The 144,179-nt window shown below is 40.6% G+C and overlaps 1 protein-coding gene across 1 annotated transcript; it reads right to left on the bottom strand.

The window, feature by feature from the left end:
- Window positions 1-36,240: 36,240 nt before the first annotated feature.
- On the bottom strand, window positions 36,241-133,705 carry TRPC6 (transient receptor potential cation channel subfamily C member 6; the record flags this gene model as incomplete). Its single annotated transcript, XM_082064331.1, has 12 exons — window positions 36,241-37,593; window positions 39,076-39,151; window positions 40,997-41,080; window positions 48,316-48,519; window positions 50,166-50,361; window positions 53,103-53,367; window positions 56,458-56,685; window positions 58,634-58,847; window positions 63,502-63,666; window positions 65,770-65,955; window positions 73,542-74,316; window positions 133,563-133,705. 12 exons carry the CDS (start codon window positions 133,703-133,705, stop codon window positions 37,442-37,444), a joined length of 2,688 nt encoding a protein of 895 aa, XP_081920457.1. The 3' UTR covers window positions 36,241-37,441.
- Between the last annotated feature and the right edge of the window lie 10,474 nt (window positions 133,706-144,179).

The raw sequence follows: 144,179 nt of genomic DNA, 5'->3' as shown, positions 1-144,179 counted from the left end.
AATACAAAACTAGCTTCTTTGCAATAGCTCTCTCTTAGGCAGGTGTACTAGAATTTTCAATAGGTATGGCTTCAACCTCTTTTGCCCTCAAATAAATTAAAGTGCTTTTTAACATGAACGCAGTGCCCTGTGCTACTGAGGTAGATGGGTATACAATATCTGCCTGTCTGTCCACTTTTATCTCCGTTATTACAGTAACTGAGTTCCTCACAAGCAGTGAAGAATGCCTTGTTCCTCAGAACACCCTGTGGCTTCGAAGTAGGAACTTCATTATGTTTGTGAGGAATGAACAGACAAGACAGATTAAGGGCTAAACCCTAAAGGTACTTAAGGTTTGCAATACTGAGATGAACAACACCAAGGGGCACTGAACCTGGGGTATTCTTGTCTCCAGGTCAGTCAGCCCTGGAGAGAATTAGATGCTCATGGAACAGATCCTGAGGAACCTCTGAAGCTATCAAAGGTTTACTTTCAGAAGAAGGTGGACCTTAAATGCCTATGCAGGTTCCTGCTCTTACAATATTTGTGAGATCTGGAGAAGTATCTACTAAAGTTGCTGGGTTTTCTTCTTTTTTTTTTTTTCTTTAATACAGAAAAGTTCCCAGGCTGCCTGTTTATTAAACTTAATTTCAAACTTAATAATCCACGAAGCATTCCTTAATCAGACAGCTACCGAAATTTGCTTCCTTAATATGCTCCACCAATAGGTTGAGCTTGATACATTTAAATTCTCCAGGAAAAAAGCTATTCAAAAAGAGATCAAAAGCAGTGTTTGCGTTTTCTCTCTCATGTGGTAATGACCTCTCAAACAAGTCAGAAACAGCAAGTGAAATAAACACTGTATATTCACTCCATGTATCCTCTGGAAAGTAATTTTTCTTTTCAGACATAGGAGGTATGTGATATCACAAATGTGCATTTCTAGAGCAAATCCCAACAACTTTTATACTCATTTTTCTTGCCATGATTATACCCACCTATGGTAAATGGCAATGAGGAGTGATGAGATGATATTTCTGAATCAAAGAGAGTGTTTAATATATCTTACCCTCACTCTTACAAGAAAAGGCAGAATCCACCAGACACACAAGGGTACATAAAAATCCTTCAACTTCTTCCCCATCAAAACAGAACAGGTCTAATTTAGCCATAGAAGATAATTCAATTATGGTTGTCCTGCACTGAAATATTCTCCAAGATGTAATGGCTCCTAGAAGGACATATAGCCTGGAATTTGTTTTATTTTCTTTTACTCAAGACTAACTTAAAGCATGCATGTAATTTTGTACAAAAGACTTCAGGTTTTTCTGTCACCTTTTGAGTACTTTTGATCCTAGAGCATTAATATTCCTTTAACAGCAAGTTTAATGACTGAATAGGAAAGTTAGAGTGGAGAATCCTGTTGTCCTCGGGGCGTTTGTCCAGGACCCAAGCAACACCTTCACCTGTCTCTCAAGGTGCTCTGGTATAGGCACAACATGCTACCAGCACATCCAGAAACACAGAGGAATCCAGACATTCCCAAGGAAGCTGTTAAATAAGCACTGATCCTAGACTCTGAGTGCATTTGGATTCACTACTAATAAAGATCAGGTGTGGTAACAACTAATTATCTTGTGGTTATAGCCCTGTCAGCAAAACACCACGTCCTTCACAGAATTAAGCTTTCTTTGGCTGTGCGTGTCCAACAGTTTTTCCTAGTTCCTTTGAAGTCAGCCAAGGTATGAATGAGTGTAGTAAAACAGACGGTTGTGTCAGCTTTCGTCTTCTGTGAATCATACAGTTTTTACATGAGAATAGACATTTACATCCGTATTCATTACATATTACTCTCTGATAGTTCTTAGGTGTGTTCCTGAGCAGTAAAGCATGACAGTACGACCCCCTCAGATTTCCCAGACAACTTCAATATTGTACTTTTCCCACTCATTCCTCTATAACTTCACCTGGCATCAGCCACAAATGTTTCAGCTGGCTGGTTTGTTTCTAAGAAAATGAAATTAACCCCTGAACTCAAAGGTCAATATCATGATTTGCTGGAGGAAACGCTTATCATGGCTCTTAAATTAACAGGTAGGATGTGTTATAGCCAGAACTCATTATTGGTAGTAGTCATGGAAAATTTACACACGAGCTTACAAGCTGAACATTTACCAAAGGGCTTGTCCTTTGCAAGTACGGAGTCAGTTGAAGTTGAATTGCTTGTAATTCATAAAAATAAGTGGAGAAAAAATGTAGAACATGTAGTGCTACACCTGGCTACAACTAGTTAGCAGACATAGCCACATAAACCCACACCAAAAGTGATGCACAAATCTCGTGAGGGACCATGTCAAGCCAACCAACTAAAGGAGAGGGCCACAGAGGTCAGGCCCCACACCAATAATATAGCCAGGTCCCATCACAATAAAAGAGGAAAGTCCTAAAAGACTTCTGAGACCTTACAGCTGGAAAAAGGTAAGCATTAAAGCAAGATAAATCTATTGCAGAACTTCTTTGCAAACAGGCAACAGAAACAGTGAACTATGAAAACTATTTTGGGTTTTTTCCCCAAAAGATTATGAGGGATTGTGAGGAAAACACTTCCTCATGTCATCAGAATGATTATAAACATTTCATCAAAAAATCAGTGCATGGCGCTTGGAGAAAGACAAAAATGACAGTTCTCACATAGATCACATTTTGCTGCCAAATTGTGAATCTGCAAAGATGGGTCACAGGTGGATAAACACCAGATTTTCTGCAAAGATTTTTCCTCAACAAATAGATCAGTGTGCTGTATTTAGCTCTTCTTGAGAGATTTCATGCCTTAAATTACCTTTTTATTTTCTGTAGCAATACTTGCATAGCCTGTTCTTATGGTAAATGATCTGGATTTGTAAAAAGCTAACCAGGTTAGAGCTGTAACAACTTAATGGGGCTTCTGGCTTCAATTCAGGGTGCACAGAAGGACAAAGCGATCGAAAAGCATTGGTAGAGACAAGTATCATGTGCTAGTTCCCTTCAAGTCAAGTTGAGTGGAGGACACAGAGAAATAGTGTAGAACATGATGGAATAATGGCTCTAAATATAGCTTTAAGGAGAGGCCAGACTATACTGCAAAAGATTACAAAATGTATTTGAAGAAAGAAAGCAGCTCAGAGAGAACTTCACAGAGATGGAGCAATGCGCACAACAGACTCTGCAGCTTACTGCGGAGAGGTAGTTGTACTAGAATGGGGCCAAATCAGTGTTTCCATCCTGAAAAATATAGCTGTTACCCTGCAATGAGAGTCACAGAAGATGAGATGGGAGGATATCACACATAACATGACAGATATATGACAGGTCACACAATGTCTAGCAAGGAAAATGTTATACTGGCATTGATGCCACTGTTTCCTTTTCATCATTAATTCATCAGCAAACCGTCTTCTGTTCCATTGTTTCCCAGATGGTGAAGCAGAAATGGTATTGCTTTTTTTTACCTTCTTTCTGTACAGGAAAATTGTCCCAGAAACTGCAGGAAGACAGAGAAAGACAATGTATGAAGTTAATTGGCAACATCAGTACGAGGGAAATCTCCAGCAGTCCTTCTTGTGGTCACCCACACTGCCTGGGAGAAGGCTCAGCGGCAGCTGGTTGTGGCTCCCACACTTTTTGCATTTCCATCTTCCCCATCACTCAAAGGTGAAAGAGAACACAGAAGGTTGTCCAGTGCACCACTGAAGTCATGGAGCGGGAACAATCCTTCCTCTCCTTGCCTCAGCAGCAAATACTCCAAACCAAACATGAGGCTGAATTAGAAACTGCATGAAAAGCTGCATTGCAGCTCCTGTCATGTGTGGATTTCACAGGTGAGCTCAGCAGCTGAAAGGAAAGCAAAGGGCTGATCTGGCAGCCTTAGGCACCTGGTGAGCTCAGGCAGCAGCTGAGCAAGGATTTATGAGAACCGTTTGGGATTTAGGCATTGCTACTTCATCTTAGTCCTGCTTTAGTACCTAAGCCTCTTAGGACTTTTGTGGTGGGCTAAGAAAGAGACCTGTAGATGACCAAATTCATGGAGTTAGATCAGTTTGAAAAATGAGAAAGGCTCAGTTGGAGGGTGATGATAAATGTTATAAATTTGCATCCCCCATTTCTACTGTGCTGCTGGGAATGTGAATTCAAGCTGCTTTGTGAAGAGCAGCCTTGAAAGCATTCAAAATTTGTCATGCATTCCCACATCAGTGCAACTAATAGGAGGCTTTTCATGTGAAACACTGTGAATTGACAGCGCAGTTACCAACTGCCTTGGAAGCAGGATGTATGGGAAAGGAGGCTGAAGAAAATAAAATCTGGCCTTTTTTTTTTAAGAGATACATTGCTATTACAAGTGATCCCTAAAACAACTATAATTGAAGCATATGTGGAAGATGTAGGAGAAACCTCTTTCATTTTTGTTTATTTATATATTCGGCAAGAGTCGCACCTTGCTCCAAACAAGGTGGAATTAGTCAGAAAAAAATATCCTTTAATTTTAGTGGAGCTGCTCCATGTACAGATAACTATACATCAATGAGATAAAGGGTTCATAATCTATTATAGTCCAGAACTTCAGTCGTTCTCCCCATGAACTGGTGTCCATTTCCAACATAGCAAATAAAGGCAGGAAAACATTATCTTTAAAGCCAGGATGGAGTTCTGAAAAATCTCAAGCAGCTGCCAGCATTCAATACGGTGCAAAATCACTACATAAGCGTGTATGAGCTGCTGCCATCCCTTTAACCTTGCACCAAACATCCTGCCCACCTCAGCTGCTGGAACAAAGCGCGGCCAGCGGCAGATCCTCCTTCAGGCGGCTGGAGCAGAGGTGACTCGTTCCAGCCTTGTAAGGCAAGAGAGGAGTCCCTTGGGCAAGCTGGATGGTGGTGTCATAAGACTTCTCACAAAACCTGATTTATATGTAGCAAGCTCTGAGCCTGACAATGTGAGGAACAGCAGGCCTTGGCTGAAGTCAGTGGTGTTATATCATGGAGAAGCTTTGTCCGGACTCAGGAAGGTCCTCTGGCATCAACTCTACAAAAAGCAGAGCACTCAACTCAGGATGGTCCTTTCCCAGACCTGGCAGGGGCTGCAGAGCCACTAGAAGGCAGGTTAAATGCAAGATCATGTGGACAAATTAGGGAAATGATCTGGGGAAAACCCCAAATAGAATGTAATTCAATTAAAATATGAGCAGAAATCTGTATTTATCTACAGGTTCATGCCGGGAAGCAACAGAATAGGGAGGAATTCAGCCAAAAAAATAGATCTAGGGGTTATGGTAGATGAGAAATGAAATGAAAGTCTCCTGTGACATGTTCTCAAGACCAGCATAAGCTGAAGGTGAGCTTGTAAGAGAAATTCATACTACAGCTGTTTTATTTTGTCAGGGCTTAGCTGGACAGCCAGATGTTGTATGAGACAGAAAAAGATTCAGAAGAAAAAAATCTTAAATCAGAAGAGTCTAAAACCCATTATTTTTGAGGGGAAGCATTGAAAGAATGGGAGTTTGGTCTGAAAGAAATGTCTGAAATGACAATAGTCCTCATGCATAGGAGGCTGTGACAAAGTGGAAGAGAATAATCTTCCAACCAAAATGATTCTATGATTCTACGAATCTGTTCTAACTGTGCTGGGATAGTATGACCTGAAAATACAGCAAGAAAATTTCAGATCACAAAAAAAAAGAAAGAAAGAAAAGTCTACTTTAGGGGTGGTAAAGCAAGTGTATGGGTCATGCTTGCTGTGGAGTATCCAGCATCTGAGGTTTCAAAAGCAGACTGAGACAAGATATCTGTAAAGTTGATTCCATCTCATGACAAGGGTGGAGTTCTGAGTCCACGTGTTTTTAAAAGACCAGGCTGACTCCTGGCTGCTTTTGTTGACCCATCCACGCAGAAAATATTTTAAAGTACTTACAAGGTTTTTTGTTTTTTGGTTTTTTTTTTTTCCAGAATGCACTATTTTAAGGCAAAGCTGATCAGCAACACAGTACATAACAAATGCGTGGGAGCCTGACCCCATGGAAACAGGCTTTTTTAGTAGATTTCAGCTTTTTAACCAGTCATATTCCCACTGAACTCTAGAGGAACTCGTGGGTGTCTTTATGGGTTTCACAGAAAAGGTAATGCTTATATATTCATCCAGAGAGAAGCAAGAACTGATAAAGATCCTGGAGGAGGTCTGGAGTACTGGAAAACAACATTTCACTTTAAACACATTCGCACATCTTCCTGTAAAGCCCAAAGGAAATATATGAACAGAAAACAAATTAAAGACAGAGAAAACAAACCTCCCTCTCTCTGGCGTATGGTTTCTCTGACCAGGTCTTGACAGGAACTGCTGGTGCAGCTGCCAGCGATTCTCATCCCAGCCCCAGCAAAGAGCTGGGAGGTTCAAAATGACAAGTATGGAATAAACATCAAAGACGACTTTTTGGCCAGATGGTTGACTTGTAACAGTGTTGCACTTCATTATTACTTCTATATTTTGTGGTTGTTGCTTGTGTTGCTCTGGTCCTATAGACTTCCACTTGTGAGAGACATAAGAAAGCACTAAATAAAACTGTCACTGGAGAACTTATGAGACAAGATGGGAGTAGAGAAACAAACTGCTATTTTTTTCTCTCATACCAACAAGAAACAGGCACAGAAACATGAATTGTCTGCAGTTTTCCATGTGCAGCCCCGCTAGTGCTTTCCAGCGAGCACTTGTGCAGCACGCAGCGGGGTCCAAAGCAGCAGCTTCAGGTAGAGCTGACTGTGGCATCAGGGTGTTTGCTGATGGCGTGAGATATGTCAGTACGTAAGGGGCACTAAGGTTAATTCACAGAATTACAGAATGTTAGGGATTGGAAAGGACCTCAAAAGATCACCCAGTCCAATCCCCCTGCCGGAGCAGGAACACCCAGATGAGGCTACACAGGGACGTGTCCAGGCGGGTTTTGAATGTCTCCAGAGTAGGAGACTCCACAACCGCCCAGGGAAGCCTGTTCCAGTGTTCTGTTACCCTCACTGAGAAGAAGTTTCTTCTCATACTTAAGTGGAACCTCTTGTGCTTCAGTTTGAACCCATTATCCCTTGTCCTATCATTGGTTGTCACCGAGAAGAGCCTGGCTCCATCCTCATGACACTCACCCTTTATATATCTGTAAACATTAATGAGGTTGCCCCTCAGTCTCCTCTTCTCCAAGCTAAAGAGCCCCAGCTCCCTCAGCCTTTCCTCATACGGGAGATGCTCCACTCCCTTAATCATCTTTGTTGCCCTACGCTGGACTCTCTCCAGCAGTTCCCTGTCCTTGAACTGAGGGGCCCAGAACTGGACACAATATTCCAGATGTGGTCTCACCAGGGCAGAGTAGAGGGGAAGGAGAACCTCTCTTGACCTACTGACCACCCCCATTCTCATACACCCCAGGATGCCACTGGCCTTCCTGGCCACAAGGGCACAGTGCTGGCTCATGGTCATCCTGCTGTCCACCAGGACCCCCAGGTCCCTTTCCCCTACACTGCTCTCTAATGGGTCATTCCCCAACTTATACTGGAACCTGGGGTTGTTCCTGCCCAGATGCAAGACTCTACACTTTCCCTTGTTATATTTCATTAAATTTTTCCCTGCCCAACTCTCCAGCCTGTCCAGGTCTCACTGGATGGCAGCACAGCCTTCTGGCGTGTCAGCCACTCCTCCCAGCTTGGTGTCATATTTTACCCTCTCTAGTTTGCAAACTCCAATTAACACAACTGTGGTAGCCAGCACAGCCTGTAATGCTCCCCCACAGATGTGCTCAGGGCACTAGTCCATGCTGGCATCTGCAGGAACCCATCTATCCTGAAATGTGTCTTTATTTCAGCTGGATTAGCACAAAACCCTAAACTTAAGTTGCATCAACAAGAGCCTGCAACGCAGACGTGGTCTAATGTGAGGTGGGAGGTCTGTGCTTGGGCTGGAATCAAATTCAGCTTTCTCCTCATCTTGCCGTGTCCTCACAAGAGCATCCTCGCCTTTCTTGTTTTTGCCTTTGCTGTCCCATTCAATTCTGTGTACTTGAAAGGCATTATTTGTTTGGCAGGTAGTCTGAAAGACCCTCAAACAGCTTAAGAACTGAAACGTGTTTCCTGCTTGATATGTTTTCATTGCAAATATTAGTAGATCAGCCATCTGTGCTTTTTATTTTCGATTTTATTTTATTTTTTTCTGTTTTGAAAAAGAGGCTTTGAAACCGTTTTCACCAAAACCAAGACAGGCAGTTTAATCACTAAATACATTTTGTACCCTGTGCTGGAAGAGTTAATTCCCTGCACATTATTTTTTCCCTAAACACTGATAAATTTGAGGGTCACTTACATAATTTATTTGGACATGACAAAATGATGCTATGGATGTCACTGGGAGCTGACTGGGGAAAACTTTTAGAGACTTTAAGAAATCATAGGATTTAAGCTTTAGACCAGAAGAAACCTGATCCCACTTGATTTTGCAGTTTACAAGATATCTAGCAGTTCTTTTAGAGTGAGTTCAAAATGTAACCTGTTTAGTACCCAAAATATAGAAACTGGCTGTTTTTAAAAAGTTAATGACATTTTTTTCTGAAAACTTCAACCATTTCATATCCTGTGGGTCTTGGTCAGTTTTAATAACATCTCCAAGTAGGGGGGGAAAAAAAAAATATATATATATATAAAAATATATATATTTATTTTTACTGGAGATCTATTTTGCTCTTGGAATTTGACCCTTCATTTGTTATTCATAGTGATGGATAGGAAAAAAGTTAAAATTCTGTTTTTTAAGCTTTAACCTGTATTAATAACACATGACCATGGATGAGGTCTGTACAGCAATAGCAGCCCACGTTTAGGGGTGCCAGAATCCTGTGAGCCAAAGGTCTTGGTGACATGTCAGGTCTAGAAGACAGATATATTTTGCCAAACTCTTTTCTCATAGAAGACTGAATTAATAGTTCATTTAGTTTATACTAAAAATGGAAAATGTCTTCTTCTCCTGGGTCTGGATTAACCATGAAGTGAAAGTTCTGCTAGTTCGCCATCGACAACCATTGAGGGAAGTCCAGTAATTTTTAATCAGAGTATTATGACCTAATACTTTGAGATCTGTAGACATTTGATTAAATCCAAAGTGTGTGTTTGTATGTCCATGTGTGCAAGCATGTTTATTTATATAGAATTGTACATATTTTATAAATTGTCTTTATATAAATACAGATGCACATATACATAAATACATTTCATTGTACAGATACATTTATATATGATGTTATATATTCACAATGTATGGTACATTTATTACATACAAAAGTCCCCAAATATACAAACAATGTCAGAATTTGAGAAGGTTGAGATGGAGGTTTCAAAAAAAGTGTTTGTTTTTTTTTTTCCTGGTAAGGAATTTGATCCCATGTAGTTATAAATTTATTTACAAGAAAGTGACATTTCTGACCTTTCCTATACAGAAGCAATAAGAAATGGTGCTGATCAAGAGGAGAAAATAAAAAAAGTTTTGTTCTGATGAAAAACAGAGATAAAAAAACTTCACTCTCCCATTTGAGCCTACTTTATCCATTTTCAGGAAAAAGCACTGAATGTTTCTAGATCACTGGCAGGTTGTTACTCCAGTCCCTCATTTGTCATTTTGATGCTTTCTGAGGTCAAATTCCAGGAACTTTGTGTAAAAGTGCAGTAAATCACCATGTAGTGAGTAATAATGTGAACGAAATTGATACTATTTTTCATTAAAACATAACATATTTTGCCTTCGTATCAAATAAATAGGTCCAGAAGAAGGAATATTGGTGTGGGCCCCAGGACTGCTTGGGGGCAGCCCATGGAGGGGCAACTGGAGCTCTGCAGCAGACAGTGCTGGGTGCCTTCCCACGGGCAGAGACCTCTCTGCTGGGGATACTGCCTGGAGAAAAGGACACCCAGACCTCTTCCCAAAGCATTCCTACCCCAAAAGGTGCTCTTTTTGATGCTAGAAATCAGGCATCCACATCAACACTACTGGCAATGGCAGCTGGTGGCCACACCATACCTAGGTGTAAATGCCAAGTAAGTAGAACTTACTATTTCCGTTCAAATCAGAAGGATACCTGTTCTGTCCCATCAATGAAAGCCTTCTAACACCCCTTGTGTTGCTGATCACAAAGCACTAGCACCAAATACACACAAGTCAGCTCTGTCTATCTCCAGATTAAGAGAGGCTTCAGCCTTGCTGTCTATCGCCAGGGGTAGAGGGTGATTTAGTGTTCTCTTGCTGAGCACCGGTGTGGCAGAGAACACACGGCAATGAGACATTTATGCCTTGAGCTACTTGATAAAGACTACAGCAGGTTTTTTGCTAAAAACAAATCAGGTAAACTGGTTTGGTCATTTTTTTGGTGGGAGGACATGTCCTTTATCGTATATTTGTTCCATACAACACACTTCCCTTAGGACTTGGAAAGCAGCTGGGAAGACCTTTCAGACAACTTTATTGCCTACCTGTCCTCCACAGAAACCCAGTAAAACCAAGAAAATTTCCCAGCCATAAATACGGAAATGTATTTACTCTGTTCTTCCAAGTCCTTCTTTGACCCCAGGCTATTTCACAAACCTTCTTGTCTGCTGCTAGAAACAAAACTTGTGGGAATGATAACTCACAAAGTTTGTCAAAAGGCCTCCTGCTTGGTTGAAGGATTATCACTTAAACTCTGAAAAGTCACTGTTCCTTTCTGAGCCACGGTGTGCGTATTGCAGCACTGGCTTTAGTGAAAATTCCTTATGAAAATGAAAGTATTAAAATATGGTACAGCAATAAAATTATGTGGTTTTCCCAGGTAACTTGAAGTTTCAGCTTAGCTTCTAGAAGGCATAGAAAACTCATGGTCAATTTACTCACATCACTCCTCAGCCTGTCAAGGCTCAAGAGCAGGGGAAGGAAGTGAACAGGCACAAGGTTGTGTCACCTAATCACTTCTCTGCAGAATAAAACCCAGCAACTGAAGTAATTCAACTCTCATGACCCTGTCAGGACTGGAGTTGTGCCAGCCCCAGAAGAAGAAACCAGACATCAGACCAATAAATGTTAGTCACAAGGACAGTGAATATTAAAAGGAGATTTTGTAGTTATAAACAAGGCAACGGGCAGTTAATTAGCAGATGTGGAATTGTAGGCACAAGAATTACAGAAATACAGCCTGTCAGAGCTGCATTTTTCAGTGTTCAGTAGTGCAGCAGGACCCAAGGAAACATATCCAGCCCAAAACTCTGCAGCCTGCTCTAGGTGTGCCACTGCTGTGGCTTTCTGTGATGCTTCAAGATGGTTCAAGAGGTGGCGGGAATGTTTTCTTTTTCGTGAGTAAAAACAAGATAGCCTTTAGATAGTTCTGAAATGAGAGCCATTTGGGAGGCAGCAAACAGATCAAACATGGGCACCACAGTATAAAAAGAATATAGAGCTACTAGAGAGTGTCCAGAGGGGGCCATGAAGTTGGTGAAGGATTTGGAGAGGAAGCCGTATGAGGAGCCGCTGATGTCACTTGGTTTGTTCAGCCTGGAGAAGAGGAGACTGAGGGGAAACTTCATGGCAGCTACAGCTTCCTCACGAGGGGGAGGGGCAAGCACCAAACTCCTCTCTTTAGTGACAGAACCCAAGGGAATGGCAGGAAGATGTGCCAGGGGAGGTTTAGGTTGGATATTAGGAAAAGGTTCTTCCCCTAGAGGGTGCTGGACACTGGAACAGGCTCCCCAGGGAGGAGTCACGGGCCCAAGCCTGACAGTGTTCACGAAGAGACTGGACAACACCCTCAGACACACGGTGTGAACTGTGGGGTTGTCATATTGAAGGACAGGAGTTGGACTTGATGACCCTTGGGTCCCTTCAAATTGAGGACGTTCTATCATTCTGGTAACAACCTGGAGCAGGATCAGAGTGATTTACACTTCTATGTGAAGAGCTTGTGGACTCTCATTCAGAGTACAGTACAGAAGTACAGGCTGATGCTTGTTTTTGATTTATTAAAATACTGATTGACAATGGTGCTCAAAGACTCACTATTGAATCTGGACGGTTGCAAACTACATTAGCACGAAAGAAGAAATTCTGAATACTCGTTCTACTACAGCAAAGAAGCATTTGCCCTTGCTTATATTGAGTGTGACAAAGACTACATCCTAACACCTCAGTTTCTCAGACACGTGAGAAAATTAACATACATAGAGCAGTGACTGCTCAGTTAAGGCGAATGCACCCATAAAATTACTGTCCATCTAGAAATTTACCTTTTTGAAAGCCTTTTTAGAATTTCTATGGTTTTGTTGGATGAACAAATTAGAGTAAAATTATCAAATTATTTTATAGATTATCTTTCACTAGCTCACCATGTTCCTGCTTGTACAAATACGCGCTAGCCAGTAAGAATTTATGTAAGAATTTATGCAGAATATACATGCTTACCAGTGTTCAAGAAGAGACTGGATAACACCCTCAGACACATGGTGTGAACTGTGGGGTTGTCATATGCAGGGACAGGAGTTGGACTCAATCCTTGTGGGTCCTTTCAACTCAGGACACTCTATGATTCTATGGGAGAACCAAAAAAGAGGATGTGAGGGTTATATTCTCACACTTCTCTGCAGGTCAATCACTGTAAAGCCAGAGCAGCTGAGAATTGGGGTGAAGAGGAGCAGTCACCATGTGTGTGCAGAGCTGGAAGGAGCCGGTCCTGCGGTTCATCCTCTCCCATCTGGGCAGCAGAGATTTGCTGCCTGCACGGGGCAGAGCCCAGGGCTGCCTCCTGTCCCCTGAGTCCCCTGAGCTGTCTTTGAACTCCTGGACTGCCGTGTCAAATTCCCTTCTCTATTTTCCAAACTCAGAAACCTCTGGCTCCTATCCTTTTTGAGTGAGGAAAATACAATACAGCGTTGTGCAAAGCTACAACACTGGATGTTTGTTGGAACTGGGAAATATTTACATCAATGAAAAAATAATGAACAAAAACAGAGATTGCCTTTTACAAAATCTGAATAAATCTAGCTCAACTTTAGGAATAAAGGAAAGAAGAAATCAACACATTACTCACATTTACCTATAGCCTTCTAAAACTGATCCATGGCAATTAAAATACAAAATAAATCCAACTCATGTGATCTTCTGTAAGCCCAGAGCAGGTTCTCTGCTTGCCACTCTCTCGGCTTTTCTCACCCTGAACGAGCTCTGTCAGGCTCCCACCTTCACCAAGCTATTCCGAAATCCACATCAAACATTGATGAATGAAGAGTTACTGGAAAAAAAAATAAAAAAAAATGTGGTGTAGGATGGGAAACAAGAGAAAAAGAATTTAGAGTGATGTTGCTACAAAGAAAATAATATGAAAATAGGTGAGTGGCCTGAGCACAAACCATTTCTTGCTTGGAGTTTTAGCTTTAGGAGTAACAGCAGGCATATTTTAGGAGTTAAAAATTTCCATGTTCAAGCATTTATAACATTTATATTAACTTATACTTGACATACTGCTTTTACAGAGCTTTGTTTTAGTGCTCCTATAGAAAATGGATATAACACCTTTCTAAAGAATTGATAGATAACTTTCTAGACAACTTTTAAACTCTGCTGAGCCAGGTTAGGATAATAATTTTTTCTGCTAAATAAAAATATTACATTCTGCAGTCTCCAGCCTTCCCAAGTAGGGATGGCTCCATGTTTGTTTCCCTGTATTGGTTTGTCTGCTCAGGGCTTTTGCTTGGCTGCTTGTTCCTTGGTTATTTTCCTTGGCTGGGAAAATAAAATAAACAAAACTGGAAAACTGCTGTGTTTAGATGAGTCATCAGTCTAGAAGTCATACATAAAAATTAATAAATTTCCCAAACTCACCAAAGGAAAAGTGAAATGTTGAAATCTCAGAAGATTTCTTGCATCCTTTCAATTACTGGAACACAAATAAGAGGTTTTATGAACATGGTTGGTCCAGGATCCCAAAGAGTTGCTTTGGATAAATACAGATAACACTTGCGGACACTGGAGCTTGTAAACATGTATAAAGGTATCCCTAATATAATCAGAGAGCCATAGAATTATAGAATAACTTAGTTTTGAAGGAAGCTCAATAGATCGCCTGGACCAGCTTCTTGGTCAAAGTAGACCAAGCCCTGATAAGGTGACTCAAGGATTCGTCCAGTCAATTTGTGAAGATCTCCAAGATTAAGACTACACAACTTCTGTGAGCAGCCTGTCTTGGAGCACACCCAGTGGGAAAATAAATTTCCTAATATCTAACCTGGATTTAGCCTCTTGCAACTTCTGTCCATCGCCCCTTATTCTCCTCATGTGACTGAGATGCATCATTGTTAAGTCTGAAACATTTTCCACAGCGTTTGCTGTAGCCTTTGAGTGGATTCACTGCAGCTGAGGTTTCAATTGACAGTCTGCTTTGTAGGAAAAGATGTATGAGAACACCCAAGGCACCATAAAAATCAAACGAGAAAGTTTGGTGAATGTATGTGTGTCTATGTATAATATATACGTATGTATAGCATATACATATGTATGTATATGTATGTAACGTGTAAATGTTTATATACGTATGTCTATGTATAAAGCAAAGTGCATACTGCTGTGTGTGTGTCACTGTGGGGATGTTTCCCCAGCACTGCTCAGGGGGAGGAGATGGCAGGGCTCGGTGGGACTCTGCACAGTCAGTCCATCACCTGCTTTTTAAACAAAAACAGGGAATTACTGCCCCAGTGTGGTGGATGATGCTCTTGCATGTGCCTTTAAAACAGCCAGTCTTGAATTCTCTGAACTTTTCCTCACTTTCGCCCTTAAAGCTTTGCCTCTCAAAAAGAGCCTTGTTTTACTTGGTACTTCAGTTTGCCTGAACTACAGATAATAGGGTTGCTTTTTGATTAGGCAGCTCCAACAGCGCCATACTTTGCTTCCAGTTTAACAAGTTGCACACACACAAATACACTGCAAACATATTCCTGTGTCAGGTCCAGACACACTTTCACTGGGAATACTCTTGAACCTACTTTGAAGGTACATGTGGGCTCAGCCTGCATGCCTGGCTTTTTTCAACACCTTTATCCAAAGAACCTAAATGGGAGGCAGGTTTTAGCTTGCATTAAGGCTTGTGTTCAGGCAGGTTACATGCACACTCCCAGGAAAACAGAGCCTGTGAATGTAGGAACAGAGCAAGAACCAGCAGCCTTTCAGATGCTGGTGTGTTTTATTTACACTGATGCCCAGCCAGGACATCTATTGCATTCACTGCTGCTACAGCCTGAGGGTGCAGGTGAAATATGAACCAGGGTACAAGGTTTGAATTTTATAGGATAACCTCTTGCAGCAGAAACTGGGCTTTTAAGGGCCTGTTTGTAATACTCAAATCCTTTTACGCTATAAACAAGAAGAAATGAGAATGATGACAGTGGTTCTGATTTCCAGAATTGAGTTTGCCCAGACAAGTAGGATTTTTTGTTTGGTCTCCTACCCTTCCCCCACCCTCCTTTTTTTTTTTTTTTTTTCAAAATGTTAGGGATTGGAAGGGACCTCAAAAGATCATCCAGTCCAATCCCCCTGCCGGAGCAGGAACACCTAGATGAGGTTACACAGGAATGTGTCCAGGCTGGTTTTGAATGTCTCCAGAGTAGGAGACTCCACAACCCCCCTGGGCAGCCTGTTCCAGTGCTCTGTCACCCTCACTGAGAAGAAGTTTCTTCTCAAATTTAAGTGGAACCTTTTGTGTTCCAGTTTGTACCCATTACCCCTTGTCACCGAGAAGAGCCTGGCTCCATCCTCATGACACTCACCCTTTGTATATTTGTAAACATTAATGAGGTCACCCCTCAGTTTCCTCTTCTCCAAGCTAAAGAGCCCCAGCTCGCTCAGCCTTTCCTCATAAGGGAGATGCTCCACTCCCTTAATCATCTTGGTTGCCCTACGCTGGACTCTCTCCAGCAGTTCCCTGTCCTTGAACTGAGGGGCCCAGAACTGGACACAATATTCCAGGTGCAAGATAGCAAGATTTATAGCAAGATTTTTATAGCAAGATTTTTAGAAAGGTGATGCACTTAATGCAATTAGCCATGACCTTGATCAATGTACTGCACAAAGATAAGTAGGTTATTTTATAATAGTTACTGAATCAATACATCTGTTTCCTAACTATACTTGTTAATTCAAACCTCTGGCCACTGTATAATGAGTTTATGTTGGCAGGGCTGAGGCACTGCTGTGTGAAATTATTGTTTTCAAGGTCATTGTTACTTAGGAAAAGAGTAGATGAACAACATGGAAATACAGTTGGGAAATAAAATAGTTAAAATATTTGCTTTATTGGAAAGAGAATACTTCATGTATTTACATAGCCAGTTAAGAGATTTACAGGGATGGATTTAGCAGAAGATATGATTTAGTGGGACTCACATAGACAATGTTAGCTTAACAAGAGGGAATGTAAACTGGAAAAACTGTGATATGCCTCAGGCTGTCAAATCCTTGCTTCAATCCAGATAGCAATTATATTTATTTTGGATAGCACTAGAAAATAAAGTGTTGTTGCAACTCACCTAAGTTGATGATGAGTTGTCAATGGTTTCTTTGCCTGTTGTCCACATGTGGACACCCACCAGCCACCTTTTTGGCAAAGAAGGAATTATGCGTCTAACTATTCTGAAATGTCTGGTGGACCACACACCCCAGAGGATGCTAGAGGCTGTCAGTCAGTCAGTCAGTCAGTCACTACTACTTCAGTTATATTGGAACTATCTTTAGGTTTTGCTTTGCAATTTTTAGGACTAGAAATTTACAACTCTTACTGAACTATCATCGGAGATTCCAGAATCATCTTGCTGGGCTCTGGGAGCCCACCCACATCCCTGCAGGGACTTCATTGTACCTCAACCCCTATTGTAATATTTCCCTCAGTTCCCTCTTAACCACCAAGTCACCTGAACTGAGAAACACCTGAGATTGCATTTGAAGACTGTTTTCTCCAGGGTGTTGCCATTAGACTGAATTTACCTTGGTAAAACAACTACAAGTTTGTATTGCACAGAACAGCATGCATATAGATAAATTTCACTTCCATTATAAAGTTACTTTAAACTGCCTGGGTACACAGGAAGGCAAATTAACTCTTTGCATATTGCCCTTGAAGTCACTGGGATAGACTAGTTAGTCTTAGGGCTACAAAGTCAGAAGTAGCAGATCTTCTGTGATGTGCCCTGTCATGTGTGTGAATCCAAACATAATTCACCTGCTGGAAAGTCCAGGCTGTCTTTGCTGTAGCCTGTTAAATAAGATGGATATCTACCACCATCTCTCTTCTCTGGCATGCATCGTGTGGTCAGTGGGTACACAGAGCTTTACTTACCATTGCATGAATTGATGTTACTTATGGTGCATGGGAGAAGCTTAGTATGACAAACTTGGCTAGCTGCTCCTGACTATGCTATGACAACACTTTACAATTTATAGGCATTGAATATGATGACTGGAAATATATTTGTTTCAATCAGAGTTGAACTCCTGCCTAAACCAAGTATGTAAACCAATAAACCTAAAAATAAATGGCTAACCTTAATAATTTACTTTTCAAGAGAAGTGTTATAATAACTGAAGGGGTAAGTTTAGCAGGAACAGTTTACTGGAGAGGCATGTATATGTCAACTTTGCAGTGACCAAGACTGCTTCCAAAGTTTTCAAGTCTTTTGTTTAATAAAGTAAGGGAAGAGCTGGGATTATTTGTTCCAGAGTTACTGCACTACACTAACGGCAGTCCTTTGGCTCACGTACTGTTCTCTGTGTAAAATAAACCAAGATAAATACATATATTTGAAGTAATTTCAAGCAAGCCTGACAACAGGACCATCTGTTAGAAACAGTTCTTATTGTTTTAAATTATGTGTGACTGTATTCTCCCCTATCGAGCTTCTGAGCAAACTCATAAAGATCATAACATGCCATCACCTTACTGATGGGGCAGGGAGGTGGGAATACTTCACTGGGATCACCAATACACATCCTATCCCCACCACAATCTCTTTCACATTAATTTTTGGCTGGTGACTTGAAATAAACACCTCTTGGTGCTTGCTTAATGCAACAATTGAATAATTTGAGGTTGAGTGATCAGCTACTAGATCAACTGCAACTGCTAGATTTTGTAGTGTAAACCCAGGTTTAATGGGGATTCATTTGTAACAGACACAAATAATTTACCTAAAATCTGAATCTTACTGAAGTAGATTGTTTGAAGATGTGAAACCATCTGCAGAGAAGAGCACTCAGCACATTTTTATGTCCAACTACCAGCACTTCTTGTTAGCTCACTAACTGGTGACCTCACTGGTGCCCCAATAAGGGATTCCCATTTTCTCAAGATATTGAACTACAAATAGATTGGGCCAAGGCTGTGTCTTCACTCTAAGCCAAGATTTACCTTTGAAGCACCATTCAGGCAATAAAACTCTGTGTTGAGTGAACGTTCTAAAGCAGAAGATGCTGGTGATGAGCACTTGCTTTCACACAGACATTCACAACTAGAGTTTTCGGCCAATAGATGGGACTTACCTGACCAATGCAAAGAAAAAAAAAGTATTTTGAAAGCATGCTTTGCTGGCATATTTTAGACATCTAAAAATGTGCCCTAGGATTTTCTGTGTGTTTTCAGAGACTGGAAGAGGAGCCTAGATGGCTTGCTGAGTTATCTGTGTTGTGAATATCTAAACCAGAAGAGACAAAATCACCAGACGTGGAATATTCATAGGTGGTTACAGGTAAACTTCAGACAGTAGAAGAACCATAGGCTCTTCAGGAGTGATTTTCTATTTATTTCCTCCCACTCTGATATAACAAGTCTTTCTTGGTCCAACCAAGGCTTGGCTTTAACAGTCTTGATGGTACTACAGTCAATGGCCTCCTGCAGCATCAGAGAGAAGTCTCTGCTGAAGGGATGTGGCTGTATGAGGCAGTTTCCTGAAATAAAGTGCAAAGCAAAGTTTAAGGTCCACTCTGGAGGGAAGAAACCCACAGTATTCTTAAATGGTGCTGATGAATTCAAGCACAAGGCCATTTCTAGAAGAAACATTTTCCTCTGAAATATAGAACCACCATCTCAGGAGAGATCATGTATTCTCTAGCACAGCCAGCCAAAGTAGTATTGAATCTTGCACTACCAACATGTTTTAATAGAAACCTGATATTGTACCTTATTTTATGTTCACTGAAAAGATTTGTTCATGATGTACGTTTTTTAAAACAATTTATTGTGTTAGTGATTTTTCTCAATTCAAAAGGGAGTATGTTACGAGTCAGCTGTAGAGCTCCAGTTTACCAAGAGGAGATGGGGACTGAGGAACTGGGCTACAAATAGGACAGGCTCCGTGAGTGTCTTAACTGGAATTTTTAGAACTGCAGTTCTCATTAACAATCCCATAGCAATGCCTTTTGCTGTGAAGACATTAATCTCATGAAATCCCGTGTTCTTTCTCTATTGAAGTGGATTATACCATTGGATTTCTGGTATGGTTAATGAAACTATTTTCTGGAATCAAGGAAATACTCTCTTTGAGAAAGAATTGAAGTTTTCTCTCGAGAATGTTTATATTAGTTAGTGACATTCTTAACTGGAGTAAATGAAGAAGATGAGAAACAGAGTTGAATTGGCTTAACAAAAGGTCGTGGGAAAACACTTTTATTTGTAGAAATCCATTCAGTAGCTGAGAGTGAGTAGTTTTTGCCTACAAGCAAAAGATTTTTGGATGGGTTGTCATTTTATTTACACCCTTTTTGACAGACTGTGCAAACCTACCAGAATATATGCCTTGTTGTTTATAAAGCACAAGGAAATATCCAAGTGATATAAAAGTGTTTATGGATAAAAGTGCATTAAAATAATGCTATTAATATTAATAATTATTAATCTGGTGAACTGTACTTTGCATACTATATGATCTGATCTTTTTCAACTACTGTAATTTGAGGTCCATCAATTAAATAAGCGAAGAGTAAACATCAAGGAGCTGAATAACAAAATATTGAAAAGTTTAGAATAAAACCAGATGCTACTAAAATACAGTTGTTGGACACAGAAGGCACTGAAGGATTATATTTTGTGATCCCTTCTGCACTGTCACATTAAGGATGATGACAAGTACAGAAAGAGGAACAGGAGACGGGGTTTGCAGCAACAGAAACAAGAGAACAAATGAAATATTTTGAGTTACTCAAGGTCATATGGACCAGGGAAGAGCAGTGTGTCATATGGGATTCCCTGGCCTTCTAAGCACATGGAGTTTAAGGTACACTTCACAGCCTCATCTCACTTCTCTTTTGATAGGAGCTCCTGAAGTAGAAGTATTCTTTCAAACAGAAACTTTCAAATTTACTAGTTCTATTTTCCACAGGCCAAATTAAAATTTTAGCAGGAACATAAGCACTTAGAAATAAGAAATACTATTCACACCAGGCATTTTCTAATGAATTAAAAAAAGCATTAAATATTTACATGAAAAATTAGCAATTTTCAATATAAGGACATTTTTTACTGTTCTGCAAATGAGTACAGTTGCACATTATGTGGTCTATAATGTATTAATTATAATGTTCAGCTACAAATTTCAAGCTTGAGGGAAATCTCTGAGAGGCAAATCCAAGATTTCATTGGATCAAACTGCATTTTGGAACACTGCAGTCAGGAGAACATGTTCTTAGTAAATTACATGATACAGCTGCTATAGCTGAAGTATTGCCAAGATCAAACTGTATATTGTAAACTTTAAAGAATTAATATTGAAATTACATGCTCACCACAATGTACTAAAACATAGGATATGGATTTATCTTTATGATAAAGCTCCTGGTTCATCATCAAGAATTTAGTTGCCATATGCACAGTAAGTTAAAGTTTTTCACATGTCTGGGGTAGATGCGGTTAATGGTTAATGGGCATTTTCATTTATGCCTACCCACAGGTACGCTAATGAAGAAGGAAAAAATGTAATATTTCCACAGAGTAAAGAAGAACCATACAGAATCATAGAATCACAGAATGGTTGGGGTTGGAAGGGACCTCTGGAAGTCATCTAGTCCAACCCACCTGCTAAAGCAGATTCACCAGAGCAGATTTCACAGGAATGTGTCCAGGTGGGTTTGAATGTCTCCAGAGAAGGAGACTCCACAGCCTCTCTGGGCAGCCTGTTCCAGTGCTCTGTCACCCTCAAAGTACAGAAGTTTCTCCTCATATTCAGATGGAACCTCCTGTGCTTCTGACAGTGCCCATTGCCCCTCATCCTATCATTGGGCACCACTGAAAAGAGTCTGGTCCATCCTCTAGACATCCACCCTTGAGGTGTTTATAAACATTGATGAGATCCCCTCTCAGCTTCTCTTCTCCAAGCTGAATAGACCCAGCTCTCTCAGTCTTTCCTCATAAGAAAGGTGCTGTAGGCCCCTAACTGTCTTCATAACCCGCTGTTGGACTCCCTCCAGTAATTGCTTGTCCTTTTTAAACTGGGGGACCCTGACCTGGACACACTTATCCAGCTGCAACTTCACCAGGGCAGAGTAGAGGGGAAGAATAAGCTCCCTCAACCTCCTGGACACACTCTTCCTAATGCACCCCAGGATACTAATGGGCCTGAATAGCAGCACAGCCTTCTGTTGTATCAACCCTTCCACACCATCTAGTATCATCAGGAAACTTGCTGTTGTCCACCAGAACTCCCACATCTTTCTCTGCAGTGCTGCTTCCCAGCAGGTCAACCCCTGACCTGTACTGGTGCCTGGGGTTATTCCTGCCCAGGTGCAGGACGCTACACTTGCCCTTGTTGAATTTCTTTAGGTTCTTCTCTGCCCAGTCTTCCAGCCTGTCCAGGTCTCACTGAATGCCAGCACAGCCTTACAGTGTATCAACCCTCCCTCCCAGTTTGCTGTGATCACTAAACTTGCTCAGAATACACTCAGTCTCTTCTTCCAGATCACTGATGAACACAATGAACAAGACTGAACCCCTAGTACTGGCCCTTGGGGAACCCCACTAACTACAGGCCTCCAGCCAGACTCTGCACCATTGATCACAACCTTCTGAGCTCTGCCATCCAGTGAGTTCTCGATCCATCTCACCACGCACTGATCCAGCCCACACTCCTGAGCTTACCTACAAAGATGTTGTGAGGAGAAATGTCAAAAGCCTTGATGAAGTCAAGATAGACAACATCCACTGCTCTCCCCTTGTCCCAGAGGCACCCCAAAAGTCAAATTTTGGTGGAAAGCAAGTTCCAAACCAGACTTTATTCTAAGTGGAAAAGTGTAGCCAATAAACCAACTAGAAACAGGGTTTATACAATTATTTATTGCTCCAACAACATAAAATACAAGTTTGGGTATCATTTTAGTAGATTATTGGGGTACAACAATATAAGGATAATGAGGATCCACTCACAAGAAAAAAAACTAATGGTCTCTCACTCATGGGTGCCCAGAAGAAATAAACATTTCCCTGGGTTGGGTGAGGGCTCACACTTGCCTGAGTTAGGCAAGGACTCATTCAGGGTTATATCCAGTAGGGAGAAAAAAACACTATCCACAGAAGGAGCTGAGGCACTCCTAATCCAAGGAAGTCTCCTTAGATGGCATGTGAGTCTAAGGAGAGGGCTCCAGTTCACAGACTCTCTGCTCTGAGAAGACCACTCCAAGGTGGTCTTCGGCAGGGACCCGGTTTTCTAGCCTGGTCAGATCTGGCTGTGGGCATTGTCATATGGTCCAGAAGCTTCTCAGCTTCTCTGAGCGCCTCCTTTTTTGATGACCCTGTCAACTCACTGAGGGTCTAACCCATCCTGCCCCACAGCTGGGGGGAGGTGAAGCCACCCTGCCCAGGGTTGGGGAGGACATGACTGTCAACACCATGGACAAAGGCACAATGACACACAAAATGTGCCAAAGACCTATCAGGTGCCCCATTGAAAGCTCCAGATATCAGGGGGATGTACAAATGGCACACCCCTCATCCATCAAGCCAGTCATACCACCACAGAAAGCTATTGGGTTGGTCAAATATGATTTCTCCTTGGTGCATCCATGCTGACTGCTCCTGATCACCTTCTTTTCCTGCACATGCTTGGAGACGATGTCCAGAATGAGTTGTCTGATCACTTTTCCAGGGTTGGAGGTGAGGCTAACTGGCCTGTAGTTTCTTGGGTCCTCCTTGTTGCCCTGATAATTCCTAAGGGCCAGTCTTAACTGTAAAGACAGAAACAAAGGCGGCATTCAGTAACTTCCCACATGACAGAAATGTCCTTCTTCCATCTGAGTTTTGAAAGAAACTCCTTACTCGTACATTTTGGTCTCCTAATGTGAAAGAGAACCTACAGATAGTATTTCCATTGTGAGGGGACAGCCAGAAACCAGAGCACCTACCTGTAGAATCTCACATCATTCCCAAATGATGCCGAGGCGTAGGCTACTGCATCAAGCCCTTGATATCCACATAATGTCTGATTCACCATACTTCTGGATTTTTTGTGGGGTAATAGTGATCACAGAATCACAGAACGGTTATGCTTGGAAAGGACCTCTGGAGATCATCAAGTCCAACTCACCTGCTACAGCAGCTTCACGTAGAGCAGATCGCACAGGAATGTACATCAAGCCCTTGAGATCCACTCACTGTAATGGCTGTGTGGACACTGAGTCCAAACACAGACACCGAAGACAGAGTGAGCCAAATCCCACATGAGTTCTAGTTCCCCTTCTGCCAAGGAGATCTGTGTGCTGTGTCCCCATAGCTGAGCCCCAGTGGGAGCATTCTCCACACAGGTTTTTGTAGCTAGGGCAATTCAGAGCAAATATCGGGGTGACATTTGAAGGAGCGAGAAGTAGAAAGGGAAGGCAAAGGACTCATCCAAATACTGAGAATGGACAGGTATACATTTGACACTTTATTTCTGTAAACAAACAGTAAGAAATTTTAGAAGGACATACTTATGAAGGAACGCTCAAAAGTGCAACCAGTCCATACAATGTATCCCAGCAAAGGCAAGGGGAAGAGGCACGGATCGGCCATCCAGTCTGATCACAAACAAATCACTCTGTCTACTCAGATTTGAGACGGCTTTCTTTGCAGATGGCTGGGATGCCTGCAGTCATGTCCTAGCGACATTTAAATCATCCTTTATTTCTAAAGTGCCCCAACATACATTGGGACATCTGTGGTACGTACAACTTTGTATTGCAGTGTTTCAGCAGAGGCTCTAAGTCTGTATGAAGCCCTAGCAAATATACAACTGTGTGTACAATTGCACCATTGACTCCCATTAGTAACTCCAGACAAAATGTTCATCTGCAGTTCTCAGTTAACCACAGAGGGAGGTAAATGGAGGGCAGGTAAATGGTAAGAAAGACCACACTAAGGTCTAGAGATCTGGCTTTCTCCCTTTTGAGTGCATAGGGATTTCTTGTTTGTTTTCAAAAGGTATTTGGGGTTTATTTTTCCGTCTTTTCTTTTTTTCTTTTTTTTTCCCCAAATCCCCTTGGTTTTGCCACAGTGCAGAGCTCACAGCAGTTAGGAGTGTAATTACTTAGGGCAGAAATTGTTGAGGGTATCAAGTGAGGCTTTGCCCATGAAGAATAGATGACACTGCATCTGAAAGACTTCAAATGCCAGCTGGGCGAGCTGCACCTGAATTTCCATGTTTTGCTGATTCCTGCAACATCATTGCAAGACCTGCAGATCAGCCCTGCCATTCTTGCCCCTGTTGTGGCTGGCACTTGTATTTTTTCTTCTGAAAGGAGCTCGACCCCATTAGACATCACACAGGGCTCAAGGATCAAAACAACAGAGGCTATTTAAGTATTTGCAGATTTTGGAAAAGCTGCTTTCAATACCCTGGTAATGACTGACAGAAAGGAGGGTGTTTGCTTCAGTCCAGAACAGGCTGATCTGCCGAAGAAGCAAGAAAGGGATGTTTTATGTAGCTGATCTGGAGTTATTCACCTGGTGGAAACTGCAAACCAGTCATGTGTGAGCAACAATGCTAAGAAAGAGCATTCTGCTGTGTGCTGCAGACAAGAACTTGCACTGGCCACAGGGCAGCAATGGGTGCTCCCTTCTTGAGTGGAGTGAGTTGGTTCAGCATCAGTCTGCCAAGAATGAGGAGCTGGAGATAAAACCCGGAGGTTTTATGTGATGGAGCACACCGTCCAGCACATCCCTCGTGTCCCTCGCAGATTATATGCACCACCATGCTAACATGCTCCGTGTAACCCAAAGTTCACATGCCAGCTCTGCCCTTGGGGACAGGTGACAGCTGCTGGGTGTTTGCTCACGGAGCTGATGGGTGAGCCAGCAGGGCCTCCTGCGAGGGCTGGGATGGGTCTGGGGGCCATGCGGGGCTGCTCTGGTTAGGGGTGCACGGGTGGAATGTGCCGCCAGAGCAGGAGGGCACGGTGTCTCTGTCCTCGCCTCCGCCGAGGTGGTGCTGGTGCTGGATCGTGGCCCTCGAAGCCCAGGTGTCAGAGCTCATCCAGGAAATCCAAGCAGCCGAAATAGATCTCCACCTACAAGGACAGTGAGAGAAAGTGCTGATCAAACCACGGAGGCAGGAACAGTCATGACTTTATCCCCTATGCTTTGGGAAGTCCAATGAAAATGGGGTCAGTCACTTGGGTGCTGCTTTGACCCCTTCTCAGCACATGCGATACCCTTGGGACACAGCAAGTTGTCAGAGATGTGCAGCGCCCCTTGGCCAGGCAGTGGGGCTCGGCACGGAGCCCCTGGGGAGCTGGGATGTCCTTTCAAAAACCCGAGCAGCAGCAGCATCTCTCGCTGTCCCCTGCTAGAAACACAGGTCTGAAGGAAAACATGCTGCTTTTTTATTGTCTGGTTTTCACTTCCCTCAATTATTTCAGGGGGAAACCGAGCTTTCTAAGAAGTATTTCAGTGTCTACAGCTACTTGCAACAACTCCCTGCTTCATCTTTGGCAGAGCTTTGAAAGACGGTCAGCAGAGTCTGCTACACACCTGGGCTCCTTGTTCTTCTTGCCTGCTTGGATTTCCTTAGATGCCCACCCTCGGAGCTCTGTTGCCAGCTTTCTTCTCTTGCACTCTGGTTGCCCATCACTCGCCTCTTCACATGCTGCTTTTCTCTTTCGGCCTTCTTGTGAAGAGCCTGGCAACCTTTCCATCCAATAGTATTGTTAGACAGGTAAAGCCATTAGCAACGTGAATCCATTCTGCTCTTCATCAAAGCTAGCTCACGTTACCTGCTCTCCCCAGAGGAGCTTGTCAGGTCTTCGCTTTCCAGAGTGACTGGAGGCTCCTGCAATGGAAATGTGGAAGTGAAGAGGTGGCAGGGAACTACCTGCCCAATATCCATCTCAGCTCTGAAAGGCACAGCCCTTGGAAGGGTTTGCTCAGCTCAGCGGTGCCAGTTCTGGTGGGATCACCACACAAAGTGCAATGGCCAACCTGCATCAGCCTTACTCTGCACTTCTGCAGAGCTGCAGGCTGGTGGATGACCTTGCTTGTCCCTGTGGCAGCAGTCCCACCTTCTGAGGGGGGAGGCTTTTCTGTCACACTGTTTGTGGCCCTGGCATACCTCTGGGGTTTCTGCTTCTGCCTCCACTGCTGGCAACTCCTCTGCTGAAGCACAGGCATGCCCATCCTCTTCCTCCTCCTCAAACAGTTCCTCCTGGTGTTCAATGAGGAACTGCACCAGCTGCGTCACCTGCACACAGCAGCAAACCATTGTTTTCCAGCCCAGTGGCTGAAAATGGATCAAACAGCCCCTCCCAGTCCTGACTCTCACTTCACTGCAAAGCTGCAGCTCCGGGGGCCTGGCAGGCTGCAACCGGCCTTCAAACAACAGCGTACCTTCCCTGTCACCTGCACCAGGATGTCCAGGGGCAGCGAGTCCTCCTCAGGTGGGCTGAGGAGGTTGGGCCCCACGCAGATGGCCAGGTTGGCAGTGGTCATCCTGCTGGTGCAGGTGTTGCTGCTGATGGTGCGCAGCAGGGTGAGCAGCCGCCTGAGGAGGAGGAGGTTGGCTGTGGGGAGCCTGCTGGCCACCCTGCGGGAACAGGAACACAACACTAAAAAAAGAGACATTGTCACCATAGGTCTCCCAGGCTGATCCCAGCCAAGCCCACCCGAGGGAAGGCTCCCTGGCCATGCCTGGTCCACAGCAGAGGGACTGTCTTGTCTGAGACACAGCCACCTCTCTCCCTGCCCGCCCTTCTCACCACAGTCCCTTTGTGGAGCAACCCCCAATGTCTGCGAGCATTGCCCCAAGAAGAGAAATGCTCCTCTGTGCCACTTTCCCCCAAAACCTGGCCCCACAGCAGCAAGAGGTGTCTGGCAGAAACACGGCTCTTTCAGGCAGGCTGTGGCTTTGCAGGCAAGTTTGGGGCTCTGGCAGTGCCTGTGCAGCAGCCAGGCTGCTGGCCACACTTACTCTTTCAGCCCCGCCAGCCTCTCCTGCCTGCTGGTCTTCTGCAGGGCACTCATCCAGTCCTCATAGAGCTCGTTCTGGAGGAGCTTGGAGGGGATCTTGCGCAGGAACTCCTGCAATGGCAAGGGCTGCGGGTCAGGCTGTGCCCACTGCCGCCGGCAGCACAGGCAGCATCCCCAGCCCAGCGCTCGGGCTGAGCAGCAGCTCCTGGATTTGCTGGCAGAGCCGGGAGCTGCCGGGCTCCATGTCAGCAGGGTTCACCTTCAGGATGGCAGCCAGGAGGTGCACCGGCTGGCTTTCCAGCTGGACCGGAGCTCCTCTGTCCAGGGCCTCCCGCAGCTCCCGGGAGGCGCGCTCGCCGGCCGCCAGCCGGAAGATCCCCTCCGTAGACAGGCCGTGCTCCTGCAGAAGAGCCAGCAGGTCCTGCGGGGACAGAGGAGGACATTGCTGGGCTGGAGCCAGCTTTGTCCCCAAGACCCATCTGGGTTCTCTCTGATCAGGACAGTGCACTTCCAGAGGAGCCAGCGGGATGGGGAGCCCCTGGCCAGGCTTGCTTACCTGGGTGGGCTGGGGCAGTGTGCCGTCCTGGCTGCAGAGAGCTGCCAGGGGCCGGCCAAACAGAAGCCCCCTGTCGCCAGAGCCTGACAGCTCGGCAGCCTCTGCAGCAGACGGGGTCCCTCGCTGCCCAAAGGGCCAGGGCAGCCACCTCCTCCACCCGGGTGTCCCACCTGCTGCCAAGGAGAAGAGAGCAAAGAGCCATTGAGGAGATGTGCCATGCGAGCTCTCCTTGACCATCTCAGTGCTGTCACCCCACCACCGCACGCAGGGGAAAAGCATCACTTGGGAGCAAGAGACCCCAGGGAATCAGGTCTCTCCCTCTGCAGAGCAATGGGGACAGACGTGCCCTGCGGAAAGGGCAGCAGCAGCCCCAGTGCAGCACCGGTGCCCGTTTGGCAGACGAGGACAGAAGGGCCGTCCTGCCCCCATCTTCCCCAAACTCACCAGCCAAGTGGCCAACTCCACCTTCGCTGCCAGATGGGACAACTGGTGGTGGCTGCTCCTCTGCACCAGCCTGCAAGAAATGCTCTGTGTTCACCAAACCGCTGTTCTCACCACCACCGAGACTGCACCCCCAGCGATCCTCACCTTTGCCTGGCTCTCCACCAGCCTCTCCAGGCTGCTGGCGTGCAGTGCCATGGCCTGGGCAAGGGGAAAAGAGCAGAAGGTGAGAAGCGATGCACCTGGTGCTGGGCTGGAGCAGCCTCTGGGGACAGAGCAGAGCCAGGAGGGACACTCACAGCATTGCGGCCCCTCAGCTCCTTCAGCAGCTGCTTGAAGGAGGGCATTTGGGTAACCCGGGCTCCCTCCACTCCTTCTGGTGGTCTGTGCATGGGGAAGAGGAAAGGGAAGAGCTCTGTGACACTCATGATACCTTTTCCCTCCCCCACCAGCACTTGGAGCACTTCCAAGCTGCCCCAGAGCAGCCGGGTACCACCCGGCAGTGGAGCGGAGAGCAGCGGCGGTGCTGAAGACGGGGCTGGGCAGGTGCTGGCTGGGCACAGCTGGGCTTACCCAAGGAGCGCGCTGACCCACAGCTCCTTCACTGCCCGGCAGCTGCAGAAAGAGAGGAGAAACTGCCTGAGTGCTGCTGCTCCCCAGCCTGTGGGCAGAGGTGGGTGCCAGCACAGCCCTGCCCCGTGGGGATGGCCACAGAGTCAGGATGAAGCCCCGTGGGGCAGGACAGGGGCGCTGCCCAGCCCTGCCGTGGGACGTGGCACCGAGACTCACCGGAAAGCGATGACACAAAAGCTGCAGGGCCAGACGAGGACAAGCGAGGTGGTGTGCTTGCCGTCCTCCTCCTCTGCGCCATCGCCAGCTGCCCCTGTCCCGCTGCTCAGCACCCACAGCTGGCCCAGGGACAGGCAGAGCTGTGGGCGTGGGGCGCTGCCACGTCTGCAGAGAGGAGCGGCAGGGAGTGACCGGAGGTGGCCGAGCCCCATGGCTCCCCTCTGGCGTCCCCCTGCCACGGGCACAGCCGTGGGTGCATCCAGCACCGGGGTGCTGGGGGCTTGGGGCTGCTCCTGGGGTGTCCATGCTCTGGTGCCAGGGCCAGGGCTTGGGAGGAAAGGCAGCTGGACACTGCGAGTCTTACTGGGGCTTGGCAATGACCAAGGTGTCGCTGAAGAGGAGGAGGTCCCTCTTCCTCGTCACACGGCCCTGGGTCACCCGCACGCGCTGCCGGAGCAGTGGTTCGTGAGACGCCGGGACGGGCACGCACTGCTGCACGGGCTCAGGGTCGTCCCTGCAGAGCAGATGGTGTCGGGCATGAGAAAAGCGGCTGCTGTGGGGTCTGATTGTGCCGGGGTATCCCCGAGCTCTGGGGGGAACCTACCTGGAGCCGCGGCAGCAGTTCACCTGGCCCATCCCAACAAGAACAGGAGTAGCTGTCCGTGGGACACACTGACGGGGCTCAAGACACCTCCCAGGAGGCTGGAGACAAGCTCCCAGAGCGCGTCCCAGTGCCAGTAGCGCTGCTGGATGAGAGCTGCGCTCTCGCCCCTGCCGCTCCGTGTTGGCACAGAACCGTTGCCGGGCCAGCACCGGGTCAACACAGCATCGCATTCTAACTGCCCTGGTGGGGGAGGGGCACTGGGGGCTCTCCCCACTTTGCCCACGTCTCTCACGTCCTGGGGAGCCCAGAGCTGGGCACAGCACTGCAGGCCTGGCTTCAGCAATGCTGAGCAGAGGGAAGGGTCACCTCCCTCCAGCTGCTGCCAGTGCTTTGCCCCGTGCAGCCCAGGGCACCACTCGCCACCACCTTGGGGCACCTTGCTGCCTCCTGCTCAAATGGGTGTCCACCAGGACCCCAGGACCTTTTGTGCCACAGTGCTTGCCAGCAGCTTTTGACCAAGAGTTGAAGCACATTATTAAGAGCATTTTCCTAAAGCCTCTTAAACACTGATAGGCATGAGGCATCGACCAGCTCTTTAAGAAGCCTGTTCCAATGTTTGACTGCTCTCTCAGTAAAGAATTGTTTCCTGATATCAACTCTGGAGCATTCCTGATCCCTCTGTGATGTCTCTTGTCCCTCGAGAGAGTCAACAGCAGCTCCCAGCTTAGTATCATCAGACAACTTGCTAATGGTGCATTCAACTCCTGCACCCAGATCCTTGATAAAAATATTGAGCCAAACTGGCCCTAGAATTGAGCCACGAGGAACACCACTGCTGACTGGCCAGTACCTGCTGATCTCAGTTGGACAACTTGTCCAGAAGGCTACTGTGAGGGACAGCATCAACAGCCATACTGAAATGCAGAACAACCACATTCCATCATGCTTTCCCATCATCCACTAGGCAGGAGACCTTATTGATGAAGGCTATTGGGACAGGAGCTCCTTACTCTTCCATGCTGGTCTCCTACTCCCTTTACTTGATTTCTTGCTCACAGGGATGCATTGGTCTTGAGCTTGGAGGAAGTGCTGCCTGAATATTAACCAGCTCTCTTGGACCCTGCTGCCTTCTAGAGCCCTATCCCATGGGATTCTTCCAAGCAGGACCTTGAAGAGGCCAGAGTTCACCCTGCTGAACTCCCCAGTTTCAGTCCTACTTATTGCCTTGCTTCCTTCATGCAGGATCCTGAATCCACCACCTCACAGTTGCTGCAGCTGAGGCTGCCTCCAGCCTTCACATCTCCAACCACTTCTTTTTGGTTTGTTAGGACAAGGTCCAGCAGCACACCTCTCCTCGTCAGCTCCTCCACCACCTGTGTCAAGAAGTTGTCATTAATGATCTGTAGAAACCTCCTGGACTGCGCGCACTCAGCTGTGTTGCTCATCCAGCAGATGTCAGGGTCATTGAAGTCTGCCATGAGAACCAGGACATGTGATTGTGAGGCTGCTTCCAGCTGTCTGTAGAAAGCCTCATCAGCTTCCTCACCTGCTTTTCCAGGCACGCAGCTACACCAGCCTCAACTGGAGAACCACAGTCATTGTCCTTACCGCTGACATACACAGCAGATACTTAAAGCAGGAGAAATCTCTTGGGTGACTGTGTTCAAGCTGAAACAGGAGCTTTAATGAAATCTGAAATGTTCCTTTTGGCTACATCATCAAACTTAATCATGCATCTAGTGGAAAATGTGAGCTGGATCCCTCAGTACACTGGAGAGTGCAGCCTACTTTCTGGAGCTGTCCAATCACTTTGTCCATCCTGGAAAAAGAATCTGCCATTCAGTAAACCAAGTACGAACTAGTTGTCCACTATTCAGAAGACAATTAAGGCACACAAATCAGGGATAAGGTTTCAAGCTTTGACCACCAGTCAAAGAGAAGGCAGAAGCAGAAACACTTCAGTCCTCCTCCTCTCCACCTCAACACCCCTTCCTCCTGGCTGCTGTAGGATGCTCCAGAGAGGGGACACCCTCTCTAAGTGCACAGGAGGGAGACGGCCCCAAGGCTGGGACAGGGATCTGCAGTAAGAACCTCACCTGTGTCTGAGAGCTCGTCTCGTGTGCTGCAGATGCTGAGTGAGGAAAAGGAAAGGTGGTCTCAGAGATCAGCTCCATGATCTTTATGTTTTCCTCACTCCTCTGCAGCATTAGGAGACTTTGCACATTTTTAGCCACTTGCTTGCCACTTCTGGGCTTGTAGTGTGGCTTTATTTTAATGCACAGATCTTGGATGCAGTCCCCTGAGGTGTCACAGTGGTCCACTGTTGTTTATGTTTTCTCCCAGAGGAGTTACTATGTTCTGCCCCAGCTGTGGTGCCACCCAAAAAGCCTCCAGCCTTTCCCTCCACTGATAGTGTTTAATACTTTTCTCCAGAGCACAGTGTCATCTGCCATTCTCTCAATAAACAATATTTGTCTTTCTGACAGCAGAGGCTGCTCTGATCTTTGCCCTGTCCTCTTGGAACCTCGCCTCCTCTGAAATGTAGCAGCTTGGTGTTAATGGTCTCTAACTTCCCCCATTCCATTTCCTTTCTCAGGTTCTGGCAAAGTGAAATTCAGTCAGAAAATACTTATACCTAATCACCATGTTGCAAATACTCTCTTCAATGAAGCAAACTCCAGTATGAATAATGTGTAATAGATTTCTTTGGGATATTTACAAGAACAGACGCAGCTCTCTCAGTCTCTCCTCATAAGAAAGATGCTTGAGGCCCCTAATCATCTTTGCAGCTCTCTGCAGGACTCCCTCCAGTAATTCCTTGTCCTTCTTAAACTGAGGAGCCCAGAACTGAACACACTATTCCAGATGTGGTCTCACCAGGGCAGAGTAGAGGGGCAGGATTATCTCCCTCAATGTGCTGGTCACTTTTCCTAATGTACTCCAGGTTCCACTGGACCTCTTGGCCATGGGGGCACATTGCTGAATCATGGCCGTGCTGTGGTCAAAAAGAACTACCAGGTCCTTCTCCACAACACTGCTTTCCAGCAGGTCATCCCCTGACCTGTACTGTTTCCCGATGTTATTTCTTCCCAGGTCCAGGACCCTACACTTGCCCTTGTTGAATTTCATCAGGTTCTTCTCTGCCCAGTCCTCCAGCCTGTCCAGGTCTCGCTGAATGACAGCACAGTCATCTGGTGTGTCAGCCCTTCCTCCCAGTTTGGTCTCATCAGCAAACTTGCTGAGGGTGCACTCAGTCTCTTCATCCATGTCACTGAGGAACAGGTTGAACAGGACTGGACCTAACACTGGACCCTGTGGAACTCCCACTAACTGCAGGCCTCCAAACGGACTTTGCACCCTTTGAGCTCTGCCATCCAGCCAGTCCATGATCCATCTCAGTGATGGATCATTCATTATCTCTGGTGATGGGCTGGATTCTTCTGGAGACTGGTCAGATCCTGCCCCTCTCAATGACTGGCCTCATTGGTTCAAATGCTTCCAAGCAGATGAGAATTTATGATGGCTTATGGCACTGCAGCTCTCATTTCTGCAAGGTGGGACTCTTCACACTTCATTATAAACATTGGTAACAGCTACAGTGGCTGCTTCAAAGTAATTGAAGAGAAATGGTTACTTCTACTACACAACTCACCTGGGACACTTGTCAACCTTAAGACAGGTCTTTGTTTCTACCCACTGAATATGAAGAAAGTTTAGATGAGCTCAGATGCAGACATCTTCATGGCCCGCATCTAAAACCAGATGAACTTGTAGATTTTACTTCTAAACACAATAGGATTCATTGGCTTGGCTTGGCAATGCTCTCAAGTAAGGTGCAGGACAGCAGGTTTTAAGCTGGAATATCCAAATCTGTATTTGAAACCCTGTAGCTCTTACTTGGACCTGTTACAGTAAATCTTGAATACCTGAAGCTTGCATTGCAGTATTACTCTCCAATATCTGCAGTCCTCCATGATGCATAAAGCTTCTTCCCAATAGCCAAGCATGATTCAGTTTCATCAAGAATAGTGAGAGAAACCTTTGGGCAAAGCTTTGTTGATTTGGGGATTTTCTTGCTGCATTTTCTTCTGTTCCAAAATTTTTAAGTCCTTCTATATTTTTTTAGTGTAATATGTTTGTATTAACAGAAAGGAAAATGCCTAAGAGATGAAAGATTATACTCATCATGTCTCATAACTCAAGCTTAAGAAATATTCAGGGAAAAAAAAATTAAAAGCCAATATTTCTTCATAGTAGGTCTGGTTTAGATGTCAAAACTGTTGCTGTGGCAACTGTGAATTGCTGAGCTCCAAAAATTAATAAGTTTTAAAGAAATAACTAAGCAAGACTATCTTGTTTTTCTAATAATTCACAAAAAAATCTGGAGATGCTTCCTTAAAGTTATGTCAACCTTTTCTTATCAGAAACCAGAAGGAGAACTATGTAGGATACAAGTTATCTGTTGCCTACCAACGATGTTCTGAAACATCTAGTATCAGTCACAGTCACGGCAGACAAAATACTTGTCCTTGAGTCTAATCAAGTATGAAAAGACCTTTGCTCCCTTTGTGAATCTTTGTTTTTGTACTAGTCTTACTAGCAAATTAAAGTATTTTACTGTTATTTGTCTTGCTGCTGTCTTCCAAATTAGAGCAGCCAAACGTTTCCAGTGAAGAACCAACGTGTTCATGCAATGTATCACAAAGGTATTTTGAGTCTGGTGCATTTAATTTTTTTAATCAGAATAATATATTTGGTTTTGTGCTCATTTTAAATACTACATTGCTTGTCACACTACATTTAGCAATAGACCTTTTCAAATATATTTAACAAATTGTTCCATGAGTAATAACTACATATAAAATATCTTCATTGAATTAAAAAAATCCATATGTATTTTCTTCATGAAATACAATATATACATTATGATCTTATAGTCTTAAGATAAGTCAAAATTTGGGCTTAAACAAATTCACAGTGTCCATTTTACCTCTGTAATAAAAATCCTCACTTTAAAAGTGCCTGGATCTTAAACTGTATTTATGTATTTCCTCACATTTGGTTTATGGAGATTGAAGGTTTTACCATCATCTAGCACTAGATCGCAGACTGAAATTGTCCATTACAATGACCAGAAACAAAGACTTTTGATTACTGAAAGTGAACTTTGACTGCCCTTATTACCTCAAGTTCCGACCAACAGAAGATCTGCTTTGAGCAGCATGGCCTCTAACGTGGTCACCCAACAGAACTGCAGTAAGTGCTCACCCACCGCTTCAGAAAACCAGGCACAAAATACTCAAGCGGGAACTCAAAATCGGTGGGTGGCCAGTTCTGGCCAGGGGAGATGGGCAGAAACCATCCAGGAGCCGAAAGGCAGTGAAGTTAGTGTCACGCTGCCTTCCAGCCTGAGGCCACCACAACTGCCTTTGTTTTCCATGCAACAGCTGCCACAGAAACCGGAGTGTTTCTGCAAAGAGCAGCCAGCTGGGTCACCTCAGGGCCCGCAGCACATCCTGTTGATCTCCGCAGGAAACACTGCAGGTTGTGAGGTAATGCTTTCTCACGATCAAAGATGAGTTATGGAATCAGCTAATTGTTTTTTCAGGCCAGCACACTGTGGTTTTAACATACACTGCTCTACTATCTTTCAAAATTTCACTTTACTTCTCCTCCCTCAGAGGAAGAAGCTTTAAAATTTCTAAACCCTGAGTTCATTATACCCGAGGCCCACAGGACAGAGATTGTCCCACACGCTCCATGTTTGGCTGGATTAATGGGCCAAGCAGGAGGCGGAGCAGTTCCCCCAAATCACAACAAACCTCCCGGGGCAGGCCGACCTCCAGAGCTCCCACTGCTCTCCAGGCAGGACACAGCCCCTCGCCTCCACCTGTCTTCATGTGATTTCAAAACCTGCTCTAATACTATTTAATTTTTCCCTGAAAATATACAGTGACTTCACCTGCACTTTTTTAAACAGGACTATCAGTAAATTCAGCTAGAAACTAGTCTAAACCAAATAAGAATAAACCTTCAGTCTAAACGGGAGAGGCAGAAACATTCTGATACATTCCACAATAAATTAGTTTCACAAAGGTAATTTAAAATTAATTACTGACCATCCATTTTCAGCCTTGTTTCCTAAACATACAAGGCTTCTACAGGTGCATTATACATCTTGATGTTCCTGTCAGAATTTTTTTACAGCACTTTCACTAATTTCAACCAAGCTTGATAAAGAGCAGAGACCGCCAATGTCATACATGCTTCTACCAGTCCCAGAATCGGTGACTGTCACAAGAAAGAAACCCAAATTACTGTATTAACAGAGGGAAAAATTAAACGGAATTTAGCCTGAAACCAGCTGACTGTCCTGCATAGACACATTAGCTGGCTAGTCACACAAGTATCAGAGAGACATGGCATGGGCCACCTCTTCTCCAGTTAAACAGAAGACATAGAACAAGCATTGCAGTGGGCAAGGGGGAAGTGTTGGAGGCTTCTGCTGATGACAAGGAGGAATACAGCACAGGAGCTGAGCTTTCTCCGGCGGAAAAAAAGGAGAAGGGATGCAAATCCAAAGAAGATGAAATTTCATGACCTTTTGGAACAACATGTTTTTGTTTGCTATGGATAGATCAGAACAAAATTCAATGATTTAAACAAGTTTAACTGTGGAGAAACATGGTCGCCGATGCATGAAATTCCCAGAATTCAATAGTGTTGCACCTAACATTTTAGTATCTTCCATCTTAAATAAACATGTTACCAGCTTTACATTCAGACCCCTACCCTGCAGTTTGCTACTTTTAGTTCAAGACATAGAAGCTGGAGAGCTTGGGAATGCTGCAACAGATTAGAACTTCAGGCATTAATTATTTTGGATTAAAGAAGTTTTCTTCAGGCCTCACCAATAGCTTTGCAATAAACTTGGTGAAAAATATTTCTTTCTTAATGCACTAACTCCCGTTGGAACCAAGGTATCTTTCAGGATAGTCCAGTAGTGACAGAGATAAGTTGGGAAAAGTATGACACAGTGCTTTGAGTATTCTGATATCTACATCTTGAAGGAAATGTTCAAATAAATTACTTTAATATCCTGCACATTTTTAAGAAAGGCAGCTAACTTTTTTTTTTTTTTTTTTTTTTTTTGCCAGTTGGGAATGCTTGAAAAATTAAATAGCTTTTGATATAAATATGTAAAAGCCTGGAATTTTCCTCTTTTGCTTCACTGAAATATATGTAAGAATGTCTACAAAAGGAAATTTGCAAAAATAACCAGTTAATGTAGGAAAAGTGTAGATTTATGCTTTTAATCTTTCATGACTGGGCTTATCAAGATTCCATTGGAATTTTAAAGGAGATAAATTGAATATTAAAATAGTCTCAAATTAACTCTTCTTCAGCAGGTAAAGACAAATGTCTTTACTCAAGTGGTATCTCCTCCCTACTGCAGACTGAGAGGATTTGCCGCTGTGTTTTTCAATAAAGAACTGGAATAATCTAATATCTGAATCTGTTGTAGAAATGTTAGACTTGAGAAAAACAGAAATATGGCTTTAAGTGAATCGTTCATGTTCTGTGCATTTCTTAAACATTTAGGTTATCTCTTGCTTTCTTCTTCCTTAGAGTTCATTGACAGTTTTTCCCCAAGTTTCCTTATAAGTTCTGCCAGATCTTCAGAATTTTGAGATTTTTCCTCAAGGAGTTCATACCGGAGACTTGAGATGTCTTGTTTAATTTCCTTCAGTTCACCTGTAACAGATATTAGAAGATCACACTATTAAGAAACAAAGGGAAAAAAACCCCGGCATATCCAAATATCTCACAGTTATCACCTGTTCTCTCTGTATTTCTTTGTTGAAACAGAAAATGTGCATGAGAAAAAAGTATAAGAGATCGTATCAGCTCACAAAACTCAAATGATCTGTTAGATGGAAGCTGCTGTTCTGCTGCAAGAGAGGTCATACAATCATAGTATCATTTAGGTTGGAAAAAACCTTTAAGATCATCAAGTCCAACCATTAATCTAGCACTGTCAAGTCCACCACTAAACATCTACTAAGCATCACACTAAGCATCACATCTACATGTCTTCTAAACACCTCCAGGGATGGTGATTCCACCACTTCTATAGGCAGCCTGTTCCAGTGCTTCACAACCCTTTCTGTGAAGAATTTTTTTCCTAATATCCAATCTGAATCTTCCTTGGTGCAACTGAATCCATTTCCTCTTGTCCTATCACTTGCTACTTGGGAGAAGAGACCAACCCCTTCCATGCTACAACCTCCTTTCAGGCAGTTGTAGACAGCGATAAGGTCTCCCCTCAGCCTCCTTTTCTCCAGGCTGAACAGCCCCAGCTCCCTCAGCTGCTCCTCATCAGACTTGTGCTCCAGGCTCCTCATCAACTTTGTTGCTCTTCTCTGAACTGTCTCTAGCACCTCAATGTCTTTCCTGTAGCGAGTGGCCCAAAACTGAACACAGGATTAAAGGTGGGGCCTCACTAGTGCTGAGTACAGTGCGATGATCAGTTCCCTGGTCCTGCTGGCCACACTATTCCTGATACAAGCCAGGATGCTGTTGGCCTTTTTGGCCACCTGGGCACACTGCTGGCTCATGTTCAGCCGGCTGTCGACTAACACCCCCAGATCCTTTTCTGCAGATAATGCAAATCAGTGGGTCCTGAGTCCTCCTGGCCAGCAACAAAGCCTCTCACTGTCCAAAAGAGAGCAGTCCTTCTCCTGCTGCACTTAGTGTCTTTCCAGCATCAGAGGGGTGCAAACAGATTAGAACATTTATGTGAAGTACATTCACCAGCTGTTTCTAGCTAATAAATCACACATAAAAAAAAAGCTGAAGCATGTGTATCTCCATATATGAATCTCCAATAAGAACACATACCCACACATGGGAGAATTCATTTGGGAGTGCCCCAAACCAGCTGCTGCCATTAAATGCAGCCTCACCATGGGAAATGCATGAGCATTACTAGAAAGATAGCAACACTTTCCACAAGAAGTCATCAGATCAATGATAGTTTTTGATGGCACAGCAGAGACAGAACGTCATATCCATTCTTTAACTTCAATTTCATGTTAATTTTATATCTTGCACTTGTAAACATGCCAATTGGATTAAGTATTTTGGAAACATTTTTTTCAAGTGGCCTATGTAACCACTTTAGTTTGTTTTGATTCTCTGATTAGAGATAAACATACCATCCATCAACATACTCACCTTCATTGACTTCATCACTTTCCTTATCTATCTGAGCTTTCAGTACATATCTTTTAATGAGACGCTTCATTATTTTCTGCAGAGAAAAAAGAAAAAAATTTTCCTTAGTTGGACTTTCTAGTACTGCTGTGACAGTTCAAAATATGAGCTCTGTTACCTTCTGTTGCATTCAGACATTTCAGTGTAGGGCTTGCCCGGTTAAATTAACATACTGCAAAAATCTCTGCTTTCATCTACAGTAGATACTTAAACTTCATGATTTTGCACATATATGTACATGAAAGTTAGAAAACCTAACACACCTTATGAAAGTTATAATTCATGAAGCTTAACCTACTACTGGAGTCTATGAAAATGACTAATACAGTTGCTGCTTTGATCTCCATGTTGGCGAAACACCCTAGCCTTTATTGCTACCAGATATAATGACCCTGACTAGTGGTTTTAATTGCTAAACCCTTTTGCCATCAGTTAATTTTAATCTATTTTTATATTATATTTGATTAGTTATCTTCTCCCAATGTCAGACTTAGAGAAAATGGGACCCATAATTCTGAGCCATTTAAGCATCTCAGCTAGGACTCATGTAATCAAATGCAGATATTTTCTTATGCATGTATGCCTATCTGTGGTAGTTACCTTTAATTCCCTTTATGGATAGTAAAAGCAAAGCTGAGAGCACAGTTCATCTCAAACAGTTCAAACTGATCAAATAAATCACACCATTAGAATGACTACCCTCTCTGCCAATAACAAGAGGAACCTAGGTCAGTAAATTTAGATGTAAATTTTACCTTTCCAGGAAAAATGAATTCTGCTCCTGATTCTCCCATTAGTTCAAATTACTTGAATTAGAACAAGATATCTAATTACCTTTGAGGACCTATTTTCCTATCTTGCAGTTTAATATTTTCATATGATGTAACCCATGACAACCCAATAACGCTTCTCTTTCACTACAAGGTAGAAAAAAGGTTTATGTGTCTGCTTTTGTCTCCACAGTAACAGACCTGACTAGAGGTGGTTGTGAAACATCCCAGATTAGTGGTTCCAGACCATTGTTACAGCTTGCGAGATCAGCAGCTGTACTGTTTATTCTAATAATCCAAGAATGTTTCAAATACAAAGCCACACATCCTCATGTTTAAGGGATAAATTTGTAATCTTAATATCTATCACTGAGTCATAATGAAATTGTCTGTGGAAAAGGGAGGCTTTGGAGTAGATTTGTGCAGACACTGTATAAGAGTGAAGCACAGCTAGCCTGTCTTATGGTTAAAAAGGCTTATTTGTTTTGTTTCTGCTTTTGCACTCAGATGATCTTGTTTTATTGTCCAGGCAGCTCTTGCTTGTTCCTTTCTACCTGCTCTGTAGTATTACAGGGAGGAAAGGAGGACCCTCTGGAGCAGAATAGCTGAGCTCTATGTGGACTGTGCTGGCTCTCTTTATACTTAACTGCACAAAGATGCACTGCAGTTGTTTAGAGGCAAAGAATAAACAGACTGTATTGATAGCATAAAGGCTGAAAGATATTTGCAGTCTTTGGGATATTAAAATATAGAGGCATGGCACAATAAGCTGAGCTGCTTCAGCAGAAGGAAAGGGAAAATCTTCTGTTTCTTTTTAGTTTTCTTAATTTGCACTGAGCAGTTGAGGACTCAACCTGTCTCTAAAATTAAAAATATTTTTCTAGCACTTTAAAATATTGCACTATAAGAGTAGCATTAAAGAAACACAGAGGAGAGGAAAAAACACCCTTTGATTCTACTGCAAATATCTAAATCACTGCGTTTGTTTCTGATACATACAAGGTCTGTGGATTTATTCTTGATTCATATTGTTTAATATAAATTCAAAACTGTCCTTATGCTGTCGGTCTGCCAGTTCTACTAATTCAGTTTGAAAATAAACTGGTTTTTACCTGGTATTGCCTTGGAGGATTGTTTAAACTGTTTAAGTGAATTTCATCTGAGCTTCTTATACTTGATTGCTTCCTTTGTCCAAGCTGGAATGGAAATGTTATTTATAGTACAAATTAAACAGAAGAACAGTATGGTTTAATTAGCTCATGCATATATCATATGACGAATATTAACTGTTAAGCTCAATTTGGGGAGTGTTAAGTTACGGTGGTAAAGTCCTCGTAACTGTGCAGAATTTCATCACAAGAGATGGAGCAAACCCTTTCAGATTGTGATGCTGGAAAGCAAGAACTGGGAGATTTTCTCCCTTTACTCTGCACCTCACCTGCTCCTCACAGGCCCAGGGGACCAGAGCAGAGCAGCCACATCCCTGCGGACCTTCCCTTGCTCCTTGGGTGCCCGAGAGGGGGTTCCACCTCAGGAGAAGGCAGCTTGGTAGGCAATGGAGAAGGGAGAGTCAGGGCAGGGTGTGGGAGAAGCCAAGGAAGGAGAGGTGACTCCATTGCCCCTTTCTTTCATAGCATTTGTCTGTAATTAATGTGACCTTCACTACCACAAAATAGACGAGGAGTTTGCTCCTCCCCTCACTCGCACTTATGGCTGATTGTAACTGGTTATGAAGTTCATGCCAGGGACCACAATATTATCAGCTGACATTTCTGAGTAGCACCTTCTTTACTACACATGCCAAAAGGAAAGGGCATCACACCAAGCACACAATGTGCAGGCTTCATTACTGATTTACATCTTTGAGAAGGACTAAAGCATCACAAAATGGCGAACTGAGAGTCAAGCTGAGTGACTTGACTGCAGTAAGAATGAAGAGCAACTACCAAACCAGAATAAATGATTTTACATTAGATTGATCATGGGGCCAGTTCAATGAGTAGTAGTACAAGAAAAATAAAAAATGGTTGATCTGGATGAGGAATAAGTGGGACTGTCACTAAAAAGTCAGTCCTCTGTAATTACACGTAGTCCAGTAAAATTTTTACTGTTTTAAACCATGGGCAGTGTCTTGGATCCCATGGGATCATGTTCGCAATTAATATAAGATTGACACTGAATTTGGAATTCAGAGTTTTCTTTAGAAAGATATGTGGGTCTATATACACACACTTTAAAAACATTATATATCTATTCAGACTATGTTTCTTTGACCAAGTGAAAACAATGACAGGAGCAATATATAAATAGATTTATAAATAATAAATATTTATCTCTAACATGTTAACCTGAATTTGGATGGAAATGGCATTAAAGATGTATAAAAATGGCAAATTAGTGTTGCTTTTTCTTGCTTGAATAAAGCTACCTTAAATGTTTTGAATATGTTTTAGAAAACAGAAGTTTATCTAAATGTCTTAAACTATGCGTCTGTGTTTACACAACAGTTTAAACACTGTCTTCCAGGATTTTAGAACTAATAATACTCTCTTGGCCCTCACCTTTACTACTAGATTAAAAGAGAAAACCAATCTCTCTGCTTTTTCAGCTCCTGGTTTCCTAATGCACTTTTTTTTTTGAAATAATGTAGTAGCACTCTGCTTTTTTTGAACAGAATAATCTGCTTCTAATTAAATACAGACTGCACCTTGAAAGTCGGCAGGTAAATCAGAAGTGTGTAACTTCATTAAATCTGCCTATGAGTAACAGTAAAAGGAGAGAACATGTATTGTACATTGCTGAACGACCACTTGGTGGCAGAGATGGCCAAGATTTCATTGTAACTTCATTTTTACACAAAATTTTTAAACTCCCTTTAATCTTCACACCAATGGCTTCTTCCTCTCCCAAGAATTACCACTATAGTAAACTCAGCCTGTCACATTAATGACTGAACTACAATTCATATTTTAAGTGAATATATATTGAACATCTGCACATGAGTAACTGGAGGGGAAAATAAATGTAATTTAAATAAAGCAATGATATAAATCCAAACAAAAACATCTCCTCCAGGAGTGTTGTGTAAAGGAAGAAATGCAGTATACTTGGAGTTGCTCTTAGAAAACACCTTCCTCTATAAACTTGCTTCTCATTCTCGCGTTTTCTAGTATTATTTAAAATTCAATGAAATCAGAACAGTAATGTAATCAGTCTAGCTGTTTTGTGTAGCACTTTTTAAACATCTTAAAATCCAGTTTTAAGAAGCAGCTGACAACTTGGAATGCCAGTAAATTGTGCATGCTTGAACCAGAATTGTGGGTTCCCAGAAAACAACTTGGTTTGTCCTTATGTGTTGAAATTTGAAAATTTCAGAAACGTTGTTTTATACTAGGAAAGTAAAAGTTAACTTTTTTATTATTATTAGAGTGAGGGTTTAAAACGATTTCAATAATTAGTTGTTCCTTATTTCTATTCTGAAGGGCCATGTTTTAAGAAAAAGGCTTAAATATGTCATCTGCCACAATAAGCTTTCAGCTCAGGAAGATGAACAAGTTCTCTGACTCTTAAACTATAAAATTTCTCATTCACAAGGCAATTTTTCAATTTAGAATAAAACTCAAAGCAGGTTTCTTTAAAACTCTCCTTTTTCTTCATTTATTTCTCCCCTTCTTTGGTTTGAGTTTCTTGTTCACTTGATGTTTAAAACACCAATTCTAGCCTGCAATAGAATAAATCTGCAGGTTTTAATCAACAGCTTGAAAGAAAACACCTTCAGAGCTTTTGTTATTATATGTAGGTATGTCTCAAGAAATTAGCTTTTGGCAAACTACATTTTGAACACAGCTACATAAATCACTCGTCATTCAGCATGGGCAGCGTCTGGGTTTTTGTTTTCTGCCAACAGTAATCAGAGCAGAGCTGGCTGCTTCCCCCCTTCCCGCCTTCATTCCTGTCTTCACACTCACCCCGGTGCTGCTGCTGCTTTTGCACTGAAGATGCAGCTTCTGCAGGAGAAAGAACCATGGTCTGGTGTTGAATCAGTAAACTCAAGAGTGTGTTAACATTTCTGGGTACTGCCCTGCAATGTCTTTTACCAGTGAACTTTTAGTGTCCTCCCAAGTAGGACTTGCACCAGAGCACCTGGTTCTCTCCCGAGGCACCGTTTGGCAACTGGAAAGGTCTGGGGGTAATAGGTTACAGCAATGCTACTACATGAATAGGGGCAAGCCATTCCTGAACTGGCTAAGCTCCCTGTCACCTTTAATTTACTAGCACAGCCACAGCCACCAAGTCCTGGGTCTGGTCTTAACAAATCTTTAATCTTTTTCTTATCCCAGCTGAGGGAGGTGATTGTCCCGCTCTGCTCTGCACTGACGTGGCCTCACCTGGAGCACTGTGTGCAGGTCTGGGCACCATAGGATAAAGAAGATCTAAAGCTACCGGAGAGTGTCCAGAAGAGGACTATGAAGTCAGTGAAGGGATTGGAGTGGAAGCTGTATGAGGAGCAGCTGAAATCACTTGGTTTGTTCAGCCTGGAGAAGAGGGGACTAAGGGGAAATGTCATGGCGGCTACAGCTTCCTCACAAGGGGAGGAGGAGGAGCAGGCACTGATCTCTTTGGTGACCAATGACAGAACCCAAGGGAATGGCAGGAAGGTGTGCCAGGGGAGGTTTAGATTGGTTATTAAGAAAAGGTTCTTCACCCAGATGGTGGTGGACACTGGAACAGGCTCCCCAGGGAGGTGTCACGGCCCCAAGCCTGACAGTGTTCAAGAAGAGACTGGACAACACCCTCAGACACATGGTGTGAACTGTGGGGTTGTCATATGCAGGGACAGGACTTGGACTTGATCTCTGTGGGTCCTTCCAACTCAGGACATTCTAAGTAATGCTGCTTATTCTAAGATTCAGATAAAGTCAGCTCCACAGTATGTGGTGGTCCAAAAGATAAGTAAAAATGGAATCATCTGGCAATATCAGCCGCTCTGCTGCAAAAACTGAAGAATTAATAGATATGACTCAGCTGCTCTATGTTTTCCAACATAAAAGATTTTTTTTTTTTTTTTTTTTTTTTTTTTTTTTTTTTTTTGTAATTTGATTTGCAGTTTTATAGCTTCTTTGGCTGGGGAGTAAGTGCAGCTCATTTAGTGTTAATTATACTACAATCTGCATCAAATGGAAAGCATTAATATTTGAAGACTAAAAATTAATTCAGGGCTAGGAAAAAATTCTGATAAACCATGGCTGCATCCTCACAGCTCTGTTTCAGAGGGATGGCTGTAAAAGCAAATACAGCTGTAACTGTTTTACCTAGAACTGGTAATTATTACACTTTGCACCTTTCTAGCCATATGAATTGCTAAGTTTGAATATAATTTTGGAAAGGAATGATAAGAATCCAGCTTCACTCCTTCGGGTGCAAGAATGGGATTTTTAAGAATACCTGTTTTATGGGAACATGAATTTCATTTTAAAAAGTCATTAAAAATAAGCTTCTAACTTACTTATGTGCTTCTCAAAGTCACAAATTAAGTGAATTAGGAAGAAAAAATCCTTTGATTATTTGTTTTTCACCATCACTCAATTTAAAGTTTATATGCATATCCTTGAAGTCATAATTTTTCAGTGATGACTTTATCATTTTTGGAAGTAATGAAATCAATTTGTATCAAGCAGCTTGATGAAAAGTTTTGCAAATGTCAGAGTCATCAAAAACTTGAGCAAATGCGGCATCACCTCTGTTGGGTCTTAAATACATTAGGATTAGATTTCCCAAATAAAATTGAGATCTGTGAAATGCTAGAAAAATTACTGGTAGCACACGAGACATCTCAAGTTAATAACAATCTTGACTTCAGTGACAGTGTTTGTAATATCTATGTTTTTATAGACTATTATGAACTTAACCAGAGGCAGAGGCTTGTCAGAGGCAAATTTCCCCCTTCAGCTCCATCTTTTCCTTCTAGGATTGCAACCACTTTCTTTTCTTTTTTACTCCTCAACTGACACCTGTGATGGAAAAAGTGCTTGTCACATTGGTGACAGAGAGCTGACAGATGCATGTAATTTCTCTACTGACCCTCAGTCTACTGACTCTTGACTATAGACTCAAGAACTCCGAACCTTGAAGGCCTCTGCTCAGACTACTGCGTATTTTAACAAAGATCCTTCCAAATTATAAAGTTCCATAAATGACACATTTGATTCTGCCACCATGACAAATCTGTCATTTTTTTTTTTATGCGAATGTTAACATATGCTCACCTTTCTATCCACTACATCTCATCAGTTGTCTTGCAAAGCTTTTCTTCTCTAAGGCGTTACACTCAGGCTAGTCTTTACACGTCCAATACCATCTTACACCATGTGCTATGCCCCCTGTTCTCCTAAAGCAATTAATTTAATTTATACCAAGACAATGCAGGAAAAACAGACTGACTACAAACTCTTTAAATAAGTCCATGAGATACAGCAAAGAATCAACTCAAGTGCTTTTTACTGTACTTGTCATGTAAATAAGAGAGAACAGACCACTTTAAAATAAAAGCAAGCTGCATTCTCAGTGCAAGCAGAGACAGGCTACAAAGGGGGAATTTAGAAACTGGGCCCAGGCATGTGAGGGTGGTGGAAGAAAAGCCAAAGCTCACCTTAAGCTGACATTTGCAAGGGCAGTAAGAAGAGCTTTGACTCCTACAATAGCAGTATAAGGATGAAGAAGAGAAATGTGGACCTGTGGGGCAGGGGATTTAGTGACAGCAGAGTTGGGTGAGGCTGAGCGACTTGATGTCTTCTCTGCCTTGTGCTTCACCAAGAGTTTGCAAGGCCTATGTGCTTAGTGAAGGGGTTTGAGGAGGAGGAGAACAACCACCCATGGAAGAGGGTCAAGCCAGTTGATACTTGAGAGGACTTGACCCAGGCAAGTTCACTGGGCCTAACAGGCTGCATCCATGGGTGCCAAGAGAGCAGATGAAGTCCTTGCAAATACACTATCATTTTTTAATAGATCATGGAGATTGGGTAAGGTCTCCAAAAGCTGGTGAAAGACAAATGCCAAACTCATCTTCAAAAAAGGCCAAAAATAATTATCTGGGCAACTACAGGCCACTCAAGCTCACTTTGGTAACTGGTGAAATAATGGACTGAGTCCTCTTGGAGCACATTTCTGGGCACATGGAAGAGCAGATGGTGACTGGGAACAGTAAATGTGGGTTTATGAAGACTAAAACCTGTCTGACCATCCAGATTGGCTTCTGAGATAAAATTACTGGATTTGCAGGTGAGGGGAGAGCTGGAGATGACACCTACATTGAGTTTAGCAAGGGTTTTAACACTGTATCCTAGAGTATTCTTGTACTCAAATTAGAATGTTACTGTCTGGATGGGTGGACAACTAGACAGGCAAAATCCTGGCTGGATGGCTGGGCTTAGAGGGTTGGACAGGGGTCTTGTCCTGGGACTTGCCCTTTTAAACATCTTTATCAACAATCAGGTGTCAGAGGTGTTGAAGTGCACTCCTGTCAAGTTTGCTGACAAAGCCAAATTTGGTGGGCAACAGCTGACTGACTTGAGGACAGGGATGCCATCCAGGAGGATGAGGCTGTCAGGAAACCTATGAATTCAAATAAGGACAAATGGGAAGAAACAACTCTTTCAACAACACAGGCTGGGGCCTGGCTGGCTGGGGAGCAGCTCTGCAGAAAAGGACCTGGGAGACTTGGGGGTTGGTGAGAAAGATATTAAAACACTGGAGCAAGCTCAGCTCAGAGCATCACCAAGATGTTTGGGGCTGGAGCATCTGCCCTGCAAAGAAACACTGGGAATTTGAGCTTGTTCAGCCTGAAGCAGAGATGGCTTCAGGCATACCTAACAGGAGCCCCCAGTGTGTACAGGGAGGTCACTGAAGAGATGGAGCTGGGCTCTTCATTGTCCTGCAGGACAGGAGCATGAGAGACAATGGACAAATCCAAATGAGAGCTAGAAGAAGCAACTTCTTCCCCATGAGGGACAGTCAGGCTGTGGCATATGCTGACCAGAGAGGTTTTTCAGTCTTCATCCCTGGAGGTTTTCAAGGCCAGACTGGATGAAGCCCTCAGCAACCTGGGCTGACCTGAGGTGACCCTGCAGTGAGCAGGGGCTTGGACCAGAGACCTTCTCAAGTCTCTCCTGGCCTGAATTATTCTCTCATTTTTTGACAGGAAGCAGGAAGAACTGTAAATTTACAATAATATTTTTGGACTAATTACAGGTGTAGACAGATATTTATATTTAAAAAATAAAGTAAGAATTTCAGCCTACATATAATGACTGACTTCAGCAGAGACTAAGTATGTAGGGAAATTCATCAGAAAAAACAGATTAACAAGAAAAAGAAAGTTGAAATTGGATTTATCTTTTAAAATCAGCCATCAGTATACACACCCTGCAATTACCTTGTTCATCTCTGCATCTTCCTGAAAGCTTTTCTTTTGGCACAGAAATGGTTTAGAAATCAATTTTTTTATTCTGAGTAGGAGATACAGCAAAGATTTTGGGCTTGGCACTAAGTTGAAGGGTACTGGAAGAGTTCTGCCTTCTTCAAAGTAAGAAAACCAAAGTTTAGCCCTTGCAAATTTCCATTCTACATCAGCATCATCCTGTAAAGCAGAAACATGGCTGTTAATACACTGTTAATACCACCTTGGAGATGCTCTAGCTAAACTTCATGTGTGACTCAGATGTAATCGGCTGAAGTTAATCTCAAACAGATCAAGAACTTGTTTATAATCTGTGAAAACCAAATTGCAATTAATGGAACTGTTCTTATTAATCCATTTAAAATTATGCAATTACAGAAGAACAAAGTGGATTTGATTTAAACATTGGTTACTCAATAATGAGTGCTAATATTCCGCAACACAGAATCACAAAGACAGATCTCCTTCTTTGGTGCTCTTTGTAAACACTTTGGTAAGAAAGCAAGCTCTGACTTAAAAGCACACGATACAATGCCCAAGTTAAAGCTTCAAGGCAACACTCAAATTCATCAGCCAGGGCCTGACTGAGTAGTCTCTTGCTAGGAATACTGCCATGCTCAGTAAATAAAATGGAAAAATCCCCTGATAACATAATAAAAATGCAAATCTCTCAAATGAGACTACACCTCTGATTTCTTATCTTACTGGTCTCTTCTGCAGCAATTAGTGTATTATCTTTTTTTTGTGAAGAAGACATAGTATCAGAATTTTAAGTGAAAATTCTACTCATGACATTTAAACATGACATTAAAAAAAGAGGTGATTCTTACCGAATTCCTTCCGCTTGCTGGAATATATCATTAAATCAGGTATGCTATCATCATCATGGTTTACATTTAGCATTTACAATAACCAAAACACTCACTTTATTCCTCCCTGTAAATTTCAAGAGGGCTTTCTGCAGAAAGGACTGACATCATGTTCAAGGACATGACTCAATATTGCTGTAGCTGTTTTTAGAAGCTGTTTGTGTCCAGTCAACATATTTTTTCATAACAGCCTGTTTTTTATTGCTCTGAACCTCACAGTTTGTTCTGTGGCCTCCTGAGTCAGAAGAATCTGAACCTCCCTAGAGAATGTGTGTTGCTCCTGCTCAAGCTGGACAAAGCTACAGCCCCAAATCAGAGCCCCAAACCTGAGCAATGTCAAAAAACCTGAGCCTGCTGCTTTGTGTCAAGGGGAAAGATTGGGATGCCCTAACTCTTGGAGATCTGTTTCCTTTTTTTTTTTCTAAACAGTAATAATGATTTACCCCCTTATTTTCCATGGCATGCAAAAGTTTGTGCTGATTTTCAGTAGCCCTGCTGATTACTTTGTCAAGTTTTGTTCACTGCAGAGGACTAGAGCAAACGTTTGAACAAAAGAAGAAAATAGCATGTTATAGACTTGCTTGCAAGGTCAAGGCAAAGGAACTAGAGCATCTTTGCAGTAAGAGGGACACTACTGAAATAATAACTACAACTGAGGCAAATGAGAGATTCATAAAGTCACACAACGTATCCCGTCCTTTTCAGGAGCATAACACAGTTCAACAGCAGTTTCTTAGTCCAGAGCAGTTCTTACTATTGCAAGCACACACAGCTGGGTAATTTCCAGGTATTTTATAATAAATTAATAGCTAAATTAATATTTTTTCCTAATATATTCCAAAAGCCTATGTGTTCTTTTTCTTAAATAAGATGTCAACAAGAAAATTTTCAAGGAGATTTAGGCAATTAGCTGTAACGGTAAATGTGGTGATATTTCATCACAAATGGAATTTTTACCTCAATTTCCTGGAATGAACTGTTGATCATTGCGATAAGCATGTTCAGTAAGACAATGACCATGGTAACATTGTAGACTCCATAAAGGACATATCCAATATTTTCAATAAATTTGTGGTTATAATTGATGACAACTGATTTAACTTCTGAGAGTCCAAATATAGCCCAGAACAATGTCTTGAAACTTTCTTCAATACTGAAAGGAGAAATTTAACACATGCATACGTTACTGAAGAAAAGCTAGATAATGTTATTGTATAAAGTGCCAGTTACCATTTTTACACAATGCACACATTTTTCCGTTATCATTACATAGAACTTTACCATAATGCGATTATGCAGAACAAATAGACTATCTGATTTAATAGGTACAGGCTGTTGCATAATATAAGATTGCTAATATTTAGGACTGACAATAAAACCATCTGATTGAGTTTAGGAGATATATATACATTCTCCAAAGAATATGACAATGATTCAGCTGTTAACTACTTTCATCTACATGCTACATGCTTGCTGGTAATGTGAATATAAATAACAAAAATAATTAACCTGTAAATACTTTATTTTAATTGCACTATTAGTTCATTTAGTATTAATTATTTCACCATTAGGATGAGTAATATTCCAAAACTGTGAACAAGACAGGATATCTGACTGCAAGTCAGGATTTTTCACAAAATGAGGCTCACAGACCGTAATCCTCCAAGTTGCGTTTTCGCTATTCCACAAATCCAGGGTAAAGGTAATAAGAGATGGCACAGGGATACTGATTTTATTTTTTTTTTCAGGTTAGTTTATATAAATAAAATGTATTTCCTCTTAATCAGTTTATATATATAAATCCAAACCTCTGAGTTATCTTTTCCTAAGTATCTCCACCTTTTTGAAGATGTATTTTCTCTTGCTTTGGTGAAGAGTTCTCAGTTCCCCATATCCAAAAACACAGTAGCATTGCAAAGCACATTTTGGATTTTATTGTTAAGAAAAAAAAGTTAAGAAACTCGTAATTTTTAGTTGTGAATTCTCTGCATATAATACTTTAGTAGTATTCCATCTGTGAGATGCAGTTTTAGGTACTTCATCTATTGTGTTAACTAATAATAATAATAAAGTAGCGATTTTTTTTCCTTGTGGCCAAGTTTGCTTCCTGTCTGAGTACACTTCATAACAGCTACAGTCTGAACATTGTGACAGCCAGAAATTAAGTGGGCAAGGGCTGCAGAGCATGGAAAGGAATGAGTTTCCACTCAAGTGATCTATCTTAAAATCATAACCAGAAATAAGAGGCATGACAAATGTATATCAAAAAACTCTTGACGGGCAGATTCAAAAAAAGAAAAAAGGAATGTATTTAAGTTATTGCCACTGGAAACTACGGAGAGGCAGATCTTAAAAGAGGGATTAGATTAGATTAGATTACCATGTGTATCACACTGTAGTGATTACCTTGCTTCAGTTACAGGTGACAGTAGCACTGGATGGAGGAACCAGCCTTGCTCCCACGTGCTGCAGGGAGCTGCCATGCTGTGCTCTGCTGTGCCAGTGCTGACCATCCTCACAGGGAGTTTGCTGCCCTGCCAGCCCGGGTCTGACCCAGCCTGCGTCCCCAGATCACTGAACAACCCCAAGAACAAGCCCTGAGCATGGAGGGCTATTACAGATTGCACTGCCAGGCCATCTGATGTATGTACAGTGCTGTGCAAGGGGTCTGATTGTACTTCTGGTTTTTTATAAGCCTCCCCAGCCCAGGAGGCTGTTGGGCTGCTTTGACACAAGGATGCATTGCTGGATCATAGTCAACTTGGTGTCCACCAGGACTCCCGGGTCCTTTTCTGCCAAGCTGCTTTCCAGCCCCAGCCTGTCCTCGTGCCAGAGGTTATTCCTCCCCAGGGGCAGGACATGGCATTTCACTCTGTTGAACTTCACGAGGTCTCTGTGAGCCCATTTTTCCAGCCTGTCGAGGTCCTTCTGAGTGGCATCACAAGCAGCTGGCCTATCAGTCACTCTCGCTCATCCACACAGGCCTCATGATGCCTTCGTTTGATTTCCTGCCCACTGAGATGGAGCAGCCTTGAGCGCTGAAATATCAGCTCTTGAAAATCAACCAGCATCCCTGGACTGCCCTTCTCTTCAGGGCCTTATCCCACAAGATTCTTCCCTGAACAGCCCCAAGTCTGGTCTCCTGAAGTACGTGGTTGTAGTCCCGCTCTTTGTTTTGTTCTCTCTTCTCAGGAACCCAAATTCCACCATCTCATGCTTCAGCTAAGGCTGTTTCCAACCTCCACACACCCAACAAGTTCTTCCTTGTTTGCAAAAGCCATGTGTCACAAAGCTCCTCTCCGCATCAGCTTCTCGACCACCTCTGTCAGGAAGTTATTGTCAATGCTCTCCTTGAAACTTCTTGGACTGCTTGTGCCCTGCTGTCTTGTCCCTCCAGGAGATACCAGGGTGGTTAAAAATCCCCATGAGGACCAAGGCATGCAAGTGTGAAGCTTCTTCCAGTTGTCTGAAGAAGGCCTCATCTACTTTGTCTTCTTGATCAGGCATTCCATAGCAGACATCCACTACAATGTCATTTATGTTGGTCTGCCCTCTAATCCTGGCATACAATGTCTCACTAGCTCATCGTCTATCCCTAGGCAAAGGAACAGGCATTCTTGCTGCTCTCTCATGTAAAGGGCAACTACATCTCCCCTTCCAAGCCTACCTTTCCTGTTTATCTTAGTATTGTTCAGATCAAGAGTTCATCCTTTGATTTCAAATATACCCTTTAAGCATCAGAGCAAGAGAGAAAATCACTACTTAACTCAGGATAAAGGAATTTTTAAGAGATGCCTACCTAATAAAACAACTAGTAAACAATACATAAAATGCAAGCAAACATCTTCCTGTAAAAATACCCACAATCATAACAGTTTAATCAGTTTTACTTACGTTGTGAATGCTTCATTTTGTTTTGCCCCCAGATAGTAGGAATAGAGATTAAACATGCCTATCATGAAAGCCACAAACACCATGATAAATATCACCATGAACTTGAAGATGTCCTTCACAGTTCTGCCAAGTGATATCTGCAGTGGTCCAAAGCTTTCATTTGCTGGCAAGATGTAGGCTATTCTGGAGAAACTTAATACTACCGCAATTGCGTACAGGCCTTCAGATATGATCTGAGGATCAGACGGGTCCCAGTTCATTCTGGCTAGAAACAAAATATGAGAATTTTGGTCAGTATTTCAAAGTCTACCTTAGGCTATTCACCGAAGTACTCTCTCTTGGTAACAGCGAACCATTCAGTGTAACTGAGAAGTGAATGCAATGGTGCTAAACAAATTCGGAGCTTTTGGGGACCTGAATCCCAATCTATTAGAGAATTTATGAAAAATTCCACTTACAGGGTCAGGTGATGAAAATGGAATAAATTAGAAATGTGATTTGTTTGAGCAATCCGAAATGAACTGTTTCTTTGTGGGCACTTGGGATCATTAAATGCCACCCACAACTCCAAAACTGTGGGAACAATAATGTTTGTCTACTCTTTCTATTTACTCCATCTTTTTACTCATAGTGGAATGCTAATGGTCCTTTCCTGGCATACACCAAACACTCATTTCTATCACCTTCTCTATCATCATTTCTACCAGTTTCTTCTATTGAATCTAATCCACTTGTGTGAATTACTCAAACATCTTTGGATCATGTGAGAAGGTGACACTGCTGTTGAATAGGGAACACCGTCAGCTGAAGAGGGGAATATTCAGGTTCAAACCTATACTTAAAGAAATATTTACAGAAAAGTGTCAGAAGGAGATATCCAAAGCAATACCATTCCGAACACTTCCTAGCTGGAGATTAAGGCATTCTCCCATGAGGTGGGAGGCTTAAATTCAGTTCACTGTTGTGCTTCAGGTAAGGAGAAGAGGTTAACTTGGGAAGGGTTTACCACATCCCAGGAGAGTGTTGTCATCTGTGTTTACTGTAAATGCCAGAAAATGAATGAATTTATACTGCAATGAAAGAAATCACTAGCATTTGGAAAAACACTCATTTGAGCTGTTAATTAACAAATAACCATTTAATAAAAAATCAGTTATTTGCACAGCTTTATAATATACCCATACCCAGTAGTGCTGAGCATTATTCAAAATGTCCATACATAGAGCAGAAAATTATATTTTTCAAGGAATTTACTGTCATGACATTATTCAAGTATCATGACAAATTATTGAATTCCTCTGCGTTTAGGCATAGTGAGGCTCAGTTATCACACATTCATTGCCTTGTTGGGTGCTGTGTGTTTCTTGTAGGTATATGTATATTCTTTTGTCTATTGAGCTCCTCACTGTAAAGGCTACTACACACTATATTCAAATGAGAAAATGTCTGTATGGCAAAACACTGTGCATCTTCGCATAACCAGACATGCCTATGTTAGCTTTACCTCAGATTTCATGGATAACTAAAATCAAAGATGGCAGATGTTTCACTATGGGCTCATAGCCATATGTCTTTCAGGTTCCCAGATGAGCTATATTGTCACAGAAAGTTTGAGGTGGGAAGGGACCTGTGGAGGTCATCTGATCCAACCCCCCTGCTACAGAAGGGTCACCCAGAGCCAGTTGCCAAGTACGGAGGATGGAGACTCCATCACCACCTTGAGCAACCTGTGCCAGTGCTCAGTCACCCTTACAGTGGAAAAGTGTTGCCTGATGTTCAGATGGAACCTCCTCTGTTTCTGATTGAGCCCATTGCCTCTGGTCCTTTCACTGGGCACTACTGTGAAGAACCTGGCTCCATTCTCTTTTGACCCTCCCTTCAGGTCTTTATATACATTGATGAGATCCTCTCTGAGCCTTCTCCAGGCTGAAAGGTCCCAACTCTCTCAGCCTTTCCTCACAGGAGAGATGGTCCAGTCCCTTCGTCATCTTTGTGGCACTTTGCTGGACTCTCTCCAGTTTGTCTGTGTCTCTCTTGTACTGAGGAGCCCAGAATTAGACACAGTCTTCCAGGCGTGGGCTCATCAGTGTTGAGTGGAGCAGAAAGATCACCTTCCTTGACTACCGGCAATGCTTTGTCTAGTGCAGCCTTCTTTGTGCTAAGGGCCCATTCCTGGCTCATGTTCAACATGGTGTCCACCAAGGTATATTTGCTACCCTATGATAAAACCTGTGGCATTACATATTCACTATTAATATTATCCATGTTAGTATGATCATGCATAGATGTTCTCCAAGCAGACTTCAGTGTACATGCAAACATTAAAAAAAAAATGGCTCAACTCTGCTTAAGTGCATAACAGAGTCACAACCCACGGTTGATGTGAACACAAACTGCCTTGCTGGATGATGCAGTATTGTATAGCGTAAATAAGTTACAAGGCTTGTGCTTGTCATACCCAGAAACTGTGAACATAAACAACAGCAAATTCTTCAAGTGGGTGTTACTGAAAACTAAACTAATATTTAATAAGCTGCTTTTAAAACTTGTATGAGATTTGTAATTTTCCAGTAAAATTTATAAGACTACAATTTAATGGGTTTCAGAATATATGCATTAATTGCTCTGCTTTTTCTACAGCCTGGATAATGAAGAAATGTGATCTTATCAGAAATAGTATTTGAGGCATAGAATAGAAACTGATGTAATTCAGTATCTAGAGAAAATATCTAATAAATGGAAGAGAGATGTGGAGGTATTGAGAGCGAATACAAGTAAACAGAGCTTAATTTTTTCTCATTTGGGCAAAATAGCTTCTAGTCACTTCTCATGTATGTGAAGCAAGTTTATTAATATTTTTCTCTCTTGCTGGTAAAGAGAGTGGATTGAGAAATATTAAAATAATATAAAAGTCTCTGAACAAAAAATATATAAAAGATACACTGGTTATGTTGGCAAAGCAGGTTTAAGAAGTTCCTGCACCTATTGCTTAGTCCTGCCCCTGCACTACAGTACATCAGGTTCACAGTTGCACCAACACAAGTGTTTGTGGGATAGCACTGAGTAACTGAACAGATGATGTGACCTGGATTAAAATAATCTTGAAAAAGGGTGGGGTGACAGTGTGGTTATTTTGATCTTTGATCATTTCAGTGTCTGATGTCTACAAGTGCCCAAAGGGACGTATGAGCACAGCCAAGGGAACTGTGATAAATAGCAGGGATAAGAAAGAGAAGAAGGGACGGGAATTTCTTGAGCAGTACATTGTAGAACTAAAGTATTGGAGTAAACAAAAACAGCAAATCAATTCATTTTGGCCCAAGAAGCAAGTCTTAAGCATGTGCAATCAACTCACCATAGGTGTAGTATTTTATGTTGGGCTCCAGTGTTGGACTTGTCAGATCTTTCATATTTGCATCAACGAAGTTCTGGGCTCTGGACGCATGCCAAAATGCCATAAACCTTGCTATGAATGATGCTGCAAAGATTGCTAACATACCAAAATCAAGCATATTCCATAACTCAAAAAGGTATTCTTTTGGACCTTGAGACCAAATTTCTTTACATTCAGACCATATCATGCCTGTATAAGACAGAACAGGGAAAACAGTGTGTTCTTTTACTTTCACGTCTATTTCATTCGATATTTTATTACGTACAGGTAATAAATGGTTGCATTCAAACTCAAAACTACTTTAGTCAGTGGGAGTTTGGACACAAACTAAAATCCTTGAAGCTGCCAATTCATATACATTCTAGTACTTCTTTCTCATGTGAGTAATAATAACAATCTTTCATACTGCTTTTTCCTGTACAACTACAAAAGCTTTCAAAGAAAAGAATGGGATGTGAGTACTACCATCTGTTAGAGACACCGAAAGAACAGAAATGCTCTGGCATGATCATATAGTGGTAGAACTAATAGCAGATCTCACGTTTTCTTATTTTCACAGCATCCTAGGTACAGTCTGTCCTACTGAAATTGCAAATATATGTGACAAATAATCATGAAAGTAAGAATTAGACCTAAAGCTTCTTCAACAGAACAAAGGTATCTGTTTGATTCCTAATTATTATCCCTAATAACAAAATATAAGATCACAGTATAAGTTTATGGCATTATTTTATTAAGCAAATAATTCTCCTTTCAAGACAAAAATTTATTTAATAATGAAATACACTTCTAGGATTCTAAAGAGAGTTAATTAAAAACTGAATTGTAATAATGTGACTATTTTTGCACTTATCGAATTGTCTGCGGGAACTTTTCATCGTTTTCCCATGACAATTATAATGTTAATTACAGTAACTGAATTCTGCAACTGTATGCACTGAATCAGTTTTTCATAAACCATCTTATACATGACACTGAAATAAATAAAAATAGATGAATTTGCAAACTTTATATTGGAAAATTATTATTTACTTATTTACTATCAGATGAAAACACTGATGTTATAGACTATTTGGAAATCTCAGTGACATGTTATTCCCATAATACATAATTAAATAAATTTATATACAATTCTGTCATGAAATAACTAAAGATTGTCAATGTCTTTTAAAGCTATAAGAATCAGTTGCTGTTCAAATGGCTCCCACTTCAACCACAAAGAGCTCACAAAAGCAAAATATTTTAAATGCATAAGCTCTTGAATGGAAACAGATTTTACTTAGCTGGAATTGAACTCTTCCATATCGCTGACTTAAGTAACAACCAGAACCCAGGTCTTTTATATATTTGGGTATCTAAGTCCTACTGTAACAAATGGTATTAGATTTGTAAATAACAATCAGACACCTAAAGTGCTTTTGAGGGTCTGTGCTCAAGTTCTTATGCTGAATAGTATTGCACCACCAAATTGAATGGCTCAGCTCAGAGCGATATTCATATTCATCTCGTCCTTACTTTGCGATGGAAAAATCTATCACTGAATCTGTATTCTGTATTCTGGGGTCTGTATTCTGATTCTCTTTTGTCAATAACACATTCAGCTGTACGCTATCAATTCTGCGGCATACTTGCAAAATAAGAGAATCTTAGCAGAAAGAGATAACTGGACACAAAAGAACACTGGGCCCATGAGGTGGAAAACCTTCCCCTTGGGAGTTGACACAGCCTGACTCAAAAAAATAAAACCCAAAAAACCAACCAACCAACCAACCAAAAAAAAAACAGCCCCAAAAAACCAAACAACCAAAAAACCCCACACCAACAAACCAAAACCAACAAAAAAACTCCCAGAAAACTGGTAGACACTTTGCTTTGATATTCGTAATATTGAATTCATTCATCTTCAGATGATGCAGATTTCACCCAAGTCCTTAACCAGAATGTTTGTGATTAACTAGGCACACGGGACTCCTGCTGATATCCACTGAGAAACACAAGGCCAATGTGGGAATGCAGTCAGTTGAATAAATTCCCCTTGTTGCAATTTTTACACATAACATTAATAGCAACAGATTAAATTTGGTCCAGCTCCCTTGAAATCATAGTAAGACAAATTTAAGCAAAAATTAAACTTTACCTATTACCCAAGAAATAATGAGCATCTCCATCCATGAGAAACAGGATGTTTTCATCCTAAATAGCTGTTTTACATTGCCTATTGTTTCATTAGGTCGGAGTTTGGTGCCATCAAATCTGTCGGCTGCGTTCATTACAAGTAGACCAAGAAAAATGGTGAAAGAGGCTGCATGTGCTACAAACTTCATAAATGGTCCACGCATTATCCTCCCCAGCTGCAACAGAGGTTATGAAACACAAGGGTATTGCATTGACTTTTTCCAAAATAAAAATGTGCAAAAAAAACAATAACACAGAGAAATATATATTTCAATAACACACAGGAAATAATATTTGGAAAAAGTTGTATACCATGGCGCCAGGCTGACAGTCAACTTTAAAAGTTCCAATTTATTTGTTGTTTTCAGGGGAATAATCTATCAGTTTCACCATATATGTATTTTTAACTCAGCAGTTTGAAATAGTTCTGTAATTACTTTGAGGAATCTATGTCTATTACAGGTAATCAATATGAATTTTTATTATAATTGTTGAATTTCTTACATGCTAGCCATTTTTCTGAAGCAACGAAGAAAATATTTTGACACTTACTAAAAGCATTAAATTATCACCAGGAATGAATTTTCTTTTTTAAAAACTTCACGAGGCATTAAAAGGTAATGTTTATAGATCTGTAGTATCTTAATTTTCTTCTTAATTTCTTTAATGGAAATGCCATCAACTTTGCCATGACAACTTTAAAATGGCTTAGTGCAACACTTAAAAAACCTAGAAGTTCCATACAAGCTCACATAAGGCCGAACTTATAGCAATTATTTACTATATTTTTGAGAGTGTCTGTATTAATAGTAAAAGTCTTAGGTTGTTCACTTAGTTGGCAGCTGCAGAAAAACACTTCTAATTTTACATAAAGCCAGTATCTGTATCTAACAAAATTTGCTTGGAAATCATTGAAAGTGTCACAGATCGCAGCTGAAACATAACAATCTGTGTTCTGGAAAAGGGAAAGGAAAGCAGAAAGGTAAGTTATCTGTATTCATATTTTTGCTACACTTGTTTCACTATCAAAGTCAAAATTTTGCTGTCTTTACCGTCAACTTTTACAGAAACAAAGAAGAAGAGGATGCAGCCGGGGATGTGATGGTAAGGTCTCAAACACAACTAACACTGAGAGAACTAGACAAATGTTAAAAGAAGATACTGTTAAAGGAACTCTGTCAAGGTTAGCAGGCACAAAATTGGATCTTCTTTCTATTTTATAGTATTTTGCAAATCCATGGCATTCATTATGTTTCTCACTCAATAAAATTACTTTGCCTTTTATTAAATCAAATATTCCACCAGCCTCATGAAGACTTAAACAACCAATTATTTTGCGTGAACTACAAAGAGAACAGGTAAGCATCATGGGAAAAAGATTTTATTTCAAGCTAGGAAGGAACGATCATAAACAACACACAATAAAGCAGAGCTGGAAGATTATAAAGTACCTTGACAGTGTCCTTTTAAATGAATTATTCTTGTGCTCACAAAGATGGATTGGGAGATAGATGCCAGAAAGAAAGAGCCAGAAAAGAAGAAAAAATACTGGAGAAGGTAATGTTAATATGTGCCTTGACCAAAAAGTATAAAATTTAAAAGACTGAATTCCCAGAGAACCCCCTCCCGCCCCTTCAAAAGAGATGGAAAAGTATTTTTTACATTTATATAGAGTGCTTCAAAAAGATGGATCCAATATTTTACAATTACACAAAAATTTACAAATGGTTTAATGAGTTACCAAGTTTTAGTAACCTTTCTATAAATGCTTTATGTTCTCTCCACCTGCTGTAGGGACAACAACTGATAGTTTGTGGTTGCAGAGATATAGTGATTTCAAATTAGGTCCATTTTTTTGAAACAACCTGTACAGTAAAATCTCCCTGGAAGCAGGACTGACTACAGTTGAAGTGATTACATAAATGCTGGAAGGCATTATGACATTGCCATTCAATAGTGATCCAATAAAATCCTGAAATGTCACTTCCAAAATTCCAAATTTTTTTTATGGAGAACATATAAGTCAGAAAATATGAATCAGGGAAAGAAAGAGCAACACATAAAGACAAGGCCATAGTCTTGCAAGTTTGGACTCTTCTATAAGCTGGAGTCCTTCTGTAATTCGATGTCACTATGTATTTTGACATAATAAATTCCTTCCTATTGAACAGACCCAGGACATGATATTCTAAATGCTCTTAATATCTTTCTGTAATTTAAATGTTTTTTTGTTGGTTTGTTTTCCTGGTTTCTTATCATCTGTGCTATGGTCTTTGGTTTGCTATAGAGTTTTGGAGAGAGTTTTATATGAAGAGGTTGCTTTAGATTAGGACAAGATATACAGTAGTTTTATGGTGGATACTTTGACATGTATTTGTCTGGAGAAAAGGCCTGACAACAAAAAAGAGATAATGCATATACTTTTTTAGGAAGAACAGTTTCCTAGCTCATCATATACTGGATACAATGTTCAATTTCTTTTCCTCTACCACAGTGAGAAAGAGGAATGCATGTAACCCTCAGAACATGCTTTGAGAAAGCATGTAGGGACTTAACAATTTACTTCTTCAGAAATGCCAACCCGTGGTGGCTGGGAACAGTGAAAGAAGAACCAATTTCAAATTCAGATCCCTCATCTTCGCCAGGAGCTGACTGAATTATTTATGAACTCATAAAGCTAAAAATCTAAATTCTGATATTAATTAGAACTGAATAGCATAGACATTAGAAATTCTTGCAGATAACTGAAAAGAGTTTTTACTCTTTCAAAATGTAATGTCATGTAATAAAATAGCATTCTAGAAGTTTTGGGTTAATTATGTCAGTATTTACACAGAATTAGAAATGAAGAGCAAACTGTTCACAAAACTTTGAAGTGCTTCCATGTGGATTGCTGCCTGAAACTCAAATAAGAGGCAATCTCAATTCCTTTCAGCATCTGACACTAGTCAATTCCTGCTAAATGAACAGGGCTTTGTCCATGTATTTTATGAAATTTCTTCCAGATCTGAAACTCTCAATTCAGTATCTGTGGTCCAAGATCAAATAAATGTTTTCCTAAAGAGGAAACTGATCAGCTATACAGGTAACTGACTGTGACATTGCAAATGTGATGAACACATTTTTGCCTCTCTCTGAGCCATGGCATGAGAATACAAAGAAATGTGCCAAAATAACTTCACTGCAAGCTATTATTTTCATCACAAATCCTGTGTGTATTTTCTCTCACTTCTGTCCCTGTAGCGCCAAACCTGGAAAAAGAATGCGTACTTTATCTCAGTAGGAGGAGAAGAGATTTAGAAAATTCCATCAATTCATACACAGATGGAGTCTGTTGGTACAGATCATGTTCTGCGTTAGAGCCATCCTATCCTGAAATTAAATAGTGAACATTTCTGTCTTCAAAAAACAGAAGAATCAAATTTTGAAGTACGAGTGAAGCACAACATAAGAAACGGCAACTGGTGAAAAAGGTGGATTAGACTTCACATTTGCAGAATATAATGAAACAAAAAGCATTCAACATATAAATCACATGGTGAGCTGACTAAATAGCAACAGAAATGGAACCTTAAAGGATGTTGTCCCTTGAACCTTGACTTTAAAAACCTACTCTGAAATAGCTTTTACAGAATGTACAATGGTTCAAAATCACTTTAAGATCCAATAAATCTTTGAAAAAGGAAAATGACAAATAGATAAATCACTGCTATGGTTGGAAACCAATTACTGAAGTATGTTGAATCTCAAGGTGTGTTTTTAGAAAAAAGTATTCATAAAAATCATAGTCACTATATAGAAAACTGAAAATGATAGAACTGATTTTTATTGTCCGGACTGAAAGAAATGAAAAATATGGCAAAACAAAAAAAGGACCACATTTCTCCTCTCAGAGAGCAATAAAAAAACCCACAGAGACCTCAGTCCTTTCAACTTTCTTCTTCCCCTGGAATCACTGTATGTGATTTGACCTGCTAAAATAATGGATGTTGTACTGTAACCTCTTGAATAATCCATATATAATCCAATTTGTTCCCTCTAACATACTCTCAAGGGAAATTTTCCATTGGTGTCCATTTAAAATGGATAGTGATCAACTAAAAAAGATATTCAAAACAAAGTTCAGAGAGGTCAGAGACTGTAATCCATCTTCAGTGGAAAGGCTTTCTATACTATTTATCATTCAAATCACATACAGTGGTAGCATCCGAATCCAGGTGTGCATTTTAAGTGAATGCAGGGGGTGTTACATGACTGCTTTAAAAACCTCATGGAATATAGTAAGTATTAGCACACTGTCTTGACAAGCCAACACGGTTCACTTTGACTTCTAGAAAACTGATGACGATTGTTTTAATTTCTGGCATTCATGCTTCAGTGACTTTGATCTATTAATTTTCAATCATCAAAAATAAAATTGCCTTTGAGGTAACTGAAATCAACTCACAGCTTGAACTTAGTGTATCTCTGAATCAATGGGAAATGAGGATCCTCTGCATCTGCCTACTAAGGCAACAACAAAATGAAGAATAGTTTGAATCATTGTTTCTGAAGTACAATTTCTACAAGGCAACTCTTGCTGAACCATTGTAATTTAATTTAATATACACTGCATTTAATACAACACAGTTTCCTGTCTTAATTACAATTGCCAGAACATGCAATCTTGCAGCCATTCCATTCTAACTCGGCTTTAAAATAACACATTTCTGAAGTATTACTTAAGCATGTCAGTAAGTAACACTCATGCTCCATCTTTGCCAGACAGGAATCTACATACAGACGATACAGGAGTTAATAAAAGGTCATTACAAGATTCCACAGACTGACCTTACTGCATGGAGCAATCCAGTAAGCCATTGAGAGGAATGGCAGTCCCACCGCGACAGCAAGAACCACCAGGAACTTCACTGCCATGGTCTGCTGCCGTAAACCTGACAAATTCTCATACCAGATGGAGAGAAGTTGTTGCTGGCAGTTTGGATGTGCTACAAACTGCAACAAAGAAAAGGAGCACAAAAATAATTTTGCTATCAGAACATATTTTATTAAAGGAACAACTATGTGAAGTGCGCTAAGAATGTTGGAATAGCACAACTGACCTTATATTCAAAAGAGCATTAATGAGGGTATAGAGAAAACATTTTTTTGAAGAACATAATCTCCCAGCATGCAGGTATGTTGCCATCAGCAACAATAAATCCTTTAATTCAAAGAATGATTATTTTATTGACATCATGTTCCATCACAAACTATTAATTTCCATTTAAGGGTAATTAAACATAAACTTTATCTAGGCAAACTCTACTTGTTTCTGACATACGTAATTTTCATGTTACTACTTCAGAAATTCCAAAACTTTAAGTTTTTCTGTTCTGCAAAGGATGTTATAGAGTCTTTAGTTATGAAAGAATATGCCGTATTTTCACATGCTAACATGGAAAAAAGTTTTTCCCCTGGTGTAGGAATACAGCTGTCACTTTTGCAGGAAATCAGCTAGGGACTATTTATAACTTGGTTCTGGAAACTTTTGGACAAACTGAAAAAACTGCTAAGTTTGGCCTATAACCCTCTATTCTGTCAAAACCTCTGGACAGTATAAGAAGCATCTTACTAAGGTAGATATTAATATTCAAACAATGGATTCTTGTGCACCATAATTTTTTAAGTCTGGGCCTGGAAATGCAATTAAATATTTAACTGAATCTAGTATTTTTTTTCTAGACTAATTTTCTATATTTAAAGGCTGACTGGCTGAAGGTGCAAGAAATGTCTTTTTCAGGCAAGTGAAAGTATAGAAAGAAATTTCATGTTCAAGGAAGGATTAAGACTCAAATTCTATGAAGGACTAGGTCAATGTGATATTTTCTCTTCAAAAGTTGTTCCAGCTCTCTTCAGTGACCCCAGTTTGCCAACTGTTTTGCAGGTTTGTGTTCATATGCCAGTAGGTGCTCTTCTGGCAAAATGGTTTCCTTCTTTTCTTCCCTTCATGAACCTGTAAATACTCCTCACATATAAATGTTTTAGGTGTCCCTAAGAGCTGTAAACTCCATTTCTGTCAAAAACCTGCAACTCTTCCCTGACAAATTAGATCTGTATATTCAGCCCATACTGGATTTTTAAGAGTTTTGATTACTTTTTTTGTTTAGTTTGTTGAAATAAGTTATTGTTTATTTTCATAGTGTTGATCTGATCCATTTCATTATGTAGGAAAAGTTTTATCAAAGGTCTTGCTGCTCTGTCAGGAGATCGCTCTACTTTAGGGTAACCTGCTTTCCTGAGCTGTATCCTCTTGATTTTCGGTTGTACAAACTTCATTGCACAAATCATTTCTCCCTGGTTCACACACGTCACCTAGAACTTTACAACCTATATTATCCAAGAGAAGCTTTCTGAGTAATTCAAGGGTCTTGGTAAAGCTACTAACCCAGCTGGTTTCACTGAGAATATTTTGGATGTAGACCAGAGTATTAAACTGCCAGTAGAAACGAAAGCAAGCCAAGGAAGGGATGGTAAGTCCTGTATTCCAAATTGCCCACAGACCGCTGATCTTCAGCGGTGAGAACCACAGTGCTATTACACCTAGGTTGTGTCTCCGATCCTCTGTCCAGACAAATACACATTTCTCTGAGACACACAATTTCACTAAGTTTTCTCAACTTTCTGTGTGAGACACAACAGCTTGACAAAAGTGTGTATCAATATTTGTTATCATGCAGCGCACAGGACTGCTGTGCTATCCTCTGTTTTTTATTAGATCTTACACTTTTCTAGGCTGCAGAAGTAGTGTGAATTTCTTCCATATTTTTAAAAAATAGATCAAAAGTAAAACCTAGTGAAGATCTACAAATTTTTATATAGCTATGTATCTTCTAGAGACATTTGTTCTCATACTCACTGTGACTAGTATCCACCATTAACATCTGCTTCCTGTTTATATTGCAAGCTATTTGGGGCAAGGATTTTTTTTGTTTGTAAAATACACTGTGCAGAAGGGCCCAAATGTTCATTTAAGTGTCAGAGGCTACTAAAACATAAACAATAATAGTACAATTTAGTACCGCTATCATGATGTGTCTGATCAACATAATTGCTTACTTTTTTAACTTCATACTTAATGGCAAGTTTTAAGCGGCTAAGGCTGGGGCGACCACGTTCTCCATTATTATGGCTCATCTCCACATCACCATTCAAAATAGCTTCCACTTCTTCTGTATTTCGGCACAAATCAAGGAGTCCAACTACAAAATCCTTGCATTGCATAGACAATTTCTTGTAATCATTCTAGAAAATAAAAGATAAGAAGAAAGAATATAACTTGCTGTTTAGACCTTAAATAAGAGAAATAGTTCTAACATCCCAGCTACACATCTGTGAGCATCAACAGTTTGTTCGCATCTTGTTATGCTTTTTTCTGGTAGAGTAACAGCACTTTGTTATAAGGCATCTCTTTCCCCTGAATGTTCAAAGATAGGATTCATCTCAATTTGGACATCTAAATTGTACATTTTTACACCTGAGTTGCTTCTCTAGACTTGCTTTAGAGCCAATTGAAAGTAAAAAACACACTTTCAGAAATATTGTATGACATATTTGAATGACGGTTTCAAGTTGAGATGAATAGCAAAAGGGATTTTTTTTCTATTTGCCGGCTCTCACACAACTCTAGACAACTAGCTCAGATGTAGGCAGTTATGTTTAGAGATCTCAAGGGGTCAAGATGACCATCCTATGGAGAACATGTCTAACCAAATTCCGAACCTTCTTGAGAATCACATAAATACATTGAATTTTCTTTAGCCTTGAATTATTCTTATCTTCCTCATGTTCCAACACCTCTTTTAGCTTGCACACACATGATTTGGTTGCTGTTTTTCAGCAACAGTGTCCGCAGTGCTGCAGAAAGCATGGTGACACCACATCTCTAACTTCAACTCAACACTCTAGCTCAAATATCTCGTGATAGACTTCATTGTGTGAGCCAAAGCATTGCTCTACACCTGCAGGTTCAGTTGCTTATTGCTTTAACAAATATTGTTCTCAGTCACTGTTCTCCAAACGTGTAAGTCAATACAAAAAAAAGATATTCTGATCATTGCAATCCACAGTTTGTTAACCACTCCTTACTTGCCGCTGTGTTTGCATCATAAAAGATGAATATAGCTAGACAGGTAGAGAATAAGATGGCTACAGATATAGATGTACATGTAAAACTAAAAGATGTATACAGATACATTTCTCCTGGCCTAAATCTTACAAGAGACTTCTACATGTGCTGACAACTTCTGACATGCTTGTGATCTCTGCTAATTTTAATGTCTTAAAAAGATTAAATTACTGTAGAATTTTTCCCAAACAAAAGACTAAAAAAAAAACAACCACTCCACACCATACAGGACTGCTCATGTTGTCTCTGTTTCATGCTCAAAGTAACTTGCTATGCATGCTTCTACTACAGTGACACATTTCCCCCCTCTTCTGGTCTGTTCTTCATAGTGTTCCCCCTTCTCTCACTCCCAGTCTCCCTTCTTTTTAATTACTTCCTTCATACTAACTGCCATCTAATGCACATCCTGGAAGAGAAAGCATTCTTTTGAGTATACAGAATACCCTCATTTATTCGCCAAGGGTGTACTTAATGCATGTTTATATTTTATTACCCACAATACCACGATACCAGTTTATTACTTGGATATATTAAAGGACTGCATCGAAGTCTTACATTTTGCTTTGCTTAGATGGATGCAGACATTCATATACAAACAGTTATAAACACAATTGTATGTCTACATAAAACTGCTCATGATTTACTTTTTTTAATAATGTAATGTAAGCAAGATTGCTCAGATCTGTCATAAAAGAGAAAGGAACTTCAGCATCATTTCTCTACAAAGACAACAGAAGCTAACTACTAAAACAAACCATTTCACGACATGCTGTATATTTGATTATTGTATTATTTATTTTTTTCTCTCTTCAGAAGAATAACCATAGAGATTAACAAAAATCCTGACTCCTTGGCACTACAGAAAGACATTTTTGGAGAGTAATGTATCACCTTCTTTTTGGTTTTCATTTCTGTAGCAGCATCTAAGACAAGATTCAGTATTCAATCATTTCGATACATAAATGTCCTCTTCAAAATGAAAGGAAAAGTAGCCATTTGAGGTTCACAGACAAAACAAAAAACAAAGAGTCAACCTATGTACCCTGGTATGAGTAGGTACCATAAACTGTTCCAAACTGATATCTGACCCCTGAACATCAAATGATAAAAAGGAAAAAAATTCAATAGATTTAGGAACAAAATAATTTGGCCTTCAGAAATAACCATTACAAAATATTGTAACATATTCATAGTATATTGGTATGTGCATATTTTCTGGTAGGAGATACATATATATTAATACATGCACACTCGCACTCTTCAGCAGCATTTTCCAGCTATGGTGACTAAGACACGACATGGATATGTGAGGAGACCATTACTTCAGGATGAAGTCCAATGCCTTTGGCTAGTCTTAAAACAAAAATCATATATGATAATTTATTCTAATTAAGAATAGGATTTTTCTGAGTGTAGTTGTATTTATCAAAATGAACACTGAATGGGCACTTTTAAAAGTAGCTCCATTTACACTTTGCAGAATTATCTCTTCCGAATTTAGGTATAGTATCACAGTATGCATTAGCACCCAGTCAATTCTTCCATCAGCTCCATCACTTTATTTTCTCACTTGCAAATGCAGTAAACCAGCTTCCCCTCTTGTGCAATACTGCCCAGCTGTGATCAGGGGTAGCTGAATATTCCTTGGCCATCAGGTTAGAGCACAGGATCGGTGGGGAAAGGAGCAGGGACCAGCTTTGCAGTACTTAAAAGGAGTCCCTATAAGGAAGATGGGGACAGACTTTTTAGCAGGGCCTGTTATGACAGGACAAGGGACAATGGTTTTAAACTAGAAGAGGGAAGATTCAGGTTAAACACGAGGAAGAAATTTTTTACGCTGAGGGTGGTAAAACACCAGCACAGGTTTCCCAGAATGGTGGTGGATTCCCCATCCCTGGAGACATCCCAGGCCAGGCTGGACGGGGCTCTGAGCAACCTGATCTGGTTGAAGATGTCCCTGCTCATGGCAGGGGGTACGACTAGATGACCTTTGAAGATCCCTTCCAACTCAAACTATTCTATGTTCTCTGTCTGGAGACACATTCCCTTATGAAGAGCTTAGCCTCTTAGGGAAGGTGAAGGAGCACAGATGGGATGATAATGTCTTAAATTGCTACAGGAAGACTTGTTGGGGTCTGAGCACAAGGAAGGAAGATGGCTTTAGCCAGGCAACTTTGTTTCTGAGAAATCAAGTGTGTTAACCTGCAGAGACTACTGCACTGGCCCCCTTTTGCCCCTTGTCTCTTTGGTCCACTTAAATGTGTTGTGACACCAAAAATGGTTAATGCACTTTTCTCACCATCTCAGTGTCTTTCTCTGTCACACACACACAGAAACTTCCCCCTCTCCCAGGGTCTCATGTGTGTCTTACCATTAAAGTGAGTCAAGGGAACATGGTAATTTGTTTGGCTTAAGTTATTACTGAAAATGGCCAAAGGCCATTCCGTGAGTTTTCCTTTACTGCAAATTGTAAATTTAATGAATAAAAAAAGCAGTCCTGGGAGACTTGATAAGGTAGTTAGCAATTAAATTACAGTTGGAGGCTCAAAAAGAACCAACCCTTAATTCTGCAATAAAGCATGTGTGTGCTTTATTTTACACACGTGAAAATGTTGGTCCAGGGCTCCTCAGCAGTTTAAGAAAAGCTCAGTTTTGCCAAATTTTGCCAGAGCAAGGATGAGAGGGCAGCGCTGGCTGCTCCCATACTGCAAAAGGAAGGTGATGATTTGGGGTGGGAGCTGTGGGGATGAGGAACCAGGGGAACAAGATGCTGGTGGCAGAGGAACTACAGGAGTGTGGGGGGGTGACAGTGGCTGTTGCTGAGAGGGGTCACCTGCTCTTCACGGTAGCAGCAGCTGCAGACTGTCCTGGAGTCCCAAGTAAGGCAGCAAGCAGGCCACGGTCACTCTGAAAACCTCAGCTGACCATGACTTGCCTTACCTCTGACCATGAAAGCAGCAGAGTATGGCCAGGAGAGCAGGAGGCATCACCACAGCCATTTCTCCAAAAAGAAAGAGGCTTCTCATCAGAAAAGCAATCTCATCATTTCGCTTCTCATCAGAAAAGCAATCTCAGATTACCTTATTAGGGTATTAAATTACAGCAAACAGTAACATATCTAGGTTTCTTTTAAAAATGCACTTTTCCATTCCATTCCATTAAACAATAAAACAGTCTTTTGCCATTATAGCTGCAGAGGACTTTGTACTAAATGCAAATCTTATGCATTTTGAACAGTGCTGGGCCACAGCTGTCACTCTCAGAACTGCATGTCACATCTCTGCAGGACATGTCAGATATCATCTACATCCTTACGGATGTAATAGAAATATTAGCTCTAGGATGATCAAACAATTTAGACAACAGAAAATACAAGTACAATCCCCCAAAATTAAAAAAAAATTCTATCTGATATCAAACCTTGAAAAGCTGCACACTTAGCCATGTCATAAAAAGCTACATTAAGTGGCATTCCAAAAATCCTAAGGATCTCAGAATTACTGAGGAAGCCTGAATTAGCTGTTTGCTTGGTGCAGAAATATTCCTACACTGTGCCTGGCACACCTGTCCAGTTAATCTTCCTTCAGAAATCATCTTCTACTTTCTTCTGATGTTACTCCTAAAAAAAATTATCCTCCAAAACACTTGTAAAAACCACATTCAACAGGCAGGTAGTGCTCGATAATAGAGCTACAGAGCAGTTTCCACTGATTATGGCATTTCCATTTCCATTTCCACTTTGCCTTGTGCATTTCATTTTGTGTGAATCAGCCAGTTTCACAGCCAGTGTTACCTCTAACCTTAAACGATGGTGTAAGACAGGAGAGAGAAGTAACTTTTAAGATAGTCATGAAGCACTGGCATCACAATTCAGCATCAAACCTTCCATTGCCTCTGCCAAAGACCTGAGAGGTGTCTGTGTCACTGGTTGCTGCAGGCACTCACTATGAAGCTCCCCTGCAACAATATTCCATCAGCACTATAAAACAGGTGACTTTTACCAGAAAGTTCAATTTGCATTTAGGCAATATTTTAAATAATTTAAATAACTCAGGCAAACCCTAGATGGAGCTAAAGATTTGCCGTGTCCAGACAACCTATGCTCTAAAATATACTTGTTTTGATTACACTAACACGTGTAACACATTTTTATGAAAACTACATTTTTACATAGGAAGTACGTTATCCGGATAATTGTAGCAAACTCCTGAAATAAAGGGCAACAACTTTAGGTAAGTTGCTGCAAGTGGGAATATGAACTTGTAGGAGCACAAACAAGCCCAGACTCAGTAAAGACAACAGCATCCATTCCCTGCAGCTTGTATACACAACTGTTGCACCACCTGCACTAACTCTAAACCACGTATTTCTGTTATCACTTATTAATAGCGTAGATGTTAATTCTCATCAGTGCACATATAAAAGTACTCCTTTGTCTTTAATATTTATCCAGAACCACCACGTGATTTTAGAACCTATAAAAATGTTCCCAAAAGACCTTGTGTTGCCAGTCGCCTGCTCCTGGTGAAACCTTAAATTAAGGGAGCATTAAATTTCCGCGTTGCCTTGTGCCCCTGCTCCTCATTACTCCTGTTCCACTTCACTCTACTCCAAGGAGTATGTACGTACTCAGCAGAGCTTGGCTGACTAACACCTGGCAACACAGACCTGCTCTGTCTCTTCTCCAGCCTCCCATTTCTGCTGAGGGACAGGACCTCAAAATCTCTTGTAATTATTTATACAACGCTACCCGGGAAGGAGAGCTTTAATTTTAGAGAAGAAAACTGAGGCAAAAGAGGAACTAAAAAGCCAAGAGTCACTCAGGGATGAGGCAGGTCAAGCTGAGGAAGGAGCTCCTGACGGCACTTCAGGACAGGCCGCAGAGTCGCGCTTCCTGAACCAGCTTTCCTCACCCATGTGCTCCGCTCCCTGCCCTGGTGGCACCAGGGACAAATACTGCTCTTCCAGTTCATCTCACCAGTTGCGTCCTGCAGAATACATTTGAAGGACACTTCTTGCTGACAATTCCAGTTGATGATTTTATTTACCTTTATAATAATCTCAGACTGTGTCGCTCCAACTGTGGTAAATGTGGCGATACAGTCCCTACAAGTCAGACATGCTATTTATCTCAACATAGCCATGAACTTAACAGGCTGCATTTATGGTGTATGAAAAATGTTCTTCTGATCTGTTCTAAATTTACTCGCCTTTAAGTTAATCAAGTTCTTTTGTTCACATCTTCAGCAGCTGCTGAAGAGAAAGAAACAAGAGTATGTCGTTTAAATACTTTTCTCTGAACTGTACATGAAAGCACTGGATGAAATCTCAGCCCACTGATGTCCTAAGGATTTCTACCAGGAGCTCCATGGGACAGACTTTCATCCTCTGCTTTAAGCTGAAAGAACCTTGCCAAAATTTGGTGTTACTGAAATAAAATAAAAATTATACTCTGTTCCTATTCCAGCTGTTTAGCTGCTGTTTTTAAGAACCTGTTGTACATTCCCCCTCCAAGAAATATTTCAGCTTCTTACAACAGGTTGGTGCCACAAAGGTACACCTACAAGAACTAGTCAGGAGTAATTAATTCAGAATTGCAGCATCTCAGCTCAGGCTGGCTGCACAGAGGTGGGCTCATGGCCTTGAGAACTGTGCTACTGCTGAGAAGATTAACATTGACCATGGCAACTTCAGACTCTTCCTAATGGAATGCTGGAAATGAAACTCTTCTTGCTTTGGAAGTGGTTTGATCTCCTGCTGGTGAAGTCTAGATATCTTGCTGTGTCACAGCAGTATCATGTACTACCATCTGCTTTCAAAGCAGTCACATAAGTCACATAACGCAGTCCAAGTGATTTTACCTAACCTAAGTCATAATTAACACTGTTTGCACAAGGCCTGACTTTGCATTTACTGAGAGCAAAAAGCTTACATTCTTACTGTCTTAACACACATAAACTGTAGTAAATATTTTTGTAGGTTGTCCACCATTTTATCTACATTTTTTTTTAAAAAAAACAAATGCTTCAAGGATCTAAGGGGATTTGAATCCCTGGGTCTCAACTATTTATTTTTTTAAAAGTCAGAAATTTTTGTAACATTAAAAATTCTATATAACACTGAAAAAGTCATTAAGTTCAGGGAGTTCGTATACAAATAGGTACAAATAAATAAAGAGGAAGAGGCTAGTACAAACACCAGAGAAAAGCAACACATTAAAAAAGGACAAGAAGGACATTATTCAGAGTTATTTTAGTAATAACTCTAAAACATTGTGAGAAGTGAGAAATTTTCAGTCCAATTCCAAGAAAACAATGAGAATTTATGAGGGTTTAGCAGCACCCAGCAATTTGGCTTGCATACGTGACCAATCTGTCCCACTTCAGTCTCCTCTTTCCCCTGTCCTAAGCCAGCTTCACCCATGGGTTTGAAAGGACTCCTTTACTATCCTTCCTGGTAGGAACTGGAAAATTATTTCACTGGCATCTTCTACATAAGCATCATGAATTACCATCAGCACAGAGCAACAAGATAATCCCAAATATTTAAATCCCCCATTCACTAAACAATTACACATTTTCCCACGTTAGCCTGCTGATTTGTGAAGATGATGCTGACCTCTTACTGTTCAAAGAAAGGGAGAAAGACCTTTGATTGAGGTTTGCAATCCTGTGTCTGTCAGCATTGGTAACCCTCTACTCACCTTAAACTCTTTCTCAATGTTGGCAAGCACAGCCAACTCATTGCTGAGCTCTAAGGCAGTCATTACAGGGTCTTCACTGGACAAAGACAGATAAGCGGGGCTGGCCAGACCTTTGTAGGCATTGATTCTAGACCTAGAATGGCTGAAAGAGTCATGCTTTTGTTTCTGATTGCATTCACTGCACTTGCAGAAATAGTCATGTGGCCTATCAATCCGAGCTCCTTTCCTCAGCAGAGTGTGGACAATCTCATACTCATGGCAGTGAGCGGCCAGGATGATGGGTGTAACGTCATGGGAAAACCGTGTGCCATCTTCATCGTATGCATAGAAGTCATCGTGCTGGAGCTCTGACTGGCTTGGACTCAATGCAAGCCTCTTGCCCTCGGCAAACGCGGGATGGTTTAGGATGGCTTCCACTATCCGGACGTAACCTTTGCTAATAGCCAAAAGCAAGGCATCCCCAACCCGGGCCAGGTTCTCCTTCTTCAGCAGAAGTTCTGTGATCTCCAGGTGCTCATTGGCAACCGCCAGCTGCAAGGCGTTCTGCCCCATATAGTCCACACAGTTCACATTGAGCGAGGGACATTCTTCCAGCATTTTGCGAATCACTGGAATATTTCCATATTCTGCTGCATCCAGAAAGCGCTCTTCCTCAAGAGAAAGACTTGTTGAGTGGTCATTGAACATATAGGCTGGCCCTCGGCTGGCCTGTCTCCTCCCCTTCTCCCGGAGGATGGTCTGTCGCCGTAGCGCTAGTCTATTCTCGTTGCCTCGGCTGTGTGGAAATAGAGAAATTATTAGTTCTGTTGTATGCAAGGGGATATCCATTTTAAATAATAATGAATAAAAATATTTAATCATTTATCTGCTACATATTTTTAATGTTGCAGGGAGACCAGAAATCCTGACTTTGATGCACTTCATAACCCCTGTTGCTACACAGCCCTGGAATCAGTAGCCAGCTACATTTTATTTCAACAAGAAGAAAAAGCCCTAGTCAATCATCATTTAAGACTACACATTTTTCTCTATTTCATTCTCCACAGTTTTTGCATAATTTTAGTGAAGCTGGATTGTGCTTCATGTTACATAGGTAGAATAACAATGTTAAAGTTAAGGTTCTTTCTCAAGTTTACACAGAAACTTCTCTCTGTTTTTCCAGCATTCTTCTATCCAAACCATCATCACTTGGTATCCCACACATCCCTCTGATATCTACGGTCACTTCATGAAAAAAAGTGCTTCCTATTTTAATCTACAGTGTGTTTCAAGAAGATTTGAAATCAATATGTTTCTGCAACCATGAACCATGCATGAATGAAACTCTTACCCTTGAAAGCATGAGTTTCAAATGATTATTGCTAGATGCCTTTTTTTTGTGTGTGTGTAACTAACAAATTGCCATCATGTAACACACTGCTTTTAAATTGAGCACATTTTTTTGAAACACCCTGTAGAAAAGAAGAAACTATTATAACATTTTTGTATGCTAAGATTTCACTTTCTGGTTACAAGAATATTTTCAACAGAAAACATTCAGCAAAAGTCTGAGAATTGTAGCAAGAAGAACACTACGTTTTCTCTGAATCAATGTACTACTTTCTGGCACTTTGGCTAGATCTAGCAGATATTTTGAAGGAGTGCATTGGAACAACCGGGTATCACAAACACAGAACAGCAGATCTCAGGTTCATTGTTTAAATATATAGTTTAAATACAAAGATGACCTGAAGAATCCTGATAAACGCAATGACTGCCACAGTTCGGAGACAGCCAGTATCAACAGTCTGTGGTGGTGAGAAGAGTCCACATCTGCTCAGCTGGGAAGAGGTGTCCCAGGGACACCATGTGAGCCCAGGTGCCTTGTGGTGGCCCTTCTGAAAGCCACCACCCCTTCTGGAGAACATTCACCCAAAACTCTTTACTTGGTCTACTTTGGTGCTCGGTCACCACTCAGAGTGAAGGCAAGTGATGGTGCGAAGGGGCTCAGCAGCCACAGGGTGAGGGACGAGGGATCACACAGGGCACACAGCAGGGAAACTCTCCAAATTCCCCTCTTCTGCTTCAGAAAAGCAGCAGGCTGACTTCACGGCTCTTATTATTCTTACTCCCATCACTATTTCAGCAACTATCTAACTTACATTTTAGGTCTAGTTTCTCCTTTTCACCCTGCTGATGTTTTTCTGACATCTGTAATTGAATGCTCAGACCTACATTGAAACTGTACAAGATCAAAGCCTGTTGACTACATTGTATGACATCTGTTACTTCCCATCTCCACCATCATTTTCATTATTACAGTTCATAACCTTGGCATACTATTTATTCCTCCACTCAGTGGCTTGCCAACAAATCCTGCTAATTCTTACTTCATGACAGCTCTGAAATGTTGTGCATTTCTGCTACTGAAGCCCTCACCCATTCCTTGCCTCTTATATTAATTCATTACTTAATAATGATTTAATTATTAAAACATAATGTGAACCATATCCAAGCTATGTTTGATGAGGCATGCTACAAAATATGCTACATTCTCTTTAACAAGAAGAAAATCTAATTCATGACTCCTATCATTTCAGTCAACTAAGATCCTAATCCTCAATAGAAATTCAATTGCAAATCATTTTCTCTCCCAGAATTAGTCTGCTAAACTCCATAATATCCACTACAAGTTCATCTTTTTTTATTTTTGAATGGTAGCTTAATGATTCTTTACACACATATGCTTAAATACTCTTCACTATTATCAGTATTTCCCACAAAATAATAACCAGAAGCAATATTTTATTCATTTAACTCTTACTAACGAACATGAATTTAAGTATTTAAATGACAGTAAAAAAGAATTGGTTCAAAACATCTTTACAAAAAAAGTAACATTACAAGATATTATTTCTTCTAGATTGTTTATATTTAACTTTAGTATAAATTTCCTTTTTGCCTCATGCCCCCTCAGTTCCAGAGATACAGTCCTCTGCAGCACGGGAAATGCTTCAAAGTGCCCAAGTGTTAAATCTAAAAGGACATATTTTTTTTTTTCAAAATAATCACAAATATGGAATGCAGGATATACCAAAACTAACAACTACAACATCATTCAATATACAGACAGCACTAATACCGTGCTACAATGGCAAGTTTACAGCCTTAATTCGGACAATGTCATTTCATGATATGGAATAAAGTTAGATTCCATCCTCTTCTACTCCTCAAGATCTCCACAAAGGCTATCTCAGTTACTGTGGGTTCAAAGCACATGACAGAGCATGGATATAAACTAGTATCTTACACGTGAATATGGCTGGTTGGAAGTTTTCCATGCATATTTCCATATATTTTGAAAGAAAAAAAAGATATTTATATTTGTTGAAAAGATTCCCTTTGGAATGGTTTCATAAAAAATATGAAATCTGAAAGAATGAGAATGTTTCTGGCACTGGTGACAATATTGGTGCCAAAAACTAAGTTCACTAAATGGCAGCCAGTCTTTTGATATATCTACGAGTCTTTAACTGGAAATGTGTGTGCTAAACTGGAACAGGAACGAAACGGCAGAAAGAAGAGATTACGGCAGAGGAAGCAGACACCAGACTCCCCAGTTTTGAAAGTTATACCTTAGAGGACTGCTAATGTCATTCTGAAAAGTTTCTTCAAAGATGGAATACTAGAGTGTATTGGTAGGCTGAAAATCATTTGTGAGCCAGGAAAGAATCACAGACTCACAGAATGTTAGGGATTGGAAGGGACCTCGAAAGATCATCCAGTCCAATCCCCCTGCCGGAGCAGGAACACCCAGATGAGGTTACACAGGAACATGTCCAGGCGGGTTTTGAATGTCTCCAGAGTAGGAGACTCCACAACCCCCCTGGGCAGCCTGTTCCAGTGTCTGTCACCCTCACTGAGAAGAAGTTGCTTCTCAAATATAAGTGGAACCTCATAGGAAGTTAAAGTCAAGATGAGGGGGGAAAAATAGAAAGAATGTAAGGGGAAATTTTAAAACTTCACAGTATCACAGTATGTTTGGGATTGGAAGGGACCTCTTGCTTAGTTTTAGGATTTATGCACTGAATAACTCTTAAAGGTGCCTATGGCAAGACCATAGGGAGACAAGCTCCCTAACTTCCACAACAGGGTTAGTTCTCAAAAAATAAAGGACTTAAATACTCCAATTAAGTTAGTCCTACAGTCAAGGGTTTTAATCAGGCTATATGTTTCTTGAGCTTTATAGCTTCCTGGAAAAAAAAAAAAAAAAAAAGGCTCAGTGTAATAATCATAACATTTAGAGAAAAAATGTCTAGTTGATTCTAATCAATCAATCGGAACTGATTTTCATTCACCATTGCTTTTGCATATCCACATTGTGCAATGCTTGGAAAAATATACATTTTTGTAGTGAAATGTACTAGAGCTAAAATAAAAACAAACAATACATAGTATAGTTACAGATCTTGTACATGTATGCTTCTACCAAATTTAATTAAACACGGTATGGCTTTAGAGTTTAACTGACAAAAAAGTTAGATTTTCTCTAAAAGATCAAATTTATTAAAAATTGATACAAAAACTCTGACTGTACTGCTTTGAACACTTTCTTCCAGCACATTCCAAGGGATATGTTAGTAGTTGGATCCTTATAAAGAGAAAGGAAATAAACCCTGCAACAGGATCACAGTCATTATTTTTTCCTGAGATGTTGACAACTACAGTCAACCAGCCAAAATCTGCAGTTCATCAAACACTTCCTCTTTCATTTTCAAATAATAGAAACCAATGATATTTCTAGTCCAGCAATATATTCAGTATGATTCATCAAAACAAAAAGTAATCATTGCTAGTGAAGAATACTTTGAATTAGCTTGTGTGTCCAGTAGCATTTCCTCTTTCCTTGCTTGTATTTAGAAGGAAATAATTGCTTAAATGGGAAATTAAGTAAGTACATTCCCTAGATAGCAGCTCATCTTCTGGAACAGAACTTATCACAGAATGAAAAGGAAGTTTTTTGCATTGTTTGCTTGACTGTAGCACATATCTGACGCACAGTTCTAGAATCTCAGTGTAATTCATTTCCCCTGCACCAACATTTTATATGTATGAAAGAAATTTCCTGGTTTGCTCATTTGCAATTACAGTTAATTAAAGTTAAGGGTCTGTAATTAAAATTAAGGGTCTGTAATTAAAAATGGTTCTTGCAGCACAAGATTATAAATACGTTTAATTGTAACAAAGAAAGCAAATCATTCTACTTTATTATTTACACTTCATTAGATACACACAGTAAATATTAATTCAGAAGTTTGTTAAGAAGGGTATAAGATACTTGATTGCCTCCAAGAGCAGAAAAGGAATTTGACGATCCAGAAGAGTACGTTCAGTCCTGTTAGTTATGATGTTCTTACATTTATTTTATGATTATTAAGGTCTTTTTCAGTCCATTTTTTATCAAAAAGATGCCCGTGTTAGCACCCATTGTCACAGATTCTGACCACGTAAGTCTTAAAGCCACTTGAAACCTCAGCCTTCTCAAACTACTGAATAACCTTTGGTTGCTGCAGATTATTAATGCACTTTTGGGGAAATGTGATCTAAATGACTGTACTTATTGCTACTTATTACTTAAAAGCCAGCACGACCAAGTCTGGAATATCATCATCATTTTGGATACCATATTACAGGAAAGGGTTCTACAAAATAAGAAATCAAATGCAAGAGAGCAGCAGGGGTCACCCAGTCTCTACTGTATTTTCTACTTTAAGCACAATAAGGTTTATTTTATGAACTATATAGGGTGGTATTCCACTCACCTCACTTCTAACAATAGGAACAGCAGGATTTCAGTATAAATTAGTTATCTTGATCTATTCTGTAGATAAAGGAGAGACAATTCTCCTATCTACGCGTAATATTTATTTTAGGATAGCATAAATTTTCATGTGCAGTACCTACATTTTTTCATTGTTAAAAAAAGAATCCTAGCTGATTAGGTGAGATTAAGGCCTCTTTTAATGCATATGATTTAGTGGAAGCATAGATCACAGAAGGATGATTAAGTCAGTCCCTTACAAATACAGATACCACCTCAAATAATTGCCATTAAAAGATCAGGCTCTGTCTTAAAGGAAATTGCTGTCTTGCTGGAATTTTATTTTCTTTCACTAATCCCACTGAAAGACTAATCCAGAATTTGATTGCTCTAGCAGTTAGAAACTTTCATCTAATTTTCAGCTTAAATTTAATAATGGCCAATTTATACCTATTTGTTTTTGTTTGGGAAACAGAATTGTATTTCAAATTAAGTAGCACTTTTCCCTGACAATGGTTACCTGCAACAAACAAACACATTGCATCATGTCCCCTTTCAACCTTCATGTTGCTCAGCTAAATCAAGCTCATCTCATTTCCTGCTGTGTCCATGCAGTTAAATCCACCACAGAACAAAAATCCACTTGAGGACACCTTCCTGAACTATACAGTAAACCCGCGTGTTAGTGTTTGCAGTAAAGTGATTAACAAGCATTTTGTGTTAAAATGTACATTTTGGCTCTCTCTCTGGTGCACTAACATCCAAGAAATCTTTTGTGCATTATGGATTCCTCTGTGAGCCAGACATAAGTCTTCTGCCCTTGCTGACTTTCCTTAATCAGGTGTCAGACAGTGAGTCTCTGATTTATGAACTTAAAGAACTGGGCTGAGAGATCCGATTTCGACCCTCAAGTCCCTCTGAGGACACAGACTTCTACTATGAAGAACTGTGGAGTTGGGAAATTCAGGCGTGGGGAACAATTGTGAGCACACACAACATAATCCAAAGTAAATAGCTTTTAGGAGAGTCTGCTAGAGGCTGAACGAGCTTGCACAGTGACAGGGCAGCCTCTTCCTTTTTTTCCTTTACTCACGTAAAAGGGTTTACTATACTCTAAACTTACTGTGTAAGAGTACTCTGTTAACTCATTTAAACTTGAGGTTTGGCTTACCTTCAAAAATTTATAACCTCAGGAAGAAGACTATACAACTTCTTAGGAAATCAGAACATATAAACTCACAAAATCCAATTACGCTTTTGTCTTCGTGACAATGCTTTAGTAAGAGACACCACACTGAAGTCCCTTACTTGCATGCATTAGTGCAAAGCCAGACATAATGCCTGTAGTTCTCATGAAGAGAAAACAAATGTGTATTCATGTATACTGCCAGCAATGCAAATCTGCAGGCTGGAATCATGGCAAGGAAAAAAGGGGGCTGAGACTGCTGGCAGCATGCTGAATAAAAATATTAAATCATAGAGATAAATACTTTCAGAGCAAAATAGAGAAAGTAGAGTTACGTTGCCACACTGGCTTAATCACAAACTTGTCAGTCTCCTGAGGTTCAAGATTTTTGAAAACTGGCCAATTACTGAGTATGACAACAGTATCCACTGCTTGTTAAAACTCAAGTTAACTGGCTGAAACAATGTTGAAACCAGTAATAATCACCTCTGAATCACCTCTGTGGGTGAGATTCCAAAAAACTCTGAAGGCCACGGACCTTTTTTAAAAAGAAAAAAAAAAAAAATTAAAAAGCCAGTGTAAACTTAATCATTTTCAAATTTAATTCTAACATGCTGTTAGTAAACTGTTGATTATTAGTAATTAGCTGGGAGATCGTAGAATCACAGAATCATAGAGTGTCCTGAGTTGGAAGGGGCCCACAAGGATCATTGAGTCCAGCTCCTGTCCCTGCACAGGACAACCCCACAGTTCACACCGTGTGTCTGAGGGTGTTGTCCAGTCTCTTCTTGAACACTGTCAGGCTTGGGGCTGTGACACCTCCCTGGAGAGTCTGTTCCAGTGCTCCAGCACACTCTGGACATTTCCTAATGTCCAACTTAAACCTTCCCTGGCACATCTTCCTGCCATTCCCTTGGGTTCTGTCACTAAAGAGAGGAGTTTGGCGCCTGCTCCTCCTCCTCTCCTTGTGAGGAAGCTCTAGCTGCCATGAGGTCTCCCCTCAGTCTCCTCTTCTCCAGGATGAATAAACCAAGTGAGTTCAGCTGCTCCTCATACGGCCTCCCCTCTAAACCCTTCACTGACTTTATAGCCCTCTTCTGAACAGATAAGGAAAGAAGTAATACCGAATAAGACTATTAACACCAAACATCCTAGAAAAATTATCTTGAAACAATCTGATTTACTTCCGTAACAGAATTAGAAGCCAGGTGATCCAAGCAGGACCCACATATGCATCACACATCTTCAGTAAGGCTTCTGCTACTGTCACACATTATATTCTAACAAAAAAAACACAGAAAGAGGCTGAATGAAATGATGAAGAAAGTTCACGGTTGGTTGGAAAACTAGTTATCAATCAAGGTTATACAATTTGCTCAGAAAATCTGACTTTGATCTGGTATTATTTCATATATGCATTAAATGTGATTGATGATGGAATAGGAACTCCATGTTTTACATTTGCATAGGAATTTAGTCTGTGAAGAATCAAAAACAGGAGGAAAACAAAGCTACAATTTTGGATGGGCCTGACAGGAAGTGATCTGAAATAAATGCCATGCAATTTGAAAACAAATAAAAAGTTTTGCACCTAAGTCAGAATAATCAAGCACACGTTAAAAGATGGGACTGGCCCAGGTTAGTTTGGAAGGGGTAGGTATGAAATAATATGGTATTACACAAATGTGGTGACACAGGCCCTACACCTCGCAAACAATACAGACGAACTGTAGAAGGTCTGGAGGACATGAAATAAAGTAGAAGTAGGTTTTAGTTAAACTAGAGAAGACTGAAGGAAGTTAGAGAGTATAGAAAGCAATGGTGTAAAAGGGAGGGAACTTGTCTCTATTCAGGTCTGGGATTAGTAGGCAACCCGTAGCTCCAAAGTCCCTAAAACTTGACTATGACAAAATACTTCAGAAGAAAGAGGATCATTTAGATGTTTAATTCTGCTACTCTTTGTTATCGTATATATTTAATATACATACATATGTTGCATATAACATAATGATACTTAATTTGCAAGACATTTCATAACATTATATATTGATACATATAAAATATTTAAAACTGTGTATAAAATTAAATAATATATACTTAGTCCAACCGGAGAGATGATATGAGCTTAGACAGGCACATGGTCTGAACCTCTATGTGATGCCACGCTACACAGACAAAAGTGTTGGGCTGTAGAAAAGAAGATTAGGTTAAAATTCTATATGTAAGACAGTGAAGAGCTGTAAGCAAATATCTGAAAAAAAAATGGATTTTCCATTGCCAGAGATCTGAGATAAACAAGGGGTAGGAATAGCTATGGACAGCTGACCTTGCTTGGTGAAGAGCAACTGGTGAAGATGTTCACGTCTCTCCCAGCCCTCTTGTCTATGATTTGCTTCTGCAAATCATTAACAAGGACATATATGTCTTATGAGGGAAGACAAACCCCTCAGACCATGTTATTCGGTACTCCTGCTTCTTCTGCAGTTGTCCATCCTCAGCCAGTCACTGCAGCCAACGACGGTCCCACATCCTTTACTGCTACAAAGCACGTCCAACAGCTCTCACAAGATACGTCTCCCAAGAAATCCGTAACAAACTCCAGACCAGGACAACTCCCTGGCTTGTATCTGATCATCCAATTAGAGCACATACAAACCTCAGTATGCGAAGTGCAGAGTATTGATAAAGCCTCGTTCCACAGGCCTGGACCCTGAGTCGGGGCTGGTTCTTGCTGTCCCCAGGTCTGAGCTCAGTACAGAGTGGCTGGGAGAGCTCGTGGGGCCACCGTCCATAGAGCATCAGAGATGTTTATCTCTCACAGGCAGCAAGATGGCTTCTTTTCCTGGCATTTTCTAACTGGGCTGATTTTTGATCATTCCTTGATCTATTTCACAATAATGGGAAAGGCCTCTTAATTACACCCACTTTGGTACGTGGATCCACATTTCCCCCATAACCCTTAGAAGTTGTTAATAAAATATAAGTGGGGTAGAGCCAAAGCACTCTGTAAATAACAAGATAAAACCAGCTGTAGACATTTACAATAAAATTTCCAAATAAGCAATAACAGTGACTGCATTAGAAGTGAGAAAAGCCTGTAATGAACATCCCTTAAGTATTTCATTTTGCAGCACTTGAAAGGTACAAATAAGAGCATTTTTACTCATGTGGTGGGATTTTGTTGTTGTTGGTTTTGTTTTTCAATCAGAAGCTGCACATCTCACACTAAGTATGAAATATGTCATTTTTCAGACTGTTATTAGAAATTATGGTTGAAACTGATGTGTCTTCTGGGACTGCCCTGGAGGCACTTCTGAGACCTGGACTGTCATAGCTTTTTGTTTACATCTACCAAGAAGTGTTTTCTCCAAGCTGATTTATTGTGTTGTGCAAATGCTTTTGTATGGAAGCAGATAAAACCAACTGAATTTTAGAGAGTATTTCCTCATCCACAGCTTAGTGAAAAGTTCACATTTGTCGATGTGAACCTGGAAGGGTAGTGGTCTGACAAACATTTTCTTCAGGCAATAGCAAAAGAATTTTCTCTCTCCCCTGGAAAGTAGTTCAGTAGCTATTTGACAGTTGATGGTGAGAAAGCACACGACATAGGGCAAACAACCATTTCACAGGCTCTTCATTTCATTTAGCGCTCTCCCTACTTTTTGCTCTGCTCTCTCACTCCAGCAATAAAATTAGTGGCTTCCTATTGATGAAGCAGCTGCCCAACACTGAAATGGGAATAAGAAGCAAATAGAAATGTTTAGGGAAATTATTAAGAAAATTGCGTCTGGAGAAAAATGGTCCAAGGTGGAAGGACAACTTGGAGAACTGTAACTGAGTCTGGCTAAAGGAGATTTATCAGAAACACCAAATAAAAAGGTGGAGAACTCTGATTGCTTGGATCTTCTAAACCAAGAAATCGGATTTAAATTTTTTCCTAAGAATAAAAAAAACGGAGATAAGAGAGTACTTTAGCAGCCCAGAACCTGTTATATACCATACTTGCAAGGCAAAGAAAATAAAGCAGATTAAACAGCATAGGATGGTAAAAGGCAGGACAGATGACAATAAGACATGGATTGAGATTGCTTAGTCAAAAGATACCTTGTTATTTTTATCACCCTTTTCTTTGGGGATCGGTGTAATTTTAAATTTTAGAAGACTACTATGGAACTGGGTGTGTACGTCTGAAGATCCTGTAGTATCTAAGCACATGCATAATTTCACGCTGGATGCTGGAAGCTTTTGACAATAAGTCTTAAATATTAACTTTGGAGTCTAATTTTAGGGTCAACACTGAAAAACAGAATTGCTATTCCCAGTACTTGATCTTGCTCAGAATGGTGTCCAGCTATGTCTGCAAAACTAGGACCTTTATATCTAATATAACACACACCTGCTCAAACATTTTTCCTCAACAGTAAAAAAGCACTGAATGCATTCACCCTTTAAAACACACTTTCATTTAAGTGTAATTGCCTAGTTTCACAAATTATTTGGTCTGTGCTACTCTGAGGTTGTTTAAAGCCAGAAAGTGTCTCTTTCCAGACTGTTTCTTGCAGAAGCTGGCAGAGAAAACTGATGTGTGCCCACCAGAGGGAACTCCTTACTAAGCCTGGCACTTGGTAACACCACTGTTCCCCTCTACTCCAGCTTCTCAATAAGAAAATTATAGCTCCACATGTCTTACACATTTCCAGGAAGTACCTTTTGGTGCCCAGTGCAGAATTTTGTCACATCCTCTACCGCTCTGGGGACAGACCACCCAAAGTTTATTGGTTTCCACAACAGTAAAACAAAGATCAAAAAGTCTAAATAATTCAAATTAAAGCTAGCATTTAAACTACAAGAGTGGAAAAATAGGTAGCAGCAAATGAAATACAAAGTATGACTTCAGCATAAATTTAACAGCTGGTTACTTTGCTGACTGATTTGTGTTTCTCATATGGAATACCTAAAGTACATCACAGCCCTCATTGCCATGTGTTTAGAGAGTTATCCCACTTCCAGCATATTCCAAGGGATATGCTGAATTCTGTATCTATTCCTACAGTCTTACACATAGCCATTTTGAGACAAAACAAATAATTCTGGTATTCCAGAGGTACCTATATGCCTTTGGAGTTGGAGCTTAAACAATTTGTATATATCCGAGTTTGCATGTTTTGCAAAATTAAATGTCCTGTGTCTTGTTCCCTCCTTAGTCACCAGGCAGTGTCTAACTTTGTCACTGAAGTTGATGGTTCTTTTTGAGGCTCCTTGTGTCGGTTCTGAAAACTATTTCCCCTTTCAGAAATTCAGTCTTGTGGCCAAGTGTTTGCTGTCCAGTTCAAGCCACGTCTTTCACAGAGCTATGAACACTGTACAGCATATGTGCTGTGCAAGCAGCCTGCTGTGCTCACAAGGTCCAGTGAGTTCCCTGCTTTCATTGCCCACCCCATTATGAGGTGACTATCAGAAGTTACTGTCATGAAAACAACTATAGATAACACTTGCTAGGTGACTGGCTGCCTCAAACAAGCTGCTTCTTTCCATTAATTATCACTGGGGTTTCTGTGTTAAGAAGCTACTGCAGTTAGCAATCTAAAAATTCAAGGTCTGACTTTATCAGAGATGGCAATTTAGGATCCATTTGTTTACTTAGGTATGAGCTCACTGAAAAGGTCCATCTAGTTCATATTAGATCCACCACTGAAGCTTTCGTAACTCTCCTAATATCACTTCTTTCTATTGCTATATTTTTATTATTACCAGCACAAGACTATTCGCAATGATTTGTAGACTACATGACTAAAGCTAACAGGCCATGTTTTTTAAAACGCAGCTAAAACATTGTCCAGTTAGGAGGATGACAGTCAATACAAAGGCTGTAACACAAACACAGCTGGCTGGCTATGACAAACAGGCCTCTATAAACAGAATATCATTACATTAGTAATGAAGTAGCAGACGTCAACAAGACAACCCTTGTTATTTACTTAGAGATCCTTAGGAACAAAGCAACAAGAAGTTCAAATAAAAGCAAAACCCACTTCTCATATAGATCTATGGAATGTAATGCTACCGTGCAGTATGTGCTTTACTGCTGTGTCCCATTGGTTATAATTAAAAGTACTTAAAATAGAGCGTGGATACTTGTACCAATGCTAAAACTGGATACAAACAAAGCAAACTTTTATTATATACAAGCAACTTGATCTTGGTACTCTCCTGCTGGAAACACTAAGATTCTTAAAGTGAAACTGTATTTCAAACTGTGAATTACAGACAAGGTTCAGTGTTTCATCTCTCCAAATAAAATCTGGTTACACAAAATGTTGATGCCATAGAGACGAAGGGATAAATACACTTTTTTTTTAAGCTTCAAAAGGATTAAAATTGGTTTCTATTCAACTAAACAGGTTAATTCTTATGCTGTCATAATTTATATGGTGGAATAGTTTCGCTAACCATTTAGTAAATTAGGTCAGGGTGTTGTTTCATGCGCACTCTTGCAGAAACACTCCCCAACTCTCTGCTCTGCTTCGGCTGCTTATTGCTACTCCCACATCATGCCATTTGTTATTCCGACAAAAATATTGGGGCATCTCCAGGTTGACCCCAATCAAGAAGCTTATCTAAATGAAAAAAAAAAGAAAAAACAACAGCTTACTCTAAGCTCAGCTCCCCAGAGCAGTTTCTCGCACAGATGCAAACACCTGTGCTGGCGCATGATAAGAGGTAGTATGAGGACAGGAATCAGTGGTGGGGAGTGAGGAGAGAGAGAGAGACCTGATTCTTGTGGTGACACTGGTTGTTAAAGTCACCCCAAAGCGTATGGAAATCTACAGACTAACGCTACTTAACAAATATCTACAGTTACACTTGTCTGTGCCACAAAGACGACTGTCTGTCGTGTTCCTTCATATGACTTCATTGTTTCTTTGTGCTCTCCCTCTGTCCATTGCACCAGTCTCTTTTGTTTCATATTATATTTATATTGTGATCTCTGTTAGTCAGAACAACAGGCTATGATGCAAAAAACAATTTTGTTGTTTTTTTAATCAACATTTTGTATTGACTCTTCAAGTGAACAGATATCATCCAGAAGACAAGTGAACAGCAGAATAAACGATGTAATCTCACGCGGACTTTCTCTATCAAGCTCTGTGTTATGGTTGCCTATGTCACAACTGCACAAACACAACCTGGGCATATTATTCTTATATAAATCAGTAATAGTGGTGCTTTAGCTGATCTGCATTAAACCCTAAAAGCAACTACATCTCTAGTTTTAGTGAACACTAAACAGAAAACAGGTTGAAACCTATGGGTCCAGAAGGGGCAGGTTCTTTTCCCAGTATTTAATGCCTTACTATCCACCCACTCTCTACAGTTCACAAACGGGGTGCTTGCAGTCAGTCCCCTGATGTAATTCCTTGCTCAGGACAGCTCACGCACAGCTCAAACCTCTCAATAACTAGTGAACTTGTGCTACAGAGAATCCAAGAGATGGGTTGTGAGCCTAGAAAGAGCAAAGCCCGTTTTACACACATACACACACCCCCCTTCCCTCTAGTGAGCATACACCACTGAACTGACAGAACATCATAGTTAAAACTATTTGGCAACGCAACATTGTGCTTCTATAGCGTGTGTTTTCCTTCTGTCATCTCTTCGTTGATTTTTCACCACACATAGGCATGTTTTTAAATAGCACTTGGAAGGAGAGATGATGGCTTATACTGCCTGTTCTCCTTTTTTTTTTTTTTTTTTCCAAGCACAGCCTGCAACTCTTCCCTACAAAGGAAATTGAAGAAAATAGAGCAGTAAGTAAATTAGCAGATAACTGGTCCAAATCAAGCAAAAGCAGGTGCTCCTTTACACTGTGCAGTCAGCATGTGGAACCTGCCACACAATGCTACAGGTGCTAAAAGTTAACAACAGGTTCAAGGGGCAACTAGGTAAATTCAGCAAATAGAAATCCACTGCTGGTATTAAATATAAACTTCCTGAAGTCTCTGAGTAGTGAAGTGGAGAAATCTAGGAAAATGTGGCTTCTTGTCTTCACTAGTCTCATAGTCTTTCTTAGACTTTGATTTTGGCCCCTGTTGGAGACAGGATACTGTGAGGTCTGTAATTTACCCATTTATATATGTATTTTATATATAAAATCATATACATACCTAATCATGTATATAATTGTATGTAGGTGCCAGACTCAAAAGGTTTTCTTCAACCACAGGTAGAACCAAGGAGACATACTAATTTGTCTTTTGAATCCTTTACACTGCGCAGAAAGATTCAGTAAAGGTTCTCCCATATCTGTAGCTGTTTGCATCGTCCACGGCAGATTCCAACAGCTTCTGTTATAATCTGTTTTGATCCCAATGGCAGTAAAAAGCACATTGCAGTGGCATGTTCTCTAGGGTTTTGAGGCTGTCCAGCTTACCCTGAGAGGCGAAGAGCTTTCCCTTGGGTGTCTCATAAACAAGAAAAGCACAGGAACCTCTTCAAAGGGCTGTTTCTTTTCTCATGCTCTGACCAGGGCTTAGAATGGCTTCAAAATTTGGTTAGTAATTGTAATATTTATAAGTAAGCAACATACAGAGGTGTGCATGCTGTAACAACATATCTTAATAAAAATTCATTTCTGCATGAGCATTTTATTACAAAAACTTGAGTATGGATAAAGATTATTAAATTAGGCAACAGGAAACTATGTCTATATACTAGAGACAAAAATACATTTGCATTGCTCCTCTGACTAAAGCCACAATCTATCACAGAGACTTGAAATCGGATTTAGTATAGCGGTAATTTACATTCAATGGAATCATGTTTATAAAATCACTTCTCGCCTAAAAGAAAAATACACTGAAGAGATCAGTGCAAATAAGTGCAAGGATTAGAAACTGTCATGAGTTACAATTTTTCCTTAGAATTTGAAGAATTCAAGTGTTCAGACAGCTGATCTTGATTTAGGTTCCTTTCTACTAAATATCAATGCCTGAAATTAAACAAAAGCTTTAAAAGACACTAACATCTCAGTACAATGCCTCAGAAAGACAGGGAGATCAACTATTAATTGATTAGCTCGGGAGCAGTCCATTCTTCATCAGCACATTCCAGAGCTGAAATGTCAAGTTCAATGGCATGAGCTCTTGATGCTGCAGCAACAGCCTATAAATTCTGCAGCACCACTGATTTACTGTACCCCCATCTATCATCGTCTACATCCAACCCTTCTTGCCTTCGCAAAACCTTATACAGCTACAGCTCACAGCTGGAGAGAACACTGATGTAAGCCTCATGATTCTGATGGAGAACTTCTACCTACAAGAGTAATTAACTGTAAAAAATACAGCCGAGGAAAATTTTCCCCTGTGTTCTCCAGCCCTAGTTTGAAATTCAAGTCCTTTGAAGTATCTGACAGCGCAGGTCAGAACCTTTTTCTAAAAGTAGTTACCCTCTCCTGAAGAATACACACAATAATGTATGAAACATATTTTGCATAGCATATCTTGACCTTTAGAGAAAAAAAAAACAAAACAACAAAAAACCCACCACCACCAAAACAACAACAAACAAACAACAACAAAAAACCCAAGATGCAACCCCATGGGGTTTCAACAAGGTATATTTAATCCTGTTTAATTATGCTTTACTACTTATAAGTAGTTCAGGTTCAACACTGCTGGGACCAGGTGACCTTGAAATAAAGGCGGGAAACCTCAGATATCTAATTGGGAATAACTGGGCAGTTCATATTTCATGGTGCTACAGTTTCAGGCCGTCTGTGGTCAGGGATGTGACACCATCCACAGTCACTAGCTCAGAGCCCCAAAGCAAAGAGCAAGGGCTGAAAAGGCAGAACTGTCGAGTACGTTTCTGCATTTATAAGCTCCAGCAAAATCCCAGCTCTGTGACTGTGACTCCAACTGGCCATGGCTGAACACCGTAGGTGGGTGCAGCATGTATCCTGGTGTCCATCAAGAGTAGTGTGGCCAGCAGGACCAGGGCCGTGACTGTCCTCCTGTACTTGGCACTGGTGAGACCGCACCTCGAATCCTGGGTTTGGTTTTGGGCCCCTCATAATAAGAAAGACATTGAGTTGCTGGAGAGAGTTCAGAGAAGGGCAACAAAGCTGGTGAGGGGTCTGGAGCACAAGTCTGATGAGGAGCAGCTGAGGGAACTGGGGCTGTTCAGCCTGGAGAAAAGGAGGCTGAGGGGAGACCTTATCACTGTCTACAACTACCTGAAAGGAGGTTGTAGCATGGAGGGTGTTGGTCTCTTCTCTCAAGTGACAAGCAACAGGATAAGAGGCAATGGGCTCGCGTTGTGTCAGGGAAGGTTCAGATTGGATATTAGGAAACATTTATTCACGGAAAGGGTTGTCAGGCATTGAACAGGCTGCCCAGGGAAGTGGTGGAGTCACCAGCCCTGGAGGTGTTTAAAAGATATATAGATGAGTTTCTTAGGGACATGGTTTAGTGCTAGAGTTATGTTATGGTTGGACTTGATGATCTCAAGGGTTTTTTCCAACCAAAATGATTCTATGATTTGAAGATTCTATATAAAAACTGCCTAAATCTGTGAAATGATAAGTAAACCTAACTTAGCAGCCTTTAGTAACAGCATCTCACAGAGGATTCTGTTTAGCCTGCTAGAATAGGCAGATCTGTAGGAGACCGCAGAGAGGGACAACACAAAGTGCTGGTTAAATCTTATTGACCAAAAAAAAAAAAAGAAAAAAAAAAAGAAAGGAGAATAAGTTATGTCTCAGATATGAAGAGATGTCCTATTATGGTTCTGAGGCATTAGTCTTCTGATAACAGTGGAGCTGCATGTTTAAAGATTAATTTCACTGCAGCTTGTAAAGCTGCCACATTTGGGAAGACATTTTAAAAGTGGAAATCTTCACACTCTTGCTATTATTGTTCCTCTTCAGTTTATTTTAATTGTACCTTTCCACATTTAACCAAAGTCCTTGTTCATTCTGCTGTGTTGTTTTTTCATAAACCAAACTCTGCTTCCTGACATATGTGATAATTAACCTCATTTGTGAAACACTTCTCCCCAAGCACCTTCTTTACTCCTTCATTTATTTTTAAACCAACACTCACTAAAGACAATATTGTCACCTACTTTATCCTACTTTGAAAGCCCCCAGGGAACAGAGACAGGGGAACTGTTACACAAACTGTACATGCAGATGCAGCAGCGTCCAGCAGACAGACAAGTCTCTACCCAGGTAATCTGGGATCAAAAGCTCTTCCCTTGTAGTTGTAAGAAATAAATGGGGTTTTTTACTCCCTAAAATCCAACAATCCCAACCAGATTACATTTTCAGAAAATAAAAGCCCATTTCCATTTCTGATTCTTTGAAATACAGAGAGTATGTTTACTTTCCCAGAGCACGTGGTAGGATTTTTTCAGGATGCAGGATGGCGCTTGTTTCTCCTCTCTGTGCTTTTACCACTTTTCAGTTGCCTTTCACCACAAGATAAGGAGAAGCCCAGTGGTGTAATAAAATCCCCCTTCTGACAGAAATAGGCTGCTGGATTATTCCATTCTTAGCTCCTTTCCATTATGAAAAGATCCATCTATGGCTGTTCCTTGGTTCCTGGGTTTTAGCCAATATCCTAGTTCATCTTTCACTCAACACTATTTTACCACAGCTCGTAATCTCCAGTGAGGAATCTTGTCAAGTGATTTTAGAAAACACAAATATCCTATCTCCAAGAAATATCACTTATCTTATGCAACATTTTTATGGTACTTAAAGGGACTTCATAAGCTCAACAAGGCATGTTCTCTTGTTTTCAGACTCTCCTGGCTATTGACAGATAAATCATCTGTTTCTAGGGATTCTCTGATTCTTCAAACCATATAATAAACAATTTATCAAACTAAAATATTATAGTTATACAGAGTATACAGTTGCTTTCCCATGAACAGCTGCTTTCCCTTTGAACAATCCAGCCACAGAATGAGAGATGGCCATTGAAGTACAAGAACTGGAAATAACATGGGAGGAACAACAAGCTCTTTGTCTAGATGGACTTGCCATATAGAGCTTGGATTCACTTTCCATCTCCAAGAATGCCAAACTTCCATTCACACATTTTAGAGCAATAAGTGCTAAACCTGTACAAAGAGCAGGTCATCTTCTAGTGCTACTGATCATTCTTTAAGAAACATAATGGGTATTACACTGAGACTAGACAAACATTTCTTTCTCTGCAGAGTATAAAGGGGGAAAAAAGAACCACAACCATTATTCTTCATTAGATTTATTAAGCACCTCAAACAATTAGTTCCAAATACTGTTTCATTTAGCTTATAAAAATACATCTACTCCCTATTCCTTTTAAAACATTTTCTTTTCTGACTGAGCTTTCACAGATTACTAGTGATGCAGAGGAATAGAACACAGCAGGTCCCTAGCTAAATCTCAAATGCAAATTCCTGATTTTACCAACCATCATCAGGAACACTGTTCATAAGCATGCAACTGTAATTGATATAGAGATGAAGTAGATACATGGAGACTGAAAATAATCAGTTCAACATTGCCTGTTAAAGTAAGAAGCACCCCGAAGTGCTTCAGGCTGTGCAAGGTTAAACTGTACTTGAGAACAACGAAACCATTGCTGTCTATCTCCAGCTCTGTTCTGCTTAGTAAGAGATTCTTCTCTGTATAATACTAAAAATCTGTCTCATAATACAAACAATCTACCTAACACATCCATGTGAGTCTTGATCTTCCAGGAATAAATAAAAAAGTGCATTTATGCTTTGGTCAGTTTTGAAAAAAAAAACAAACAAACCACAACTTAAAAAAAAAAAACCAACAGACTGAGATGAAGCAAGGTAATTATGTCCACAAAAGATGGCATCAAACAGGGTTTCAAATATTTAGAGACCTTCTGTTAAGGAGAAGAGCACCACAGGTGCAGGCGACTCCACTCAGAAGAATTTGCTGCAGCAGAATCCAGTGGAATGGCCACTCCAAGTCCCTGCTGAGCTGTGACTTTCAATGGTGCGTTGGTTTCTGTACAAAGAAAAATCAGTGGATGCAAGATAGCCTGATACATAAATAACAAAGTGGAATATCAACCAGGAGAGAATGAGAAAAAAAATCCTGACATTTTACTCTAGGAGTTTGTGCGATGCTTCAATTCCACACTGATAAAAAAAATAGTAAGCAAACGTATTGCACAATTTTAGAAAGTACCAAGCTATTCAACTGCCCATCTTATCCAACATTAATCAAGCTGTTTGATAGTCCAGGCTCACACTGAATTGCTTTTTCTAGCAGTAAGCAGAGGAAACGACTATCCCAAAGTCTAAATTTTAGTTTATTATGCTTTAATTTATTATATACTTCTGTAGAGACACCTGATATCTCCACATACAAAACAAACAAACAAATAAAGAACCACAACAGAAAGTGATCTGCACTCAGAAAACCAAAGTGAAAGCATTCCAGTACTTAATCCTTAATGGATTAAAAGAATCAAATTATCTCATTTGTGGAAGCAGAAGAAGTAAATCAGATCACCTAGAGCTTTGCTGAATTTAGCTGAAAGAAGCTGGTGTTTGGTGTGTCACCCTCTCCTCACCTTGCTACAAACCCCATTGCAGCTTGAATCTTGAGTCGTATCTTTGGAAAGACAAGCAGAACTACATTTCCTCATTGACATTTCATGTATATTGTATAAAACTACCCACTTCCTTCTTTTTATGTGACCTAAATAAAGAACTCTTGTAAGCAAAAATGAGCTTTTTCTTTTTTCTAAAAATACTTTACATTCTACATATAAATAAGTAATGGTGATATGAAGCATCTGGGCTAAGTTCACTGTACGAAAACTAGTTCAGCTATCCAAAAAAGTAAATAGGTTCATTTAATGCTGCCTTTAGTTTCATAGTGGATGAATTTATACAGTTTTTGTGTCCCCTTAGCACTGTGTAACTCCTGGTACTAAGAGAAGTTAAAAATAAGGTGGATGAACTCAGTTTGCTCTTTTTCAGGTCCAGGTTACAGTATAAGTTGGGGAATGATCCATTAGAGAGCAGTAGTAAGGGAGAGGGACCTGGGGATCCTGGTGGACAACAGGATGACCATGAGCCAGCACTGTGCCCTTGTGCTCAAGAGGGCCAATGGCATCCTGGGGTGTATTAGAAGGGGGGTGGTTAGTAGGTTGAGAGAGGTTCTCCTTCCCCTCTACCCTGCCCTGGTGAGACCACATCTGGAATATTGTGTCCAGTTCTGGGCCCCTCGGTTCAAGAAGGACGGGGAACTGCTGGAGAGAGTCCAGCGTAGGGCAACCAAGATGACTAAGGGAGTTGAGCATCTCCCTTATGAGGAAAGGCTGAGGGACCTGGGTCTCTTTAGTTTGGAGAAGAGAAGACTGAGGGGTGACCTTATTAATGTTTATAAATATACAAAGGGTGAGTGTCACGAGGATGGAACCAGGCTCTTCTCGGTGACAACCAATGGTAGGACAAGGAGTAATGGGTTTAAACTGGAACATAAGAGGTTCCACTTAAACTTGAGAAGAAAATTATTCTTAGTGAGGGTAACAGAGCACTGGAACAGGCTGCCCAGGGGGTTTGTGGAGTCTCCTACTCTGGAGACATTCAAAACCCGCCTGGACACATTCCTGTGTAGCCTTATCTGGGTGTTCCTGCTCCGGCAGGGGGATTGGACTGGATGAGCTTTTGAGGTTCCTTCCAATCCCTAGCATTCTATGATTCTATGATTCCATGCACGCTTCGGGATATTATGTTTTCTATTTCTCAAAATATAAATCAATCATGGAAAAGACTATTGGGGAAAAAGGACAGGCATTACAAGAGAGTCAGAGAAGAAAAATGCAAAAGAAAATAGACTTCTACTATCCATTACAAGAAAATTTGCACAGTTAAAGAGTTAAGAGCAAATTAAACGCAACTTCAAGTCTGAATAAAAGGAAAATATTAAATGAAGTAGCAACAGCAGAAATAATACACACAAAGAGATTAGTACTCAATGTTCCTTATAAAGACTCATTTAACTTTACCTTTCTTCCGAATAATGTGTTTTGTATGGAGAACGGCACAGTGCCCCAGAATTACTCACAAACACAAAATGTTGGGACCTTGTTTCCTTTATGCACATACTGTACAACTTGTTCCTGCTCTCTGTTCATCTCTTTCTACATTGGTCTCTAACCACATGTCCTACAAGCCTTCTGAAAGGCAGGCCAGAGATTTTAATTGAATTTGTTGTATTTCCTTTGAGTTTATTCCATTCTACAGACAGGTCAGTAACAACAAAAAGTATGCTTATATGCTATGTCGACCTCATATTTTCCAAGAAAATCAATGTGTTTTCACTTCTATAGTAGGGAAAAACAAGTTTAATATGTTACATTCCCTTTCTCTGCATCATCAACCATAACAGTCTATCTATCAAAGTCTAACTCTTCAGTGTTCCTTTGCATATCTTTTCATGTATACTGTACCTCTGATAAAATTGTTGCTTACTGTAACTGCTAGAGCAATCACAACAGGTTTACAACTGCAATAATGAACTTTTTGAAAGGATGCTAAACTTACTGCAAGCTGATTAGAGAAGAAAAACAAGCCCAAGAGACCACATATTTCTTTTCGCTCTTGCTGTCTCTGAGGTATAATTTTTCAAGTTTTTGACTCATTTCAATTAAAAGAAAAAGAGAAACAAACATTACAATAAAGCAGGGAAGGGAAAGATACTTTTAAATTAGTTAAAATCGGAAATAAATAATCAAATAATATCAAACATGAAACAGTATCACTGAAACATCATCAACAATATCGATCTTCACTGAAGATCTTTTTCTTAGAGAAAAAAAAACTGAATGAAGTCTGAGAGTTTTCTGAGTAGGACTTGCTGGACTGGCCTATAAAAAATGGTAGAATGACCTAAAAGGCTGTGTTATCATTCCACAACTGTATCAGGAAGCACTGCTGACAAGAAGGAAAACCATGTAAGAAATTTGACTTATAAACATACTTCGCATGCTGGCACCTGGGTTATTTAAAGCATATAAAAAATGAGAAGATGGCAGCCTGTTGATCCAAAGGGGAATAATGTTCTTTAAATAGGGGAGAGCATGAGAAAATTCAGGGAAAAGTTAACAACCAGGACCTCAGGTCAGGAAGTTACTCAAGAATACAAACTCAGTTTCCTGAAGCAGCACATGATCTTGGATGTTCCTCTGCAAAACTAAAATCCACGGGTGTCAGAGTCTGCCTGAATTTGGATCATACACACTTCAGGAGAGTGAACTGTCAGGTCCATTCTGGCTGCATGTCCCCCCATCTCATTTTGCATCAGTAAATCAACATTTTTCCAGAAAAGGGAGGAAGGGAGGAAGGGAGGAAGGGAGGAAGGGAGGAAGGGAGGAAGGGAGGAAGGGAGGAAGGGAGGAAGGGAGGAAGGGAGGAAGGGAGGAAGGGAGGAAGGGAGGAAGGGAGGAAGGGAGGAAGGGAGGAAGGGAGGAAGGGAGGAAGGGAGGAAGGGAGGAAGGGAGGAAAAACCAAAACATTCTGGGCTGTTCAAACTCCATGTTTCTTGTTTTATTTACAAAATTCTTGTGCCCTACAAACCATCCCACTAGATATCAATGCCAGTGAAAGTACCCTGCCCAAATTCATTGCATCTGCATATTCAGAAAGCAGGGAATCCTCACGCTATACCACCAAACAGCTACAGAGGTACAAAGTAAAATAAAATAGCCTTTTTATTTCTCCATTCCTGGAAGTACAGAGACTAGCAAGGTGGTCTAAATGTGCTTCTCCAGACTAGTGAAAGATTTACAGATCTGTTGATACACATCTTTGAAATGCTGCTCCCCAATAGCCGTACTGCACAGGCTCTTATGCAGGAATCCTTGTGGAAAATGGACTGCAAGAAAAGGAGTGAATATACAGCTCCTGGTTGAAGCTTCAGTCGCTCTGTGGTGTAACAGGATTACACTGGTTCTGCTCACAGCCCTACTGCTACATTCAGGATCCCTGTGTGCAGCACAAAAACATCAAAGACATCACAGGTGGTGAAGCATTTTGGTTATTGTTTTCACATAAAATCATAGGTAACATCAATGATGTCTAAACATACAGTCTTAACATGTTTTCTTAGCCAAAATTCACACTACACTGTACCCGGGAAAGGCTTCTTACACCTATCACCACTTCCACAAAAATACTGAAAACCTGCAAGCTAACCTCCCAGCTCAGTTAGTCCTCCTGGGTTCCAGGGGGAGAGAAGATAAAAAAACAAAAACAAACAAAACCAAAACAAAACAGAAAAAAAAAAAAGTAAGTAAACTACAAGAAAGAAACTTGCAGATGTCACCACCAGGAACTTGAAACTGACCTGGAGACCCATAATCCATTTGGCTTTACATCTGTTGGCTGGTTCTGTTTTTCAAAAAAAGTAACAATTTAAGCTGATTCTGCTTCCCTCAAAACAGCAACAACTCAAATCCAAAACACACAGACAATAAAGGAAAAAATTCCCATTGATGTTAACACATTCAGGAAAGACCAAAGGAACTCAATGGATGAAGCAGCTTATTTTCTAGCGGAACAACTTTTTTTATCCTGAAGTTCATTAGTGAGGAAATGAAAGGTTTCAGTGATTGCAGGCATGGAGCAAAACCTAAATATTAACTTGGCCCATCAGTGCAAAGTTTAAAAAAAAGTCTTAAATGCTTTGTTCAGCATCAAAAGGACACATTTTAGTACTGATCTTCAAGGTCACAAAGTAGTTGCCAAATTGCTGGTTTTATGCCTTAAAAGGAAAAACCAGACTTACGTTAGCATCTCATAGTTGGTGTTAGTGGCCCTGAGATGGAATAATCAATTTCTGTCTTCTCTCGCTTCTGGAAACAATCTCATTGCGTCACCAGATCCCTGAGCAACTGCGTGCTTTTTTTCAGGTTTTACAAAAGCAAAACTTAGATACTGAATAATAAATAATGTAAAATAAATTTGGAGTAAAATGCAACCTCTTACATCTATGACGCAGTTGGCGTTGCTATGTCTAGGGTAGCTTTTGTTGAACACTGTCAGAAGCTAAATCATGTTCCTAAATCACCTGTTTTGCTAGGATTAAATAAACATGTCCTAAATGCTGTCCTTGATAAAGAACTAATAAAAGTCCTGTGTTTTGTGAAACACCTTTTTTTGTGTTCTATTTCCCGAGGTTCTGAAATTGCTTTTGTGATGGGCAGCCACAGCTCTTTGCACGAGGAACCCATGTCTGGCTATGCCTGTGAACACTGAAACCCCTTTTGACACTGCGCCAGGATAAACACCCACATCCACTTCATGTGCACTGAAATCAACGATGTGACAAGTTATTTGAAAATACTACGCATAACTAAATAAATTTCACTCATTTTATGAGAAAGATTTTTGCCCCTATGATTATTTACTGATGTAGTATCTGAAAACTCCTAATTCTTACTTTGCTGGCTGCTCCACAGGCACCCAGGAAGCCTCAAGGGAACTTAGAGAGGAACCTTATCTATATAACCGTTACAATCACCATTTGCCCAATACAGACCTTGTACAATCATTAATTACCTTGCCTCTCTATGGGTTTCATTTTGAGACATTTTACAGAACATTCTCCCATGATAACCTTTTATCATCTCAGTTTCCAAAGTAAGCAGGTCACCCTGCAGCTCAGCTCACAAAGGGCCAAATTCAAAGCATCTGCTCTATGCCTGACCCCCTGCTGAGCCCTGGTGGGATGAATGGCCTTGTCAAGATCTCCTTGGGCAGCCATCCACCTGTGGTGTCCAAAGATGACCCAGACCTGAAACTTCTACTTTCATTATTTTGGAGGTGTCCTTAGTATCACCTGACTTCAGAGTCCGGCTGTGTAAGTGCATCCATGTGTGAACACCTGCCAACGCAACACTGGGCAACCCCACAAGCATCTCCCTGCTTAAAAGTCTCTAAATACCTCGTCACTCTTCTTTTGGGTCCTGGTTAGAACTACCATATATGCACATTTTAGACCACAGGAAATTTCTGTTCACCAGTGTTCCGTTCACCATTTAATTCCTGTAACACCTACATTTCAACCTTTTCACTTTTAGATATGGGAAATGCACAAGGAAGGGATGTGTATGTATTTGTGGGTTAACAAGGAGTGCAGGAGTCGGGATGTGAAAACTGGTGTCTGGGGAACAAGTGCTGAAGTTGTTCCCAGTGCTGAAGTCCAGACACAGGGCAGTTACTTGGGAAAAATGTCTAAATATATAACCAAATTCAAATCACAGATTTAGCGGAGCTTAACATGACTAAGTCTATAATGTTGCAAATTGTATTTCTAATTTAATGCTTTATTTTTTTAATTACATCTTGAAGAACAACAATTTCCTAACTACCTCTTCTTTTGATCTTATTTGTTAAATATTCTTAATAGAACTTATCAAACTAATATTTAATCACTTTCTTTTGAATGGCTATAGAATATTTGAAGGACTGTCTGGCTACCAGGAACTCTGCCTAGAAGAACCAAATTAGCCTTTGCTCCTCATGCTGTTACTGAGAAGATTTTAACACATTGGAGCAGAATGCCTCAGGTATTTCCAAATACTCACTGAAAGGACTCAGGACTCATTCATGTTTCTACTGCTAATGAGACCTGGAGGGAGCTCTTTTGTCAACCATATTCTCTCCTGTTCTGTACAATCTACATTACTACACTAGATCTCTCTGACTTAAGCTGCACAAAAAAAAAAAAATCCACTAGTAAGAAACAGACTGTATGTCAGCATGGTGCAGTTTTCTTCAAAAAATTTAAACATTAGTCATTCAGTACAGCAGAAAATAATCTGACGGATTTTAAGGGAGTATACTCATGTTGAGACCAGAACTGACTTGGAAAATGAGATAATGTCTAATCATACCCATTATGTGTGACACAATCAGATGGGATTGATTTGACTAAATATAGATGTAGACAATGCAGACATCTGCAACTGAGCTAGGCACCCCAAACCTCCACCACAGCTGATGGGCAGAAATAAGCCCTTCCACAGCATGATGCTTCGCCCCAAGTGTCTGAACTGAATTGCACATTAGAAGTGCCTATTTATCTCCATTGATTATAAAATGAGCTAAGCATGCCTAGTTGAGATGTAGATACCTACGTATACTTCACTAAAGTTATCTGAGAAGATTAAGACTTTTCCATGTTCTGACTCAAGTCTATACTAACTGCTCCAAGAAAGCTATCACCTCTCTCCACAGACCTTACCTTGTCAACATTCTTAAATCATTCTGACTACAACACTGCCTCTGGAACCTGAAGGATACTAGTTTTTCAAACTGTGCCTCTATCTATAAGGTAGAACACACAGAATTATTCTTCAAGTTGCACAAGAAGTTAGACTGAAAGCATGGATTCTGCTGGTTTACATGAGAACCAATGCCCCCTTAAAAACATAGTTTTCTATCTAAGCTTTTGCAAAAGGTCAAATAATGCTGTGAAAATTCTCCAGGCAGTTGCATTTGTACCCTGTCAGCATAAGTAAGATAAAGCCAAACATCTCTTTGGATCTAATCCAAGTGTTACTGACTTGCGTGGGAACTGGTCTGGACCTTTAATGGTCAAAAAGGGTGTGAAAAGTCCTGTGATGAGATGAAGTAATGCTATCTGTTTGGAAGAGATGAATCACTATTAAAATAAGCAGCCATCTTACTTTAGTTACCACACTGCATTAGAACATCAATGTTAAAAAATAAAACAAAACAATAAAAAAAAAAAAACACAAACAACAAAGCCAACAACACCACCAGCACAACAGAGATCGAGCCATTGACTACATCTCCCTGAGTGCGACCATCCAGCCAATTCTTTATCCGCTGAGTGGTCCATCCATCAAATGCACGTCTCTCCAATTTTGCTGCAAGGATGTAATGTGGGACAGTGTCAAATGCTTTGCATGAGTCCAGGCAGATGACATCAGTTGCTCTTCTCTTATCAACCAATGCTGTAAATCTGATACCATTTTAAACATTTTCCTTAATTTCAAAACACAGATTTAAAAAGTAGGGTTTTTAGTTTACAATTTTCACAGGAATTTGTGGTTGACTATCTTAGGACTCTGGTTTCAGCAGATATGTACAAAGAACTTCAATCAGAAAGTTGTTCAAGATTCATCTTTTCATATAAATAACTTCTATTATATAAAACTAGGTTTGAATGAGTATGTCTGAAGTTTCATGCTAACCTAAGAACAAGCAGTACTGCCACAAAGTACAAGACTGAGGCAATGAGGAAGTTAAGAAACTTTTCCTCCTCCACTAAATTGACACCTGAAAAGTTCACTTCCGTTCCCCAAGAATTACGTAGGACCAGTCAGATTCTGTGGTGACGAGATACAAGGATTTATACTTCTGTATAACCAACTCAAATCCACTCTATGCTAAAAATGTGGAAAAGATCCTTGCCTAGTTAAAAATGTCATGTTTCATGGAACTTCAAGAATCCAGCTTCGCAACTATTGGTAGCCTCTTGTTCTGTATTCGTAAGAAATTACTTGGCATTCTCATTTTTAATTCTGCAAGTACTCTTAGCACTTAATGTTTTGTAGCTGTCTGCAAAATCAGGTATTTTGGATGCAGAATATAGATGGCTTGTTGTTCCCACAGAGAACCTCTGCATGGGTACGAATACACAGTCCTTCACACACGGATGCCAGCTTGGCCTGAACTTGCTCTTAGCTCGTAAATGCCATTGGTGTGTTGCAGCGTTTGGGTTACGAGCTCAGCTGGAAGGCAGATGGCTCAGAATGAACTTTTGGGTTAGCTGTGGTTACTCAGCTCTGCGGTTGTTGGAGGTTCACATCAGGCCAGCTTCAGAAGTCAGCAGAATGAACACTCGCCTGCAGGCAAAGATTACACAGAAGCCAGAGTGTCAGTTTTTATGTCCATTAATGTTTCTGCCCAGGAACTTCAATGTGGTGGTTTCTACTACATGAGGAAAAAGAAGAATCTCCAGTAATTAAAGATTTATCATCTACTCTTCTTCTGCCGTTACCTTAACTATAATCAAGGCACCGAACTGTCACTTACCAATACATCTTTTCACATTTAAGAACATTTTCAAAGCCTTTATTTCTTCTTACTGTTCTATTTTTCCACTAAGCCAGTGCTTACTTTCACAAATAGGTTAAAGATTACAAATTACCTGCATAGGAGGAATAAAAAGGCCCAGAGGATCTTGACTTGGCCATTAGTTGGAATGAAACTGCTGCGCTGTCCTTTTTGGGTGACTTTTCCTCACTTTCTTTTTCATTTTCTAGAAAATATCTTAACGTATCATTTAACAATTGTAGTCTTAGAGATACCATTGTTGGTTAAAGTTTCAATTTCTTTCAATTGTTTTAATTTTCTATTCTTCAAACTCCCTCCTGTTTACAGAATCTACAAGTTTCACACATACACTACTGCAGATCCCTCCCTTATTTTGTTAGGTTACAAACTATCTTTTAATTGTAAAATAGTATTTACATTTTTATATTGCAAACAATATGTCCAGAAAAATTGATGGCAATTTTTATAATATGTATAAATCTGAATTAATTAACAAGGTATTAAAGAAGACTGGAATAAAAAGCTGCTTCTACTTTCAGTAGAAAGGACTTTTTTTGGTTTAGGAGTATTATATATATCCGTAATGGCTGCGAGGTCTCAGGCTTTTCTGTCTCCTTCTCCTTTCAAATCCATCAATAACAGCACAGCATTCTTTCTTCATCTTTGTTTCATTCCATCACTTGTCTTTGGAAATATAAGGCGGGGGAGAAATCTTGTCACTCAGCTAGCCAGGTTTCCTGGGATATGCGAGGTTTATTATTTGTTTTGGAAACTCAGGAGCTTTATTAGGGTTATTCTTGGGCATACGCTCTCTGCACATTTTTCTTTCAGGACCCGATGTGCCTTTTTTCAGCTTCTTGTGAGTACCCAGGAGTTTCACAAAACACCTGCAAACAGAATCAGTAGGTACTGGGAACCAAAACAAAACTTATAATTTTGCCTCCCTCATAAACCTATTGATCACAAAGTTACTATGTTTTCTTATGTCTCTGGACAGCACTTCACACAAAGGGTTTCTGCTCAGTGAGTAGAGTCCTTAGGCTATGTCTGCACTAATAAATGAATGAGTGCCAGGGAATGTTCCTGGGCATCAGAACTCCATCATACGTACAGCTAAATTGTTAGCATGGTCCCTGGTATGTTTTTGAGCCAACAAGTACTACCAAATATTCCCACGCACTGCTCAGGAGTTAACCCAGGCCATAGAAAACTTCCTTTTGGTTGTCTGAATGCTGCCACCTTCTTTCAGCAACTCAGAGTTTAATAAAGGGTCATGGGCTGTTCAGTGACATTTCACTTAGTGGGTCCCAGCACATTTCACTTTTTAGCACAGATACAGTCTTAGAGTTTTTCCCTGTTCCCATATGTGTATTCCACTGATAGTCTAGTTCCACATCAGAACAAGACCAAAGAACTCATCATTTTTTTCAGATTTCCCTCCCACATCTTGAGGTTTCCAAAGAAAGAAAACTGGGCTGCTGCCTGGAAGGCAACCATAGCATGCACCAGACAGGTCCTCAGTCTGCACAGTGACAGGACCAGGACGATGAAGCACACAGCAGAAAGCACCTGTCATTCTGGTTTTTCTATAGCCTTACACGATGCGTCCCATTCTGAGCACAAAACAGTTATTTCAATTCATGTTTCCTGCATTATAAGGGAGGAGTCTATATCTTCTGGAGAAATTATTTGTATTGCAGGCACTTGAAGACTATCATTCCCTTCAGGACCCAGCATGTCATGCTGGCAAGAAACCGAAGTTTTTGGGTCCAGAGGACTCCTTCAGTGTTCCAGCACTCTGGGATCCATGAGAAATGACTGGCTTCAGCAATGGAGCAAACATGGACCAGTAGATACATATCACAAACATCCAGCTACTACATCTCTCTAGCACAACTGCCTGGCGGTGAGATGGTTCTGCAGGAGCCAGTGTTGATCTGTCCTGGCTCACACACTCAGCTCAGTCCAAGCCACAGCAGAGCATGATACCTCCACCCAGAATGAGATGCCCATCACTGCAGAACTACATCAAGACACAGGTTTAAACCTTGTCTCTACAAATGCCCAAACTTCATAAATATTATCAATAAACTTACATAAAGCATACCATATAGAGAGGTACTGTTCAAGAAGTACTGTATAGAGAAGCTAATGGAAGTGAAACATCAACTGGAAATACCGCAAATGGTTACATATACATATATAAATTATACCTAGTACACTGTGAATAACTTGTCAAGGTAATACTATCATACAATAAATTCACAAATGTTCCTCAAGCCAATTTCTCGTTTTTATTACCACAACGTATTTTAATTTTATTAGAAGGATTCAAGAACACATTTACACTTCTGTCATTCAATTATAAATACATTCCCTTTTGGTGTATCAGAGGGTTTTTTTTTAATAGTTATATTGTGGCTATAATATGCAGCTAAATTAAACTGTTATAGGCGATTATTTATTAAGACTAGGTCAAAACTCAGCATTGAGTAAATTCCAGAGAGTTATGGCTCCCTCCCAACCTGCATGAGAGTTTTTTTCCAAAAAAAACAAATGGAGAAAGGAGGGGTGTGGGAAAGGTGGAGATGGGAACAAGGACACCATGGCCCTGGAGACATCCCAGACAAGTTTCAGACACAGGGCTTTGGAAGTGTGCGCAGACCAATTTAGACAGAGTAAAAGAGTACCAGCTACTTCTTCAGGTTCCCTTTCTAGAATCAGCATGAAGGAAACTTAAGTCCAATGGAAAACCTTTGGAGGAAGAAAAAGCAGTAAAGCAACAGAAGTGCTGGGGGATCAGACAGACTGCTTGTCTCTTACCAGCCACGAAGTCTCTATTTGTAACTTTCCCAGGTCAGGATTCGCTGAGTCCTTGGGAGAACACATGCACACAACTAAATTTGTCCATCATTTGTTCTGTATCTTTCCCCTTTTTAGAAAGAAAGTCTGCTTCTGCAGAACAAAGAAGTGTGTTCTTTTCATTGGCACTATCTGGTACAGTGTATTTCATGATTTTAGTCAACTGTTTGCATGGCAGGCCTGAGGGACTAATCCTCAGCTATATCTACACTAGCAAAAATTCCCATGAATGTTTTGGGTCACTAATGCCAGTTGGCATCCAGCAGCCCACAACTAGAACCACTGTTCCAGTAAACTGTTTCACTGTTGGAAGAAGAGTGTCTACATGAAAACCAACAACTGGGAACAGGTCCAGAAACACTCTTAATTCCCAAACTGTGAAGGGAATTGTTTGGAAGACTGTAGATGTCTTAGGCAAAAAGCACGCTAGGGAACTTTCCAACTTGTTACTCACAAACAAAGAATTGGTTAACGATAAAAGTCAATGACAGCCTTGTCTGCAGGGACTGTGAGGTTGTGCGGTTCAAAACCCTGAGAGAAGGCAGCAAGACAAACAGCAGAATTAGAGTCTTGGACTTAAGGAGAGCAAACATGACCTCGTTCAGAGACCTGCTTGGCAGCATCTTGTAGGAGGGCAAATAAACCAAGGAGAATCTGATCTTCAGGATATCCTCCTCAAAAGCAGGAGAACAGTTCTTTGTGATGTATCAAAAGCAAACAAGCACTGTAGAAGGCAAGTACAGAAGAACAGAGCCCTGACTGACCACAGGTGCAAAAAAGAAGCACAGGGATAGTGGAAGAAGGAGAAAGCTACTTGAGTGCAACACAAAGATACTGACCGACCACACCATGATGGATTTGGGTAAAACAAAGTTCAGGTAAAGTTAAAATTTGCAAAGGATGTGAAAAGCAACTAGAAAGGCTTTTACAGATACAATGGTGAAAAAGGAAGGCTAAAGAAAATGTGGATCTGCCACTTAAAGGGGCAGTGAACCTAGTGGCATGAATAAGTCAAAGTACTCACTGTTCTCTTTGCCTCGGTCTTTACCAGCAACTTTGGTCATCAAGTCTCTCAGATCCATGAGACAACTATCAGAGTCTGGGGGAGCAGAGCATTATCTATATTACAAGAAGATTAAGTTGGGCCAGTTGGGTATACATAAGTCCAATGGACCACATCAGTCACATCCAAAGTCACTGAGGGAGCTCACCAATGCCATTGCAAGGTTACCCTCTACTTATCTCTGAAAGGTTTTGGTAATTGGGAAAAGCTCCTGATTCTTGATGACTAGAAAAAGGCAAATGTCACATCCATTTTCAAAGCAGGGCTTCCCCAGAGGTGGGATATGCAGAGCTGTAGGTGAATCAGCCCAACCTCAGTTCCTCAGGAAGGCTATGTGGCAAATTCTCCCAGAAGACATTGCCAAGACATGAAGAAGCCAAGACAAGGTGATTAGTATCCATTTACTAAAGGGCAAATCATACCTGACCGATTTGATTGCCTTCTTTGACAATAAGATGGGCTCACTGCACTGAGGTTGAGCAATGGCTGTCACTTACCTCGACTTTAGCAAGGTCTTCAACATGATCCCACAACAGGACAGACAAACTGTCAGAATATGTTTTGGAGGGGAACATGATAACATCAGATGGGGCATTTGGGCTTAAAGGGTGGTGATGAGCACTATGAAGTCCAACTGCAGCTGGTTACCACTGCATCCCTCCAGGAATTATAACAGTGCCAACAGTGTTTAAAGTATGACATTGATGATGAGACAGAGCATGCCTTAATAAGATGGTGGGAGTGTTTATCAAACTGGAGGATAAAGCTAGAGAAATCAGCCAAATACAACACCAAACTTCAACAAAGGCAATTGTGAAGTCTTACATCTGGGATGGATTAACCCAATACAACAAGCTGGAGGACAACTAGATAGAGAGCAACTTTCCAGGAAGGATCTGAAGGTCTTCAAGGTGAAGAGAACTCAGCAGTGTGCCCTTGTGGCAAAGGCAATCAAATGTCCCCTGCGCTGTGACAGCAGGAGTGCTACCAGCAGGTCAAGTGATCCTTCCCCTTTACTGGGCACTGGTGAGGTTCTGTTGGGCACATCTGGAATGCTGTGTCCAGTTCTGGACTCCCCAGGACAAAAAAAAGACATAGACATACTGTGATGAGTCCAGCAAATACTCAAGGGTGCTCCAGAACAAGAAATGAAAGCAAAGGTTGAGAAACTGGGCTTGGTCAGCCTGAAGATGAGAAAGCTGAGATAGAGATCTTACTGCTGTCTACAAATACCTACCAGAAGGATATAAATATAACTGAGCCAGACTAATTTCAGAAGTGCACAGTGAAAGGACAAGATGCAACAGGCAGAAATTGCAACACAGGGAATTCAGATTTGGTGTACAAAAAGAGTTCTTCCCTGTGGCACAGGTTGGCCAGATGATTTGTGGAATCTCCACTGCTGAAAACCAAAACTGTTCAAATCCAGCTGAACAATGCCAAGTGCAGCATGATATAGTTGGACCTTCTCCGAGCATTTGGTCTAAATGGCCTGCACAGGTTCCTTTCAACCTACACTCTTCTATGATTTGGGGAGCATGAACAATGTTATAGTACAGATGACTTCATTCCACCACCCAGGAACATTTCCAAAAGCCGTTTCATTTATCATTATAGAGGTAGCCTCTCTTTCTACTGAGAAAATTAATAAATAACCATATTTTGGAAGCAAAAACGTAAGAAACAGGAACTGTTTCTGAAAGGCAACTTCTTTTGCAAATGAATGAATAGGGACCCAACCATCACAGGCAAATGTGTGGTAATAAATTATCAGAGGTCAGAAAAAGAGCTCGAGAAAAGACAGAAGGAACTAGGTTGTTTATACTCAACCAGGAAAGAATTTCACAATATAAAAAACTTTTCAGATTGGCAATACTGGAAAGACGAAAGGAATAAGTATTCCCTTGGACTAGGCAAGGAGTTATATCAAGAAAAACTGTAAAAACGAGGCATTCAGAAACCACAAATCAACACCCTATTGCCTTCCATTCAACCAATTCCTTCAACTACAAATATCTTTTTACACTTAAGAAAAAATGTCCTACGCAATATTATATCAAATGCTTTATTGAGTTCTTGAAAATTCACTCTATTGTCCTTCCTATTGATATATAATTAATCTTGTATTAGCCTACAATGTATTTTATTTAATTTTGTCTAATTTTTATTTCCTTCAATATTTTTTCTAAAACTTGGTGTACTGTTCTTAGAACAGGGTTAGTACATCTACCACTCAGCAGTCATGAAATACTACCTCTGTTTGATAGAGCTATCAAAACCAAAAATGGCAACGGAAAGATTGCCTTTAGAAACTGAAAGCTTCAGTTAGCCTTGGAAAAAATGATTGTAATATTTTCCCTATTCCTTTCATAACATGTTTTGAATCAACTCTACCAACATGAAATTTCCTTTTAAGTGACAGCCTTATAACTCTTCTTCTGAGCTTGTATCTAACTGAAATGTAGTTTATTTTTTATCGATCATATTTCAGAGATTGATTTCAGTCACCTATCTAGTTTTTTGCTTACAAAACAGTTGCAGAGCAACAGGAAATTAACTTTATGTATTTTAGATCAAATTGCCTAGGTGGGAAAATGAAAGCCTTGTCAATAAGGGAAATTATTATAATACAAGAAGGAAATACAATGGCAAAATCAAAATAGTGGATTACAGCATGATACATTTCAGTAAGCAGTAAATAAGATCTTGGAAAAAATATCTAAAAGGCAAAGGAGTTAATGAGAATTAGGACATGTTTAAAAAAATATTATGGGGACAAATATACAATTTTCTATCATGGAAGATAAAAAGGTTAAGAGATCATCTTAACCAAACCACAGGCATTTCTGGATACGTGAGAGGAAAGTAGTAGAAATGGAAGTGATAGTTTGCTAAGAAAAGACAAACACAGAAAGAGAAAACAGAAGCAGAAAGCATGGGGGGAAAATGAAAGGCTTGAAGGTGCCTGAAGAATAGGATATTCCAGAGATCATTGCAAAAGCATATTGATAGAAAGCAAGGAACCAAGACACAATCCATAGTATAAAAAAAAAAAAAAGGACTATTTTAGTCAGCAAAGATTCACAATCAAAACAGAATTATATAAAAAATAAAAGTATATAAAAAAGGCTATGAAGGGTTTATTTTGGAACTGACACTGCTCTGTATGTCCAATTTAACTGACACAATGCAGGAAAAAATGGCAGAGCTGACACTCTCATAGGACTTGTTCTACTTGTTGAACATACATAAGATGTTCAAGCTTGTTTCAAGATGAAAGAGCTTCTAATTTTAATGGGCTCCCTAGCTGGGTGTTCTACATGACCCTTTGACATTTCAATACCCATATGAAAATGCATTCCAGAGACTTTCTATTGTGAAGTAGGAATAAATGCACGGAAGTTAATTTGCCTGAAAGATTAATTTAAACACAAATAATGTATATATTTGAGTGTTACACCACCACTGACATAGGCTGTGCTTTGCATCTCTATATTTACCTAAATAACATAGACATAGTAAGCACCACATGGAAGGGGGCACCTGAGCCAGAGCACGCGCTCCCAGTGGAACTAACAGAGAACCAGAAACCCCCGGGGCACAGCTCTGCGCTGGTTTAGAGATCTTAGAGTTTTACATTTACGTTGATGAAAACTGTGCACTAAAAATTACTTTCTCTCTAGTGATTAACTCCAGTGGTCAAATTAATTATATCAATGACCAAGTATATTACATACAACACATTGCAAGCTGCTGTTTTTAAGGAAAGTGATGACAAAGGTCATGCCTAGTGATGATGAAAGCTCAAATCAGAGAACTGCACTTTGAAGACACCCATGATTGGTTTTACAACAATTTAGCTCTGCTAATTATTAACATATTGCCATTTAAACCACTATCACTCTGGTATTTTCAGTCTGAATATGTGTCACTCTTTTAAGAATTTTTTGAGGACTCCTCAATGTGGCACTACAGCATCTTTGAGTAGTTCCAAAATGATATAATTAATATGGTCATATCCACTTAACTCTCTATCACCTTTGCTCATAGTCAAGTTATCTGACAACTGTCACAAATCTGCCAAGTTTCATGCCCCGAGGACATTCCCACCCTGACTCCATTCTCAGGCCTCTCCCAGGCAATGGCCAATGGGGCCACCAACCTCAGAATTCTGTCGGGTCTCTGCCTCTTCTGAACCCAAAGTCCCTGAAATGTCAATTGTATTTCTGATGCTTTCCAAGAAGCTCAATTAGAAATACTGTACCTGACATCCTAAGTGGGGAATGAACAAAACTTTTCCCCTGGTATTACACTGAGTAGAGCTGTATGTTGGGTCTGGGTCTTCCCAATGGAAATACCAGGATCAGAATCAGTCTTGTGAGTAAAAAGTAGGATCCATTTTAATTGAAAGTTGCCTCACTTTCTCTGCAATGTGCAGTAAATACTGCAGACTTCAAACATATGCCCTATGTGGAAAGATACTTCCACACAGCATATAATTAACTGTTCCATTTCTAATTATTTCATTAACTGAGATTACACCCTCAGGGCCTAAACAAGAACTTTGGTCATACTGAAATGTAGATTTTAGAATAAAGAAAGCATAGATAATATCTGCCTGACTAAATTCACCTGAGGATAAAGATGTCAAGAGTAACAATTTGCCCCAAGTTGAAAAACTTCATTTATTCTTGAAATGAATAAAATGTTATTTACCTGGTTCAGAAACCCTGAAAATCAAAATTAGATGAACTCACAGTATAGAAATACTTAACGAAAGCTCACAGCTTGTAAGTGTAATATACATCTTGAGATGTAACTTCAAAATAAAGTTTCAGCTCACACTTGAAGTTCACCATTAAATTTCCTTGAAGGTATTACACTTGTAACTGAAAAAAATATAGCTGACTAGTGAGGTCCTGACACATCAGTATACATAATTTTCAGATTTAGTATAAATTTTGACAGAATGCATATAAAAAATACTGCTGTGATCAGACACATGCAATGTCATCAAACCTTGAGGCTCACTTTAGCAAATTCATCTGTAACTCTCAAAATTGGAAATGTCATAAATCCAATTATATCAGATAGAAATAATCAATGGCATTTATTTTCACAGTAGTTAGAACTGTCAATACGTTTCTTCTTCTAAAGCGATGTTATGAAATGAACATACATAATCAGAAAGACTAATCTTTGTAATTCTAAAACAAGCATACTATTTGAGAGGCTTTATATACAAGAAAAAATGGCTTTACATTCTTAATAATTTGTTTTTCAAATACAATTTTTTTAGTGTTGTCCATCCATATAAATTTTTTTCAAACACTGCTACCTTCCCTTAATCAATGTCAAAAACAAGGGTGATCTCCAGGTGGTGTAAGCAGTTAGAAAACCACTGATCATTCTCTGGTTATGCTGACATACATAAAGCTCCCATTATCACCACAATATTTATCCGTGTCTCATTTACTTGCACTTATGACATTGCCTGTACCATTATCCTCAGGAATTGTTTCTGTAAATTGATAGGAACTGTGGAGATAACCATGAAGATGTCTGAACTGTCATCAAAGTGGATCACAGTGCAGTTATTTTTTGCAGTTTTGCAAGTTACAAATCATACAGTCATACTTAATTGCTAAAAAAGCAAATTCTTAAGGTTCTCAAATCAAAACAAAACACTTCCCACAATGCATACACACACACATGGCAGATGAATCAGTAAGAATGAAAGTCATCCAGGTAAACAGGAACCTACTCAGACTTTCAGAGTACACAACGACCACTGGTAAATATCTGGAGTAGTGCAGAAAACATATCACATATTTTATCACCAGTAAAGGAGGTCTTGCATAAGTACAGGAATACTTGGTCAAATCCATTTCACCTGCAATAACTAAACTGGACAGATGCTAGATGGCTAAATCAAGGTGTAACTTACTTCTGTGTAACATAAAACACAAATTTCAGAGCTACTTCAGGAGAGCCATTAAACTACAGCACTGTTGCTCCCATCTTTACTGTCTTCTGTAAGAAAAGCTGAACCTCTGGCAGTAGATAATTCAACAACTTGACTGCAGCCAAGATGCACTCTACATTTTCAAACACTTCCTCAGATATATTTAGGTTTGCTTTTTAGTGCTTAAGTATTCTCATTTGCTCTTCTAAACTAAATGAGTGGTCGATTTTTCCCTGTACTCAGCATTCCTGATTTTCAAATTCTTGTTCATCAACCAGGGATGGAATCTTGTGATTGTTTCTACTGACTCTGCTGTCAGTTAACACCACAACTCAGTGCTGCCATGTTTAAATAGTCTCGGGTAACAAAAACAAAAAGCATCCCTGGTAAATTAATTCTCATTTTAATATCTTACAGTTGATAGAACCTCTTAGCAGATAAAGTCCTATTGCTCATCTATGCCAAATCATCCATCAATCAGTCTCTGTCTAGGCAAACTAACTCATAAGTGTTTTTATCCACTTTTAAATTTGCAAAACTGGCAAGTTCTTTAAAGCCTTCATATAGTCCCTTTTAAAGCTTTGTAAAACCCCCACATGGAAACAGTTGGTTCAATATATGTATAATACCTCTTTGCTTACCTATCCATCTAACTTACATGAACACTGTTCACCAGTGTTAAATACTGGAACTTAAATTTTGGTGTCTCCCCAAACAGTAAAATCTCTCTGGCTGGCATCTGTGATTAAGAACAACACAGAAACCATCCAAACCAGATGGACTACTGTGGCACCCTCCATTTTAACATTTGCACTATAAAGCTACAGTTGCTTTTCTCAATCTGGACTCTATGGCATTCTGCTGCATTGTATCGTAAGTACTGCAGTCCTACATTTGCTACATTTCTCTTTAAAAAGTTCACAAGCTGCATCTCTCATGCTTCAGTTGTCAACCTCTTCAATATACATTTATTGTCCAATATTTAGAATCATATAATGTCCTGAGTTGGAAGGGACCCACAAGAATCACCAAGTCCGAGGCTCTTTAGGGACATGGTTTAGTGCTAGAGTTAGGTTATGGTTGGACTCAATGATCCTGAGGGTATCTTCCAACTGAAATGATTCTATGATAGGACAACCCCACATTTCACACCATGTGTCTGAGGGTGTTGTCCAGTCTCTTCTTGAACACTGTCAGGCTTGGGGCCGTGACACCTCCCTGGGGAGCCTGTTCCAGTGCTCCACCATCCTCTGGGTGAAGAACCTCTTCCTAATGTCCAACCTAAACCTCCCCTGGCACATCTTCCTGCCATTCCCTTGGGTTCTGTCATTGGTCACCAGAGAAGAGATCAGCACCTGCCCCTCCTCCACCCCTTGTGAGGAAGTTGTAGCCGCCATGAGGTCTCCCCTCAGTCTCCTTCAGGCTGAACAAACCAAGTGACTTCCCCTCCAAACCCTTCACCAATTTCGTGGCCCTCCTCTGGACGCTCTCCATTAGCTTTATATCCTTTTTATCCTGTGCTCCAGTTGGGGCCGCACCAGTGCAGAGTAAACAACAAACAGTATTTAACTGCTCTCCTTATTGTCATCACGACCTACCAGGAGCAGGTGAGCTCTACAGAGCACTATCTTTTCCCAGCCACAATAACCTGGGGAGTTGAACAGACATCATTTTGTGTTTGGCAGCTGCAATAAAGTATGAAAATATTAGCCAGTACACACTCAAACAGGAGAAACAAAACTGATTTCAGGCTTATGAACAAGACCTGTCTGTGACAACACTGGCTAGGACTCTAGCTTTTCCCTTCCCAGCTTTATGCCTGGTCAACATGAAAACCCAAGAGTCTTCTCCTTTCCAGACAATGGATTAAGGCTCAAGCAGTAAATATTTGTGTCTTTAGCTCTGTAGTGCTTTGTTTGAAAATGCCATACTCTGACTCAACTGCTTTGCTTATATTTGCAATCACTTGCCAAATGCAAGAGCACGGCACTTACCCTTATTACTGCAATAACAAGGGGATGCTCAGGCACTGAAAAGACTTTTGCTTCAGACCTTCTGTAGGCTTTCGTTTAAAAGGTGTGATGTTAGGCCAAGCTGACACTCCCTAAACTCCTACTCAAACTCCAAGCCTTTAAATGATGGTAATTTGCATTTAAAAGTTATGAACTGGCATGTGGTAGCTAACCACATTTCAAAAATTCACTCAGATAAAACAAGTGCAAGGTACAAAATATCCCTCACTCTGCATCCCACAAGGCTGGCTACCTCAGCCACCCCTTTGATGTACCTGTAGGAGACAGACATGATCCTACGAGATTTAACAAGGCCAAGTGCTGGGTCCTGCACTTGGGTCGCAACGACCCCAGGCAGGGCTACAGGCTCAGGGAAGAGAGGCTGGAAAGTGCCTGGTGGAAAAGGATCTAGGGGTGTTGATTGACAGCAGCTGAACATGAACCAGCAGTGTGCCCAGGTGGCCAGAAAGGCCAACAGCATCCTGGCTTGTATCAGGAATAGTGTGGCCAGCAGGACTAGAGAAGTGATTATTCATATTGTACTCAGCACTGGTGAGGCCCCACCTTGAATCATGTGTTCAGTTTTGGGCCCCTATCTACAGGAAAGACATTGAGGTGCTGGAGAGAGTTCAGACAAGGGCAATGAAGCCGGTGAGGGGTCTGGAGCACAAGTCTGATGAGGAGCAGCTGAGGGAGCTGGGGCTGTTCAGCCTGGAGAAAAGGAGGCTGAGGGGAGACCTTATCACTGTCTGCAACTACCAGAAAGGAGGTTGTAGCATGGAGGGTTTTGGTCTCTTCTCCCAAATAACAAGTGATAGGATGAGAGGAAATGGCCTCAAGTTGCACCAGGGAATGTTCAGATTGGATATTAGGAAAAAATTCTTCCTGGAAAGGGTTGTCAGGCATTGGAACAGGCTGCCCAGGGCAGTGGTGGAGTCACCATCCCTGGAGGTGTTTAAAAGCCATTTAGATGATGTTCTTAGGGACATAGTTTAGTGTTAGATTTAGATAATGCTTAGACTTGATGATCTTAAGGGTCTCTTCCAACCAAAATGATTCTATGATTATATCTTCTCCCTGCCCCTCTCTGCATCTTTCAGTAACCCCAGAGGTCTGTTGGCAGCAATGCCACACAGCTCCTTAGCTCAGGAGCTGCAATGCCCCTCGGGGGTGACATGTGATGGGGAGGGAGAAGAAACTCCTGACTGCCTCCACAGAATTCATGCCCATGTAAGGTCCAGCCACCATCTACTCACAGAACTCTTCAGCAGACGAGGAGGAACATGATGCTCGTCTGACAGGAGAACATGAGCCTGTGCCAGTGCTGCCAACAGCTCTGCTGAGCTCTCACTGCCTTGATCATTTAATGACAAGGGGCGATTTCCTCTGATTCCATTTACTCTCATCTGTTTTCAAAAAGGAGAAAAAAGGGAACCTGTATGGGAGTATGGATATTTTATATATACATTTGTAGAAGGACAGAAAACAAACATGCGTCACACAGTACAATTTAATGAGCTCATGCCAGTCATTGAATGCATCTAAATCCAATTGTAATACAGCAATCCAGGAAATGCACGGGAAGATTCAAGCACAGGGCAAAACACTGGCAAAGAATTCAGACTGAACTCACAACATTTCCTTTTCCTCCTTTTCCCTGTTCTCCTAGTGGAGTAAATTACTTCTGGCATGAGTCAGACACAATTTTCACCCTTACCTTTAGCACAGTTTATTATGCAGAGTTATAGGTCGAGGCAACAGGGTATGATATCAGCAAAAAGGTCAAAGAAACACAAAACTCCTCTCCAACACAAGAGCTGGAGAGGACTAGGATAAAGATGATAAAAGTCATGTAAAATGCCCCAACGAGATGGCATTTCAGACAGCTGCTTCCCATGCTACTTGGCCAGGGAAATGCTGCCAAAGGTAAGAACTCTAAATATAATACTTTATTTTTGTAAACCTTTATTAATGGAATGAGGGGACATACACCTGCATGGTTTACCCATAAAACCTATAGCGTATGACACAAACCGGTGAGTCTGAAACCGGGACACGGCAGATCAGCGTGCCCTCCAGTCAGCACTGAACTAACACTCCAACACAGGAATAAACTGTGCTTTAATCAGATTTGTCAGCTTCTGGATTGTAACCAAAAACTGAGTAATTCCTTTACCCTCAGGAGATCTATTCAGTCTCTATCTATTTCTTGAAAATTTGACTATTAACATCAAACGTGGCTGACATCAAGCTGGCCCGCTCATCACTGCCATTGACAATTGAGTCTGATTTTCTCAGAGAACTGCAGATACGAAACACAGCAATACTAAGATGTCATCAAATAACATCAATTTTTAAGTATAGACCATACATTCAGAGTTCTTCATGCTGAAATATAATTCAGATCCTATTCTTTTTTTAAAATATATCTTTCCAGATATCATTCTCTGTACATCTCTTTGTATATCTTTGTATTATCTTTGTGTATCTCTTACTAATCTTGGTGAGAGCTCTTAACTGAAGAAAAATGCCAATAAAGCAAGGTTAAGAGAAAAATATCGACTTTAACAACAGGGATCCTCCATGCTGAACACACGTCTCACGTGACCGACAGAGAACTAGACTAATATGGTAAGTTATGATTGAATGCAACTGCAGATGAAAGGGACTGATAAGAAATGAAAGCCATGTAAACAACCGATCAGGAAAACGTCAACCAACAATCTCAGGACTAGTCAGAGTAAGAGGAGAAGCATTAGAGATCTTTTCAATGTCTGAAAAGGAAAGAGCAACAGGAAAACCTGTTGGAATTAGACAAGTGACAAGGGTTTGGTGACATAGGAGTCACTTCTGCAGAAGCGGCACCTACGTGTTCTGCTCAGCACCCAAGGAAGAACAGACAATAAGTTGTCTCTGCTTTGCAAAAAAAGCAGAAGAGGATATAACTGTACTAATGACAGCAATTAACCTAGAGATAATTGTTTCCTATGAAATGGATATGCAATAATATATCAAATAGAATTCCAAAAAGATGGCAGGTATGATTTTCTAGCAGTCATATTTGACCGATAAAGGACCTTCACATGTTTATCCATGTGTTCATTCATTATACTCTGTAAGACAATGAAATGTGTCCATCAGCTAATACGAATGTTAGTCTAATCAAGTATTTCTATAAAATGAAAATTTCCTGGAAAAGCTCAAAGTAACTCAACCAATGATGAAATGGTAACAGTAACTAGGAACTCTGGTTTTTAACAAGTTCAGAGAAAACAATACATCTAACTCAATTTTTCCTTCTTGGATTAAATAAAGATTTCCATGATAATTCTAGTTCCAGCACAGGAGACTTTTTTTTTCCTCATCTGCTTGTGGGAAAATAATGAAGTGTGCCTATCTACACTCTTCTTGCATCTATGTTAGGAAGAAGCCATTTTCATTATGTAAATGTGATGTATCAATAATTAAATGGAGGAAGCAAGGCAATATGATAAAATCTACCTTGAAAGTACTTTAAAATCAAAGCCACATTCAACAAAAAGAACAGCTAAGTGTTGTTACCCACAAGAAAATTAAAAACAGATATAAAGCATGAAACCAAATTCAATGAAAACAAGAAATGAGCAGAGTTGATGTTGCCCACTATCTGCTGGAAAGTAGCTTGAAGAAATATGCATTCTGCACCAAAAAAAGAAAAAGAGAGAGAGAGAGGGAGAATCCCACTAAATATCAGTGTATAACTTCAGGATAAAGAGCCACTGCAGAACTGCTTAGCATTTCAATGTGTGCTTACATAAAAAGGAAAACAACGTAAAATGTAATTACTTTGGTTTACTTCTAATAAGTATGATTACTGTTATTAAAAAGTAATTAGTTTATAAGAATAAAGAAACAATGACAATGTTTATTGTTCCCTGCTATGCACAAAAAAGTACTTGCTATCCTAACCTCAAGGACACTTTTAGTGAAAACAGAATTAGTGGCAAGTCACACATGCAAGTCCAGCAGGAAAAGATCATTTGCCTTTCTCAGACCTGAGATGTAATAACGATTTGAATACAGGTCGCAGTGTGAAAGAGCTGATTTGATAGATCAAAGACATAAAATGAGACCTTTAACAGTTACTGTTACTTCATAATTGCAGGATATTTTCCTGCGACATTTGTAACACTTAAAGAACCTTCTGTCCCCCTCTGCTCCACAGCACTCAAAAGAGTTAAAAGCCCTGGCATCCACTGAACGCTGCATTGGCTTTGATCCCACAGTACAGAATAAATGCCTGAGCTACTATATTTGACAATATCATTAGTTGTTGTAGCTGTCCAGTTAGGTGATAATAACAGAATAACAGAGGGAGGCTTTTACAGCCACTTGACAAAGACTGTTATTAGATCTAAATGGAAATCAAGAGGTTCACTTTCACAGTGGAAAAATAAAGTTTCCAAACACGCTGAGAAAACCTCAGGACTGTTATCCTCAAGAAGAAATCCGAGCAACAGACAGAAGAACAGTTCCAACTTGGTGACACTTTTCTGGGAGGTAGCAACTGGGGATTGAGATTTCTGTTCTGCCCGAGTGAAAACAAGTTCTGGAGCTCGGTCTTCGACACCCCACAAATGTACCTTGCAACTAAATAATTCACTCTGGTGAAACAAAGAAATGAGAAATCTTCCTATGGGGTATTTATGCAAACTGACACATAAATGCAGATTTCGGTGCATTGACATTATGGTGCAACGGTAAATACCAATGAAAACCAGTTCTTACTAAGTTCTACTTATTATCAAATTATACTAGGTTTGCAATGTACTCTAGAGAATAACTATTATTTAATTAAAACTTTTAATTACATAGAAACATCATCCTTTATCACTTAACACTAACAACCAGGGAATTTGGTGAATCAAAGCAGAATAACAATGCCAGGCATTTTCAGTGTGAAATGACATGTACGCTAGCAGAGTTAAGACCCATACAGGATCAGTTCTTTGGGATGGAAGGAAACTCTTCTGCTGGAGAAATAAACTAAACCAGGAGAAATTAGAATTAAAGTGGCCTTTTCATTTATCCAGTGGTGAATATAGGTTCTGAAAAGCAACAGCTTTCAAGCATGAATTTTTCTTGCTTTTCTAACTTCACTTACCAGATTTTAACCAAATACGTTAAAATGAAGAGGAGAAGGTTCCTTGGATCCAAACCTTACTATTGTGGAGGAAAAGAGAGCATTCCTATGGCTGCTTTGTAACTCATCTGAAATGTACCACTTTGCATCAGCTCCACAGAACAATTAACTACATTTTCCTAATGAAAGGAGACAGAATTTTAGTTTTGGTCACAATTGCCTTGCCTGGGCTGGTCTCCTGAGGGAACATCATCGGCTGAACATGCTCACGTGGATACAGGCAGAATGGTGCTGCCTGCCGAGGGAGTCCCAGCACGTGTGCATCACGGGAAACAGAGCTCAGCAAAGAGGGGAAAAACAAAACCAGACAGTACTGAATGGACTCATGTATGATTGAGGGTGCCTTCAACAAGCCGAAGTTAAACAATCTTATTTCAGACATATTGAAACACTTTGGATCAAAAAGTGAATGGTGAATATTTCTGAGAAGAGTGTTGTCAAGAATTCTTTGGAAAAAAAAAAAGAAAATTGTAACTTTTTTAACCACAAACACAGATACAAACCCAGTAATGTTTCACATGAACAGGAATTCCAAACTTACTCAGCTTTCACTTTTACATGGCCTTGGGAAAATGGGAACACAGTGTTCATATATATTCTCTATCGGAAAAATGAAATTGTTCTGTTTTGCCAAGTCTACAAGGTGACATCTCAGAACAAGGTGGGGGGAGGAATGAAAAACAACACACACTTGCAGAGTTTTACTTACAATTTTTGTTAACTTGCAAGGCTTTTTTTCCTCATGATCCCCTTGTAAGTGTTATACTATGTACTCTCTAGAGCAGCAGTAAGTAAGAAGAGTGAGGAACCGAGAGTCATGCTCTCATACAGAAATAACCTCTGGGATATAAAACTAGTCTATCATTTCTCTATATGCTCCATATGAAAAGTGTCATGAAAATAGTTTCACAGTCCTCTCCCACTCTGGGACATCCAGTTCCAGGGCATGAAAATATACAGAAGCTTCAGTTGGCTTTGCAATTTTCTGGAACTGACCTTGAATTTTTAGAAAGATTGACTGATGATTGGAGACGGGTAGCAAAACAGTCATTCTTACTTTATACATCCCTAATTTTCTATGTTCCTTTGAAACATCTCTTCCAGTTACATAATTTTTAGCACCTTGCCCTCTTTTTTTTTTTTTTTGTAAGGTATTCAGCAGTCATAATTTGGTATTTACTGCCTCTTACATTCTCAGAACTGATAATTTCAGGTACATATAGCAGCAATAGATGCTTTCTGTTTCTCTTCTACCTTGTGTCTCAGTCTTGAGCTCAGGGGTTACTAAACAGAACAAGAGGTAAGCTTCACTCTTCAGCCAAGACTATAAAGAGATTCCCAGGTTGTGCCAAATGGGATCACGCTAACTCGTTCAGAACTTCAATGGGATCTGATTTTCAGTCTCCCATTGGACAGTTAAGTGATGAGATAACAGCTCACTACACTGATGCTAACAGTTCACAACTGAAGGTCTCAAGTCATTCTTACGGGCAAAGTCTGGTTGGCTGTACTGCTGAACTGTATCATCCCATTACTGCAAATACTGCCATGGGCATCACTGAACACATTTCACTTACAACCCTTTGCTGACGTTCAGGACAAACACCATAAGTAAAGCAAAGTGCCCAAGAAGCATCACAGAAAAATATGCTTACCTAGTGCAAACAGGTGGGATATTATGCTGATAAAGTTGCAACACTCTTGACTGCTTCCTGCTATCACAATGCTGATATATTTACCCCTCTCCCAATATAATACTGATATATTTTTTTAAAACTATTCCAGAAAAAGTAATAAATGTTCAGAATTTACCTCTCACTCAGAAGACACATTTTGCTGCTGCATCTCTCCTGCAACTTCAGTTCTCCAAAATGGTTCTCGTGTCTCTAAATGAGACTTATCTTTGGTGTCTTTCAGGCTTGAGGAGAAAATGGCATGTTGCCCTATGATTAGTAGTGGGCAAGATCCCTCCTTAAACTCCAGAGACAGTTGCCAGCCAAAAACCCGTCTACATGTAAATAATTTGTGAATAGAGGAAAACAATTTTGGATGACCATTCAAGTCATCAAGATATTGAAAATTAAGACCTCCATTAATTCTTGAACAGAAAATGTTCCTGTTTTCCAGGTAGACTTTACGTAAATTTCATACAATTAATGTTTTACAATTTTAAATAATTGCAGAGAAAAATCTTGTTTACAACTGAGGCACATTCTTAACTTCAGTCTGTACCAGCCTGCATGCAGCCACAGAAGCCTTAAATTTATGGTTATGGTTAAAGGTTATGTTGGTGAGCTATGTGTGTAACTCAAGACAGGAGAATGTGATCTGACACCACAGAATGTTTGTAAACAGCCTTAATTGTAAGAAATTCTGAGACAAAGTTACATCACCACCAACAACACTAGTTAATCCATACCAACTAACTGAAAAATCAGCAGAGAGGAACCGAAACCCTGCAAAATGATGATGCTTATGGAATATATCACTATGATTTTTAAAATAATCAGATTTAATACTTTTGCAGATTGTAAGTGAAGTTTTTAATGAAAATGAGGATTTTTTTAATATATATCCCTCTCTGCAGATATCAACACTTGCATCCTGGGAGTAAGCCAGTCTTGTCACAGCCAGAGGTCAGAAAGGGTGCACAGGTACCCAGCGGTGCCACTGCCCCATACCAGCACCTTCCTCCTTCATCCATGGGGATATGTCACAAATCCTGCAACTGAAGCTGGTTCATCCACAAAGAATATTCTTTCCCTTTAAGGCATTCTCAATGCTCTCACCGATAACTAGGGAAATTTCTGCTGGTTTTCAGATTTGATGTAAAAATCAATAACACATAAACCTCAGGTCACTAAAGATCCTTGGACAGCTTTGTAAGACTAGAGGCATTAGCCTCGCTGTCTCTGTGAATCCCTGACTAGATTCTTTTTTAAGTTTCCCTTCTTGATATGTATTAAATGCTGTTACTGATTTTAGCCTGGAAGTGGCTGTGGGGTGAGAAATCCCAGAGTATATTTTATATATCAGCTCGTTAGGTAAGATCATTATTATTTTATCATACAAAGCAGTGCTGAAATTTCACTATCACTTCAGTTGCTGTTTACCTACCAAAGCGTTCACATCAGATATTGCTGAATTATTCAATAGCTTTCTGACTTAATCCATTACAATTATTTTTTGAAGAAAAGTGGATAACATTAACTTCCACCGCGTTGCACCACAGGCAGTGCTCATTCTGCATGCCTTTGGAGATACTGCTATCACCGACTTTTTTCTTAGCAGTGCTCTACAAAGTGTTTTAAATAATATACTCCATACCTTCAGAAACTTAGGTTCCTCTCCCACTAATTTTTGCTTGTTTTCTGTATCTGCCATGTTGCTGTAACACCTCGGCCTTTCCTGGCCAGCAAGGGGCTGCTGCAGACCCACAGCCTCCACAGGACTCAGCGACACTGACTGCAGCCCAAGATTTCCAGTGATTTTCATGTTTTGTGGTTTTAAGATCCTGAAGAATACTCAAGTGAGGTCATACAGAATATCTAGTATCCTTGGAAAATTCCATCCCATCCCCACCACACGGCAATGAAGTTAATTAACTGGTTTTAGCGTTACTGCACATCGATCCAAATTTGTTAACGGTTGTTGCATTTTTGAGTTCAGATTTCTGCACTTACAGAGGGACAGTAGAATGAAATGGTACATTGTAAGGGGAGAAGTAAAATTCTAAGACTCACTTGAGAAAGTTATAAAAGCAGCTGTCTTCAGAAACTGTCTTGAGAAGTTAATAGGAAACTTGTTCTTAAAGGGAGGGGAGAAGAAGAGGTAGAAGAGAGGAAGAGACACTGCTGCCATCCAGCAGCCTGCTCCTTGCATCTGGTTTTTCAAGATAATTTAGTCAGAACAGGACTTAAATGTCTCAGTGGAAATTTTAGAAGTTCTACTGCAAATAGCCTCAAGTATCCCACTGCACCCAAGTTAATTTCACCTCCCTGGTACAGTAGGTTATGTTGATCTCATACAGAGCTTGAACCCTCTGAGCAACCATCCTAGCCCATGTGTTCTCACCAGGACAGAGGAAGCAAAACCCAGGTAGTGGATGTGGTGCAGGAAGATCCATGAGCATATGGATTCGTCCTCTGTGTCAGAGCCGAGAGAAGCTTGAGCATTCGCAGAGCACTGGATGTCCCTTGAGTAAGCACCGCTAGTACTACATACATCTATATTAGCATCTAAAAGAGCTCCTCTTCCACATGTGCCCCAAATAAGACTTCCATAGCCTTTAAATTACTATTTCAAAATCTTTATCTACTTAATATATTTGAGTCATAGTAGGTTTCTGGAGTTAACTATAAATTAATAAATTCAGCAAGAAAAAAAAATATATATCTTCAACTTATACATAATCAAATCAACTTAGAAAATGCGGATAATAGACTAGAAAATTCTAGTACATGCGATACTTCATTAATAAATTTAAAAAAAAAAACACCTTGAAAATTGAAAGTAATTTTAAATTAGCTTAAGGAAATAATGCATAAAAACAAAGATTAGCAGAGTGGAACTAAACTAATACAGAAAAACAACTATTGCTTTGCAAAAGAGAAGGAAAAATTGGTTTATAGCCTTCAGTCATGAAAAATACTTGTTTAGGAACAATTGTCTAAGAGGCTCCCTGTGTTTTCTGAAAGGACTACCAAAAAAAAAAAAACCACAAAACTAAACAAACAAACAAAAAAATCAATATAATGGTTCTGGACTCACATAAGTAACTAAACATATTTAGAAACTTGCAGAATGTGGCCATAAACATTGTAACGTACTGCAAATGCTTATGAAAAAAACCTACAACCCACACTTTTACTGATATCTGGATCTTTGAAGGCACTAAGCTCCCTGTGTGGTGGGGCTTGCGAGTCACCCGCATCTCCCTCCAGCTCAGTTGTCTCATGTGGGACGGATGCGGGAGCCACTGCTAAGTGATCAGACGTACCAGACCCTGTCCCCATCACAGCCCCCACTAGTGACCGTCCTCCTGCTACATGTGACTCGGTGTGTGCGTGGGCACGTGGGGAAGGAAGGGAGGGCACTTTCCCCCGCTGTGATTAGCAGAGAAATGGTAATCGTGACATTGGTGGCACAAGTCTCAACGGCACAGAGCTCCTGAGCTTTGCGATGCCGGTTTCCAAAGCATCCTCCCACAAGCTGCACCTCAGTTAAAAGCATTTCCCGGCTTCAGGCTGGTGGTACCGCAGTTACATCCTCCTGTGACGTGCCAGGAGCTGTAGAGGTGTTTAACGGATGGAATCCAGGATGTAAAACACCGCTGCCAAGCGTCTGGAAGGCTGACAGCTGGACTGCGGGCAACGCGCCTCTTTGCAAAGCACTTCGAAAGCCTCCCACAAAGTGCCGAGTATTGGGTTATTACCACTTGGCCGGCCCAAGACGTATACACAGAGTAAGAGTAACAAAGTTTAGCAGGCTGACCTGGCTACTTGTTCTAAAAAAGGGGAGAAAAATAGTGTCTAGAACAGCTAAAATGTACACCACAGGAAAAAAATCTTACAGAAGACAAAACATAAATCACTCCTCAAAGATGAGGGAATCTTTGCTTTTGAAAGGCTTCTAAGCAGCAATCAGTCATTGTTCCTAAATTCAGTCAATGTGCGCAACAGGAGAAACCTGGACTGGGCCAGGAGGAAAATCAGCACAACCAAGTGAGCGCCTGGACACATTCCTGTGCAATCTGCTGTAGGTGAACCTACTTTAGCAGGTGTGTTGGACCAGATGATCTCCAGAGGTCCCTTCCAGCCCCAACCACTCTGTGATTCTGTGAAGTGTCCACTGGAACTAACACCACTGTCAACAGAAGAAAACAGGAGGCAACAAACCAGCACTGTAGTCCACCCTTTCAGTCTGCTGGGCACATACCTTTTTGCTAATCAAGCTGATCAGGATACACAAAAATAACATTCCAGGAGGGACCAGGATGGCTGTGGCTGAAAAGTCTTTTCGAGACCTCCTTGGTCTCAGGCTACTGTCCAGCTCCAATTCAGACAGTGCCTGCTTGCACACGGTGGGTCGCTACGTGTAATGGTGAAATCAAGGTCCTCTCCTTTCAAAGCAACAATTCAACTGGCTCCATAGTCGTTTGCCCTTATTAGCAGCAATTAACCAACACCTGACCAGAAATCTATGAGGTCTCCTGTGCATACCACAACTGAGCCAAGTGTAAGTCTGTTGGAACAGCTGTTTGTACACGTGGTCAGGAAGGGCTGCTGCTGTGGGTCACTTACAACTCAGGTCAATTTGTCATATGAACCTGCTAAACATCCAGGCTCTCCAGCAAAGTCCTGGTCCATTGAAAGGAGTTTAACTCAAAAGAATATGAGGAGCCATTTGTAAAGAGATGCATCGTTTCATTCAAGATTTGGAACAAAGCAGCAAAGTTTCACACAAATTCTCCATTCTGAATGTTCTGCAAAATTGCTAGCACTACATCATATAGACCTTGTGATCTGTACTCTGTTTTCTGGGGTATTATTAAATGCAATTTGCATCAGCTGTGACCTTTTGGTTCATGGTCCTTCTTTCTACCTGCATGGGAAAGCCTCACAGATACTAAATAATTTTTTAAAACCCTCAATTCTTTAATCTCTTCATTAAGGTAAATTCTGACATCTCTAACAGTACTTAAGCAACTTCTATGGGCAGAAAAGAACTCTAGATATGTTCTCCTGAGCTGGCAGTGGCCAAGGTCGGTTTTGGTTTTAATTAATGATGTATAAGGGAGCAAATTAACACTGGTATGACTAAGGGCACTACTGAAGGAATGTTTGGGCAAAGAGATGGGTGTCACAGCTACTTCTTCGTGATTACTACTATTATTACTATTTGTCATTCTTACTTCATCACTGCTATTTGACATTAAAAGAAAGTGGCATATCCACAACAAAGGTTTCACCCAGTAAATCCACATCCACAACACTGCCATTTTGTTCAAATCAGTAACTTATTTTTTTTTAAAAAAAAAGGAAATTACATTCAACTCTTGCAGAAAACAAGCTATCCACATTTCACACATAGCTTTGAGAACACCCGAAATGACAATTCTGGGTATGCAGTTCCCCTGCCACTCCACTTCCTTGGGTCTCTTGTACTAAATCTCATGTTTAATTCCCAGTGCCAAAGCTTGCCTTTTTTTTTTTTTTTTTTTAATATTGACAAACATTTATTTAGATATATTAGTTTGGAGGAGGACAACAGAACTATGCTGTCCATTGATTGTACTAATGGTATGAAAAATGTAGTTGTATAGAAATTAATATAGAAGACAAACCCAGACTTTAATTAGTCATCTTCACATTATATTCCATAACTTCTATTTTGCTAAAAACTGTATACCTGATTATGCATTTAAGTTGTCACTGCTTGACAAATAATAACCATTCTACCGCAAGATAAATATTTTAATCCATTCCAGAAAAAAACTGCATGTAATTTAATTATCGCTAAGCTTTTTGTCCACGATTAATTATCAAAACTTACATTTAAATACTGCTTATCAACCAAATCCTTTAAGCCTCCCATCGAGCAGACTCCATGAGTGTCTACATTCACAGATGTGTGCACAAATATAATGTAAGTCTCATTTTATGCACTTTAAGATTGAAGCCCTTTGCTAAGTCATTGCCTGGGACTGCATCACAGTTTGAGGTATGAAATCAAGTCATAAAGAATTTGATGAATACAGTTTAACTGCCAAAATTTTCTTTTGCTCATGCTTGCAGAGCTGGAAAGCCTAAACACAGCTTGCTGAGGCAGACCCGCCATGCCAAGCCACCTTCCTTTGGGACACTGATGGTTGGCAGGAAGCCTTCAAGAAGCCACTTGTCACAACCTTCAGCTTCCGCAGTGGCAAACGCTGCTGGGCGGGTGTTTGACAAAGAACTCATTTGTTATTAACATTTACAGTGAAAGGTGTGCCATACATATCCCACGCATTTCTTAATCACTATTCCACCTCCCTGCTGCAAATTTAGTGACTTATATTTACATGGAAAGCTTCCAGTTTGAGAAAATTAGGTCCCACTGGGAGGTGACTTTGATTCGTTTGGTAAGCACATAAAAGCGACCCACAAATATAACCTTTTCTTAAGAATGGGTATAAATAAACCTATAGAAATCCTGCAATAGGCCAAGCAAAATAGATTATGAAGTATTATCACAGGCAACCGCTCATGTAACGAAACTGACCGAGGGAAGTCCACTGTTAAATTAGTGACCATATGCAGCGAACACAAGAGTGCACAACAATTAAAACCAACAAAACCCACAAGTCTTTACCAAAAATGAACAAACGGGGTTCAAAACCTTTGAGGGGTAATTTTCAGGCTGTGTACCAGGTTCTGCATAAACTCACTGTTTTTTCAAATGGCTTCAAAGTATAAAATGACCTGGTAGAAAACTCCATCTGCAGAATGCTGAGTCTGCTCCAGGGACGTGCCAGAGTGGAGTGCGGGCAAGACCCCAAACCAGCCTCTGTCCCCAGCCGGTGCCCTGCTGCTCTTTTAAAAGGAACCTTTATTGAATGTCTCATCCAAAAAACAAAAACAAAAATCACCAACACAGTTAAGGTTTCTTTTGCGTTCGTTTCTGATGAGGCAGTAACCTGTCAGGCTGAAATACCGAAATAAACCTATTTCCTTTTGATTAAAACCAAAATATTTGTTATTCTTCATTTGGGTAAAAAAAAAAAAAAAAGGGAAAAAAAAGAACTCAAGGTTAAGCAAATCTTTAGTTCAAAGTGCAGCATTGTCTTTTAGATACATGTAGTAAATGCAGAGGGAACTAAAAGCTGGATTTTCTGGAGCTTGGTAATAATGGTGATGTTCTTTTACCCAAGGCTTTGTGGATTGAATCCAGCCACACAGGACATGAGAGATCCAGACATGATTTTTTATCCCTGTGCCCAGCAGGAAGTAGATCCACCAGTCCCAGTTCATAGGAAAATGTTCCATCCACTAGGCTATAAAATGAAATGAACCTCCTCCTTACTAACTGTTCTACCTTTTACTATCAACAAAACTACAGCAACATATTTTCAGAGGACACAGCAAAGAGACTCGCAATCTGAAACAGCTGCCACACTGCACGTTACTCCCTGAAGAGATTGTGTCTAATGAAGAGTCTGGAAGATAATTTTACAGGTCATTTCAAGCAAGATAGTTGAAGGTGGAGATAAAAATGTTATGTCAATAGCAGAAACTGTTATATTGCAGGCAGAAAAGAAACTACTAAACATATTATTTAACAAAGAAAGGGTATTAATGTATGTATTGGGGTTGAAAATGTTGACAAGCACTTGATTCGAAACCACAAACACAGAGGAATAATCTACGCCTCAAGGCAGTTATGCACATCACAACACTTCTTTCCCCTGTTTTCATCTGATAATCTGTGTGCCTCACTTACTTTTTAATTGATATCTTAATGCATAATTATCCTTCCTTACATGTACAAGAAAATACTTTTTTTTTCAAAGTGCAAAATATTTCAAAGTATAAATAAGTAATATAACCAGATGCCTGACTGAATTAGTGTATTCTCAGTAGCTTCATACACTGACAATCTGTTCTTCAATAGCATTTTTTTCAGCATGGAAGTTTACATACAACTACGATCACTTTCAAATCCCACTGCACACCAGCACTCAGATTTGGGGTTAGAGCATAAAACGCACTTTCCATCCTGTTTTTAACTAGCTCTTTGCCGATGAATTACTTGCACAAGAGGAAAAACAAAACAAAAACCACAAACATCACACATATCCCCGTTTTAGGATTTCAGGAGGCAATCTTCTGACATGTGTGTCGCAATGTATTTTTTTGATGCATCACAGGTGAGACTTGATGACTAGATTGAAGAAGACTACTAAAAAGAAAGAACATACTTGAATATCATTTATAATAGACAATTATTAAATTTTTTAAAAGTAGCCTCACCTTTGGAAATCATTTAATTACAAATTCCGTGGATAGCGTGAAGTGTGTTTTTCCTACCAAGGGTTCTAAATTCAAAAGAAAAGCAAGATTTTTTCAGCACAAAATCCCATTAGAATTTCGGTTTGCACCACATCATTAAAAAAAAAGCAAGAGTCTTCCATCCACTTACAGCCAAAAGACTGTGTGACCCCACTCGGCACGGCTGCTGAGCCCAGGGTACTTTGCTGAAGTCCCTTTTTCAACCAGTGCAGCCACTGCCTCCGACACAGTGAATCTGTTCTTCAGAAAGCCGGGTGCTGAATTCATACCCACCTGAGACGATGCACATCGTTAAGCAAGAGCACTCAAAGCCTCGAATTTATCAGTAAGTGTCAGGTCTCTTGCTGCTTGCTCACAGAGTTGGTTAATATTGACAGGTCAGTATTACAAATGCTTTTTTCAATTTACAGGTAATTCAATATAGGAGCACACTATACTGTCTCAGCCTAAACATAACAGAATGACCCAATCGGCACTGCTGAACTCATTGACGCAACATCAAGGCAGGTGGGTTGATCGCTGACAGTTATTCTGATTTTTCATGTGACCATGTTATTTTACAATTAATGAATTAGCTGAAAAATCATCGGGGTGGGGGGGAGAACAGATAAGTATTTGCTGTTATATATCAAGGCTCAGGAGTAACACCACTGAACTAAAGTAGTAGTTTGATAGATTATGGTTTTAGCTACAAATAAAATAAATAGTTATCTTAAAATGCTGGGGGGGTTGTTTCGTTTTCTTATTATTATCCAGCCACTACAACACTTAAAGGCAGTCAGAAAGCAACACATGAAATCGTGACCTACAAACAACACATACAATAACATCACCATTATCACTAAATCAGACTTGAGGAAAACTATGCCTTGGTATCACACTACTTGTCAAGCAACAGTTACATGCCATATCACACCAGTAAGTGCGTTACTCTCCAGTAATGTTTAAAAGGTGGTACACTTCAGGTTTTTTTGGACATCAGCTGCATTACTGTCCTGCATTAATCACCATCACACAAGATGTTCCTGGAGCATTTCTGCATGTGCAAATGATGTCAATCATTTTCCAGTCAGTTTGGAAAAAAACAAACAAAAGCAACCAAGCAAACAAAAACACCTTAGTGATTGTATATAATAAATACTTTAAGTGAAATATAAGTAGCTTTAGTTAAAACATTTTAATACATCAGCTGTTGTAATCTGCAGGGTTATTTTCTAGTGTTCACATTTAAGCGCTGACACACCATTCGATCTCAAGGGACATGGAGCTCTATCTCAATGGACAGACCCACAGACCCCAAGGTTTAGTCTCATAATCAAATGGTCACCAAAGATTCACAGAAGGATTCCAATGAAAAATATGGCACCTGGCAGCACAACCAGCTCCCTGAGCTACCATATTTCTGGTGAATTAGCAAAAGAATAGACACTGACAAACCACGGATAGACTTGATAAGGCATGCACACTTTGGCCAGGTAGATTCATAGCACATGAAATACTGATTTCACGTAGTTTATCTGTCAGGGTAATACATGCTCTTCATCAGCAGTATCTTTGGGATCTCCAGAGACCTTATGACTATATAGATAAAAGGTAAAATTCATATAATACTCTCTGCCACAACAACATCAGGAAATAATGGCCATTTGACGATTTTCAAATAAAATAGAGAAAAGCATTCTTACTGCATGTAGATGACAAATATTAGAAACAGTATATCCCAAACATGGGCTATTTGTTTATGCTCTTTACCATGTGAAGACCACTAGAAAAACTAACGACTTCTGGCTGAAAAGACAGATCACCAAAATGTACCTAAAACATGATGTAGGTGGAATTTAAGCAAGAAAATTCAAAACCTGAGCTTAGCAATAACCATACCCTGGAGGTGCCTATACTCACTGCATTCACCCCTGCCAGCCAACAAAGTCCTTGCAGCAGTTGCCTGTTAAGTGGCTCTTTTCCACATCCAGAGAAGCCCCAAACAACAGTTTCTCCATGCCTTACGTGCATCTAAAAACTCAAAGACGGATAGAAACCCTTGCCATCAGGGAGGGACTCCAGGGTCCTACACCTATCTGCATCACAGAATCAGTCATCTAAGGCCTTGACGTGACATAATTGGAGATAAATTCCTGCCTTTAGTGCTACCCTAGTTCTACAAAGCAACTTGACTAGGATGTAGGCTTTCCTTGTAGCCACTGTGAGATGATGAGAGGCAATCTCCACACTTGTGTGCTGGAAAAGGAGCCACTAGCACAGGCTTATACTCCTGAAGTAAAAACATCAGCACCACACAGACCTTGCAGATTTTAAGAGATGCTTTGAATCCCTTATGCAAGATATATAATCTTGTAGCTGCACAACCGTTCCAAGTGAGTACATAGCAAAGGAACTTCAGATTTGCCATATTAGTTCAAAGCTGAAGTCCACTAGCCAGAACCATTCTCTGAACAAACCATCATGAAGTTTTTCTTCAGAAAGGATTCATTAGACAGATGCACTCCTATATTTCGAGATGGGGTTTAGGTCCAATGTGCAAGAAAGCATGCTTTGGTAGCCAATGAGCATACTGAATTAGCACTCTACAAAGACACTTGGGAATTGCAATACAGTAGTGAATTCTCACAACTCTGGTTGTTCCTGGCTAAGTTTATAAACAATCAAATGCTGTGAGTGCTGCCAGCTTCCTTACTATTATTCCTCTCCTATATTCAGGCAGTTGGCAAGTGGCTGGTAAGCACTCCATAGATAAAACAGCAAAAACTATGAGAGGTTGATAACTGGAATTTACCAGTTAAGCAATAAAATACAATTTGTACAAAAGAAAGTACACATCTTCTGGTAATCACCTGAGACTGTAGGACTCATCCTGTATTGCTTAATACTCATTTTCCCCCTCTGTGGGATAGCTTCTCCTCAGAAGCGTTAACAAGTGGTAATTATAGAAGTCATGCTGACAACACATTACCAGAGGGACACAGTCAACACTGAATGTCAATTGACCTGGATATTAACAACTGTGATTCCTGCAACCTTTATAATTGATGTTTCATTTAGTTTTTATTGCATATGTTCTTACACCCTGCTTTAAAGGATAATTACTTGGCAAAACTTAGCAAAATCAAATTACACAAGGCTACGCGATTTTGACAAAATGCGGTAATGAAAGGACTATGGTTTTGTGAACACGCCCGTAATGTGCACTCTCTGTGGGAGCAGCTGACAGCAGGACTTAAGATTCCTGTGACTGTATTAAACCCACTAGATACCGCTACTTTTAAGTACACCCGACGCCTCTCGCACGCGCAGCAAACCGGAGCCTCACTTCGCCTCCCTCACAGCGGGGCAGGTACCACAGTCCGCGCCCCGGGAGGACAGCTCTGCCAGCTGCGCACTGGGGTGCTCCTGCTGTTCCTCCGCCTGTCGCGAACACAGCCACCCCGCTCCTCCACCGGGGACGACGAGCAAAGACGGACGAGTCCCCATCGAGGCTGCCCCGAGCGGGTACCGCCGCGGGTCCCACCGCCGCGGGTCCCACCGCCGCGGGTCCCACCGCCGCGGGTCCCACCGCCGCGGGTCCCACCGCCGCCGGAGCGCAGCGAGCGGCAGCGGCACCTCCCGCCGGCCGCGGCCCCGCACGGCCGCCCCCCGCCCGCCAGCCCCTGTCCCGCCGCCGCCTCCCCCCTCCCAGCGAGAGTTCGCGCACAGCCCGGCGCCCCATTCCGCTCCGCGCAGGGAGAGAGGGAACCCCGGGCCGGCGGGACTCACACGGGGTAGAAGGCGTAGGGCGGCAGGGCGCTCTCCTCGCACGGCTCCGCGTCGAGCAGCAGGTAGTCCTGGCTGTCGTTCCGCCGGGCGCCGCCCGCCGGGGAGCTGCTCTTCCGCGGGGCGTAGGGCTGCGCCTGGCTCATTTTGTCCCGCGGCTGAGGCGCCCGGACGCGCAGGGGCTCCCTCGGGGAGCCACGGAAGCAGCGCGGATCCGCCCGGAGCGCGGTACTGCAGATCTATCTCCGCGCAGATCTGTTTCCGCGCAGCGCCGCGGGCCCCGTTGGAGGGAGGGCAGGCCCGGAGAGGGGTTACTATGTCAACCGCGGCCGCCGCGCCGGAGGGCAGGCGCAGCTCGGCACCGGAGCGGGAAAGTTTGCGGCGCGTCAGCTGGAGCGGCTGCCCCCGGCCGGCGGGAGGGGCTGCGGTGCCCCCGCCGCACCGCCCTCGCGGTCCCGCCCCCCCGGTCCCGCTGGCCCCACGGCGATCCCGCCCCGGCTCCGCACCGCTTGCACGGCGCAGCCTTCTGAGCAGAGGTGTGCGCACCTGTGCCCCGAAACACCCCGGCGAGAGGGGTGATGTTCTAAACACAGCGTCGGCAGGGACAAGGCTCACCTGCAACCGCTTTGTACAAACCCGGCCCGCGGGGGGCTCAGATCAATCAAGCACCGGACACTCCGCCAGGCACCCGGCGGGACCGGGAGTGTGCAGAGTGTGCAGCTGGCGGGTAACGCCGCGGCTGGGAGCCGGGACCAGCTCTTGCTGTGTTCTAGCTTGGAAATACAGCGTGTGCTGCGCTTTGACAAACGCTGCACATCTGTTCCACAGCAGAGCTTGTTTTGATCACCTCTAACAATTTCAGAGAAGAGCAGGGGCAATATAAAGCCTTTTTTAGAACAAAAAAATAGTTTTGCGGTAATAACTGACAAAACTCAGTCCAATTTTATTGCTCTGTTATGCTTGACTTGTAGCACTGATAATATTCACATTTTGCTTATATAGACTGTAATAGCTTAAATATACTAAACTAATTCCAAACTTTTCTGGAAAAAAAAAAATAAGGTATTGAGGAAATAGCATCTGATGTATAGGCACCTTCAAAATTATTTAACATAATAGGCTTATTATCTCGCAAGGGAATATTTATAACTAAATGTTGTAAATGTACAGTCAAAACAAGTGCATCCAAATAGAATTTCTCCCTCATCCCCAGCCATGTTCACATATTGAAACTATTGCCACGGTTTGTGTTTGAACAGGAGGCTTTGCCTTTGCTCTCTCCAGATCTGCCAGACCGTGGGGTCAACAACTGCCTGAGCCAGTGGGACTCGTGTCACCCACCAATCTGCAGGAGAAGGTGGTACAGAAAGAGACACACAGCTCACTGGAGTTATGACAGTATTTCCATGGTCTTTAGGCGAGGTTCAGAAATACCTACAGGCAAAGGTAATTCCACAGCTCCTCAAAGTTTCTCAAATTACTTAAAATTAGATTCTAATGGGTTTTAGAAATCTTCCTTTCTTTGCAAAACATTTTTTCTGTTGAAAATAGGAGGTTTAGTAACAATGTTACTGTATGTATTTTATAGTTATAATGCTAATTATTATTTCATATTACTATAAAAACAGATATTATAAAGTTATGTGCAGACTTTGCATTTGAGAAATATGCTATTGATAATACATCACATTTTTATTGTAAGAAAATTGTTTGCCAGGAAGAGAGAACTTTGTGATCAGGGAAATTTCAGTGTGTTCCACTGATCTTCTGTGTAACAGTTTCATGTCACTTGCCCTACTCTGTTATGAAGGTATATTTGCTGATATTTTATTTCTCCATTGTTTTTCAACTGCTCTATTTGATACTAGACTGGTGTCTCAGATCCTCTCTTCTAGATTTTTTTTTTCTCCCTCTGTTCTTGCTCAGCCTCTGGTATATTTACTTCTTTTAAAAAACCAATACCATCCAACTTTGCTGATGGGTTATCGGATCCTTTGATTTCGGAGCCTGCTCAGCCACTTTGTTTTCTTCTGCTTATTCCTTCAATTCACTATTTACTGTGAGTGCCCCTAGGATTATTTCCCTTCTTCCCCCGATACCTGTGCATCTCTCTCACTTCCAGGTGACATTTCTCATTTTCTGAAGTGCTTTGCTTCCTAGATCCCAAGCCTTCCTTGGTCTTCATTCTCATTATAGCCCTGTAAGCTCTGGTATCATCCCAGGCACTCTCACTTTCTCACCTATTGCAAATCTTCCACAAATTCTGAAGGTTGCAGTGGTGATGCTCGTGGTTTCTTTCAGATGATATTGCACCAATGGCACTAATGAAAAGTGAAATAAAATGTTATGGTATTTTCACTTGTGCACACTGCAGGACTGATATACCGTGAGAATATAAATCAACTTCAACAGGGAAACCTGATTCAGTATTTTTAGTGACTGCTTACTGAACATTAACCACAAACAGCTGCTTCTGAGTCTTTGGTAGCTCAGAAACATGGTAACATTGCAAACTCTTCCAGTTCTTGGCCATCTCAGTACAAGCTTTTTGATGGTTTCAGGTTAACAGCATGTGATGGTCATGGTTGTTACTTCTGTGATACAGGTTCATTGTTTTGGCTCTTTGTGTTTCATAGCACTGCTATCAAAATGAACTATAAAAAGGAATCTCTACAGAGACAATGCAATAGGCAGTGAACAATATGTGTTCTCTAGAACAAAGTACCTATTATCTTGGGAACAGTGAAAAATTTGTAGTTATATTGGCTTTTTATATTCGCTCCAGTAATAAATATCTATGATTTTTCATCCCTACATGCTTTTCAAGTATGAATTACCTCTATCAGACCACCTCAGTATGGCACAGTTTTCTTTCACTTCATCAAGAATGGGTAGGACTTGCTAAATTAAACAGTTCTATGATAGATCACGATTTTGGAAGCATTGGTCAGATCAACCAAAGGAACAAAAAATATTCATCAATTCATCATCCTTGAAAAAGAAAAAGGTGCTGAGCCGAAATTCTGGATCTTTACAACTTGATTGTAAAAAAAAAAAAAAAAATAAAAAAAATAAAAAGACTATCTTTCAATGTACTGTAACAATTGTCTAAGTCTCTGTTGACTGGTTACAGAGTGGAATTGTGCAGCACCATGGGAGTGGGCCACAATGTCACTGCAGGTTGAATAAGTACACATCTTTGGAGGTCAGTGAATGTTCCAGGAGTCACAAGATGATGGAAAACCTGACCAACCTATGTGTCCTGTTGCTCTTAAACATTTATGGCTGGATGGTTCAGGATATAGAATGAGTGAACTTGCATTTGTTTCCTTCTTTGAGTAACAATCTAGGGATAATGATCTGTTCTGTAACCAACTGAAAGCTAGTGAGGTTCCAGAGGATTATTTTGGCTGGCAAGATGCTGGGATGAAAAAGCAAGGATTGGTCCTTTGCTGTTGTGAGAGAGACAAAAAGTGATCAAAGAGTATGACTTTAACTGTTCATTACACTTTTTGCAGGTCTTTTCAACAACAAAATGAAATTTATATATTATTCTGGCTTTGCTAATGGCCTGGTGTTTCTTTTGCAAAGATAAACAACATGCGCTATTTTTTTAATTAATTACCCCATTATTGATATTTATGCAGTGTTTCATTAGACAAATCGCTGTACGTGTTCTAGAAGAAGTTATCAGTTCTTCACTGCAGTCTTTCCCATATAGATATATATGTTTTAAATCAGAGTGAATACAGAACTAAAGAGCTTTTTTCTTCTAAGTCTTTATCTGACTTGTACACGTATTAACCTTTTGTTCCTGTAATATAAAAAAAATCCATTACCCTGAGTGATGATACAAAACTTGCAATATTTCCCTGCTTAATATATTCTTATGTGCACCTGTTTTATTACCTAATCTGAAAATACATCTGTCTTCTCAGATAAAAAGCACTGATGTATTTTAGTGTGAAATTGAAGTGTTAGTTTAGAGCTGGCTTAATTGGTTTTATTATAGACAACGAATTACAAACTCTTCCATCATCATTCACTCAATCAAGTATAGCGTCTGAGATACTTCACTCAGAAAGATGAAAAACAGAAACTGAAAGCTCCCATTCCCTGCACAGGGGAAAGGATAAGAAACAAAGTGAATTCACATGACAGGTGACAGGCACATTGCTTAATGCCCTACTAGAAGTCACTTGGGTACCATGGCAATGAAAGCTCCAAAGAAGCCATGCAGAACAGCATAGTGCCATGATTCAACCTCACTGAATAACTTACAGAAAGGTTATCTATATATGGCAAAATATAGGTGCAATTGTATTGCTCACTTGCAGACTAGTCTAAACATGCTCGGGAACAAAAGAAAGTGGCAACATCAGGCTGTACTTCTATCCAGGAAACTTTCAAGAATTCATAGAGTGATATTACTTGCTCATGTTTAACCAAAATCTTGTTACGTGAGCTGATTTGATGGCGTTGACAAAGGTGCTCCAGCACACACCACAGGCAGCTTCCCAGCTCTCTGTTTTGCACTGGGAATACTGTCAAAGATACACTTGTGTAAAGCAGGAATGGGACAAGCCAGTGTAATTGTGCCATGGCTCAGCAGTGACACTGCTGTGGGTGTGAGCATCACTTGGAAAGCAAAGAATTATGTAATACAGCAAAGAAACGCTCATTTCTTGGAGGTGTGAAAGATGTGTAACCTGCCTGGTGGAATTTCTTCCTACTGCATAATAGGACTCAAGACTCAAGACTTGCATTTAGAAAGTGGGAAAAGAAAACTATTACTACTCAGTAGTTTTGTTAGTTCACACCATAAAAAAATGGAAAAAAAACCATTGTCAACTACTAATTCTAACCACAGCTCACCTCTGTCTAAATGTCAATGAAGACAGAATCTTGTGCCACAAGGGGAGGGGAGGGGAGGGGAAGAGAAATAGGATCAGGGAGGAGAAGGAATGAATTTAAGGATGTCTTTCTGTCTTACTGAGGACTCTAGATTGTGGGGAGATGGATTTCTAGGAGCATCATTATTGCTGGACTGCCAGGATGCTCCTACCTCCATCATATACACATGCGTACACACACACAACTTACATGATCCAACTCAGCCATTATCCTATTTTTTGCTGTCAGAAACACAGTTCTTCTCTATGCACTCTCACACAAGATCTGTCATGCTACATTTGCCTTGGCTTACATAGTATAATTAATTATTGTCAGTTAGTTTTAAAAATTTGAAATGCAGTAACACCCACCTATGCTGTATCTACACTGCGAAGTCAGTGCAACTGAAATATTGCCATTAAATCCATTGCAGTTTCATTACACATAATTTTGTGGCTTTTGGATAAATATTATGTTTCTAACCCAGTAGTCTGAGGCATGCTGCTCAAAGGTAAAGAACACTTCTAGTCATCAAGCCCCTATTCCCATTACAGATAGTAAGATATTCCTCCTGTATTATAAGTGAGTAGGAGGGTATTTGAAGCAAAAACTAGATAGAATTAAGTGAAAAATATCTTGCTGGTTTCAAGGAAGTGGAAAAGTATTAACCTTCCAAAAAGAGTGTATATGTGAAGGGATGTTAGACCAGAAATCATGTATATTGTGAAAATTAATCTGACTGTAACCTGATAGAAATCAATAGAATTATATCATCATTAAATCAGTATAAGTGAGATCAAAATTACATTTTTTAATTTGTCTACCCTCTGTCATTACATAAAGAATTTTTTTTTTCAATAGCCCTTTGTCCTTTCAATGACTAACACAACAGCTTTTCAATGGGGGTTCCATGTTCACTCAGGATATTCTGGTAACATCTGTGTCCTGCCCAAGTGGTTCAAAGCATCTCCACTTGTCCCCTGAATTAGGGGGACAAGTAGTAAAGAAAGTGATACATTGAAGCCTTTCACCTACATACTTTACAGGATCAGTATGTGGTATGAGATTTTGAAGATATTTTGACTTAACGATGTATCAGGGATAAACAAGTACCATAAGTAGTGACAAATAAAGTAGATCTTCAGCAAAAAGAGGTTCTTAAAAATCTAAATAACTATTGCTGACATTTAACCTTTACTGGCAAAGAGGTGTATTTGTAGAAATGAGTTGTTCAGCTTGACACGATCACATGCAGCCATGGGAATGATGTGGTTCATAACAGCTGCAACGTTTAGTTTTCTTTGCATGCTAATTTAAGTGATCTTCATAAGCTGAAGGTGTGAAGCTTCTACTAATGAGAAAGGAATTGTCTTTTTTTCATTCTGGTGAGTACTAGAAATCTTGAGTAAGCCCTGTTGATTTAGCATTGAGGTTTGTCTCTGTGTTATGTTAAAAGATGACACCAGCAGTTACTCTAGTTCTCAAACTAAATATAATGCACAGGGATATTATTTTATGATTTTGGGAGGGGGTTTCCCCATGCTTATTGTTGATACTTGTATCATGGTTATCAGTTAACTGGCCAGCATAACGCTGGCAATTTTCTGCCTCCTTTGAGAAACAGATAAACCACAAAATGTGAAAAATATCTTGACAGGAGACCAGTAGAAGAGATTTTTTAGATTTAAAACCAAACTAACTGCAGTGAGCACTTCCTGAAAAATGTCTCACTGCTATGTCAACTTCATCACTTAGAGATTCTGACATGATGGATATTAGCGTTGCAATGTTGCCTTCAAGATGGAATTTATAATCGTTGATATCCTAATGATTTCATCCTTCTGTATTAAAAATAATAACTCAGAACACTTTATCTGTCGAAGACATCTTTTTTAAGTTATCCACAAATGATCTCTTATTTATGTTTTCCCTGGATTACATATGTGCATTGTGTTCTACTGTAAGCTTCCTGTTAGCAATGGTCTAAGAAATAAAATAATCCAGTCTGGAATTACATTTCATTTTGCATTTCTGTTTCTTTTGCTACAAGTAGATACTGCACCATCTTGTTCAGTGACTTCAGTAGTAGAGTAGAAAGCTTCAGTGCTTCACTGTAATTCTAAGGTCTGAGAGCATCAGTGTTCCAGAGAAAACAAGGATGCAGTTGATACTCAACTGGCATCAAGGTGAGAACATCTTTGAACTCAGACATGTGCTTTTATCTGTTTGATACTACACATCCATGAGCTATCAGAGAGACTTTCCCTGCTGGCTCCTGCAGTCAGCCCTTTATTTTATGTTTTCAGTGTAGTTCTGTCACTCTGTCTTCTCTGTGTTCTTGCTGCACATGATTGGCCTGATCTGTTTTGTTTGGAAATCAGGGAAAAGTGAATTGGGAAAAGAATGTTGTGTTGCATGAAGCTATATGTCACCCAAAACAGCTCCACCAGAGGACCATGGGCTTTCCTCCATTGTGGGGCACCATCAGCCTTCCCATCTGAGTGATTCTCTGGTTCCTCTACATTCTTGACTTCCTTTATTTGGCATTCACATATTTCTAGATTAGTAAGGGTTTGTTTGAATAACTGTTTTGAGACAAAATTCATGTCTGTAATCACATATCAGTGATTGCATGTGGCTGAGATCATTCAAGAAAATACAGTTTCTATCCCTTATTTGCTATTACTATTTTCCCCTTTTTCAAAGTCCCACCATGCACTCATAAAGAAGAAATAACTTTGTAAAACTTGGATAATTATTTGCTTATCATAACTTTAGAAAAAATCCCACAAAAACAGATTTCCAGGATGGAGTTTGTTTACATACTTTAATTGTTGAATTCTGAGAAATAAATTATAAAATATAGTATGTAGTATATATAATATAGCCATATATATGTCTTGCAGAAGAATACAGGAGTGACATAGAAAATGTAAGACAACTCAGCCTGCTCCATAGTGTGTTTGTCACAAACAATTTCACAAACTCTACCCACCATTCTGGATAAAATCAAGACTTGTATAAATATATTCTGTTTACATACATCTTCCATCCAACAGTTTGAGCTGTGGTGGCATCTGCCAGGACATACTTCGACAATCACTTCTACTCATCATTACTTTAGTCCTCAATGAGTAGTCCCTCTGTGTCCTGCAGGTGTTTAATTCCATTTTAACCCTAGTTTATGAAACATAAGTTGCATGTGGCATCAGTGTATGAACTAGCAACTGTGATATGAAGCACAGAAGATTTTAATGTTATTCCTTCCCTTCAGTTTTATGCTGTAACATTTCTGCTCATGATCCCTTTTGGGAAATAGCTTGGTTGTTGTAGTAGTTAGCCAAAGAAGGCAGTGTCCTATTCCCCTCATTTATTCCTAGAATCATAGGATCATAAAATCATTTTGGTTGGAAAAGACCCTTAAGATCATCAAGTCCAAGCATTATCTAAATCTAACACTAAACCGTGTCCCTAAGAACCTCATCTATATGTCTTTTAAACACCTCCAGGAATGGTGACTCAACCACATCCCTGGGCAGCCTGTTCCAATGCCTGACAACTCTATCAGTGAATGAACGTTTCCTAATATCCAATCTGAACATTCCCTGGCACAACTTGAGGCCATTTCTTTTTGTCCTGTCACTTGTTGCTTGGGAGAAGAGACCAACACCCTCCATGCTACAACCTCCTTTCAGGTAGTTGTAGACAGCGATAAGGTCTCCCCTCAGCCTCCTTTTCTCCAGCCTGAACAGCCGCAGTTCCCTCAGCTGCTCCTCATCAGACGTGTGTTCCTCACCAGCTTCATCACCCTCCTCTGAACTCTCTCCAGCACCTCAATGTCTTTCCTGTAGTGAGGGGCCCAAAACCGAACACAGGATTCAAAGTGGGTTCTTCACCAGTGCCAAGTACAGTGAGACAATCACTGCCCTGGTCCTGCTGGCCACTATTTTTGGTACAAGCCAAGATGCTGTTTGCCTTTTTGGCCACCTGGGCACTCTGCTGGCTCATGTTCAGCTGCTGTCGATCGACATCCCCAGGTCCTTTTCCACCAGGCACTTTCCAGCCACTCTTCCCTGAGCCTGTAGCTCTGCCTGGGGTTGTTGTGACCCAATTGCAGGACCCTGCTCTTGGCCTTGTTGAAACTCATACAGTTGGCCTCAGCCCAACAATCCAGCCAGTCCAGATCCCTCTGTATGGCCTCCCTACCCTCCAGCAGGTCAACACTCCAACACAACTTGGTGTCAATTGCAAACTTACTAAGTGTGCACTACACTCAATCCCCTAATCCAGATCATTGAGAAAGATATTAAACAGAACTGGCCCCAGTGTTAGGCTTGCTTTCTAAAATTCAGATAAATACTAACTCTGGAATATGAGATGTTAAAAAGTACTAAATGCTGCTGGTCTCTACATAAGTGTCAGACTGTTACAATACTGATTTTTGGAAAAAATGCCCTGACTTCAGGGTAGAAAACACACACTGTTTCTGTAGATTTTGTTTGCTTAGAGTCATGATGGCTGTTTGGAATATTTGTCTGCTCCTGGGATGACAGATCTAGCAATCAGTGCACCTCTGGGAAGGAAACTCAAATGCCTTATTCCATCAACGCCAGCCTTGCTGTTCTGGGCATCCCTGAGACAGTGCAAGTGCTGGCGATGGGCACTGCAGGGTGACCAGATGGTGAAAGCTCAGCCTTTATGATCAGGGAACATTGCTATCCTGACAGCTGAGTTTTTAGTTAAATGCATTAATACCAGTTTTCACTAAGCAAAAAGATATTAACTCTGACTCCAGAAATGCTTCTGGGACACAACCCATTGGAACCTTATGAAGAAAAAAAAAATAGGGAGATATTTTATGTTTGCCTTCTTCTGCACTGCCTTTAGGCATCTGTTACTGTCAAATGCAGAACCCTGGATTTGACAGATTACTTGGTCTTGTCAAACATGATCATTCTTGAAATGTTAAATTATTATCCCCTGCAAAATTTACGTCACTGACATACTTATGCAAGATGCTTATTTGTTGTGTCTGGCTATGCCACCACAGTACCATAAAATACACAGGCCTCTAGTTTGACTATACCACAATGTGCAACATTTGCCTACAGCTTTTACACCATGGCACTGCAGGAACAATGATGACTATATAGCTCATGAAATTTCTTTGATCCAGACCACTAAGTTAAAAAAATTACAATAACTCGTACTCATTTGTTAGATACAATGAAGCCCCTTGTGCTGTTGAAGTGTGTTATGTATCCTACACTGGTATTATTAATATCAGCTCAACTGATGGAGAGATTTAAGCTTGCTACTCCTAATTCTGTTACAACTATGATCTTATAAGCAATGGTAAAGTCTAATGGTCTGAGGATTTTCTTCCACAATATTTCCAAGAAGTGAAGACAGAACCTATAAAACAGACTGTGTTTTAATGCAGACTTTTCATTTCTACTTCAGGATACAAGACACGTCTTTTTGACTGGATCACTACTGGTTTGTAGTGAGGATGTTTGCTTTGAAAAATTTGATGTTATTTGTTCTGTGAAAATTCTGATAGTATGGAAGGCTTTACATAACACTATAGCATAGAACTAAGAAATTTAGGGCACATATAAAATCCTTGTTGTTGATGGAAAGCTGCAAAAAGTGTATTCCTTAAATACAGCATCATGTAAGTAAAATCAGTTTCAATATAGCAAAGTTAAAATATGAAACAGATCA

This window comes from Streptopelia decaocto (genome assembly GCF_964273445.1).
Source record: "Streptopelia decaocto genome assembly, chromosome: 1".
Classification (NCBI taxonomy): Eukaryota; Metazoa; Chordata; class Aves; order Columbiformes; family Columbidae; genus Streptopelia; species Streptopelia decaocto.
This window is presented reverse-complemented; position numbering and strand designations above follow the sequence as displayed.